The sequence below is a fragment of the Salvelinus alpinus genome, chromosome 14, assembly GCF_045679555.1.
Source record: "Salvelinus alpinus chromosome 14, SLU_Salpinus.1, whole genome shotgun sequence".
NCBI classification, from domain to species: Eukaryota; Metazoa; Chordata; class Actinopteri; order Salmoniformes; family Salmonidae; genus Salvelinus; species Salvelinus alpinus.
The window spans coordinates 23202941-23347119 of NC_092099.1; the positions used below are offsets into that span (position 1 = coordinate 23202941).

Below are 144179 nucleotides of genomic sequence, written 5' to 3' on the forward strand. Positions count from 1 at the left end.
TACAGCCTTTTTCTAAAATTGATTAATAAAAAAATCCTCACCAATCTACACACAATACCCCATAATGACATCACAATACCCCATAATGACATCACAATACCCCATAATGACTAAGCAAAAACTGGTTTTTAGAAATGTTTTAGCAAATGTTTTACTTTTTACTTATTACTTATTTACATAAGTATTCAGACCCTTTGCTATGAGACTTCAAATTGAGCTCAGGTACATCCTGTTTCCATTGATCATCCTTGAGATGTTTTTACAACTTGATTAGAGTCCACCTGTAGTAAAGTCAATTGATTGGACATGATTTGGAAAGGCACACACCTGTCTATATAAGGTCCCACAGTTGACAGATCATGTCAGAGCAAAAACAAAGCCATGAGGTCGAAGGAATTGTCCATAGAGCTCCGAGACAGGATTGTGTCGAGGCACAGATCTGGGGAAAGGTACCAAAAAAGATCTGTAGCATTGAAGGTCCCCAAGAACACAGTGGCCTCCATCATTCTTAAATGGACGAAGTTTGGAACCACCAAGACTCTTCCTAGAGCTGGCCGCCAGGCCAAACTGAGCATTCGGGGGAGAAGGCCCTTAGTCAGGGAGATGCGCTGACACTCAAAACACGGGCACCTCAGGGGTGTGTGCTTAGTCCCCTCCTGTACTCCCTGTTCACCCACAACTGCATGGCCGTGCAAGACTCCAACACTATCATTAAGTTTGCTGACGACACAACAGTGCTAGGCCGGATAACTAACGACAAAAGAGACAGCCTATATGGAGGAGGTCAGAGACCTGACAGTGTGGTGCCAGGACAACAACCTCTCACTCAACGTCAGCAAGACAAAGGAGCTGATCGTGGACTACAGGAAATGGAGGGCACGCCATCCACATCGACAGGGATGTAGTGGAGAGGGTCAAGAGCTTCAAGTTCCTCTATGTCCACATCACTAAGGATCTAGAATGGTCCACAATACACACACCAAAACAGTAAAGAAGAGGACATGACAATGCCTCTTCCCCCTCAGGAAGCTGAAAAGATTTGGCATGGGCCCTCTGATCCTCAAAAAGTTCTAAAGCTGCGCCACAGAGAACATATTGACTAGCTGCATCACCGCTTGGTATGGCAACTACTTGGCATCCGACTGCAAGGCGCTACAGAGGATACTGCGTACGGTCTAGTACATCACTAGGGTCGAGTTCCCTGCAATCCAGGACCTCTATACCAGGCGATGTCAGAAGGCCCTATACATTTTCAAAGACTCCAGCCATCCAAATCATAGACTGTTCTTTCTACTATCGCACGGCAAGTCGTACCGATGCAAGTCTGGAACCGACTGGACCCTGAACATCTTCTACTCCCCAGGTCATAAGACTGATAAATTGTTTGTTAAATAGTTAACCAAATAGCTTCCCTCATTATCTGCATTGACCCTTTTTGCACTAACTTCTTTTACTCATCACATATGCTGCTGCTACTGTTTATTATGTATCCTGCTGCCAAGTCACTTCATTCATAGTTATATGTACCTCAATTACCTTGTACCCCTGCACATCGACTCATTAATGGTACCCTGTGTATATAGCCAAGTTATCATTACTCATTGTATGTTTATCATTACTTGTATTGTTACGTGTTATTTTCTCTCTCTCTGCATTGTGGAGAACGGCCCATAGGTAAGCATTTCACTGTTAGTCTACACCTGTTGTTTATGAAGCATGTGACGAATAACATTTGATTTGATATACAGTGGATCAATAGGAAGATAACAGGTGGAATGCTGAACGTGAGAGAGAAAATGGATTGAGTGTGTTAATGTTATTAAACTTGAGCAAAATAACCTGCATTTATATTATTTCTCATTTGTTTTTCTCGAGTTACAGAAGATATGGTACAATTCTCTTCATTACAGCATCAACCCATCCATCACCATCATCTGTCGTTACTGAAAATATACAATCATCTTAAATTGTATTTCCAGTATACAGTCAACAAGAAAAACAAGTTACAACCCACCCTCTATAGCCCAGTCCAGAAACAACCCTTTGCCTCTTTATCTTATGTTTGTGTAGCCCTGAAGGAGATATTAGAGGTGTAAGCGATATGACAAAGCTCTCCTAAGTTCATCGGAAGGCTTAGAGTAGCCATCCCCAAACATTTTGTTTACACCTATCTGGTCTTTTCAGAGCTGGTATCACCAAAGCTGTATAGGGATATGGGTTATTTTTGGACTGGGTACTTGAATTGAATCCTGTTGTCCAGAGTAAAAGGTATTGTGGGACATCATCGCCCTCTGTTGAACCATTGGAATACACACAACTGTTGAATAAACTCCACTCTCAAACATTGCCTGCAGTTTTGGGCAACTCTGTCCATTAACTAAATCTAAATCTTCATACAATATTTTTGGATCATTTTCTAACCTTACTATGGTCTCACTGGAATTGATCCCCAACTCTGACAGCTACATTCTATCTCCTCTGTCTTTGCATGTTACAATGGTTTGGTATACTCCTATTGTATTTTTACATCAACCCAAACTAAAGACTTCTACTCATCTATCTAACTACAGCCAACCCAGCCGTCTACGGCATAAACTATTAGCACCTCTACACATTCTCAGTAAACAGTGATAGCTCACCTGAAAGGCAATAGTATTGCTCTTTTTACATAATAAATGTCTAATACGTGATGCATTTATCAAAGCAAATTCATAATTTGCATTCTAATAAACAATGATAACACCTCGCAAAACGGGAGAAACCAAATGATTTCCATGCATTCACCTAGATATATAGTATCTTCATTTGATTATATTCTCACAGCAGGAAAATAATTCTGCAGCAACAGGAAATGTGAATTATTGTGTGGATTATAATGAATGGACATTTTTGTAGGGGTTGATACATTTTTTGTTTGGGCAAATCAAGTCTGACATTTTAAAGTGGAAATTATTCATTTTAGAAGCCTTTTTTAACCTTGAATACACTACAAGTTTGAATTTCCTGCTGTCCAGGGTGATCAAAATTACGATCCTACATCTATGCTAATATTTTATCACTAGGCCTAACCCAGAATGAAACAGAATTCTCGGGGGGAATATAGCTATATGTGTAGTGCTTGACTTGGACTGAAATACTCATGGACGGAAGTATTCATTTTCAGTTCCGGTACTGTTTGTACTGTTTTTAGGTGCAGGAACTCCACAATACCTTTGAGCCAATATTTTATAAGGGGTGCAGGAACTCAAGCAGTAGAACATTTTAGGTGCTGGACATAAAAAGGCAGAAGATGCACTGTTCAGACTTAGAACCAGTTTTTATGAGGGAGGTGAGAAGACAGGCAGGCTACTAGCAAGACAACTACTAATGCAGATCACTTCTAAAGTAATTCCAGCAATTAAGAAGGGCAATAAGATGGTGACCTCATCCAAAGAGATAAACAGTGTGTTTCAATGTTTTTATGGAGATTTATATGCATCCTCCTGTTCAGCGAGCCCCATAGATATGGATACTTTTGGTATAGAATTACCTGTATTATCAGATAGCCAGGTAGAGGACCTGGACTGAACTATAACAGAAGAGGAGGTTAGAAATGCCACTTTATCTATGAAAGCAGGGAAATCACCTGGTCTGGACGGCCTTCCTGTAGAATATTATAGAAAGTATATATTGACATTCCTGAGTTTATAAGGAAGTGCATTGGAGATGTTGTACCCACTATGACTATTAAAACCTACCCTAACCAGAAACCGTGGATAGATGGCGACATTCGCGCAGAACTGAAAGCGCGAAACACTGCATTCAACCATGGAAAGATGACTGGGAATATGGCCAAAAATAAACAGTTTAGTTATTCCCTCTGCAAGGCAATCAAACAAGCAAAATGTCAGTATAAAGACAAAGTGGAGTCGCAATTCAACGGCTCAGACACGAGACGTATGTGGCAGGGTCTACAGACAATTACGGACTACATAAAGAAAACCAGCCACGTCGTCCGTGACGTCTCGCTTCCAGACAAACTAAACCCCTTCTTTGCACGCTTTGAGGATAATACAGTGCCACCAACGCGGCCCGCTACCAAGGACTTCATCCCCCCTTCTTCTCCATGGCCGACGTGAGTAAGACATTTCAGTGTTAACCCTCGCAAGGCTGCCGGCCCAGACGGCATCCCTAGCCGCGTCCTCAGAGCATGCGCAGATCAGCTGGCTGGTGTGTTTACGGACATATTCAATCTCTCCCTATCCCAGTCTGCTGTCCCCACATGCTTCAAGATAACCACCATTGTTCCTGTACCCAAGAAGGCAAAGATAACTGAACTAAATGACTATCGCCCCGTAGCACTCACTTCTGTCATCATTTGAGAGAATAATCAAGTATCATTTCACCTCCACCTTACCTGCCACCCTGAACCCACTTCAATTTGCATACCGCCCCAATAGGTCCACAGACGATGCAATCGCCATCATACTGCATACTGCCCTATCCCATCTGGACAAGAGGAATATGTAAGAATGCTGTTCAATCGACTACAGCTCAGCTTCAACACCATTGTCACGCCCTGACCATAGAGAGCCTTTTTATTCTCTATTTTAGTTAGGTCGGGGTGTGACTAGGGTGGGTAATCTAGGTTGTTTATTTCTATGTTGGCCTGGTATGGTTCCCAATCAGAGGCGGCTGTTTATCGTTGTCTCTGATTGGGGATCATATTTAGGCAGCCATTTCCCCACTGTGTTTTGTTGGATCTTGTTTATGTGTAGTTGCCTGTGAGCACTTCATTGACATCACGTTTCGTTTGTTCTTTATTGTTTTGTGCGTTTCACTTCAATAAATATGTGGAACCCATATCACGCTGCGCTTTGGTCCGAATGTTCTTACGACGATCGTGACAACCATAGTACCCTCCAAGCTTATCATTAAGCCCTGGGTCTCAACCCCGCCCTGTGCGATCGGGTCCTGGACTTTCTGACGTGTCGCCCCCAGATGGTGAAGGTAGGAAACAACATTTCCATTTTGCTGATCCTCAACACTGGGGCCCCACAAGGGTGCGTGCTCAGCCCTCTCCTGTTCTCCCTGTTCACCCATGATTGTGTGGCCATGCACGCCTCCAACTCAATTATCAAGTTTGCAGATGATTGAGTAGTGGGCTTGATTACCAACAACGATGAGACAGCCTACAGGGAGGAGGTGAGGGCACTCGGATTGTGCTGTCAGGAAAGCAACCTCTCACTCAACGTCAACAAAACAAAGGAGATGATCGTGGAATTCAGGAAACCACAGAGGGAGCACCCCACTATCCACATCAACGGGACAGCAGTGGAGAAGGTGGAAAGTTGTAAGTTCCTCTGTGTACACATCACGGACAAACTGAAATGGTCCACCCACACAGACAGTGTGGTGAAGAAGGCGCAACAGCGCAACAGCGCCTCTTCAACCTCAGGAGGCTGAAGAAATGTGTCTTGTCACCTAAAACCCTCACAAACTTTTACAGATGCACAATTACAATTAAGAGCATCCTCTCGGGCTGTATCACCGCCTGGTACGGCAGCTGCACCACGACAAACGCAGGGCTCTCTAGAGGGTGGTACAGTCTGCCCAACGCATCACCGGGGGCACACAGCCTGCCCTCCAGGACACCTACAGCACCCGATGTCACAGGAAGGCCAAAAAGATCATCAAGGACAACAACCACCCGAGCCACTGCCTGTTCACCCTGCTACCATCCAGAAGGTGAGGTCAGTACAGGTGCATCAAAGCTGGGACCGAGAGACTAAAAAACAGCTTCTATCTCAAGGCCATCAGACTGTTAAACAGCCATCACTGACACAGAGAGGCTGCTGCCTACATACAGACTCAAAATCATTGGCCACTTTAATAAATGGATCACTAGTCACTTTAATAATGACACTTTAATAATGTTTACATATCTTGCATTACTCATCTCATATGTACAGTGGGGAGAACAAGTATTTGATACACTGCTGATTTTGCAGATTTTCCTACTTACAAAGCATGTAGAGGTCTGTAATTTTTATCATAGGTACACTTCAACTGTGAGAGACGGAATCTAAAACAAAAATCCAGAAAATCACATTGTATGATTTTTAAGTAATTAATTTGCATTTTATTGCATGACATAAGTATTTGATACATCAGAAAAGCAGAACTTAATATTTGGTACAGAATCCTTTGTTTGCAATTACAGAGATCATACGTTTCCTGTAGTTCTTGACCAGGTTTGCACACACTGCAGCAGGGATTTTGGCCCACTCCTCCATACAGACCTTCTCCAGATCCTTCAGGTTTCGGGGCTGTCGCTGGGCAATACGGACTTTCAGCTCCCTCCAAAGATTTTATATTGGGTTCAGGTCTGGAGACTGGCTAGGCCACTCCAGGACCTTGAGATACCTCTTACGGAGCCACTCCTTAGTTGCCCTGGCTGTGTGTTTCGGGTCGTTGTCATGCTGGAAGACCCAGTCACGACCCATCATCAATGCTCTTACTGAGGGAAGGAGGTTGTTGGCTAAGATCTCGCAATACATGGCCCCATCCATCCTCCCCTCAATACGGTGCAGTCGTCCTGTCCCCTTTGCAGAAAAGCATCCCCAAAGAATGATGTTTCCACCTCCATGCTTCACGGTTGGGATGGTGTTCTTGGGGTTGTACTCATCCTTCTTCTTCCTCCAAACACGGCGAGTGGAGTTTAGACCAAAAAGCTCTATTTTTGAATCATCAGACCACATGACCTTCTCCCATTCCTCCTCTGGATCATCCAGATGGTCATTGGCAAACTTCAGACGGGCCTGGACATGCGCCTGCTTGAGCAGAGGGACCTTGTGTGCGCTGCAGGATTTTAATCCATGACGGCGTAGTGTGTTACTAATGGTTTTCTTTGAGACTGTGGTCCCAGCTCTCTTCAGGTCATTGACCAGGTCCTGCCGTGTAGTTCTGGGCTGATCCCTCACCTTCCTCATGATCATTGATGCCCCACGAGGTGAGATCTTGCATGGAGCCCCAGACCGAGGGTGATTGACCATCATCTTGAACTTCTTATATTTTCTTATATTTTCTAATAATTGCGCCAACAGTTGTTGCCTTCTCACCAAGCTGCTTGCCTATTGTCCTGTAGCCCATCCCAGCCTTGTGCAGGTCTACAATTTTATCCCTGATGTCCTTACACAGCTCTCTGGTCTTGGCCATTGTGGAGAGGTTGGAGTCTGTTTGATTGAGTGTGTGGACAGGTGTCTTTTATACAGGTAACGAGTTCAAACAGGTGCAGTTAATACAGGTAATGAGTGGAGAACAGGAGGGCTTCTTAAAGAAAAACTAACAGGTCTGTGAGAGCCGGAATTCTTACTGGTTGGTAGGTGATCAAATACTTATGTCATGCAATAAAATGCAAATTAATTACTTAAAAATCATACAATGTGATTTTCTGGATTTTTGTTTTAGATTCCGTCTCTCACAGTTGAAGTGTACCTATGATAAAAATTACAGACCTCTACATGCTTTGTAAGTAGGAAAACCTGCAAAATCGGCAGTGTATCAAATACTTGTTCTCCCCACTGTATATACTGTATTCTATTGCATCTGCCTATGCCAGTCATCGCTCATCCATATATTTATATGTACATATTCTTATTCCATCCCTTTACTTAGATGTGTGTGTATTAGGTAGTTGTAGAATTGTTAGATTACTTGTTAGATATTACTGCACTGTCGGAACTAGATTTAACATCTAGAATTAACATCTGCTAACCATGTGTATGTGACCAATAACATTTTATTTTATTTGACAGTGGTTTACCAGGAGGCATTTAAAAATGGATCCCTTCCGAACACCTTTAATGAGGCTTTGATATCGCTGATTCCTAAAAAGGATTGAGATACTACAGAACCTGGGAATTTTAACTATCAGCCTCCTTAATGTGGATTGTAAGATTCTTACGCTTAGAGAAGGAACTACCTAATATTATACATAGTGACCAAGTAGGATTTATTAAGAACAGGACCTTAACTGATATTATGAGGAGGCTCTTACATCTCATGTGGTTAAACCGCTACCGCTGCTGTCTCCTTAGATGCTGAGAAGGCATTTAATAGGGTAGAGTGGGCTTTTTTCCTTAGAACCCTAGAAAAATGTGGTTTTGGGCCTGACTTTTGTATATGGATAGGGGTCCTCTATTCCAATCCTAAAGCAGCAGTACTTATGATGTCTTCTTTTTTTTTTGTCTTTCTAGAGGCAGAAGGCAGGGTGGCTCGCTCTCCCCTCTCCTGTTTACCATAGTTTTAGAGCCTCTTGCAACAATGATAAGAACAGATACAGAAATTAGGGGTGTACATGGAGGAGGAAAAAAACAGAAGCTGCTTATGTATGCAGATGACATTCTACTGCTGGTCTCTGATCCTCTTCAGTCTGTACCATGATTACTTACTTGTATTGAATCATATTCTAGTATGTCAGGTTACAAAATGCAATGGGATGAGTCGGAAGCAATGCCAAATAATGCTATATGTACTCTGGAAATGTTACCCCATTTAATGTCAAATGGGTTCCTACTGGGATGAAATATTTGGATATTAAGTTGAGCTCAAATTTAGAGGAAGTGATGGGACAACATTTTTAGCCACTACTAGTCAAGATTAAGACCAATTTAGAAAAATGGGAAAATATCAAACTTTCTTTATGGGGAAAGATCAACATGATTAAAATGGTTGTGGTCCCATAATTTAAACATATCTCTGCAATGTTACCTATGAATATTCCTGGCAGTTATTTTAAACAATATGACAAATTAACTAAAAACGTTTTGTGGGATAGGGAGAAAAACACGATTAATATGAAGAAGATGTGCTTACCAATGGATGTAGGAGGCTTGGCTTTACCAGATGTTAAATTGTAAAATGTATCATTTGAAATGGCTAAATTGGCGAAGCGTTGGGGTAAAGGGTATGCTGGCTTGGATTGGATAACAATAGAACGGGAACCAAGTTATCCTTTCACGCCTGTTGATACTCTGTCACACAGTCTTACAGGGGAGAGGTCAGTTGATACTCTGTCACAGTCTTACAGGGGAGAGGTCTGTTGATACTCTGTCACAGTCTTATTGGGGAGAGGTCTGTTGATACTCTGTCACAGTCTTACAGGGGAGAGGTCTGTTGATACTCTGTCACAGTCTTACAGGGGAGAGGTCTGTTGATACTCTGTCACAGTCTTACAGTGGAGAGGTCTGTTGATACTCTGTCACAGTCTTACAGGGGAGAGGTCTGTTGATACTCTGTCACAGTCTCACAGGGGAGAGGTCTGTTGATACTCTGTCACAGTCTTACAGGGGAGAGGTCTGTTGATACTCCGTCACAGTCTTACAGTGGAGAGGTCTGTTGATACTCTGTCACAGTCTTACAGGGGAGAGGTCTGTTGATACTCTGTCACAGTCTTACAGGGGAGCTGTCTGTTGATACTCCGTCACAGTCTTATTGGGGAGAGGTCTGTTGATACTCTGTCACAGTCTTACAGGGGAGAGGTCTGTTGATACTCTGTCACAGTCTTACAGGGGAGAGGTCTGTTGATACTCTGTCACAGTCTTACAGGGGAGAGGTCTGTTGATACTCTGTCACAGTCTTACAGGGGAGAGGTCTGTTGATACTCCGTCACAGTCTTATTGGGGAGAGGTCTGTTGATACTCTGTCACAGTCTTACAGGGGATAGGTCTGTTGATACTCTGTCACAGTCTTACAGGGGAGAGGTCTGTTGATACTCTGTCACAGTCTTACAGGGGAGAGGTCTGTTGATACTCTGTCACAGTCTTACAGTGGAGAGGTCTGTTGATACTCTGTCACAGTCTTACAGGGGAGAGGTCTGTTGATACTCTGTCACAGTCTTACAGGGGAGAGGTCTGTTGATACTCTGTCACAGTCTTACAGGGGAGAGGTCTGTTGATACTCTGTCACAGTCTTACAGGGGAGAGGTCTGTTGATACTCTGTCACAGTCTTACAGGGGAGAGGTCTGTTGATACTCTGTCACAGTCTTACAGGGGAGAGGTCTGTTGATACTCTGTCACAGTCTTACAGGGGAGAGGTCTGTTGATACTCTGTCACAGTCTTACAGGGGAGAGGTCTGTTGATACTCTGTCACAGTCTTACAGGGGAGAGGTCTGTTGATACTCTGTCACAGTCTTACAGGGGAGAGGTCTGTTGATACTCTGTCACAGTCTTATTGGGGAGAGGTCTGTTGATACTCTGTCACAGTCTTACAGGGGAGAGGTCTGTTGATACTCCGTCACAGTCTTATTGGGGAGAGGTCTGTTGATACTCTGTCACAGTCTTACAGGGGAGAGGTCTGTTGATACTCTGTCACAGTCCCACAGGGGAGAGGTCTGTTGATACTCCGTCACAGTCTTATTGGGGAGAGGTCTGTTGATACTCTGTCACAGTCTTACAGTGGAGAGGTCTGTTGATACTCTGTCACAGTCTTACAGGGGAGAGGTCTGTTGATACTCTGTCACAGTCTTACAGGGGAGAGGTCTGTTGATACTCTGTCACAGTCTTACAGGGGAGAGGTCTGTTGATACTCTGTCACAGTCTTACAGGGGAGAGGTCTGTTGATACTCTGTCACAGTCTTACAGGGGAGAGGTCTGTTGATACTCTGTCACAGTCTTACAGGGGAGAGGTCTGTTGATACTCTGTCACAGTCTTACAGGGGAGAGGTCTGTTGATACTCTGTCACAGTCTTACAGGGGAGAGGTCTGTTGATACTCTGTCACAGTCTTACAGGGGAGAGGTCTGTTGATACTCTGTCACAGTCTTATTGGGGAGAGGTCTGTTGATACTCTGTCACAGTCTTACAGGGGAGAGGTCTGTTGATACTCCGTCACAGTCTTATTGGGGAGAGGTCTGTTGATACTCTGTCACAGTCTTACAGGGGAGAGGTCTGTTGATACTCTGTCACAGTCCCACAGGGGAGAGGTCTGTTGATACTCCGTCACAGTCTTATTGGGGAGAGGTCTGTTGATACTCTGTCACAGTCTTACAGGGGAGAGGTCTGTTGATACTCTGTCACAGTCTTACAGGGGATAGGTCTGTTGATACTCTGTCACAGTCTTATTGGGGAGAGGTCTGTTGATACTCCCAACCCAATTTTGTTACACTCAAAAGAGGTGTGGAGAACAGTACACAAGATATGTGGAATTTCACATCTATAACAAGAATACTCATCATTGTGGCACAATCCTAGGCTAAGGACACGAAAGAAGTCTGTGTACTGGAAACAGTGGCTAATGAAAGGAATTCATACTATAGGTGATCTGTAAAATGAAGATGTTTTAATGCCATACTCAGATTTGGTACAAAAATATGATGTGGGAGAAAAGGAGCATTTCTGGAAATATTTACAACTGAGAGAATGTTTGTTAACAGGCCTTCAACAAAATCCAGGAAAGGACCCAATAGCTGTGTATTTGGAATTACCCAAACATAAAGCAGCCATTTTTTACTCAATATTTAGTCATCTGCAGAGTAAAGACTGTAAAAACCAAACTGACCTTCAGTGTGAACTTGAGGATGATACCTGTTTGAATGATCTTGTCCAGCTCAGGGAGCAACATAAGGGAAGCCAGGGGGAAACTTACTCAATACAAGATACTACATAGGTTTTATTGGACCCCAACAAGGCTTCATACGTTATCTGTGTTGGAAATGCCAAAAAGACACTTGGACATTTTTACACGCAATATGGGAATGTACATTACTGCTACCTTTCTAGAAGGATGTTTTCAAATATCTGGAGGAATGGTTTGAGTTAACAATTCCAGTTTCACTGAGAATATATGTCTCTTGGGTGATAGAACAGAGTTACCTAATGTAACAAATGAGAAATTTGCACTGATCACTGTTGGTATGGTTATAGCAGCTAGAGTAATCGTTAGAATTTGGAAGGGTCATGCCACTCCTACTCTGAAACAGTGGATAGAATCAATGTTGGTGGTAGCATAGTATGAACACATGGTTGCTAGGATCACTGGTAGAAATGACAATTCTAGAAGCTGGATACGTTTCTAAGACTGGGAGGTGATGACTTATGCTTGTGAACCCATTTATTATGTACTGTAGCTTGTTAGATACTATTTGACTGTGTATGTATGCTATGTTGGAGGATATGTCTTGATGTCATGCTCAATGTTTTTATGCTGTACAATGTTTTATTTTACATTTTTATTAGTTTGTTTGTGAAAAAAAATACTGACTTTAGTAAAAAAAAAGAAGAAAAAAAAAAAAGGTATTGAATCAATAAGTATTCAACCCATTTTTTATGGCAAGCCTAAATAAGTTCAGGAGTAAAAATGTGCTTAACAAGTCACATAAGTTGCATGGACTCACTCTGTGTGTAATAATAGTTTTTAACATGATTTTTTAATGACTAACTCCTCTCTGTACCCCACCATACTGTAAGGCAAGGTCCCTCAGTCGAGCAGTGAATTTCTGACAGATGCAGCCACAAAGACCAGGGAGGTTTTCCAATGCCTCGCAAAGAAAGGCACCTATTGGTAGATGGGTAAAAATACAAAAAAGCAGACATTGAATATCCCTTTGAGCATGGTGAAGTTATTAATTACACTTTCGATGGTGTATCAATACACCCAGTCACTACAAAGATACAGGCGTCCTTCCTAACTCAGATGCCGGAGAGGAAGGAAACTGCTCAGGGATTTAACCATGAGGCCAATGGTGACTTTAAAACAGTTACAGAGTTTAATGGCTGTAAAAGAGAAAAATTAGGATGGATCAACAACATTTTAGTTACTCCACAATACTAACTTAATTGACAGAGTGAAAACATTCCAAAACATGCATCCTGTTTTCAACAAGGCACTAAAGTAATATTGCAAAAAATGTGGTAAAGCAATTAACGTATTATCCTGAATACAAAGTGTTAACACTGGTTCCAGTGTGTATATGGTCCCACTCTTTCAATGTTGATTCTAACACTGGAAAATTTACTGTGCAGCATGGCACTTTACTAGCTTAAACCATATGGGATCTAACTCAGATTATATGATTAACCACAATATACCCATTATGGATCATATAATACACTGTACTGGACACTCGCTAAGACACAGATCTCTGCCTACGCACTCTCTATATTCTACACTACACTGCTCTATACTGCACAACATGCTCATTGTTATCCCCTATGAAAGGCTAGTATAGCGGTAGGTCAAGGTCCCCAGACACCTCAACTAGTTACCCCAAAGTCTACAGTAACTGAGGGGCCAGGGCTGGGCCAGGGCTAGAGAAAGGGGCTCAGTTAGCTGGAAGTTGTTTTGGACCCCATGGCAGTGTAAAAGGTTCATAATCAGAGAGTAAAAAGGCAATTTATTCAGTGTTTTGATGACCAAATATTTCCACAAGGGGGCGACATTAATGACTAAATCCAAATTGTTAATACATTTATATGGACAGCTGTAGGCCTATATAGCCTATGATTTACAGTATGAATAACAACTTATAAATGTATCACACATAACTTAATGGTGTCACTTAGCTCATGCTTTGCTATCTAATTGCTATCATGTCCAGTCATGAAGACTAATGTTCAGTCATTACTTGTCCATGCATAATAACTCATCTATAATGTTAGCCTTTCTATAGTGACCATTGACCAATGACTTTAAACTGACCCTCCATAACCTAGCATACTTGATACTGCAACACATCAACACCTGATACTGTATCATGGATACTGTAACTGTAATCTTGTTTTACAGGATTAGTGGCTACATGTGCAGGATTGCAAAACAACGCATTGCTACTAAGCATGCAATCACACTACCCTATCTCAGTATATAATGTCCAAATTCTATACTACAGTAGGCCTAGCCTATTAGAGCAGGTGTAGTTCTAGGACAAAGAGCATGTATGGTCCCTCTCTCACCCCTGACATCAGAATAAAATCATGCAGAGTAGGCTAGGCTGCAACCCGTAGGCGGAGTCGGCTCAAGTGGGCCTGTCTCTCCGCTTTTAATACAGATGCGATCCTCTGTCCGCCTGGCGTCCAGCACCGAGCGAGGCGAGCGAACAGCAGGCAGCGGACGTACAGAGAGAGAAAGAGAGAGACCGGCAAAACAACACCATGACAGCACCGAACACATACGACGTAATAGTGATCGGAGGAGGAATATCAGGTACGTGCAATTTAAAGGGAAGCTTCCAAACAATTTACTGCAGTTAGTAAATAGACTACTGGGAATATTACAATGGACTGCGAGGAAGGGAATCGATAGGAACTCGGGGTGATATGATATTGTACGAATAGCGGCCACATTGCTTTATGTAAGTGGCCAACTGTTGCAGCACAAATGTGCAACACTGTAGCCCACAAGTCAGACAATAAATGTGCGCTGTTATTGTAGAGGCATATAGCCTACATTGGCCATGATTGAATACGCGTTATTCTTAATCAATATGGACTTACTGTGCAGTTTTAGTTCCTCTGCGTTTGCTTTGCTTGTAGATAGTCTCTTCCGTGAAGCTACATCGACTGATAACATGTCGCTTTGTAGTAGGAGTGTCCAAATGCACATGTTGCACCATATTTCTTTAATATTGTAACAACAGTGGTTACAATTTAACAACTGGAGCATCTTTGTTCGTGCTATTCTTTGCTGTCATGCACTTGATATGATGAACATGCAGTATAGGCTATATGACATTTGACTTCCGACTAGGGTTGCTGTAGCCTAATTCTCCACATCACAGTCACAAACTTTAAAAGCCTTATTTTACCTTATACAGGGTTGGTAAGTTACTTTCCAAATGTAATATATTACAGTTACGTGTTACCTGTCCATAATTGTAATCAGTAACATCACTTTTGGATTACCCCCAAACTCTGTAACGTAATCAGTTTACTTTCAATGCGTTTTGGATTACTTTCCCTTTAAGAGACATAGAATAACACGAAAAGGATTTATCAAACACATTTGGTGTGTTATAGTGGTCTCTGACCTGTGTTTACACTGGCTCAGGTGGAGCACATTTTAACTTGACCCTTTTTTCAATGCTGAATTGAATGACATTGAGAAAACTGAAAGGTGGTTTAAAATTACTAAAAGTTAGTAATTTCCATTTTAAAATGTCAGACTTGATTTGCGCTAACAAAAAATGCATCAACCCCTATACACATTTACATTAATTATAATCCATACAATAATGCACATTTCCTTTTTCTACAGGATACATTTCCTGCTGTGAGAAACTGGTCAAATTAAGATCCTACACCTGTATGCAACAGTTATCTTATTTGTCATGTCAGCATTTCACACAACTAGCAGTCACAGTTTGCCTGATATGTCATTTGAGTTGCTGATCGTGATTTCATCTCATCTCACACATAAAGCTGTGTCCTGATTTGAAAGTCTGACTGTGTGATGACTCTAACCCCACATAATGCATACGGCTAGCTGGTGGTGTTTTGCATTTGCTGTGTGTAAATAGCTGTATGGGTGTAGTCTCATAGAGGGCTGTAAAGTCCCAATAAAAATCAAGTCTGCCTTATAAGCATCAATGCTATGAGTAAGCATCCACTTAAATAGGGATTGCATATAGAATACTATAACAGCAATATTAGCTATATTATATATAGCGTACGAGAGTCAGGCTCACGGTTTCATGATGCAGTACCTGCGACTTTAAAATCACTGCCACCTTCGGCCCAACAGGGAATTTTCTCTTGGTAAAATGGTTAAGAAGTTGTTTTCTCCTGTGGGAAACCAGGGTTCAGGTACTGCCCGTGACATGAAAATAATATATATTTTTATTGTCACCTAGGTGCAATGAAATGTGTTGTATTACAGGGTCAGCCATAGTAGTACGGCGCCCCTGAAGCAAATTATGGTTAAGTGCCTTGCTCAAAGGCACATCGACCGATTTTTCACATTCTCTATGCAGCTGGAGAGAGTATATCACCTCCCACATGGAATATGTTGGATTAGAGCATTCAAATATTGTTGCCAATGAAATTGTGGAAAATAATGCTTACTGTATGCTATGGCTGAATCAATGTCTGTAATCATGTGCCCTCCAGTGGAGGCTCCTCAGAGGAGGAAGGGGATGACCATCCTCCTCAGTGAATTTGATCATTTTTTTATTGTAAAACATTTAAAAAGTTATCCTTTTAAGATAAAACTACACTAAATATAATCACGTCGCCAAATAATTCATTAAAACACAGTGTTTTGCAATGAAGCTCTACAGTAGGCTCAACAGCACTCTGTAGGGTAGCACCATGGTGTAGCCAGAGGACAGCTATCTTCTGTCATCCTCTGGGTACATTGACTTCAATACAAAACGTAGGAGGCTCATGGTTCTCCCCCCCTTCCGTAGACTTACACAGTAATTATGACAACTTCCGGAGGATGTCCTCCAACCTATCAGAGCTCTTGCAGCTTGAACTGACATGTTGTCCACCCAATCAAAGGATCAGAGAATGAATCTAGTACTGAAAGCATGTTACAGCTAGCTAGCACTGCAGTGCATGAAATGTGGTGAGTAGTTGACTCAAAGAGAGAAAGAAAGTTGAACAGTTTTGAACAAATTAATTTATTCCAAAATGATGTAGAAGCAAGAGAAAGCTAGATAGGGGCTCCCGAGATGCGTAGCGGTCTAAGGCACTGCATCTCAGTGTTAGAGGCGTCACTACAGACCCTTACTGACTGTACACTGTAAGGTTACTGCATGATTGTAGCGGGTGACAACAATGTAGGCTGTGTGTAGCGGTTATGATATGGTTTGGCTTAGAAAGTTTTTTTTGCCTGGTCACATATAGCTGATGTGTTGTGCATTGAAGTCTACAAGCGAAGGGAAAAGGTGAGAGGAGGAGAGTGCATAGATGCGAGAAGGAATACAATTTGGCAGCTATGAATGTGAATTGTTTTTACGCGTGATCAGTGATGTATTCATTGAGAAACGTTTCTTAAACAGAAGCAAACGGAACCAAACGGGCATAAACATACCTGAATTTGTCCAATAGAAACTCTCGTTTGCTACTATTGGACTAAGGATTACACACTATATGCAGGCAAGAGTGTGAAAGGCGGTATTGAATGTATCACTGTCTGTCCATGTGTCCCTGTCTGTCACCTCAAATGTTTCTCTCGACCTGTGTGTACCTATGTTGTAAACTTTCATTCATAGGCCAGGTTGTAGCAACCTCATGATGGGTAGAGGGAAAATGAGAGTATCATGTAGTAGCCTAAACCAATCGTGTGTTACATTTAACTGGGTGAATGGAATATGAATGACAGTCATCCAAAATGTGGTAATAGAAATAAGGCCATGTTCATGAAAAAAATGTTACGTCCTTCCTCAACTTAAACGGCACTAACCACCACTGGTGCCTTCTAAGTCTGAACTCCAGACTTGGCTAGGTTGAACCCATTTTATTTCTACAGTTGTAGAAGCTGAGTGGTGAGTAATAAATAGTAAGTAAACTCTTTTCTTTCCCGGAGACAGAACAAGAGCTGTCAAATGTCTTGGTTGAGGAAGTGTCACACAGGGCTATTACAGCTTTCGACAAGTGGAACCTGTGTTGAACCGAGTTTGGAAACATTGATTTAGGTCAGTCAGTGCTGGCAGACAGTCAATAAGAGCTCAACTCCTAATAGGACAGACCATGTTAAATATCTGGATTAAAACCAGTTTATCAGCTGCTACACCAATGTTCCTGTTAGTGAATCACATACTGTCGTTTCAAATCCAGTATAATCATATTTCCATACTACAGCCTAATGTATCAGTTACGCTGTTAAATGTTGTTTCGGAGAGGTATTTTGGCCTGTCTGTGAATGACTATGATTAATAAAGGAGAGTTCCGTAGAGAGGGTTCCGTAGAGAGGGTTCCGTAGAGAGGGTTCTGTAGAGAGGGTTGTCTCAGGGTTGAATTGAAGTGGAATAGAGTTTTCATCACTTTATGTTGAATTTATTTTTTGTATTTAACCTTTATTTAACTTAGCAAGTCAGCAAAGAACAAATTATTTTTTACAATGACGGCCTGCCCTGGCCAAACCTAATCCGGACGATGCTGGGCCAATTGGGCGCCGCCCTATGGGTCTCCCAATCACGGCCGGTTGTGATACAGCCTGGAAACATAGATAGCATTAAGATATTGCCTGCAGACCCGAACCTTATAGGTAAACTCAGCATCGTCTTAAGCATATCCACCACCTCTGCAATAAATATTCAACAATAGACAGAATAATAGAGAAAAATTATTCTGCAATAGCGAAATACATATTTCTTAATTACTCCTTTGTATTTATAAAAGCATGTCTCTGCAGGTTTACATATGAATCATAGTGTGTCACACTTTGCTCTCTCTCTCTTTCTTTCTCTTGTTCTATCTCTCTCTCTCTCTTTCTCCTACAGTTACACTAGGACAAGGTTTAAATATCTCTGTTTGTCTGTGCTGTTGCCCTTTAGAAGGTGACAATGAGGCCCACTTATTTCAATCACTGTCTCTAATCAAAGGAGAGAGGGTAATGCCCCCCCCCCCTCTCTGCTTCTCCTTATGTACCGAGCAGTGGAGAGCTGTGTTCTCTTCTTGCTGCAAATTGTCCTCTGCAATTCATCATGCAGCCACCAGCCCCTTGGCCCCCAGGGGTGCTAGCAGCAGCACTGGATAGGTGAGGTGAAATGTGTTGTTTTACAGGGTCATAGTAGTACGGCACCGCTGGAGCAAATTAGGGCTAAGTGCCTTGTTCAAGGGCACATCATTATATTTGCACCTTGCACCTCAGGTATTTGAACAAGCAACATTTCGGTTTCTGGCCCAATACTCTAACCAGTAGTCTACCTGTCACCTGGAAGAACCTTTTGGGTTGCCACACAGGCGGAATCTTTCCAGGTCAAAAGGAACCCCTCTGAAAATGGCTTCAGAAGAACCCCTGTGATGGGAGGGATTCACATTTTTACCTTTTTGATCATATATTGTAGAGGGGGCAGCCTATCAGACTGGAGGCATGGCTTTCAGATAGTTATTTTTGGCCACCCTTTAGCGTAAATGTAATTCCTGTTCATCATGTTAAGTTCATACACTGCAAATTATTTTATTATTCTAATAATTACAGAGCAGCAAGAGGAATAAAGTAGTAACTATTCCAACTTTGGGATATGCATAGGCTCTTGAAGAGCTCAGACACCTCTGTTAGCCTCATTGTAGCTACAAACCTGTCAGTGTTCAACCTCAACCTACATTGAACCATTAAAGGTTCCTCCAAGAACCCCTCAACTAAACCGAATGTGCAAATATGAACCATTGACTAGCAATGGTTCCCTGAGGAACTCCAGGGGTTCCTTGAGGATCTCCAGGGTTCCTTGAGTCATCACTAATTCCGAGATTGGAGAACATTTAACACAGACTGTTACCAAACCAGAGAGAAAGAGACATTTATAGTGTTGATGCTGGTGTTAAATTAACTCTGTAAGTGTGAAATTAACACTCATTGGTATAAAATAACCCCGGTGTTGGTGTTAGTAACCAGTGTTAAACCAAAACTAGAACCCATCATTATCATATTTCCCAGCATGCTTTATTGCAGGTTGATTTTTAGAATTGTTTCTGATTTATAAGTCAATATTCTAATATGCAATTAATAACATTATTATTTAAATATGATAACAAAGTGGTAACTATTCAAACATTGGGATACACATAGGCACTTGAGGAATTCAACTTGTATACACCTCATTAAGCTACAAAAGTGTCAGTGCTCAACCGTAACATTTGTTGACAATAGAACAAAACAGATTAACCGGGGTGACGTTTACTCTCATGGGTGGCCAAAAAAAACTATTTGAAAGCCAAGCCCCTACTAAACCATGCCTTCAAGCCAATAACCTAACTAAGAAATAACCTGTATGTTCTGTCCACTATTTACTAGTGATGGAGAAACAGAGCTTTCTGAAGCATTGGGACTTTCCAGCCAATTGTGTCGAAAATAGGTTCATTACTCAAGGATTTGATCAACACAGTGTACACTAGTGGCACCTGCTGGTGAAAATAATTTAGACCAGCCAAATAATTATAGACGATGTCCCACACGCCGTATCCTTTTTTGTCTTCTACCGAAACCAATACCAAATCAAAAAGGTGGTTGTTTGACAAAATTAAGCTTCGGATGTCATTGATCACATGCTTCTGATAAAGTAATACAGGTATCGGCACACTGCTTTGACATACACTGCTTAGCGATTTGGACGCAGGCTTGGTTTGACTGGGCTGTTGACTGAGGGCCAGATATTTATAGAAAGCAGCTGGATTCCCCTTCTCCTGAACCTTTCCCCTGGAACATTGGTGTAAAAGTTAAGTGGCTGTGTAATTACATCACGCTCAATAGAAATTCTGGGTCAAGACTCAGTAGATGTTTCCAAAGGCCTTCAGCCAGCCAACTCCAGCTTGCCTTTTGTATTAGTGTTAGCAGAGGCAGAGAGCCCTGCAGTCAATGTGTTGTGGAACACAATATAAAACAGGTGTGGGTTAGGATTATCTACAGTATTGTAGCTACAGTACTGTTTATACAAAGGATTTTGCAGAAAATCTTCAGGGGCTTCAGGGCGTAAAGAAGGGATCATCAACTAGACAATTTTTTTCTTGAGTGGCTGGTCGGGGGGCCGGAACATAATTACAAATGATTTGTAGACTGCAAATTGACCGCAAGAAGCCCAAACATATTTGACTAAAACATTATTTCAATAATTTGCTTACATTTCTATAAGATCACGTGTCTCTCTATTATGTGTGGGAATACTTGGGAACAGATTTCCTGAATTAAAATCACTTGGAGCTGATTTCCTGGTGTTACAGTCTTTCATAAAAATGAAAACTTAAATATGTAAAGACCGCCTTAATTCAAAGCAAATAAAATAAAATTGTATTTGTCACATGCGCCGAATACAACATCCACGACTCCACGACAAAATCTTACAGTTTTGATGTCCCGTTGGTAGGATGTACGTGCTTTCAGTTCTTCCCATTTATTTTCTAGCGATTGAACGTTAGCTAGCAGAACGGAGGGCAAGGGCAGAATAGCCATTCGTCGCCTGGTCCTCACAAGGCAACCTGATCTTTTGCCTCGGAATCGCCGTTTCCTTCTCCAGCGAATCACAGGGATCGGGGCCTGGTCGGGTGTCAACAGTATATCCCTCGCGTCCGACTCATTGAAGAATACAGCTTATTATAAAATTCTCCAATCCCAGTTCTGATGTTTAGAAGTTATTTTCGGTCATAGGAGGCAGTAGCAGCAACATTATGTACAAAACAAGTTACGAACAACGCGAAAAAACAAACAAAATAGCATGATTGGTTGAGGGCCAATAAGACGGCAGCCCTACCCACCGGCGCCATCATGAACTTAGTGCTTGTCTTATGTCTATAAATATGGGCGTGGTACACTTCCTGGAGATTATAAGCGCAGGCTCTATGTATTTTATACCTACCTACTGAAGAATGTGTGTTTGATCTCACTTGACTACCTCTCTAAAGAGGGCACAGTGTTCTGTGTGCCAGTATACAGTCATTTCAGGTGTTCTCATCACTCTGACAAACATCAGAGAGCGAGAGAGAGCGAGAGAGCTATTCAAATCCATAGCTGCCATTGTTTCCAGGGTGAGAGAGACACAGCTGAAGCCTCGAAGAAACATCTCAAACATTAATTTATAGCAGGTAAATAAAGTAGAGCACATACACTACCGATATATCTAATGGTAAAAGTTAATTGATAGCTTTTCTTGTTTGCACAGCTGGAAAGACAGAGGGAATATTATAGATAGGGTGGTTGATGAGTCCACACTGACATATGAGCTCTTTATTGTTAGATAACGCGATGTTAGATAATGGGATGTTAGATAATGGGATGTTAGATAATGGCAGTCAAGCTGTGGGAGAGGTTCAAGAGTACTGCAGGGACTCTAATACAAAGATGATTCATTGTGAATAATTGATAGATAGATTGATCTGATCGATGATCAAATCATGCACCTCTGGCAGGGGAGAAAGTACACCAATACATCAAGGACCAAACACAGTAAGGTTGAATCCTTTTTCCTGGTTTAGTTTAGTTTAGTTTATTGGGATCCCCATTAGCTACCACACATGCTGCAGCTATTCTTCCTGGTATCCACATAAAACATACAAATACATATTAAACAAAAAGTACAAAACAGTTATAGACAAGAACAACATATGATATTACATTAAATTCTAAATTAAACATTAAATAAGAGTTATATATTGGAAAGACCAAGAGACAACAAAAATACAATTTACGCACTATTCATACAGCATATATTGTACATATTCATGAACGGTTCTACTAAGAACACTTTTATCTTTGAAGGGTTCTTCCTAGAACTCTCTATGAACAGTTCAGTCAGCCTTATTATCCTTTAAAATTAAACTGTATATTACTACAAAGGCAAAACGCAGTAACTACAGTAGCAGTAACGCATCTTTTTGCTAATCAGCCAAATATGTTGTAGGTAGATAAGTGATAATGCACTGATGTATCATCTTATTATGAAGTATTTTTTGTGCATATCAACCATGACCACTGATTTGACCTATGACCCCTAAAATACAGATTCTGCACTCTGCCTTTGTATGACCTTAAACAACTATATGGGTAATGCAAAGGCAAAGTGCAGTATCTTCAATCTAAATGTGTTTATCCAACTTTCTTATTGGTTTTCTGTTTGATGTGTGAGTTCTAACTACATTTCAACTGTATTTAATGGTTTTATGTAGTTATATTTTCATGTTTTTAATGTTGTATTGTAGTAACCCTCAAGCATTTTTTTCAACCATAAGGTAAGGACTATTTCATCAAGCAGAATGTTTATACTTACAACTTTGTGCAGTATCTACAATGTAAATGTCTTTATCCAACTTTCTTGTGTTTTTTTCTGTTTGACTTTGTGTGGTTATTGTTTTTACTTAGGGGGTCACAGGTCAAATCAGTGGTCATGGTTGATATGCATAGACAATAACTTAATAGTAAGATAATACATTATCACGTGTCTACTACATATTTGGATGGACAGCAAATAAACTTTGAATCCATTTTTCTCCGTTTCACTGTTTGCGTGATTACAGCGCTTTGCCTTTGTATGGCAAAGCGGGTAACTGCAGTCACAACAAGGTGGAACAAAGCCAAAGTGCAGTAACTTCAGTTATTGCTGTTTGCCTCAGTTTTTACTTGGATTTTGTAGTTACTGCAAATTTCACACTCCCTTTTCTCTGGAACGGAACATAATTGAACCAGTACACTTTGTCATAAGATAAAACAGATACTAAAAAGCATGATTTCAGTTTTAACTTAATTTTTACCAAAAGTGTAGTTACTGCGTTTTGCCTTTGTAGGACAGTATACATTACATATATCATAAGGCCATTCTTTGACGGGCTAGTTATACCCCAACACAGTGGTGTTAGGAAATACCTGGCCACATCAAGCCTGCAAGTCATATTATGCTTGCAAAGTGATGTGTATTTCCTATTGGGATCCAGCCAGAGTAAGGATATCTAACAATTGGAACTCTTAATCACCCACAACCGTTTTCATTCAGAATGACTGCCAGGGTGGGGAAGACTGATTACTTAGACTGCATAAATCATCTAAACTGGAACAACCGTCTCAGTAACGGGGCATACTGTAAGTCCAACTAACAGATTGTATTAGTTTTAATAATGTAGCTATGTTATTTATCTTTGTGTAGTATAAGACTAATCAACCAGTCAATGACATGCAAAAACACAGATATTGAAAAAAAAAAAAACTGAAAATCAACCTGCAATAGAGAAATGCTGGGGATGGGGGGGTTACTTCTGAATCAATACTTCTTGCCTTCCAACGAATCATTATTTCCTTCCAAAGGATAATTTAAGAACCCTTTCTTCCAAAAATGGTTCTTAGGATGTTAAAGGTTCTAAGTAGAATCCTTTGCCTTTTGAAGAACCTTTGTTCAGATGAATACGGTTCTTGGTAGAACCTTATCCCTCTGCATAGGACCCTTTTGGAACCCTTTTTTCTAAGAATGTAGGGAAAAGAGGCCCATCTCTCTCTCTCTTTCTCTCTCTCTCTCTCTCTCGCTGGCTCTCCATCGGTCTCTCTCTGACTCTCCCTATTCTCTCCCTCCCTCTTTCTCTCACACACTCCCTCCCTTTCTTGTCTCTTCCCATCTTCCTCGTCTCTTCCCATCTTCCTCCTCCTCCTCTCTCTCTCTCTCTCTCTCTCTGTCTCCCTCCCACTTTCTCTCTCTCAATCTCTCTCTCACCACCCTGCGGACATGACCTGTTTAACATGCAATTTCACACATCTCTCCTCCTTATAATTGCTTTTCGATACAGCTGCTTTGTTTGATAGATCTGAAAAGGCAATCACTGTCTGAGCCCTTAAGTCTTGTAAATGTCTCCCCTCTGCCGGATCAATACACAGCATTTTAGGGCCTAAGGACAGTGGCAGAATGTCCTCTTGTTGTGTTCTTGGTATTGGATTTTTGTTTTGTGTCGCTGTTCTGTCTTGGCAGAGCCCAGGGAAAGAACATTCCACATTATCTGGGAGATAGAATAGTCTCATCTCACTCTTTTGACATGTTTTGAGGTTCACACACGCACACGCACACGCACACGCACACGCACACACACACACACACACACACACACACAGCTGGCTGTCTATAGTAATCCTGCCAGGTTAAAAGAAAACAAGTGTCAAACTGTAAGCAGTTCCAAGTATACCAGTGTGCAGAAGCTTGTGCATTTGCATGAGTGGCCCTTGTAAGACAATGCCGTAGAAACTCCTATGGTCTTATGTCTTGCCCTGTCTTGGATCTGTTTAGCCAACTCCTCCCTTATGGAAAAAACGTATGAATTTCACATGTGAACACGTGATCGTGTGTGGACTCATGAAATCACATTTGATTTAATGGGAAGTTAATGTGATAACATGTGATAGCATGTGAAGCAACATATGATAACATAAAACTACACGTGACAACATGTGAGAACATGAGCTCATGTGAAATGAATGTGACAACAAGCAATAGCAAAATGTCAATATGTGATAACTTGAAACTACACGTCACATCATTTGAAAACCCAGGTGTCAAATGTAATTTAGAATATTTTACTTTGAAAGGCATAATTGATGTTAATTAAATTTAAACAGTCATGGTATCGCGATCGTCCTAAGAACATTCGGACCAAAGCGCAGCGTGATATGGGTTCCACATAATTTATTGACGTGAAACGCACAAAAACAATAAAAAGCAAACAATACGTGAAGCTATGGAGTGCTCACAGGAAACTACACATAAACAATATCCCACAAAACACAGTGGGGAAATGGCTGCCTAAATATGATCCCCAATCAGAGACAACGATAAACAGCTGCCTCTGATTGGGAACCATACCAGGCCAACATAGAAATAAAACAACCTAGATTACCCACCCTAGTCACACCCCGACCTAACTAAAATAGAGAATAAAAAGTCTCTCTATGGTCAGGGCGTGACACATGGTTCCCTGCAGGTTTTGTCTAGTTCCCGGTTTGTTTCAGGGACATCCCCAAGGACATTTTTAGAACGTTCTGTCATGGTCCCCTGGAGGTTTTTGTCCAGTTACGGTGAAAATATGATATATAGAACTAGTTACTGTATTTTTACAGATTTTACAGGTGTTAGTAGACAGTATGCTGATACTTGGGAATCAACCTCGCTTGGGATTTGATCTCACAACCTCCTGGTTGCTAACTACCTGAAGTTCCTACTGCACCACCAGGTCTGCTGGTGTAATGGAAATTGGCAAAAATACATTTCTGCACTTTGCCTAACGTTGTAGTAAAATAAAGTAAATATATACTACTTGGTGTTATTTCTATAAAATGACAGTATGTTGTTGTATTCTGATTTCAATTAGTGTAAATAAACTGTAATTTTGTACTGTAACAACACTTGGGATTTGAAAGAAAAACCTCTTGGTCACTAACAACCTGAAACATCCTGCTACAGTGCAGCTATAACACCAGATCTTCGAGCATGAAAAAGATTTGGCCACGGACTTAATGCATTTCTACACTTTGCTAAAAGCTGCCCAGAATCCAAGTCAATAATTGTCCAATTATCACCACCAATATAACATCAACATAAAACTAGCAGTGCTCAAGGACACTTGACATAGAGTTCACATCAGGGGTAGGCAACCCTGTTCCTGGAGTGCAGCAGGATTTTGTTAACTAGGCACCACACCCGACCAGCTGAGCCAGTTGATCAGTTCAGTGATTGCCTAAATTCAACACACCTGGTCATCCAGGTTGGTTAAATCAAAAACATGAGGTGCTTGCGGCACTTCATCCCTGGTATACATTAACACTTTGGGGATTTCAACTTGCTTCTTCTTGGTTGGGAGTGCATCAATGTTTTTGCAGAGCCACCAGGTTCGTACTTATTCATACTATGTTAAAACATTTTTTAAATAATAATAGATTACGAAACGAAAAATAAAATAAATATAAGGGGATGGTTAGGGAACAGTGTTGCTACCTGGGGTACAAAAAGGTCAAAGGTACACTTCACAGGAACACATATGAAATCACACGGTACAGTTCAGTACCTGGTAGGTATAATAGGATATTTTTCTACCCAATATTTTGAATATAATGTATGATCATCACTGTTCTTTGATAGGTGGGTGCAATGTACTGGTGGGGGCATTATCATATTTTGGGGCGTGGTCAAATATATGGGTATTTATGCCAACCGTCAGTCGAAGTGTTGTAGCCATTTAATTGTTTGATGGTTATGCCAATGAAGCAGAGCAATTCCTTTGGCACTGGCTGTTCTTCAGACTTTGTAAGAGAGTGTGTCAGTGATGAGCTGGTCTTTATAGACTAGAGGTTATTGTGGATATTCCATTAACTTAATGGCAAGTTGTTGCTGTGAATTTGTCTTTTTTTACTGGAATTTTATTGTAACTCACTGTGGAAATGTTGCCAGTAACCTACAGAACTCTTGCTGCCACTCAGGGTTGCCAGGTATAGCTAAAATTACTAGCCCAATGACAACTCAAAACCTGCCAGCAAGAGAGGAGTTGCCGTATTTATACAATAAACACATTTTCCATAATTGTATTGAGCCAATTAAGAAGGAATATCGACGTAACTTGTAACTACGTTAGAAGCTAAATTTGGTTTTCACCAAAATAATAGTTATTGTGAACTATGACATGACTTAATAAACTAATTGGAATATGTTGCAAGAGAAAATATAATTTGCCCTTATTAAAATCGGCAGATCATTTTCCATTAACGGATGTCGATTTAACTCATTTGACTGCTATGATTAAGCATTAAGGCACCCTGTGGGTTTGTGGTATATGGCCAATATACCACGGCTAAGGGCTGTTCTTAAGCTTGACGCAACGTGGAGTGCCTGGATACAGCTGTTTGCCGTGGTATATTGTCCATATACCACAAACCAAAGGGTGCCTTATTGCTATTATAAACTGGTTACCAATGTAAAATATTTTTTTTGTCATACCCATGGTATACTGTCTGATATAGGAAAAAGGAAACCACACACTGCTCTTGATAGTATCACCGATATTAACACCGAAATTTGCACCCATACTGTCTGATATACCATGGCTTTCAGCCAATCAGCATTCAGGGCTTGAACCTCGTTTATAATTGTAAATAAATCCCTTGTGCGCATGTGCATAACTATAGATAAATCCGACAGGAGAGTTTGAGTGATGAAAGGTGGACAGAGGATGTCGAAATCTCTGAGCAAGAAACACTAGGACGAACTTAAAAACAATTGTTAGGCTATTTTCTGGCAATTGGGCTCTTATCATGTGCCAGATATTGACTAAAAACCTTTATAATTGGCCACTTGCGAGATTGATTTGTAATTTCAATAGGCATAGGCTACAGACGAAAATCTGGGTTTATAATTGTAATTCAACTTTGCTGTGGTTTGCTTGGATAGATGCAGGCAGCCTATAGCCCCTGATAGGCCTACATCTAGTTTCAGATAGTCTACTGTAGCCTAGGAAAAATGTAGGCAAGATGTAAACTGAACGATTTAGCAGACTAATTTATTAAACATGAATAGTTTGGCGATTTCGAAGTAAAAAGTGCTTGTGTTTCCCAATAGCCTGTTGGAATAGGTTACTGAGGATGGGGTCGTAATTTCAATCACTGAATTAAATATTATGTATATGTACATGAACTGAATTTGTTTGTCAACAACAGCGATTGTTTTTGTTTTTTTACCTGTAGCCAAATCTGATTGACTGTTACCGTCAGTATACTGCGTTCCAACAACTGATTGGCAATTGCGATAGAGCTTTGATAACTTCCAATTTATTTAACCAAACATGGCCATAATAATTGCATAATAACACAAGGCTGCAACAACAATACACTGATGTTATATGCTATTTATTAAACCCGTTTGCCAGCTCCAGGTAGGATACACAAGTGGCACAAATTGTTTTGCAATGACTCCAGTGATTTAGTCATTTCAACATATTTATTGTATCAAATGGTAGCCTACAATGGCAATAAATGAATAGGCTACTTGATGGACAACAAATGTAAATGTATCATTCTCCACATTTAATGTCAGTTTCATTGAGTACTTTTCCCCATAACAGAAGCAGGTGAGGGAGTTCCAAAATTCCCATTTCAAATTTCCACTCGCGCATAATGACAAGTTAAATAGCCTACCTACAACTGGTAAAAAGTTGTCACATCTTGCTGCTCTGTCTCCTCTAACTCACATGACTCAGCCAATAGTGGACTAAGCTGCATGCTGCAGTGCTCTCTCAACACACACACATCCCTAAGGCCCTCCCAACCACTCACTCAGTAACATAGTTAGCAGCAGCAGGTCACAGTGAAATACTTTAAAATATATATGTTTTAAGAGAAATACAATGGCGGCCACAGTGCAATTTAGAAGTAGCCCAAAAACCCGCGACCCGCTACCAATACATTTTCACCCGCGACATTGTTTTGAAAGTAGCCCAATTTGCGGGAAAAGGGTAAACATGGCAACCTTGCTGCCGCTAGCAATCTTGCCAGCGATCTATTGTGCCTTCACTGACTCTTGTTGACAACATGCACATCACTTGCTGATTGGCAGCATACTGCATACAGGCTTGGCTTATTCGAAGCATGGCTTTCAGCTAGCTCTTTTTAGTCTTCCATAAGAGGGGCTGTCATCCCAGTTAATCTGGCCTGTTCATAAATGTTATGCTTTGACACTGTTAGTTCTGCAGGTTTGTTAAAGGCTGACATAAGTGCATGTGATACCAAGCATCATAAGAGCTTTAACTTATAGCTAGTTACCATGCAATTGTAATACTCATTTTCCTATCAGACCGTCAGTTCAGTGAGTATGATGGATTAGATATGGTAAGTTACTGTGAAATTTACAATACCTCCCTTGTAACTATTATAGTTGACAGTAAGTTATTGAAAATTAAACATTAACCTCCTGTGAAGTATTTGCCATTAAAGAGGAACTGACAGCGTTTTAACTACTTTGCAGATATGAAACAAACAGACAATCATAATATCAGTCAAAAAAGATCAAATTCCGAGTTTATGCAACAAAACTTCAAAAGAGGTTTTAAAATGAGTTTGTATTTGACTCAATGATGTAGAGTAAGGCATTGTTGGCAGAATAGATGGATGCAGTTCAATGCATGATCAGTATAATTCACAAATACATTTCTTGGTAGTCCAACAAATATTGCTATCAGGTTGTAAATCACAGCTGGCCTTGTACATTGTGTGCTGTCTCAAGTCAATCGAGATTCAGTTTCAATTACTCAATATTTTGGATAAAAACGGACTAATGTAACTAAGGCTGGGAATGTCAATTCAAAACTAGCAAGGGCAATGATCACAAGTCAGTCAATACGTGTCACAATGGCGTGTATAAGTGGCAGAGGAAGTCAGGCGCAGGAGAGTCAAATAGAGTGTAGAATGGAGTACTTTAATTAAAGTCCTAGTAATCTGCTCCATAACACTCACGGAAAAAATATAAAACAAATCTGGGTACGAAGACCCGTCGCACACCTATACACAATTAACACAACACATGACAACGAACAATCTCTGACAAACACATGAAGGGAAACAGAGGGTTAAATACACAACAGGTAATGAATGGGATTGACAACAGGTGTGTGGGAAGACAAGACAAAACCAATGGAAAATGAAAAATGGATCGATGATGACTAGAAGACCGGTGAAGTCGACCGACGAACACCGCCCGGACAAGGAGAGGCAACGACTTCGGCAGAAGTCGTGACATTACCCCCCCCCTGACGCGCGGCTCCAGCTGCGCGTCGACACCGGCCTCGGGGACGACCCGGAGGGCGAGGTGCAGGGCGATCCGGATGGAGGCGGTGGAATTCTTTTAACATAGAAGGATCTAAAACGTCCTCCACCGGAACCCAGCATCTCTCCTCCGGCCCGTACCCCTCCCAGTCCACGAGGTACTGAAGGCCCCTCGCCCGACGTCTCGAATCCAAAATGGATCGAATAGCGTACGCCGGGACCCCCTCGATGTCTAGAGGAGGCGGAGGAACTTCACGCACTTCAGCCTCCTGGAGCGGGCCAGCCACCACCGGCCTGAGGAGAGACACATGGAACGAGGGGTTAATACGGTAATTAATGGGCAGTTGTAATCTATAACATACCTCGTTCACTCTCCTCAGGACTTTAAACGGCCCCACAAACCGCGGACACAGCTTCCGGCAGAGCAGGCGGAGGGGCAGGTTTCGGGTCGAGAGCCAGACCCTGTCCCCTGGTACGAACACCGGGGCCTCACTGCGGCGACGGTCTGCGCCAATTTTCTGGCGCCTTATGGCACGCTGAAGGTGGACGTGGGCTGCCTCCCAAGTTTCCTCAGCGTGCCGAAACCAATTGTCCACCGCAGGAGCTTCGGTCTGACTCTGATGCCAAGGAGCCAGAACCGGCTGATACCCTAATACACATTGAAAAGGGGTAAGGTTAGTGGAGGAGTGACGTAGCGAGTTCTGGGCTATCTCTGCCCAGGGCACGAACTTCGCCCACTCCCCTGGCCGGTCCTGGCAATAGGACCGCAGAAACCTGCCCACCTCCTGGTTAACTCTCTCCACCTGCCCATTACTCTCGGGGTGAAAACCTGAGGTAAGACTAACCGAGATCCCCAGACGTTCCATGAACGCCTTCCAGACCCTTGACGTGAACTGGGGACCCCGATCAGACACTATATCCTCAGGCACCCCATAATGCCGGAAAACATGTGTAAACAGAGCCTCCGCAGTTTGTAAGGCCGTAGGGAGACCGGGCAAAGGGAGAAGACGACAGGACTTAGAGAACCGATCCACAACGACCAGGATCGTGGTGTAACCCTGTGAAGGTGGAAGATCAGTCACAAAATCCACTGACAGGTGCGACCACGGCCGTTGAGGAACGGGTAAAGGTAAAAGCTTACCTCTAGGCAGGTGTCTAGGAGCCTTGCACTGGGCGCACACCGAACAGGAGGAAACATAAATCCTCACGTCCTTAGCTAAAGTGGGCCACCAGTACCTCCCATCAAGACAGCGCATCGTCCGACCTATCCCAGGATGACCAGAGGAGGGTGATGTGTGAGCCCAATAGATCAATCGGTCGCGGACAGCAGACGGAACGTACAGACGACCAGCTGGACACTCAGGAGGAGAGGGCTCTGCACGTGACGCCCGCTCAATGTCCGCGTCCAGCTCCCACACTACTGGCGCCACCAAACACGACTCTGGGAGTATGGGAGTGGGATCCATGGGTCGCTCCTCTGTGTCATACAGCCGAGACAATGCGTCTGCCTTGACGTTCTGGGAGCCTGGTCTGTAAGTAAGCGTAAACACAAAACGAGTGAAAAACATGGCCCACCTTGCCTGGCGAGGATTTAGTCTCTTCGCCTGCCGGATGTACTCCAGATTGCGGTGGTCAGTCCAGATGAGAAAAGGGTGATTAGCCCCCTCAAGCCAATGCCTCCACACCTTCAAGGCTTTTACGACAGCTAACAGCTCTCGGTCCCCCACATCATAGTTACGCTCCGCCGGGCTGAGCTTCTTCGAAAAGAAAGCACAGGGGCGAAGCTTCGGTGGCACACCCGAACGCTGAGAGAGCACTGCTCCTATCCCAGCTTCGGATGCGTCCACCTCTACTATGAATGGCAAAGAGGGATCCGGATGAGCCAACACAGGCGCCGAGGTAAACAGAGCCTTCAGTTTACCAAAAGCCCTATTCGCCTCGGCCGACCACTGCAAGCGCACCGGTCCCCCCTTTAGCAGTGAGGTAATGGGAGCTGCAACCTGACCAAAACCCCGGATAAATCTCCGGTAGTAATTGGCAAACCCTAAAAAACGCTGCACCTCCTTTACCGTGGTTGGAGTCGGCCAATTACGCACGGCTGTAATGCGGTCGCTCTCCATTTCCACTCCTGAAGTGGAAATCTGATGCCCTAGGAAGGAGATAGATTGTCGGAAGAACAAGCATTTCTCAGCCTTGACATATAAATCATGCTCCAACAGGCGACCAAGCACCCTGCGCACCAAGGACACATGCTCAGCGCGTGTAGCAGAGTATATCAAAATATCATCGATATACACCACTACACCCTGCCCATTCAGGTCCCTGAAGATCTCATCTACAAACGATTGGAAGACTGATGGAGCATTCATCAACCCATATGGCATGACCAGGTACTCATAATGACCTGAGGTGGTGCTAAATGCCGTCTTCCACTCATCCCCCTTCCTAATACGCACCAGATTGTACGCACTCCTGAGATCCAATTTTGTGAAGAAGCGGGCCCCGCGCATTGACTCCATTACTGTATTAATCAAAGGTAGCGGGTAACTATATTTTACCGTGATTTTATTAAGGTCTCGATAATCAATGCACGGGCGTAAACCGCCATCCTTCTTCTTCACAAAAAAGAAACTCGAAGAGGCGGGTGAAATGGATGGCTGAATGAACCCCTGACGCAGGGATTCAGAGATATAATTATTCATAGCCACTGTCTCCGCTTGCGACAGAGGATACACATGACTCCTGGGATATGCAGCGTCTACCAGGAGATCTATCGCACAATCCCCCTGTCGATGGGGTGGTAATTGAGTCGCCTTCTTTTTACAGAAGGCGAGTGCCAAATCGGCATATTCTGGGGGAATGCGCACGGTGGAAACCTGGTCTGGACTTTCCACCGTAGTAGCACCAACGGAAACCCCTACACACCTACCTGAGCACTCTCGCGACCACCCCGTGAGAGCCCTCTGTGGCCAAGAAACAGTGGGGTTATGAGTAGTTAACCAGGGTAGGCCTAACACCACAGAATACGCAGGAGAATCAATAAGGAAAAGACTAATCTTCTCCTTGTGACCCCCCTGCGTTATCATAGACAAAGGTGCGGTGACCTCCCTGATAAACCCTGACCCTATTGGTCGACTATCTAAGGCATGAATAGGGAAAGGCATATCCACAGAAACAATAGGAATCCCTAAACTATAAGCTAAATTTTTATTAATGAAATTCCCAGCCGCGCCTGAATCTACTAGCGCCTTATACTGGGAATGCAGGGAAAAATCCGGAAAGGTGACAGAGACAAACATAAGTGCAGCAGAGGGCTCTGGATGAGTATGGTGCCTACTCACCTGGGGTGATGCCAGAGTGCCCTGCCTGCCTTCTCTATTCCCAGAGGAACCAACCCGGCACCGATCAGCAGTGTGATCTCTGCGATCATAGATGGTGCTCGAGCGGGTACCCCCTCCGGTCTCCCTGCGCACCATCCCTCCCAATTCCATAGGTTCGGGAGAGAGAGTGCGGGAGGATGGAACAACCAGACCCCGATCTAGACGTCCCCGAGTAGCCAGCATGTTGTCCAGCCTGATGGACATATCCACCAGTTGGTCGAAGTTGAGGGTGGTGTCTCTACAGGCCAGCTCCCGACGGACGTCCTCGCGTAGACTACAACGGTAGTGGTCGATCAGGGCCCTGTCGCTCCATCCAGCGCCGGCAGCCAAAGTCCTAAACTCCAACGCGAACTCCTGAGCACTCCTCTTCCCCTGCCTCAGATGATAGAGGAGCTCACCTGCTGCTCTGCCTTCGGATGGGTGGTCGAATACCTTCCGGAAATGGCAGATGAGCTCCTCAAAATGGTCCAACGCCTTATCCTCTCCACACACAGCGTTGGCCCACTCCAGGGCTTTCCCGGTAAGGCAGGAGATGAGGGCGAAGCTTTTCTCACGGTCTGTTGGTACTGGAGAGACCGTGGCCAGATACAAGTTCAGTTTTAGGAGAAAACCCTGGCAGCTGGCAGTATCTCCATTGTATCCTGTGGGTAGGGATAACTGGATCCTGTTCTGTTCCGGAGGGGAAAAAACGTTCGAAGGAATTCCAGGAGGTGGTGGAGGTACTGGACACGCTCCCTGTCTCTCCAAGCGATCCATACTCTGGATAATACGATCCATGGCAGCGCACAGACTGTCAATCTCCGCCGCGTGTTCCAGGACGCGTTCCTCAACCTCCATTAGTGAAGTGCCTCCTCCTGCTGACTTCATTTTTTAGGTCAGAGATTCTGTCACAATGGCGTGTATAAGTGGCAGAGGAAGTCAGGCGCAGGAGAGTCAAATAGAGTGTAGAATGGAGTACTTTAATTAAAGTCCTAGTAATCTGCTCCATAACACTCACGGAAAAAATATAAAACAAATCTGGGTACGAAGACCCGTCGCACACCTATACACAATTAACACAACACATGACAACGAACAATCTCTGACAAACACATGAAGGGAAACAGAGGGTTAAATACACAACAGGTAATGAATGGGATTGACAACAGGTGTGTGGGAAGACAAGACAAAACCAATGGAAAATGAAAAATGGATCGATGATGACTAGAAGACCGGTGAAGTCGACCGCCGAACACCGCCCGGACAAGGAGAGGCAACGACTTCGGCAGAAGTCGTGACAATACGTGGCTAATAGGCTAACTTATCTATTTATGTAGCTATTTATTTAGCGAGCTAAAAACACCACCACTTAACACACACTCTAACTCTTCGGAAGTTAAATCTCATATTCCCAAATCCTTTTCTGCAGCTGTCACCAACACATCTACTATATGTTATTGGTAACAAATAACCATCTGGTGGCACTGTTGAGGCAATAATGCACTCCAGACCAAAAGGTTGCAAGTTCAAATCCCGAGAGCATTTACTCCCACTTAGGGCTAGATTCTATCAGAGCCATGCTAGCAGACACCCGCATAGCAGTTGTGTCGGAGGTAGAACTGCGTACGCTTGATCAGATTGAATCTAGGCCTTAATGTCAAGTGTCTCTGAACACTGCTACTTTTTAGTTGGTGTTGTAAGATAATGGCACAATTATTGACTTGGTTCCGGGCAACTTTTAGCAAAGTTCAGAAATGTGTTCTTGATAATAAATCTATGGCCGATCTCTATCGAAACGTTGTTATACATAAATATCACCTGGGAGCATGAGCAGCAGTGTGCAGCTTTTCCTTTCTGTTTTCCATGAGTTTGCCTACGACTCCAGCACCTGCGGAAAGTACCAGGATGTGCGTATGTTCTTCAGCTTTTGTACACAATCTTTATCATGGCGACAGACACGGTGGCGAAGCAGGAAATTCAGGTTGCTGTCATTTAAGAGGTTGTGACTTCAAATCCCAGGTGTGGTTGCATCCAAAGTGTGCTAACCAATGTTCAGGTCAATTACATTTAAGTTCCAGTCAATTCAGAATGTAAACCAAATTTAAATTCCATTTTTTTTCCCGATTATGGAATTTCTGTGTACTTCCTGAATACAGTTCATTGTTGTATATTTACTGACAAAATACAGTTCAGTTGTAGAATATATATTGAACAAAAATATAAACGCAACATGCAACAATTTCACTCAATTGAAATAAATGAATTAGGCCCTAATCGTTGTCCGTAGCTTGTGCCTGGCCATACCATAACCCCACTGCCACCATTGTGCACTCTGTTCACAACGCTGACATCAGCATACCACTTGCCATACACGTGGTCTGCAGTTGTGAGGCCAGTTGGACATACTGCCAAATTCTCTAAAACGATATTAAAGTTGGTAACAGCTCTGGTGGACATTCCTGCTGTCAGCATGCCAATTGCACGCTCCATCAAAACTTGAGGCATTGGGTTGTGTGACAAAATGGCACATTTTAGAGTGGCCTTTTATTGTCCCCAGCACAAGGTGCAGCTGTGTAATGATCATGCTGTTTTATCAGCTTCTTGATATGCTACACCTGTTAGGTGGATGGATAATCTTGGCAAAGGAGAAATGCTAACAGGGATGTAAACAAATTTGTTCACAACATTTTGTGCGAATGAATATTTCTGTGATCTTTTATTTCAGCTCATGAAACATGGGACTTTACATGTTGTGTTTATATTTTTGTTTAGTGTATTAAAAGTTGTGTCCATTATTTTCACTCAGTAGCCAGTAACTTAATGTAAAATTACAGGAAACTTTTTTTTAAACAGTTTGTGCCATAAGCATATCTAAAGTATCCTATAAGTTTAACTGCAATTACAAGTGAGGCATGCCAAGTTAATTTGCAGGACGGGCCAAAAAGTACCTTAGTGCATTGCAATTGACAGTAAATACACTATATATACAAAAGTATGTGAGAACCCCTTCAAATTAGTGGATTCAGCTATTTCAGCCAAACCCGATGCTGACAGGTATATAAAATCGAGCACACAGCCATGCAATCTCCATAGACAAACATTGGCAGTAGAATGGCCTTACTGACGAGCTCAGTGACTTTCAACGTGGCACCGTCATAGGATGTCACCTTTCCAACAAGTCAGTTTGTTACATTTCTGCCCAGCTAGAGCTGCCGGTCAACTGTAAGTGCTGTTATTGTAAAGTGGAAACGGCTAGGAGCAACAATGGCTCAGCCGCAAAGTGGTAGGCCACACAAGCTCACAGAACGGGACTGCCGAGTGCTGAAGCAAGTAGCACACAAAAATCGTCTGTCCTCGGTTGCAACACTCACTACCGAGTTCCAAACTGCCCCTGGAAGCAACGTTAGCACAATAACTGTTTGTCGGGAGCTTCATTAAATGGGTTTCCATGGCCGAGCAGCCGAAGACAAGCCTAGGATCGCCATGCGCAATATGTCGGCTAGAGTGGTGTAAAGCTCACTGCCATTGGACTCTGGAGCAGTGAAAACGCGTTCTCTAGAGTGATGAATCACGCTTTACTGTCTCACAGTCTGACGGACGAATATGGGTTTGGCGGATGCCAGGAGAACACTACCTGCCCAATTGCATTAGTGCTAACTGTAAAGTTTGGTGGTGGAATAATGGTCTGCGGCTGTTTTTCATGGTTTGGGCTAGGCCCCTTAGTTCCAGTGAAGGGAAATGTTAACGCTACAGCATACGATGACATTGTAGACGATTCTTTGTTTCCAACTTTACAGTTTGGGGAAGGTCCTTTCCTGTTTCAGCATGACAATGCCCCCGTGCACAAAGCGAGGTCCACACAGAAATGGTTTGTCGAGATCGGTGTGGAAGAACTTGACTGGTCTGCGCAAAACCCTGACCTCAACCCAATCGAACACCTTTGGGATGAATTGGAAAGCCGACTGCAAGCCAGTCCTAATCGCCCAACATCAGTGTCCGCTCTCACTAATGCTCTTGTGGCTGAATGTAAGCCCCGCAGCAATGTTCCAACATCTAGTGGAAAGCCTTCCCAGAAGCAGCAAAGGGGGGACCAACTCCATATTAATGCCCATGATTTTGGAATGAGGTTTTCAATGAGCAGGTGTCCACATACTTTTGGTAATGTAGTGTATATAGCAAAACACTAGTACAGTATCCTATTAATGTAGAAATGTACTGTATAATGACTGTACAATTTACCATAAAATGAACAGCAATGGCTTACAGTGTAGTTTCATGTTATCAAATGTTGAACCCAGAAATGTCACATGTGAAAACATGTTTTTGGAACGCTTTACACCTGACATTTCACATGTGAATAAAACATTTTTGGAACACTTCACGTGATATTTCATGTATTTCCAAAAACACATGGTTTCACATGATTCCACATGTGAAAATCCACATGTGAAACTTCATGTAAAATACTGTATCATCACATATGAAGAGTCCCAAAAACACATGGTTTCACATGATTTCACATGTGCAAAGCATGTGATTTTCCACTTGTGAAATCATGTGGTTTTTCCACAAGGGCTATGGTGATTGTTGGCCATATAGCCCTAACAGATCTGGGTTCAGGCTAGTCTGTTGGCTTTCTCAGGCTGAGAGATTCCTGAGGCGTTGAAAAGGAAAGACTCTGAGTTAAAGGTGGATGTCATGTCACCTCCCATCTGCAGCGCTGTCGGTGATAATGTGAAGTGATAATGTGATTTTGCCATTAGAAGAGAGGGGGGAGGGAGGGAGGGTGAGTGAGGTTGAGAGAGAGAGAGACCTGAGGGACAGCCAGTGAGAAGTACAGTGTGATTATTCATATACTTTTTGTTGTTGTCATTGCTGTTAAAATGAGTCACAATCATTATTGTTGCTTAATTACAAACAGTCTAGTATATTCTTGTATTTGACAATCGTCACTATATGTTTACTTTGACAATGTAAGTGTTTTCTTTCCTTGTCAATAAAGTATACTGAATTTAATTGAATTGAGAGAGGGAGGGAGGGAGGGTTCGGCATAGACGAGGGAGATGGGGGAAGAGAGGGGTGGAAGAGAGAGACAGGAGAGCAAAAAGAGGGATCAAAGTTGGTCATATAAGGAGGGATATATGAGGTGACTGATTACATGTCTGGTCTGATTGGGCCTGGGTGAAACGGAGATTAGAACTACTAACAGTGTCACATAGATTACAGCAGGTTAGAGTCTCGTCTATTACAGTGGAAATTTGATTAGATTTATGTAATCATAGACTCCTATTCAAAAAGCATCTCAGAGTAAAAGTGTCGTTCTAGGATCAGTGTTCCCTGTCAATAAAATCTTATTCGTTAAGATCGGAAAGACCAAACTAATCCTATATCAGCAGTCTGAGACTTTGTGAATACTAACTCTGTGGCCTTTGTCTGACTGCTGAGATGGCCATGGTACCTGAAAGTGTTTGCATTCAACAATGGGACTGTCATGACAGCTTGCACATGTCTTTTGCATATCCTTTTGCGTAGCTGGTGTTTCATAACTTCTTTGTAAGGATACTGAGTAAGCTATTGAACAGATAGTCTTCCAGACTCGTAGTTTGTGTTTGTTTTTTGGACTGGCTGTAAGATGCTGTTTGGCTTCTGAAAAGAGGCAAGGCATTCGAACAACAATGGACACATTTACCCCTGCCAACGCACACACACACACACACACACACACACACACACACACACACACACACACACACACACACACACACACACACACACACACACACACACACACACACACACACACACACACACACACACACACACACACACACACACACACACACACACACACACACACACACACCCTTTACTGTGTTGTCACAGTAACACGGCTGTCCTCTCAATCTTGTTTCCCAGTGAAAAGCTCTGTGTGTTTTGACACTGGCAGAAGCCAGATGAGACAAGGGAATGTTTGCGGTGGGGTGGACAATTTGTAACCCAAGATCTTTCAAATGCACTCCTGTGTTGGACTGTGCACTCCTGTGTTGGACTGTGCACTCCTGTGTTGGACTGTGCACTCCTGTGTTGGACTGTGCACTCCTGTGTTGGACTGTGCACTCCTGTGTTGGACTGTGCACTCCTGTGTTGGACTGTGCACTCCTGTGTTGGACTGTGCACTCCTGTGTTGGACTGTGCACTCCTGTGTTGGTGTCCTTAGGAGCGCACGTACATGTGTGTGCGTTGGTGTTGGTGTGTATTTGAGCGCGCGTGTGTGTATTTATCATACAAACTCTGTAATCCACTGTAGTCCTCTTTGGTTGTTGTTTCTCAGTAGCAGAAAGTTGCGGAGGCTGGGATTTTAAAAGGCTGGCAAACAGTAGCTATGCAGAGAGCAGACAGTGAGAGTAGAAAGAGCTGTCTGGATTTCTCCCTTCACTAACAGTAGAGAGAAACCACCACACAATCAGGTCAGCTACTGCCTGAAGGTGCTTGGTGGAGAGAGGAGAGGCTGGATGGGGAGAGACAGAGAAGGAGATAAGGAGAGAGATAACGACAGATAGAGAATGAGAAAGATGAGAATAAACAGGGGTAGAGATAGGAAGAGAGGGAAGACAGGCTGTGTGCACACTGCCCACAAAAGGAGGTGGAAACTGAGCTGTACTTCCCAACCTCCTGCCAAATGTTTGACCACCTTAGAGATACTTATTTCCCACAGATCACACGGACCCACAAAGAATTTGAAAACAAATCAGACATTGATAAACTCCCATATCTGTTAGGCAAAATACCACAGTGTGCAATCACAGCAGCAAGAGTTGTGGCCCGTTGCCATGAGAAAAGGGCAACCAGTGCAGCACAAACAACAAGATGACAAGATGGCGCCGACGGAGAAGGGCGACATCTTACGTGTTCCAACCCAACTTTTCTATTTAGTGACTTTTATTGTGTTTATCTTTCCATTCTTTGTACAGAAAGACCATACTATTATCACATATGACCGCCAAACACTTCTGGACATCAGATCGACAGTTACTAACCTTGATTTTGACTTAAATACAACTTCAATTCTGACTCAGCTGGTCCACTCTTCATACCGCACCCTATTCCTTTGTTCCATGGGCTACCAAAACACAGCAGGCGTAAACGTGGGAGACAAGGTGGAGTCCTAGTGAAATTGAGGCGAAGAGAAACTGAACGGCGCTCCCCTCCGTTCTATTGGCAAATGTCCAGTCACTGGAGAATAAGATGGAGAATAAGATGGATGAGCTTCGTTTGAGAGTCTCCTATCAGAGGAAAGCTGCAATATTATGTCTTTCTGAAACGAGGCTGGATGAGCTGACCCCCATTGTCCCTGTTCCCAAGAGCTCCAAGGTAACCTGCCTCAATAAGTATCGACCTGTAGCACTCACATCTGTAATTATGAAGTGCTTTGAAAGGCTGGTCATGATACACATCAACACCATCATCCCAGAAACCTTACTGTAGACCCACTCCAGTTCACATACCGCCCCAACAGATACACAGATGACGCAATCTCAATTGCACTTCACACTGCCTTCTCCCACCTGGACTAGAGGGGAATTAACTGTGTGAGAATGCTGTTCATAGACCAGCTCAGCATTCAACACCATAGTTCCCTCTAAGCTCATCACCAAGCTAGGGACCCTGGGATAGAACCCCTCCCTCTGCAACTGAATCCTGGACTTCCTGACGGGTCAGCCCCAGGTGGTGAGGGTAGGCAACAACACCTCTGCCACGCTGACCCTCAACACGGGGCCCCCTCAGGGGGGTGTACTCACTGTTCACCCACGACTGCGTGGCCGCGCACGACTCCAACACCATCATCAAGTTTGCTGACGACATGGTAGTGGTAGGCCTAATCACCGTAGGCGATGAGTCAGCCGACAGGGAGATCAGAGACTTAGCAGTGTGGTGCAGGACAACAACCTCTCCCTCAATGTCAGTAAGACCAAGGAGCTAATCGTGGAGTATAGGAGAAAGAGGGGAGAGCACGCACCATCTACATCGACGAGGCTGTTGTGGAACAGGTCGAGAGCTTTAAGTTCATTGGCGTGTGTGTATGTAGGTTTGTGTCACTAAGGACTGAACATGGTCCACACACACCTGCACAGTCGTGAAGAGGGCACAGCAGCACTTCTTCCCCCTCAGGAGGCTGAAAGGTTTTGGCATGGGCCCTCAGATCCTCAAAAAGTTCTACAGCTGCACCATTGAGAGCATCTTGACTGGCTACATCATCGCTTGGTACGGCAATTGCACTGCCCTTAACTGCAAAGCGGTGCAAATGTTGGTGCGGACAGCCCAGTACATCACTGGGGCCGAGCTCCCTGCCATCCAGGACCTCTCTATCAGGTGGTGTCAGAGGAAGGCACGAAACATTTCTAAAGACTCCAATCAAACTGTACTGGAGCATCGGCTCTCGGACCAACTGGCTCCGAGACAGCTTCTACCCCCAAGCCATAAGACTGCTAAATAGCCAGACCCAGCATTCATTGCGTCTAGGATGGACATTTGATCATGTGGATGGTGGTCATAAACCTTCCAGCTCCATGAGGAAAATAATTCCTCTATGGGGTTGAGGAATGGAGAGTAAGGTGGGAGAAAAAGTGACACCATCCTGGGATGGGCTGCAAACCACTCTGTGACTGCCCGGTAGTGGTGAAATGACACATTGTCCCAAAAAATTACAAACGTTGGCCGATTTCGCCTCACTGCAACCCTTTCCTCACCTGGCACAACCCTTCCATAGAGGTCATCCAGGAATGGAATGAGACGCTGGGTGTTGTATGGCCCAATTAGCAGTTTGTGTAACAGCAATCCATCAGAGGATATTGCTGCACACATTGTGATGTTGGCACCCCTCTGGCCCGGGACATCCACTGTGGCTCTTTTCCCAATCCCATTCCTTCCTCGCCGCCGTGTTTTGGCCAAGTTGAAACCAGCCTCATCCACAAAGATGAATATGTAGGGTGTTTGCCTGGCTTCAATCTCCATGACTCTCTAAAATAAATCAACAAGGCAACATAAGAGTTAGTCTATTACGGTAGTTTACATTATACCTTAAAACATGCCATTGTGTGCCTCTGCCCTGTTTGGTTCTGTTCAAAACCAGTTCTGTATTTTATAGTCATCTTACCTGGACATATTGGTTCCTGAGTTGCTTGACTCGTTCAGAGTTCCTCTCAAAGGGGACAGTGTACAACTGCTTCATCCTGACTTGATGTTGTTTCAGGACTCTAGAAATAGTTGTTATGCTTACATTGTGAATATTTCCAAATGTAATGTTGTCTGCCAACACTCTGTCCCGAATCTCTGAGTTTTATACCATTGTTTCTGATGACCATATCAACGATTGCAGTTTCCTCACAGCAGTAAAAATCCTACCTCTCCCGCCTGTGGGAGGTAACCGCTGGGTCCTAAGCAGAAATACAGAAACAATCACACACAAGTGGGTTTGGAGGCTTTGCTCAATTTACTTCTGTAATGTGCAGTTCAGTCAGATGCCCTTGCAGAATGCACATCTTACCTGTTGTTTTGCTGAAAATTTCTCACAATAGATGCCACTGTTGAGCATTGCAGATTTGGCTGCACTCTCAGATCAGTCTGTCATTGATACATTTACATTTACATTTAAGTCATTTAGCAGACGCTCTTATCCAGAGCGACTTACAAATAGATCATGATTTATTACATGATCAGTTATAGTATCCCTAATCTCATCTGAGACTACAGCTCTTGATCTTCCTCTCAGTCTTCTTCCACCACAAATACTCCTCTCCCTCTCCCAGACACTATTCTTCCTCTGTCAGCCACTTCTCTATCTCTGGCTGGGTCCATGTTTACATTACAGTACAGCATTATTCCTAAGATTTCCCCTTTTGTATAGATGGTAATGTAATTGAAAGACTAACACCTGGGTAGGTGCAAATTGGCCTGTAGGTACACCATAGAGTTTTGGTGGTGGTTGTGTCTCCACACCAGCTCTAAACCCCAATCCTAAACCTAACTAACCAGCTCTAAACCCCAATCCTAAACCTAACTAACCAGCTCTAAACCCCAATCCTAAACCTAACCAACCAGCTCTATACACCAATCCTAAACCTAACCAACCAGCTCTATACACCAATCCTAAACCTAACCAACCAGCCCTATACACCAATCCTAAACCTAAACCAGCCCTATACACCAATCATATCTCAGGACTTCAAAATAGTGTCTCTTATAGTTTACTTGGGAATTAACTATACCAGCATTAATCACTGCATTGTTGATTTTTTGTGTGGAATGAAATCAGTGTCTCTACTTCCAAGTAAAAGGGGAAACACCCATTGGCCATATTGCAGGGCAATTTTGATATACCATTTATCACAAAGTTATTTATTTATCACTTCCCTTAATCTTTCAGAGAATCTGCCTCTCTCAGCCTCTTCTCTCTCTATTCTCTCTTTTCAGCTAGAAATAAGGCATCAGTCAAACTGCATGTGTCCATAATATTCTTAGATGCTCAGCTGCTCATTTCATTTCATGTATTTCATAACACACTCATTGTTGTCTCGTCCCAGCCAGACAAATGACCTCTATCCAAATGGAACTGAGCAACAAAGAAATCCTCTGACTGGATCCTTATTTTATAATCATAATTTTCTTCTGAAAAAAATTGTATACCCCCAAATGGGTTTTTGATCAAAGCAAAACCCCAGGGGTAAAGTTATCTTGTTTTTCCAGAGTGCTGTCGGCATAAACAACAAGGTTAAACAGTCGGAGCTTGTTTTTGTTTTGGACAATTGCGCTTGTCTGACCTTTGGATAGAGAACACCTAATAGCATCAATTTACTTAAAAGAAGTAGTACCCCCCCAGAGCGCTGTGTGTGTGGGTGTGTGCGTGTGCGTGTGCGTGTGCGCGTGCGTGTGTGTGTGTGTGCGTGCGTGCATGCATAAGGGCAATGGAGAAGTTTGGTAATGCATAACAAGTATGCTTAAACCAATATAAACCCTGGTAGCTTTCCAGGCTGCTCTGGAGAGATAGAGGGATAAACGAAGGGAGGGATGGCGGGATGGAGAGAGAGCCATGAGAACATTTAGACAGATGGGAGCTCCTGTTGAGAGATGGCAACACGGACCGTGGAGATGAATACAGTGCGTCTTTCTTTATCAAGTCTCTCTCCTCTCTCGCTCTCTCGTTCTCTCTATTTGACTCCTCCATCTCTCCCCTCTCTGCCCCCTTTACGTCCCTCTCCTTTACCCTCACACACTACCTCCCTCTCCTCTAGTTACCTCCTGTTGGCCTCAGCTCATGTTAGATTTTCCATGCAGTATGTAGAGCAGTGTCTTGGGGTGAATATCCACACTTCTCCCAGTAGGAGAGAATGTAATACAGTCTGTATTCACTGGACAAACTAACATCTCCATTGTATCAGAGCATTATAAAGTGCCCTTTGGCACACACACACAGTTTCTGCTTAGGATGTTTGTGCAGTGTTTTACAACCTGCTGCAAAGCACACTTTTCCAGGAATCCTTTTTTTGGTCATATGTGTGTGTACTGAGACATTCTGAATGGATCCTTGGCACTGGGACACTGCTGCCTGTGTCTTCTATTTGAATGCCTGCTCGACTGACAAAGGCCAGAGGCTCCATTGTGCCTAATCCTTCAAGTGTGTGTGTGTGTGTGTGTGTGTGTGTGTGTGTGTGTGTGTGTGTGTGTGTGTGTGTGTGTGTGTGTGTGTGTGTGTGTGTGTGTGTGTGTGTGTGTGTGTGTGTGTGTGTGTGTGTGTGTGTGTGTGTGTGTGTGATTGCGCCTGTGTGATCTCGCCTAGCTTCAGCTGAAATTACATGTGTGAAATGTAATGTCTTATTGAATCAAGCTCTAGACTGAGATGGCCTTGGGGTCACTATGGTGATGAGAAAGGCCCATACTACCTCTGTAGCTAAGTATCATTCAGTCACACTACAATAACAAACAAATAGCCATTGACCAAATGATCCTGCTGGTGGTTATCTCTCCAGGAGGAGTGTTGGACAGTGGACACCCCTGCTTTTGACTCTAGTATGCTATTGAAAACCCTACTGCAAACCCTATTGAAAACACTATTGAAAAGCAAGAAACAAAACAAGACAAAATTACTGATATGAGCTTGTTATTTATGGTTTGGACTGGGAGTAGGCTGACTGTTGAGTGGTACACTTAGAAAAAAATATGCTATCTAGAACCTAAAAGGGTTTTTCAGCGGTCACCAAAGTACAACCCTTTGAAGAACCCTTTTTGGTTCCAGGTAGAACCCTTTTGGGTTCCATGTAGAACCCTTCCCACAGAGGATTTTATATTGAACCATAAAGGGTTCTACCTGGAACCAAAGAGGGTTCTACCTGGAACCAAAGAGGGTTCTACCTGGAACCAAAAAAGGTTATACAGTACAATGGGGACAACCGTAGAACCATTTTGTAACCCTTTTTTTCTACGAGTGTAGGGGAAACAGCCCATTCTATCTGTGGAGACAAAATGTGTTAACTTTGGACTGATATATATAAAGTACTGTCCTAGGTTGTGTCTCAAATTACCCTACTGTGTCTCAAATTACCCTATTACCCATGTAATGTGCTACTATGAGGGAACACTATAGGGTGTGATTTATTCATTTTTGATGAGATTGATGAGGCATGGAGAAGTGGTTAGGAGTAGAGGCTTGTAGGTCAATTACAGATTAAGTAATTCACTTGACTACCTCCCTCTCTCTCTTTGTGTGTGTGTGTGTGTGTGTGTGTGTGTGTGTGTGTGTGTGTGTGTGTGTGTGTGTGTGTGTGTGTGTGGTGTGTGTGGTGTGGTGTGGTGTGGTGTGGTGTGGTGTGGTGTGGTGTGTGTGTGTGTGTGTGTGTGTGTGTGTGTGTGTGTGTGTGTGTGTGTGTGTGTGTGTGTGTGTGTGTGTGCGTGCGTGTTGGGGATGTGCGTGTTGGGGATGTGAAAGTCTTCAGCTATTTTCTGCTCTCTACACTTCCTTGATATTGAAATAAGCAGGGGATCAGTTGGTGTGTTTGTCTCTTTCTCATGACATTTTTAAATTGATGATTATTTGTGTACTTGTCTGACATTTTACTGCATTGTTAGGAGCTAGTTACATAAGCATTTCGCTGCACCCGCTATAGCATCTGCTAAACTGTGTACACGATCAATACACTTTGATTTGATTTACACAACCAATACAAATTTACGACATTTACAAATACAAAATACATCAACTTACAAAACACAATCATAAAAACGAATGCATTCTTCAGTAAAAAGGTCACCAATTAGCCACCTGAATTGCCCTAGCAGCACCAAAACACAACATTTTAGAGAGATTTCTGGAGTTTATTTCACCTCTGGCCTTCTGTTTTCTCACAGACTCATACTGTATCACAGCCTGCTATATCACTGGGCTATCCTCTCCTGTTCTACTCAACAGGACAAACACAGGGGGAGGATGAGAGAGGGGATATGGAGCAGAGTGACATACCAAAATTATTTATGTTCAAACTTGGATTGTTTACACAAAATGTTTCTTAATTTCATCAACATTAGATGTTCAGCTGGCATGTTTACACTAACCTCTCCCTCTCTCTCTGTCCACTCTTTGTCTCATTCAGGGCTGAGTGCAGCTAAGCTGTTGAAGGAGAAAGGGCTGAGTCCTGTGGTTCTGGAAGCTAGAGATCGGGTTGGTGGACGGACCTTCACCGTACGGGTAAGACCTCAGTCACACCACAGGCAAAGTGCCAGTCAAAGTGTAATCCCTATAAGAATCCAGTTTTCTCTCTGATGACCGTACCAGGTCCCTCTCTAGATGCTGTCTAGCAGCTTAACTTGTGTTATAATGTAAAGCATTTTCAAGCAACTGATTTGGTTAAAGATTTGAACTAAATTGATCTCTGGGATTAGGATTGTCCACTTCTTGTCTGATGAACCCTCCCTCCCTCCCTCCCTCCCTCTCTCTCTCTCCAGAATGAGCAGACTAAGTATGTTGACCTGGGTGGGGCCTACATCGGGCCTACACAGAATCGGATCCTCCGATTGGCTAAAGAGTACGGAGTCGAGACCTACAAAGTCAACGAGGAGGAGAGGCTGGTGCATTATGTAAAGGTGTGTGCGCGTGTGTGCGCGTGTGTGCGCGTGTGTGCGCGTGTGTGCGCGTGTGTGCGCGCGCGCATGCTGAAACCCAGTGCAGGACCACATAGGCCACGTCTGTCCCTGTCCTACTTAATTGAACAGAACAAACACAGGACAGATCCATGATAAATCCATGGGTTTCTCTGAAACACTGTTAGCAGGGCTTGGGGTGCAGTTAGTATTGACCACTTCCATTAAACCGGGTGTACACAAAATCCTAACATCACTGAGCCTCTCACATTAAACAACCGTTTTTCCTGTAGTTTTGTTTGTCTTGCCAACATAGTGGTGCGCAGACTAAACCATCTGGCACAGACAGGGGGTCACATGCTACATGCATGTACTGAAGTGATTAGATTTAACGCTCAGAGCAGCCTCGGAGCAGCCTCATAGACGTTTTCAGTCAGACACTCACGCTTGCCATACAAAGCTGAAATATCTAGCCAACGTTTTGAATTGAATAACATTGCTTGTGAACTTAAGAGCTGTAACGATTTGACACTTTGGTTTTGGTTAAAGGCGAGTACAAACCCATACTAGTAGCAGTCATTGCTCCTGCTACATGGATGATGTTAAACAACGTCATCATCTCACTGGCTTCTTCTCTGCTCTTATTGGCTATTGCTGATCACCGTTCTCAGAACTTGTCTCACACTAGAAGAGCATTGCTGATTTTCTGCCGATAAATGAAAACATATTTGAAAATATTGGGTCGTTCTGGGACGGCTCAAAGACGAGATCGATAGCCATCAGATTGTGTCTCTGACTCGCCCACATGAAATGTGACGGCCACGCACCCTGTGTAGGCAACGACATGGGGATTTTGTCTCCGATCTCAAAAACATGTCTGGGACAGCTAAATCGGGGCCAAAATCGTGTAGTGTACACCCGGCTTTAGATAGCCAGAACAGAACAGAATCTGTTTTCTCACATTCTAATGCAGAGGAAATGCATGTCTCTCTTCCAGTCATGAGTATCTGGCCATGCTTGAAAGGACTGAACACTATCGGGCCATACTAGAGAAGACATGACCTCACTCAACCCTTACCCCTAACGCTAGCACTCATGTCCACATTCCGGTTCAACCCTAACCCGCAACCACAACCCTAACCCTAGCTTCATGTCCACATTCCGGTTCAACCCTAACCCACAACCACAACCCTAACCCTAGCTTCATGTCCACATTCCGGTTCAACCCTAACCCACAACCACAACCCTAACCCTAGCTTCATGTCCACATTCCGGTTCAACCCTAACCCGCAACCACAACCCTAATCCTAGCTTCATGGCCACATCCCAGTTCAACCCTAACCCAAGCCTTAACACTACCCTTAACTCTAACACCATGGCTACAAGGCCCCGCGTGTGCGTCCTCGTGCGCCATCATGCACATGTTGATTTTGTCTATTCCCACCAGACGTGATTATGACACGCAACTGTGAACCAACTACAGTATATTCATTTGGGGACAGGTATAAAGACACATGGAACATCCATGGATGTGCTGTTGCTAGCAGTTTGTCCTGGGAGATGAACATTGATCCCGTTTTTAGCTGGTTCTTTGTAGAATTTTGACCCGGTTCATACAAAAATGTTATGTTTCTCTACTCCGACGATTAATCCACACATAAAAAGGTAAACCTAGTTAGTTTTTTGTTAATTATCTTTGATTAATATCTCCTCGTTGTCTTTTATACAACTACTGTATGTGAGGTTGTATCTTCGTGAAAACCAATAAGGAGATGGGAAATGCGGGACTTGCCGAGCGTCTCAAATAGAACCAAGTTCTACTTTAGCATTTGGCATCGCAGACGCATGCTTAAGCGTGCGATCAGTGTGGATAAAATGATTGAATAACAATGTATGTGTACATTTATTTTGAAACACTCATGCACGTAACGTGACCGGTTTGGTTTCCTTGTAACCCTAGCTTCATCAAATCAAATCAAAATAAAATAAAATGTATTTATAAAGCCCTGTTACAAAGTGCTTATACAGAAACCCAGCCTAAAACCCCAAACAGCCAGCAATGCAGATGAACAAGCACGATGGCTAAGAAAAACTCCCTAGGAAGAAACCTAGAGAGGAACCAGGCTCTGAGGGGTGGCCAGTCCTATTCTGGCTGTGCCGGGTGGAGATTATAACAGTACATGACCATTAAGGCCAGATCGTTCTTAAAGAGGTTCAAGCGTTTATAGATGACCAGCAGTATTAATTACCTCAGGAGTAAATGTCAGTTGGCTTTTTATAGCCAAGCATTCAGAGGTTGAGACAGCAAGAGCGGTGGAGAGAGAGGGAGAGAGAGAGAGGGAGGGAGAGGGAGAGGGAGGGTCTAGCCCCCCGACAGGCACGAAGTGACGCACCCTTCCTAGGAACGACATGGAAGAGCACTAGTCCAGGCAGAGACAGGACGGATCGTCACTCCTTGCCATTCACCTTCGCACCCCTGGGCCAGACTACACTCAATCATAGAAGCTACTAAAGAGATGAGTCTTCAGTAATGACATAAAGGTCGAGACAGAGTCTGCGTCTTTCACATGGATAGGCAGACCATTCCATAAAAACGTAGCTCTATGGGAGAAAGCCCTGCCTCGAGCTGTTTGATGTCCACATCCCTGTTCAACCACAACCCTAGCCTCAACCACAACCCTAACTCTAAACCCTACTTCACATAGTTCTGATAACAATATCGTCCTTTCCAGCATGGCCATCTAGTGACTACCCGCCCTCTCTGCCTGTGTATCAACCACATGACCCTCAGTGCATCCAGCCTCTCTCCAGCATTAGCGGTGAGCGCTAGCGACTGGAGATGCTAATCTCTGCCTCAAGGAGTTTTCTAATATAGTTTCTCTTCCTCTGAGTGGCCCAGTAGAGAGGGAGGAAGGATAAAGAGAGAGAGAGAGAAAGACAGAGCGAAAGAGAGAAAAGAGAGAGAGCTACAGCCACCCCCATTTCTCTTTACCTCTCTCCCTCCCTCCTTCTCTCTCTCCCTCTCTCTCTCTCTCCCTCTCTCTCTCCAAAATATTCCTCCATATCTTATTATAGTAGGTACACCACTGTTCTTAACACACAGCATGCTGTACCTCCTTATTAGATTGGTCCCTCTGGTTCCAGCCATATACCCAGGCTAACCTACTCTCGCTACTGTAAATCAATGGGCTCTCTGAACTGGTTAGGATGGCACTTCTCTTCCTGTTTCTACTGTATGGGCCTTTGTTTCATACAGTGGTGTAAAGTACTTAAGTAAACATACTTTAAAGTACTACTTACGTATATTGTGGGCTATCTGTACTTTACTTTACTATTTATATTTTTGACACCTTTTACTTTTACTTCACTACATTCATAAAGAAATTATTGTACTTTTCCCTGACACCCAAAAGTACTTGTTAATGGTCCACTTCACACCCTTATCAAGAGAACATGGTCATCCCTACTGCCTCTGATCTGGCGGACTCACTAAACACAATTGCTTTGTTTGTAAATTATGTCTCAGTGTTGGAATGTGCCTCTGGCTATCCTTAAATAAAAAATATGTAAGAAAATGGTATGCTTTATATAAGGAATTTGAAATGATTTATACTTTTACTTTTGATACTTAAGTATATTTAAAACCAAACACTTTCCGACTTTTACTGAAGTAGTATTTTACTGGGTGACTTTCTATTAATAAGGTATCTTTACTTTTACTCAAGTATGACAATTGGGTACTTTTTCCACCCTTCCTATGTATGGAGTCATAGGCTTAAACATGGAGTCATTCACTTTGGAGTCATTCACACACATGAGCAGACACACACACACACACACACACACACACACACACACACACACAATAGTAAGCCCCCCCATACACATGCATATACACACACACACACACACATTGGTATGCCCTTCACCCCCCCACACAGCAGAGAATGAGATAAGACATGTTTAAAATGCAGCATAGCGGTCATGTGGATGATATCACTGTGTTCAGTGGATCTCGGACTATAGCGGGAGAGCCTTCTGGCACATGACATCACTCAACCCTTCTCTACTGGGCATGCCCAGAACCACCCCTACATCTCAATAGTCTAAGGTGCCTTCCTCTTCACGTCTCCTTCACTACATTTCAATAGTATAAGGGGCCTTCCTTTTCACATCTCCTTCTCTACATCTCAATAGTCTAAGGTACTTGTCGTTCTGCCCCTGAGCAAGGCAGTTAACCCACTGTTCCCCGGGCGCAGAAGACATGGATGTCGATTAAGGCGCCCCCCCCCCCCACACCTCTCTGATTCAGAGGGGTCGGGTTAAATGCGGAAGACACCTTTCAGTTGAATGCATTCAGTTGTACAATTGACGAGGTATCCCCCTTTCCCTTTCCTTCCTCACCACATCTCCTTCCCTACATATCAATAGTCTATAGATGCCTTTCTTTTCACATCTCCTTTCCTACACCTCAATAGTCTAAAGTGGATTCCTCTTCACATCCCCTTAACTTAGGGAGAAAACATTGCACCGAGTGATGTTCTGCCATTTGTCTGTCGTTCATGCGCCGTTCATTTGGCACGATGTGTTTTAGGGACCACCTGCCAGGGGGCGTCTGACTGCCGACATTTTCGGCCATTTGTACATGTAGAATCGGTATGCGCTCGGTTTGCAAATGACGTCCAAATGACATTACTACAAATATTAATAGCTAATTATGGAAAATAAGAAACAGGATTTAAAAAATATATATATTTCTTTTGATGGCTATATATAATACAAATCGAGGTGAGAGCGATGCAAATGCATTTGGCGGTTGATCTACTTCTGTTCTGTAAATGGCACTGTGTGCTCTTTCCGAAGGATGGATCCCAGTCTTTTCAGGGATAATAAACAGATATGGCTTATTAACCTATACGGTCCAAATAATAATGATCCAAGCTTCTTTGAAAATATATATATGAATTTATCAACTCTGCAAGCAACACTAGACTCTATTATTATGGTGGGAGATTTTAATACGGTCTTAAATACCTCTATGGACCGGAAAGGAAATCACACTACAAACTTTCACCCTCAGGCACTTAAGGAAATCATGAATGTCATGGATATATTGGAATTAGTGGATATATGGAGACTTAATTACCCTGACCTAGTGAGATATACATGGCGGAGGCTTAATCAAGCTAGTCATCTTGACTACTTTCTTATGCCATTCTCTCTGGTCCCAAAAGTTTAAAAAGTGTTGATAGGGGACAGAATGCGGTCAGATCATCACATAATTGGCATATATATTACTCTTACAGAATTTCCACGTGGGCGAGGATATTGGACATTTAGTCAAAGCCTACTAGATTTATAGAATTTATAACAGACTTTTTCAGACATAACATAGGTACTGTAAAGGCGTCTGTGTGTAGCTGGTGAGATGAGTCAGGCGCAGGACAGCAGATATGAGTAATAAAATACTTTACTCAAAAATTCAAACATAACACGTACTATACACGGCCACACAATATAACAAACAATCACTTACAAATACAACATGTAGAACAGGGGGTTAAATAATAAACAAGTAGTTGATTAAGTGAAGCCAGGTGTGATAAGACAAAGACAGAACAAATGGAAAATGAAAAGTGGATCGGCGGTGACTAGAAAGCCGGTGAAGTCGACCGCCGAACGCCGCCCGAACAAGGAGAGGGACCGACTTCGGTGGAAGTCGTGACAGTACCCCCCCCTTGACGCGCGGCTCCTGCTGCGCACTGACACCGATCTCGCTGACGACCCGGAGGACGAAGCACAGGGCAATCCGGGTGGAGATGGTGGAAATCCCGTAGCAACGAAGGGTCCAGGACGTCCTCCACCGGCACCCAGCATCTCTCCTCCGGACCATACCCCTCCCAATCCACGAGGTACTGAAGGCCCATACGCCGGGGCCCCGCTCGATGTTCAGAGGTGGCGGAGTAACCTCCCGCACCTCAGCTTCTTGGAGTGGACCAGCCACCAGCCACCTGAGGAGAGACACATGGAACGAGGGATTAATGCGATAATCTGGGGGAAGCTGTAACCTGTAGCATACCTCGTTCAGTCTCCTCAGGACTTTAAATGGCCCCACAAACCGCGGACCCAGCTTCCGGCAGGACAGGTGGAGGGGCAGGTTCCGGGTCGAGAGCCAGACCCGGTCCCCCAGTGCGAACACCGGGGCCTCGCTGTGGTGGCGGTCGTCGCTCACTTTTTGCCGCCTCACGGCCCGTTGTAGGTGCACATGGGCGGCGTCCCAGATCTCCTCCAAGCGCTGATACCCCAGTACGCACTGGAAAGGAGAGAGGTTAGTGGAGGAGTGGCGGAGTGAGTTTTGGGCCATCTCTGCCCAGGGGATGAACGTCGCCCACTCCCCCGGCCGGTCCTGGCAATATGACCGCAGAAACCTACCCACATCCTGATTTACTCTCTCCACCTGCCCGTTACTCTCAGGGTGAAAACCTGAGGTAAGGCTGACCGAGACCCCCAGACGTTCCATGAACACTCTCCAGACCCTGGACCTGAACTGGGGACCCCGATCAGAGACTATGTCCTCAAGCACCCCGTAGTGCCGGAAGACATGAGTGAACAGGGCCTCCGCAGTCTGTAGGGCCGTAGGGAGACCGGGAGGAGGGAGGAGACGGCAGAACTTAGAAAACCGATCCACAACGACCAGGATCGTGGTGTTGCCCTGTGAGGGAGGAAGATCCATCAGGAAGTCCACCGACAGGTGTGACCACAGCCGTTGTGGAACGGGTAGGGGTTGTCATTTCCCTCTGGGCAGGTGCCTGGGAGCCTTGCACTGGGCGCACACCGAGCAGGAGGAAACATAAACCCTCACGTCCTTGGCCAAGGTGGGCCACCAGTACTTCCCACTAAGGCAACGCACCGTCTGACCGATGCCAGGATGACCAGAGGAGGGTGACGTATGGGCCCAAAAGATCAAACGGTCGCGGACAGCAGACGGCACGTACAGGAGCCCAGCTGGACACTGGGGGGGAGTGGGCTTTGTGCGTAACGCCTGCTCGATGTCCGCGTCCAGCTCCCACACCACCGATGCCACCAGGCAAGAGGCCGGAAGTATGGGAGTGTGATCCATAGACCGCTCCTCTGTGTCATACATCCGGGACAGTGAGTCTGCCTTAGCATTCTGGGAACCTGGTCTGTAGGATAGAGTGAAAACAAAACGGTAAAGAACATAGCCCACCTTGCCTGGCGAGGGTTCAATCTCCTCGCCGCCCGGATGTACTCCAGATTGCGGTGGTCAGTCCAGATGAGAAAAGGGTGTTTAGCCCCCTCAAGCTAATGTCTCCACGCCTTCAGAGCCTTAACAACAGCCAACAGCTCCCGGTCCCCCACATCATAGTTTCGCTCCGCCGGGCTGAGCCTCTTCGAAAAGAAAGCACAGGGGTGGAGCTTTGGTGGCGTGCCCGAGCACTGAGAGAGCACGGCTCCTATCCCAGCCTCGGACGCGTCCACCTCCACTATGAACGCCAAAGAGGGATCCAGATGAGCCAGCACGGGAGCCAAGGTAAACAGAGCCTTCAGGTGACCAAAAGCCCTGTCCGCCTCAGCCGTGAGGTAATGGGAGCTGCTACCTGACCAAAACCCCGGATAAACCTCCGGTAGTAGTTGGCAAACCCTAGAAACCGCTGCACTTCCTTTACCATGGTGTTAGTCGGCCAATTATGCACGGCTGAAATGCGGTCACTCTCCATCTCCACCCCTGACGTGGAAATGCGGTACCCTAGGAAGGAGACGGACTGTTGGAAGAACAGACATTTCTCAGCCTTGACGTACAGGTCGTGCTCCAACAGTCGACCAAGCACCCTGCGCACCAGGGACACATGCTCGGCGCGTGTAGTGGAGTATATCAGAATGTCATTGATATACACCACTACACCCTGCCCGTGCAGGTCCCGGAAAATCTTGTCAACAAAGGCCTGGAAAACCGATGGAGCATTCATCAACCCGTACGGCATGACGAGGTACTCATAGTGCCCTGAGGTGGTACTAAATGCCGTCTTTCACTCGTCCCCTTCCCGGATACGCACCAGGTTGTAAGCGCTCCTGAGATCCAACTTTGTGAAGAAGTGCGCCCCGTGCATTGACTCGATTGCACTGGCAATGAGAGGCAGCGGGTAGCTGTACCTCACAGTAATCTCATTGATCCCTCGATAGTCAATACACGGGCGCAGACCCCCATCCTTCTTCTTCACAAAAAATAAACTCGAGGAGGCAGGTGAAGTGGAGGGCCGAATGTATCCCTGCCCCAGGGATCCGGAGACATATGTTTCCATAGCCACCGAGGATACACGTGACTCATGAGAAGTGCTGCGTCTACCAGGAGATTTATCGCACAATCCCCCCGTCGATGAGGTGGTAATTTAATCGCCCTCTTCTTACAGAAGGCGAGAGCCAAATTGGCATATTCTGAGGGGATGCGCATGGTGGGGACCTGGTGATTAAGTGAAGCCAGGTGTGATAAGACAAAGACAGAACAAATGGAAAATGAAAAGTGGATCGGCGATGGCTAGAAAGCCGGTGACGTCGACCGCCGAATGCCGCACGAACAAGGAGAGGGACCGAATTCGGCGGAAGTCGTGACAGGTACAGCAGATCCCCTTATTGTATGGGACACTTTTAAATGTGCCTTTAGAGGCCATGTAGTTCAGTACTCATCTATAAAACAAAAGCAATTTAGATCAAAAGAGTCCATATCAACAAAGGAAATTGAAGGAAATTGAAGGACTAACAGTACAGTTAGACAGCAATAGAAACTGTACCATAGAGGCACAGAATAAGTTAGAGGAAAAACAAAAAGAAATGGAGGAACTTATTCAAGAAAGATCCAATGTAATATATTATAAAAAATAAAGCGAACTGGATGGAATATGGGGAAAAATCAGTCACGCATTATTAACCAAATTATATTTTGAAAGAGGAAGTAAAGTACTTTAAGAATATGTTTTCGTTTCAGTCTCCTCCATCTCCACTAACTGAAACTAATTGTATGGATTTTTTCCTAATAATAATGTAAAATTAGCATCTGTACAGAAAGACTCATGTGAAGGCCAAATTACAGAGGAGGAACTTCTTGATGCAATTGGGGCCTTTAAGGCTGGGAAAACTCCAGGGCTGGATGGCATACCAGTGAAAGTATACAAAACTTTTTTTGATGTACTCAGAGGACCATTATTTGCATGTTTTAACCACTCCTATATAAATGGTAGATTATCAGACACGCAACAAGAAGGTCTGATATCATTATTACTGAAACAGGAACAAGTGGTATATATAAAAATCCAGTCCATTTAAAAAATTGGAGACCTCTTACAGTGTTGTGATGCAAAATCCTAGCAAAATGCTTGGCGCATAGAATAAAAAAAGTATTGTCAGATATTACTCATCCTAATCAGACAGGTTTTTTACATGGACGATACATTGGAGATAATATAAGACAAGTACTGGACACAATAGAATACTATGAAATATCGGGGACATCAGGCCTGGTTTTCATAGCTGATTTTGAAAAGGCTTTTGATAAAGTACAACTGGAGTTTATATATAAATGCCTAGAATATTTCAATTTTGGGGAATCTCTTATAAAATGGGTTAAAGTTATGTATAGTAACCCTAGGTGTAAAATAGTAAATAATGGCTACATCTCAGAAAGTTTTAAACTATCTAGAGGATTAAAACAAGGTTGTCCACTATTGGCATATATATTTATTATTGCCATCAAAATGTTAGCTGTTAAATTTAGATCAAACAATAATATTAAGGTATTAGAAATCCGTGGCTTAAAAACGAAGGTGTCATTGTACGCTGATGATTCATTGTTTTCTTTTAAAACCACAATTAGAATCTCTCCACGGCCTCATAGAGGATCTAGATACTTTTGCAATCCTCTCTGGATTAAAACCAAATTATGTGTGTAGCATACTGCTTCTGTAAATATCTGGCACATTAACACATTTTGAAGCATGCCTTGTAAGAGGCTATATTTGTTGCACCCATTAGTGAGAATGCTGCACCCCACAGAATACAGTACCATACTGTATTTGTTATATTTGTCCTATAAATATACAGTAATTTACTGGCTACTGTGCTGCCAGTAATTTACTGTAATTCAGTACCACCCCACAGAATACAGTACCATAATGTATTTTTTAAATCTAAAAACCTTTTCCTGTAAATCTACAATTATTTACTGGCTACTGTGCTGCCAGAGGTGGCATTGTCCATATCCCAGTTCAACCCTAACCCTAGCTTCATGTCCATATCCCAGTTCAACCCTAACCCTAGCTTCATGTCCATATCCCAGTTCAATCCTAACCCTAGCTTCATGTCCATATCCCAGTTCAACCCTAACCCTAGCTTCATGTCCATATCCCAGTTCAACCCTAACCCTAGCTTCATGTCCATATCCCAGTTCAACCCTAACCCTAGCTTCATGTCCATATCCCAGTTCAACCCTAACCCTAGCTTCATGTCCATATCCCAGTTCAACCCTAACCCTAGCTTCATGTCCATATCCCAGTTCAACCCTAACCCTAGCTTCATGTCCATATCCCAGTTCAACCCTAACCCTAGCTTCATGTCCATATCCCAGTTCAACCCTAACCCTAGCTTCATGTCCATATCCCAGTTCAACCCTAACCCTAGCTTCATGTCCATATCCCAGTTCAACCCTAACCCTAGCTTCATGTCCATATCCCAGTTCAACCCTAACCCTAGCTTCATGTCCATATCCCAGTTCAAACCTAACCCTAGCTTCATGTCCATATCCCAGTTCAACCCTAACCCTAGCTTCATGTCCATATCCCAGTTCAACCTTAACCCTAGCTTCATGTCCATATCCCAGTTCAAACCTAACCCTAGCTTCATGTCCATATCCCAGTTCAACTCTAACCCTAGCTTCATGTCCATATCTCAGTTCAACCCTAACCCTAGCTTCATGTCCATATCCCAGTTCAACCCTAACCCTAGCTTCATGTCCATATCCCAGTTCAACCCTAACCCTAGCTTCATGTCCATATCCCAGTTCAACCCTAACCCTAGCTTCATGTCCATATCCCAGTTCAACCCTAACCCTAGCTTCATGTCCATATCCCAGTTCAACCCTAACCCTAGCTTCATGTCCATATCCCAGTTCAACCCTAACCCTAGCTTCATGTCCATATCCCAGTTCAACCCTAACCCTAGCTTCATGTCCATATCCCAGTTCAACCCTAACCCTAGCTTCATGTCCATATCCCAGTTCAAACCTAACCCTAGCTTCATGTCCATATCCCAGTTCAACCCTAACCCTAGCTTCATGTCCATATCCCAGTTCAACCCTAACCCTAGCTTCATGTCCATATCCCAGTTCAACCCTAACCCTAGCTTCATGTCCATATCCCAGTTCAACCCTAACCCTAGCTTCATGTCCATATCCCAGTTCAACCCTAACCCTAGCTTCATGTCCATATCCCAGTTCAACCCTAACCCTAGCTTCATGTCCATATCCCAGTTCAACCCTAACCCTAGCTTCATGTCCATATCCCAGTTCAACCCTAACCCTAGCTTCATGTCCATATCCCAGTTCAACCCTAACCCTAGCTTCATGTCCATATCCCAGTTCAACCCTAACCCTAGCTTCATGTCCATATCCCAGTTCAACCCTAACCCTAGCTTCATGTCCATATCCCAGTTCAAACCTAACCCTAGCTTCATGTCCATATCCCAGTTCAACCCTAACCCTAGCTTCATGTCCATATCCCAGTTCAACCTTAACCCTAGCTTCATGTCCATATCCCAGTTCAAACCTAACCCTAGCTTCATGTCCATATCCCAGTTCAACTCTAACCCTAGCTTCATGTCCATATCTCAGTTCAACCCTAACCCTAGCTTCATGTCCATATCCCAGTTCAACCCTAACCCTAGCTTCATGTCCATATCCCAGTTCAACCCTAACCCTAGCTTCATGTCCATATCCCAGTTCAACCCTAACCCTAGCTTCATGTCCATATCCCAGTTCAACCCTAACCCTAGCTTCATGTCCATATCCCAGTTCAACCCTAACCCTAGCTTCATGTCCATATCCCAGTTCAACCCTAACCCTAGCTTCATGTCCATATCCCAGTTCAACCCTAACCCTAGCTTCATGTCCATATCCCAGTTCAACCCTAACCCTAGCTTCATGTCCATATCCCAGTTCAAACCTAACCCTAGCTTCATGTCCATATCCCAGTTCAACCCTAACCCTAGCTTCATGTCCATATCTCAGTTCAACCCTAACCCTAGCTTCATGTCCATATCCCAGTTCAACCCTAACCCTAGCTTCATGTCCATATCCCAGTTCAACCCTAACCCTAGCTTCATGTCCATATCCCAGTTCAACCCTAACCCTAGCTTCATGTCCATATCCCAGTTCAACCCTAACCCTAGCTTCATGTCCATATCCCAGTTCAACCCTAACCCTAGCTTCATGTCCATATCCCAGTTCAACCCTAACCCTAGCTTCATGTCCATATCCCAGTTCAACCCTAACCCTAGCTTCATGTCCATATCCCAGTTCAACCCTAACCCTAGCTTCATGTCCATATCCCAGTTCAACCCTAACCCTAGCTTCATGTCCATATCCCAGTTCAACCCTAACCCTAGCTTCATGTCCATATCCCAGTTCAACCCTAACCCTAGCTTCATGTCCATATCCCAGTTCAACCCTAACCCTAACCCGTCTAGCTTCTGTAGACACAGACCACTAAGAACTGGACGTGGTCTTTTTGCGTCACTATAGTCCACATGCTTCTGAGGAGCTCTCATTCTTAGAGTAACCAAATGCTCTGATTGGCTACAGGGAAGTAGACATGAATCAATGTGAGTGTTAGTTCAGTCCAGTCACTCTAGTCACACTGTAGTTTTATTGACATGATCTATTTCAGCCTGCCACAGCCTGCCTGACATGCCACAAGCATGTGGAATAACGTAGATAGCAGTTACAAATGTGTGCTGCAGGGTCACACGTCAAATCTGGCAAGAGACTCCACTGACTTATGGGCTCTAAATACAGTGTGTCTCTCCGTGTGAAATCACATGTTTCCAGCTGATTTTCTGCAATTAAAGGTTTCCTTTCTGAAAAGGATATGTGTTCCTCATTTAAGATGTTGTAATGCAGCTAGACTCTGAGTTCTGACATTACCAGCAGCTCACTGGAACCCCTGTGTGACTGTGTTTTCTTAGCTACTATCTCTATGTCTGAGATCTGCATGTACACTCACTCTGGTACCTTCCTGGCTGGTTGCCATGGTAGTGCACCTCATCAAAAGTCGCTCACCCTCAAATCAAATTTTATTGGTCCCATACACATGGTTAGCAGATGTTATTGCGAGTGTAGCGAAGTACTTGCGCTTCTAGTTCCAACAGTGCAGCAGTATCTAACATGTAATTTAACAATTCCACCACAACTACCTAATACAAACAAAGGGATGGAATAAGTGTACATATAAATATATGGATGAGCAAGCGGCATAGAATACAGTATATACATACAGGATGAGTAATTTTTTTATTTAACTAGGCAACAAATTCTTATTTACAATGACGGCCTAGGAACAGTGGGTTAACTGCCTTGTTCGGGGGCAGAACGACAGATTTTTACCTTGTCAGCTCAGGGATTCGATCTAGCAACATATCGGTTACTGGCCCAACGCTCTAACCACTAGGCTACCTGCTGCCCCAGTAATGCAAGATATGTAAACATCATTATTAAAGTGGCATTAATAAAGTGACTAGTGATCAATTTATTAAAGTGGCAATGATTTCAAGTCTGTATGTAGGCAGCAGCCTCTCTGTGTCAGTGATGGCTGTTTAACAGTCTGATGGCCTTGAGATGGAAGCTATTTTTCCTCGGTCCCAGCTTTGATGCACCTGTACTAACCTCGCCTTCTGGATGGTAGCGGGGTGAACAGGCAGTTGCTCAGGTGGTTGTTGTCCTTGATGATCTTTTTGGCAATCATAACCTGTACCACAGAGCGAGTATGTGTGTTTGTTTGTGTGTATTTCCATCCCTTCCACCATTAAAATGCAACACCCCCCCCCCAGAGAGTGAATTATCTCAGGACTGTACTGTACTAGCTAATGTCATGTGGATAACTCAGGTGCGATATCGGTTGTAACTGATAAGGACACATTACAACCGTAGCTCTTTTCATCAAGACTTGGACTTTCCATTGATAGTAACTAGGACAAATGCCATACTGTAGAATATATCATAATAATCATTAGTTAATCACTAACTATATACTGAGTATACCAAACATAAGGAACACCTAATAAAAGAGAGAGAGAGAGAGGGCAGAAAGTTTGATATATCTTTTTGTTTGTTGCACATGTACTTCTTGCATGTCCTGAGAGCAGGCCCTAAGAAGCTTTGGATAAGTAGACGTTGATGTTGTGACCAAAATTAAATTAAATTAAATTAGGCTCAGATTGGGTTTAGCGTGCCAAGAGGAACTGTGAAACAACTTTTTAGTTGTTAGAGTGCAGTTCTAGAAAAGCATGTACAAAGAATGTCTTTCATAAAACTTGTACTTGAATAGCCAAGGTCAAGTCTTTTGACTGTTACAAAATTATATGAATTATACATGAAATAGTCTGAGTTTCATGAAGTACAGACATTAATTTACTTTTTCAAGGAACAATATATAGTGCATCGCAGAGATGCTTTCATATTCAGGGTCAATCAACTTGTATTTTCTAAGGTCCTATATCAAACACTTCAGGACTAAGGACTATAGTACAGTATAGGACTATAGTACAGTATAGGACTATAGTACAGTATAGGACTAGTAAGGACTATAGTACAGTATAGGACTATAGTACAGTATAAGGACTATGGTACTGTATAGGACTATAGTACAGTATAGGACTACAGTACAGTATAGGACTATAGTACAGTATAGGACTAGTGTAGAGTATAGGACTATAGTACAGTTTAGGGACTATAGTACAGTATAAGAACTATAGTACAGTATAGGACTATAGTACAGTATAGGACTAGTAAGGACTATAGTACAGTATAGGACTATAGTACAGTATAGGACTATTGTACAGTATAGGACTATAGTACAGTATAGGACTATAGTACAGTTTAGGGACTATAGTACAGTATACGGACTATAGTACAGTATAGGACTATAGTACAGTATAGGGCTATTGTACAGTATAAGGACTATAGTCCAGTATAGGACTATTGTACAGTATAGGACTATAGTACAGTATAGGACTATAGTACAGTTTAGGGACTATAGTACAGTATACGGACTATAGTACAGTATAGGACTATAGTACAGTATAGGGCTATTGTACAGTATAAGGACTATAGTCCAGTACAAGAACTATAGGTCCACAGCTTCCTCACCATTGTCTATGTACTGTATTTCAGACACTGTCTCTCCTTCCCTCCTTCTCTCTCTCTCTCTCTCTCTGGTAGTTATATGTTTAATGGGCCTTCAGGTAGACCCATTTAATTGTCAACCTAAGTGATTAATACCAGTTATGTAAGAGTAACACAGACAGAAACACACAAACGCACACTGTTGAATGAACTGATATGGCTTTCCCAGTCTATTTTCTAAAGCCCCACGTTCAAAGGAAATGTCTAGAAATCACAAATAAATGAACTCTACACTACTTTACAAACCTGTAGGGGTTGAGAAATAGTCTGAGCGTGAGATCGAGATAAACTTATCTGCCTTGCTGAATGTGCAATTAGCTGCTATCTTTGATCTGGAGTGAAATATGAAGCAAGCTGCCTTATCGTATTCTGCCCCCAATGGAGCTAGCTGTGGTGTAAGGATTTCCTCACAGCTCCCTCTGTCAGGGAGAAGGCAGAAGATCAGTGTGTATAGGGAAGGGCATTCAACATGCATGGCACTTACACAAATGACTGATGATTGGCTGAGAGAAATTGATAATAAAAAGATTGTGGGAGCTGTTTTGTTAGACTTCAGTGCGGCTTTTGACATTAACGATCATAGTATGCTGCTGGAAAAACTTACAGTATATCTTATGTCTTTACACACCCTGCTATATTGTGGATTGAGAGTTACCTGTCTAAGAGAACACAGAGGGTGTCACGTTCTGACCTTAGTTCCTTTTTTATGTCTCCTTTTTAGTTTGGTCAGGGCGTGAGTTGGGGTGTGCATTCTATGTTTTGTATTTTTGTGTTTGGCCTGGTATGGTTCCCAATCAGAGGCAGCTGTCAATCGTTGTCTCTGATTGAGAACCATACTTAGGTAGCCTGTTCCCACCTGTGTTTGTGGGTAGTTTCCTGTTTTGTGTTTTGTCACCTGATAGGACTGTTTCGTTTTTTCGTGTTTTCTCCTTTGATATTTTTGTGTTCAGTTTAATAAATTTAACATGGACACGTACCACACTGCATTTTGGTCCGATCCTTCATACCCCTCGTCAGAAGAAGAAGAAAATCGTTACAGAGGGTGTTCTTTAATGTTAACCTCTCCAAAATAATCCAGGTAGAATCAGGCATTCCCCAGGGCAGCTGTCTAGGCCCCTTACTTTTTTCAATCTTTGCTAATGACATGCCACTGGCTCTGAGTAAAGCAGGTGTGTCTATGTATGCTGATGACTCAACACTATACACGTCAGCTACTACAGCAAGTGAAATCACTGCAACACTTAACAAAGAGCTGCAGTCAGTTTCAGAATGGGTGGCAAGGAATAAGTTAGTCAGTCCTAAATATTTCAAAAACTAAAAGCATTGTATTTGGGACAGATAATTCACTAAACCCTAAACCTCAACTAAATATTGCAATGAATAATGTGAAGTTGGGGAGATTGAACTGCTTGGAGTAACCCTGGATTGTAAACTGTTATGGTCAAAACATTTTGATGCAACAGTAGCTAAGGTGGGGAGAGGTCTGTCCATAATAAAGTGTTGTTCGGCCTTCTTAACTACAATATCAACAAGGCAGGTTCTACAGGTCGTAGTTTTATTGCACCACAAAGAGGGACTTAGGAAAATTACAACTGGTCCAGAACAGGACAGCAAGGCTGGGCCTTAAATGTACACGTAGAGATGTCTGTTTAAACTACTAGCACACAGGTTGGAAACTATGCATACCCCACAAGACATTCCACCAAGTCCAGAACAGATTATGGGAGGCGCACAGTACTACATAGAGTCATGGCTACATGGAACTCTATTCCACATCAAGTAACTGATGCAAGCAGTAAAATCTGATTTAAAAAACAGATACAAATAAATCTTATGGAACAGTGAGGACTGTGAAGAGTCACACACACAGGTACAAATACACAGATACAAACACGCATAACATACACACTATACACACACGTACATCTGGATAGTGTTGTAGTAGAGTAGTGGCCTGAGGGCACACATTTAAGGTATTGTGAAATCTGTTGTAAAATGTATTTTAATGTTATTTTTTTTGTTATAATGTCGTTACTGCTGTATTTAGCTGCCTTGGCAGCAGCTAATGGGGATTCATAATAGATACAAATACAAATGTGTAGTTCAGTTCAGAATCTCAGTAGGACCGAAACATTTGCAAAATATTGCTTTTTCAGATCACTATTATGATGATGATGATGATGCGGATGATGAAGATAATGCTGTTACTGCTGATGATGAGGAGGAGGATGATGAATACGAAGACTAAGATGATGATGAAGAATAATATTACGATGAGGAGGAGGATGATGAAGATGATGACGATGTTGAAGATAACTAACCCTTCCATGTCTTCTCCCATGCATGTTGTGTCCTACAGGGAAAGTCCTACCCATTCAGAGGCTCCTTCCCCCCCATGTGGAATCCATTTGCCCTGATGGACTACAACAACCTGTGGAGGAAGATGGATGAGATGGGCAGCGAGGTAAACACACACGTCATCCTTTTCTGTCTAGTGCAGCCATCCCCTCCACATCTCAGGCCCAATCCCAAACCAACCCCTACTCCCTAGTCTCTAGCCATTGATACTTCTTGATGGTCCCACCCTCATAGTGTGTTTGTGTGTGTGTTAAAGATCCCCAGAGAGGCTCCATGGAGGGCTCCCCATGCTGAGGAGTGGGACAAGATGACCATGAAGCAGCTCTTTGACAAGATCTGCTGGACCAGGTACTGTACTACACCTATTTCACAATACACACAGGACCATTCAACCTCATGGAGCATCATTCAATAATGTTACACTTTTTATAGTCTTTGTGATTGAGTGATTACATGTGTGTGTGTGTGTTGTGTGTTGTCTGTGTGTGTGCGCATGTGCATGCTCCTCCCTCTCCTCACAGTTCTGCGAGGCGGTTTGCCACTCTGTTTGTGAACGTGAACGTGACCTCTGAACCCCACGAGGTGTCGGCCCTGTGGTTCCTCTGGTACGTCAAGCAGTGTGGAGGGACCATGAGGATCTTCTCCACCACCAACGGAGGACAGGTACTGTACACAACTGGCTGTCTGTCTGTCTGTATGCCTGTCTGTCTGGCTGGTGGTTTGACGGTCTGACAGTCTGTCTGTCTGTCTGTCTGTCTGTCTGTCTGTCTGTCTGTCTGTCTGTCTGTCTGTCTGTCTGTCTGTCTGTCTGGCTGGCTGGCTGGCTGGCTGGCTGGCTGTCTGTCTTCCTGTCTGTCTGTCTGTCTGTCTGTCTGTCTGTCTGTCTGTCTGTCTGTCTGTCTGTCTGTCTGGCTGGCTGGCTGGCTGGCTGGCTTCCTGTCTGTCTGTCTGTCTGTCTGTCTGTCTGTCTGTCTGTCTGTCTGTCTGTCTGTCTGTCTGCCTGCCTGCCTGCCTGCCTGCCTGCCTGCCTGCCTGCCTGCCTGCCTGCCTGCCTGCCTGCCTGCCTGCCTGCCTGCCTGGCTATCTCTCTGACCAAGTAGACTGGCTCTTCCATATCCATACAGGGTTCTACACACTTAGAAAAAGACAAATGTTCTTTGTAAGGCAAAGGGTTCTACCTAGAACCTTTAACATCCTAAGAACCATTTTTGGAAGAAAGGGTTCTTTGATGATTCTTTGGCAAGAAGGATTATTTAGATGGCAAAAAGGGTTCTTTGATGATTCTTTGGCAAGAAGGATTATTTAGATGGCAAAAAGGGTTCTTTGATGATTCTTTGGCAAGAAGGATTATTTAGATGGCAAAAAGGGTTCTTTGATGATTCTTTGGCAAGAAGGATTATTTAGATGGCAAAAAGGGTTCTTTGATGATTCTTTGGCAAGAAGGATTATTTAGATGGCAAAAAGGGTTCTTTGATAATTCTTTGGCAAGAAGGATTATTTAGATGGCAAAAAGGGTTCTTTGATGATTCTTTGGCAAGACGGATTATTTAGATGGCAAAAAAGGGTTCTTTGATGATTCTTTGGCAAGAAGGATTATTTAGATGGCAAAAAGGGTTCTTTGATGATTCTTTGGCAAGAAGGATTCTTTAGATGGCAAAAAGGGTTCTTTGATGATTCTTTGGCAAGAAGGATTATTTAGATGGCAAAAAGGGTTCTTTGATGATTCTTTGGCAAGAAGGATTATTTAGATGGCAAAAAGGGTTCTTTGATGATTCTTTGGCAAGAAGGATTATTTAGATGGCAAAAAGGGTTCTTTGATGATTCTTTGGCAAGAAGGATTATTTAGATGGCAAAAAGGGTTCTTTGATGATTCTTTGGCAAGAAGGATTATTTAGATGGCAAAAAGGGTTCTTTGGAAGGCAATAAGGTTTCTACATAGAAACATATATTATATTTCCCAGCAAGCTCTATTGCAGGGAGATTTTCAGAATTGTTTGTTTTCTAAACTAATCCAATCTGTTAGTAGTTGGACTAATTGCACCCGTTACTGGGATGGTTGTTCCAGTTTAGATGATGAGGTAGTTAATCTTCCCTACCCTGGCAGTCATTCTGAATGCAGGTGATAAAAAATTCCACTTGTAGGATAACTCTGGCTAGATTACAATAGGAATTGCATATCACTTTGCAAACCAACATTATGTGATTTGCAGGCCTGTTGTGGCCTGTAAACCAGGAGTTTCCTAACACCACTGTGTTAGGGTAGATAGAACTTCATAGAAAGGTTGTATGATATATGTAATTATTTGAAAGTCTAATAATGCTGGTGGAACCTTTAATTGATGGTTCTAAGAAAAACCCTCCAAAGAGAAAAGTGTTCTTGGTAGAACCCTTCATAGAGGGTTCCCGGAATAACTTTTAGATGCTAAAATGGTTATTGGTTGAACCCTTCATAGAGGGTTTTATGCATAGAGGGTTTTATGCTGAACCCTTCATAGAGGGTTTTATGCTGAACCCTTCATAGAGGGTTTTATGCTGAACCCTTCATAGAGGGTTTTATGCTGAACCCTTCATAGAAGGTTTTAGGTACAACCATATACAGGGGGTTCTATGAGAACCCTACATAGAATAAGGAGAAGTTTGGGTTCGAGGTTTGCTGAGCTGAGCCTCTCACACAGGAGCCTTTGAACTGAGCTCAGAAAACGATCCTCCATGTTAGCACAAAACATTCCACAACAACAACATTCTCATTTGGATTCTACTTAGATTGTCACTAACATGAAACCTCTGGTGGCAAAATTAGCCACTCTAAATCTTACCATTCCCTGGCCCTGTAGAGCCGTCCTTCAACCCCCCCCCCCCCCCCCCCCATTAACCTTGTTCATTCCCTGCTCTCTAATTTACAGGAATAATCCCTCCCTCCACAATTGCTGTTCTTCAGAGCCCAGGGAGAACCCATTATTCTGGTTTACTTTGAAAAGCTGAGTGGCTCCATTGCCTAGGTGACGGTTGAAGGGGATGTGTTGGACTAATTAGAGAATGTTGTTGTGAGGTCATCCACTTTCATTTCCTGTTTGGTCCGCCCCGATCTCTGGCTCCAAATGTTTTTATTCAGTGTGTTTATTTTCCAGGTAGAGCAATAGAGAAACCTAAGTTTGTCATGAGTTGATATAGCATTCGCTCTCCTTTTGAGGTCAATTGCATTTGCTCCTAAATCAAATCAAATGTATTTATATAGCCCTTCTTACATCAGCTGATATCTCAAAGTGCTGTACAGAAACCGAGCCTAAAACCCCAAACAGCAAGCAATGCAGGTGTAGAAGCACGGTGGCTAGGAAAAACTCCCTAGAAAGGACAAAACCTAGGAAGAAACCTAGAGAGGAACCAGGCTATGAGGGGTGGCCAGTCCTCTTCTGGCTGTGCCGGGTGGAGATTATAACAGAACATGGCCAAGATGTTCAAATGTTCATAAATGACCAGCATGGTCAAATAATAATAATCACAGTAGTTGTCGAGGGTGCAGCAAGTCAGCACCTCAGGAGTAAATGTCAGTTGGCTTTTCATAGCCGATCATTAAGAGTATCTCTACCGCTCCTGCAGTCTCTAGAGAGTTGAAAACAGCAGGTCTGGGACAGGTAGCACGTCCGGTGAACAGGTCAGGGTTCCATAGCCGCAGGCAGAACAGTTGAAACTGGAGCAGCAGCACGGCCAGGTGGACTGGGGACAGCAAGGAGTCATCATGCCAGGTAGTCCTGAGGCATGGTCCTAGAGAGAGAGAAAGAAAGAGAGAAAGAGAGAATTACACAGGACACCGGATAAGACAGGAGAAGTACTCCAGATATAACAAACTGACCCTAGCCCCCTGACACATAAACTACTGCAGCATAAATACTGGAGGCTGAGACAGGAGGGGTCAGGAGACACTGTGGCCCCATCCGATGATACCCCCGGACAGGGCCAAACAGGAATGATATAACCCCACCCACTTTGCCAAAGCACAGCCCCCACAACACTAGAGGGATAGCTTCAACCACCAACTTACCATCCTGAGACAAGGCCGAGTATAGCCCACAAAGATCTCCGCCACGGCACAACCCAAGGGGGGTGCGCCAACCCAGACAGGAAGATCACGTCAGTGACTCAACCCATTCAAGTGACACACCCCTCCTAGGGACGGCATGAAAGAGCACCAGTAAGCCAGTGACTCAGCCCCTGTAATAGTTAGAGGCAGAGAATCCCAGTGGAGAGAGGGGAACCGGCCAGGCAGAGACAGCAAGGGCGGTTCGTTGCTCCAGAGCCTTTCCGTTCACCTTCACACTCCTGGGCCAGACTACACTCAATCATATGACCCACTGAAGAGATGAGTCTTCAGTAAAGACTTAAAAGTTGAGACCGAGTCTGCGTCTCTCACATGGGTAGGCAGACCATTCCATAAAAATTTAGCTCTATAGGAGAAAGCCCTGCCTCCAGCTGTTTGCTTAGAAATTCTAGGGACAATTAGGAGGCCTGCGTCTTGTGACCGTAGCGTACGTGTAGGTATGTACGGCAGGACCAAATCGGAAAGATAGGAGCAAGCCCATGTAATGCTTTGTAGGTTAGCAGTAAAACCTTGAAATCAGCCCTTGCCTTAACAGGAAGCCAGTGTAGGGAGGCTAGCACTGGAGTAATATGATTAAAAAAAAATGTTCTAGTCAGGATTCTAGCAGCCGTATTTAGCACTAACCGAAGTTTATTTAGTGCTTTATCTGGGTAGCCGGAAAGTAGAGCATTGCAGTAGTCTAACCTGGAAGTAACAAAAGCATGGATAAATTTTTCTGCATCATTTTTGGACAGAAAGTTTCTGATTTTTGCAATGTTACGTAGATGGAAAAAAGCTGTCCTTGAAACAGTCTTGATATGTTCGTCAAAAGAGAGATCAGGGTCCAGAGTAACGCCGAGGTCCTTCACAGTTTTATTTCAGACGACTTTACAACCATCAAGATTAATTGTCAGATTCAACAGAAGATCTCTTTGTTTCTTGGTACCTAGAACAAGCATCTCTGTTTTGTCCGAGTTTAAAAGTAGAAAGTTTGCAGCCATCCACTTCCTTATGTCTGAAACACAGGCTTCTAGCGAGGGCCATTTTGGGGCTTCACCATGTTTCATTGAAATGTACAGCTGTGTGTCATCCGCATAGCAGTGAAAGTTAACATTATGTTTTCGAATGACATCCCCAAGAGGTAAAATATATAGTGAAAACAGTAGTGGTCCTAAAATGGAACCTTGAGGAACACCGAAATGTACAGTTGATTTGTCAGAGGACAAACCATTCACAGAGACAAACTGATATCTTTCCGACAGATAAGATCTTAACCAGGCCAGAACTTGTGCGTGTAGACCAATTTGGGTTTCCAATCTCTCCAAAAGAATGTGGTGATCGATGGTATCAAAGGCAGCACTGAGGTCTAGGAGCACGAGGACAGATGCAGAGCCTCGGTCGGACGCCATTAAAAGGTCATTTACCACCTTCACAAGTGCAGTCTCAGTGCTATGATGGGGTCTAAAACCAGACTGAAGCATTTCGTATACATTGTTTGTCTTCAAGAAGGCAGTGAGTTGCTGTGCAACAGCTTTTTCTAACATTTTTGAGAGGAATGGAAGATTCGATATAGGCCGATAGTTTTTTATATTTTCTGGGTCAAGGTTTGGCTTTTTCAAGAGAGGCTTTATTACTGCCACTTTTAGTGAGTTTGGTACACATCCGGTGGATAGAGAGAGGTTTATTATGTTCAACATAGGAGGGCCAAGCACAGGAAGCAGCTCTTTCAGTAGTTTAGTTGGAATAGGGTCCAGTATGCAGCTTGAAGGTTTAGAGGCCATGATTATTTTCATAATTGTGTCAAGAGATATCGTACTAAAACACTTAATTGTCTCTCTTGATCCTAGGTCCTGGCAGAGTTGTGCAGACTCAGGACAGCTGAGCTTTGGAGGAATACGCAGATTTAAAGAGGAGTCCGTAATTTGCTTTCTAATGATCATGATCTTTTCCTCAAAGAAGTTCATGAATGTATTACTGCTGAAGTGAAAGCCATCCTCACTTGGGGAATGCTGCTTTTTAGTTAGCTTTGCGACAGTATCAAAAAGACATTTCGGATTGTTCTTACTTTCCTCAATTAAGTTGGAAAAATAGGATGATCGAGCAGCAGTGAGGGCTCTTCGATACTGCACGGTACTGTCTTTCCAAGCTAGTTGGAAGACTTTCAGTTTGGTGTGGCGCCATTTCCGTTCCAATTTTCTGGAAGCTTGCTTCAGAGCTCGGGTATTTTCTGTATACCAGGGAGCTAGTTTCTTATGACAAATGTTTTTAGTTTTTAGGGGTGCAACTGCATCTAGGGTATTGCGCAAGGTTAAATTGAGTTCCTCAGTTAGGTGGTTAACTGATTTTTGTCCTCTGACGTCCTTGGGTAGGTAGAGGGAGTCTGGAAGGGCATCAAGGAATCTTTGTGTTGTCCTAGAATTTATAGCACGACTTTTGATGCTCCTTGGTTGGGGTCTGAGCAGATTATTTGTTGCGATTGCAAACGTAATAAAATGGTGGTCCGATAGTCCAGGATTATGAGGAAAAACATTAAGATCTACAACATTTATTCTATGGGACAAAACTAGGTCCAGAGTATGACTGTGACAGTGAGTAGGTCCAGAGACATGTTGGACAAAACGCACTGAGTCGATGATGGCTACGAAAGCCTTTTGGAGTGGGTCTGTGGACTTTTCCATGTGAATATTAAAATCACCAAAAATGTGAATATTATCTGCTATGACTACAAGGTCCGATAGGAATTCAGGGAACTCAGTGAGGAACGCTGTATATGGCCCAGGAGGCCTGTAAACAGTAGCTATAAAAAGTGATTGAGTAGGCTGCATAGATTTCATGACTAGAAGCTCAAAAGACGAAAACGTTTTTTTTTTTTGTAAATTGAAGTTTGCTATCGTAAATGTTAGCAACACCTCCGCCTTTGCGGGATGCACGGGGGATATGGTCACTAGTGTAACCAGGAGGTGAAGCCTCATTTAACACAGTAAATTCATCAGGCTTAAGCCATGTTTCAGTCAGGCCAATCACATCAAGATTATGATCAGTGATTAGTTCATTGACTATAACTGCCTTTGAAGTGAGGGATCTAACATTAAGTAGCCCTATTTTGAGATGTGAGGTATCACGATCTCTTTCAATAATGACAGGAATGGAGGAGGTCTTCATCCTAGTGAGATTGCTAAGGCGAACACCGCCATGTTTAGTTTTGCCCAACCTAGGTCGAGGCACAGACACGGTCTCAATGGGGATTTCTGAGCTGACTACACTGACTGTGCTAGTGGCAGACTCCACTAAGCTGGCAGGCTGGCTAACAGCCTGCTGCCTGGCCTGCATCCTATGTTGAAGTCAATTGCCATGCATGCCAAGCATAGTTGCATATTCTCTGCAGATAAATTGTCCTCAGTCTGAGTGTCTTAGGTATATTTAGGGATGCAGAAGAAGGAACAGAACAACAATTTCATGTCTCATAGGGTGTAAATCTGGCACTGATGTCATTAGGATTAGGATAGCGCGTATTCTGGCGTTAGGATTCAGCCTATAGAGAATACTATATCTAACTTTGTCAAAAGTAGTGCACTTCAGTAATAGTCCACTGTAAAATAAAGGTGCCTTTCCCTATCTTATGTTTTTCCCAACCCTCTGAACATTACACAAACACACAGAGGCTGGAAGCAGCACGGGGTCAGTCGCAGAGCAGCGCCCTCTTGGAGCAGGTTAGGCCTTATTACCATTGCGTGTATTTGATTCATATGACTGATGATACAGTATTTACATTTCAGGAGAGGAAGTTTGTGGGCGGTTCCAGCCAGATCAGTGAGTGTATGGCCAAGGAGCTGGGTGAGTGTGTCAAGATGGAATCTCCCGTCTACAGGATCGACCAGACAGGGGACATGGTCGAGGTTGAGACTCTCAACAAGGAAACATACAAGGTGGGTGAGAGAGCAGTCGTCTCCAATCCATCAACCTATTGATGATGTCAGCCCACACTGTAAAAAATGCAACTTGTTTTTGTGGTAACTTACTGGCACCCAGTTACCTTTTAGTTATTGTAAAAAAAAAAGTAACAGTATGTTACCGTAACTTCCCAGAAAACTTTAATTTAACCAAAGTTTCTTTGCAGTTGACAGGAACATATTGTACCTGTTTTTTTACAGTAACTTACAGGTAACTTGTTGCTGTAAGTTAGCGGTTTATAAAGTGCACATTCCACTCTGTTGTAACCTACTGATTTCAGGTTGTGCCTCTGCTGCCATCTAGAGCTTGTATGTTCATGATACATGACACCTCATAAGGTCCATGTTGTGACTACTGTAAACCTGCATTCTAGAACTCCTGGAACATTCTAGGAATCCTTCATTTATCCATACAACTCTGTACTTACAGGACACCTTAGTTTGTGTGTGCGTGCGTGCCTATGTGCCGTGCATGCCTGCATGCGTGCGTATGTTTGTCTGCATTTGTGTGTGTGCGGGCGGGTGGGCGGGAGTGCATGTGTGTGTGCCTGTGTGTGTGTGTAAGCCTGAGGACATTGTTGTCAGTAAGCTGGTCTTCATCTCTCTATCCAGACCACATCCTCTTTCCCTGTTAAAACCCATTAAGCAGAAGTGCCCTAGAGCTGCTTAGTCACCCGGGAAGAACTGGGGAGGTACACACTACACACCACGTAGGCCTCAACTCTTCTCTGGTGTGTTTTGTTTCTCCCAGGCCAAGTATGTGATTGTGGCAACCGCCCCTGGTCTGAACCTGAAGATGCACTTTAACCCCGAGCTGCCCCCGCTCAGAAACCAGCTGATCCACAGGGTCCCCATGGGCTCTGTCATTAAGTGTATGGTCTACTACAGAGATAACTTCTGGAGGAAGAAAGGTAAGGAGAGAGGGAGTGAGAGAGGGAGGGTCCATGGGCTCTGTCATGAAATATGTGGTATACTAGAGAGATAACTTGGAGAAATAAATGAAGGACTGAGGGATAGATGTCCTCTCTTCCTTTCCTCCTTATCCATGTCTATTGATCCCTTCTCTCTCCTCTCTTCCTTTCCTCCTTATCCATGCTTATTGATCCCTTCTCTCTCCTATCTTCCTTCCCTCCTTATTCCTGTCTATTGATCCCTTCTCTCTCCTCTCTTCCTTTCCTCCTTATCCATGTCTATTGATCCCTTCTCTCTCCTCTCTTCCTTTCCTCCTTATTCCTGTCTATTGATCCCTTCTCTCTCCTCTCTTCCTTTCCTCCTTATTCCTGTCTATTGATCCCTTCTCTCTCCTCTCTTCCTTTCCTCCTTATTCCTGTCTATTGATCCCTTCTCTCTCCTCTCTTCCTTTCCTCCTTATCCATGTCTATTGATCCCTTCTCTCTCCTCTCTTCCTTCCCTCCTTATTCCTGTCTATTGACCCCTTCTCTCTCCTCTCTTCCTTTCCTCCTTATCCATGTCTATTGATCCCTTCTCTCTCCTCTCTTCCTTTCCTCCTTATCCATGTCTATTGATCCCTTCTCTCTCCTATCTTCCTTCCCTCCTTATTCCTGTCTATTGATCCCTTCTCTCTCCTCTCTTCCTTTCCTCCTTATCCATGTCTATTGATCCCTTCTCTCTCCTCTCTTCCTTCCCTCCTTATTCCTGTCTATTGATCCCTTCTCTCTCCTCTCTTCCTTCCCTCCTTATCCATGTCTATTGATCCCTTCTCTCTCCTCTCTTCCTTCCCTCTTTATCCATGTCTATTGATCCCTTCTCTCTCCTATCTTCCTTCCCTCCTTATCCATGTCTATTGATCCCTTCTCTCTCCTCTCTTCCTTTCCTCCTTATTCCTGTCTATTGATCCCTTCTCTCTCCTCTCTTCCTTTCCTCCTTATTCCTGTCTATTGATCCCTTCTCTCTCCTCTCTTCCTTTCCTCCTTATTCCTGTCTATTGATCCCTTCTCTCTTCCTTTCCTCCTTATCCATGTCTATTGATCCCTTCTCTCTCCTCTCTTCCTTTCCTCCTTATCCATGTCTATTGATCCCTTCTCTCTCCTCTCTTCCTTTCCTCCTTATTCCTGTCTATTGATCCCTTCTCTCTCCTCTCTTCCTTTCCTCCTTATTCCTGTCTATTGATCCCTTCTCTCTCCTCTTTTCCTTTCCTCCTTATTCCTGTCTATTGATCCCTTCTCTCTCCTCTCTTCCTTTCCTCCTTATCCATGTCTATTGATCCCTTCTCTCTCCTCTCTTCCTTTCCTCCTTATTCCTGTCTATTGATCCCTTCTCTCTCCTCTCTTCCTTTCCTCCTTATCCATGTCTATTGATCCCTTCTCTCTCCTCTCTTCCTTTCCTCCTTATCCATGCTTATTGATCCCTTCTCTCTCCTATCTTCCTTCCCTCCTTATTCCTGTCTATTGATCCCTTCTCTCTCCTCTCTTCCTTTCCTCCTTATCCATGTCTATTGATCCCTTCTCTCTCCTCTCTTCCTTTCCTCCTTATTCCTGTCTATTGATCCCTTCTCTCTCCTCTCTTCCTTTCCTCCTTATTCCTGTCTATTGATCCCTTCTCTCTCCTCTCTTCCTTTCCTCCTTATTCCTGTCTATTGATCCCTTCTCTCTCCTCTCTTCCTTTCCTCCTTATCCATGTCTATTGATCCCTTCTCTCTCCTCTCTTCCTTCCCTCCTTATTCCTGTCTATTGACCCCTTCTCTCTCCTCTCTTCCTTTCCTCCTTATCCATGTCTATTGATCCCTTCTCTCTCCTCTCTTCCTTTCCTCCTTATCCATGTCTATTGATCCCTTCTCTCTCCTATCTTCCTTCCCTCCTTATTCCTGTCTATTGATCCCTTCTCTCTCCTCTCTTCCTTTCCTCCTTATCCATGTCTATTGATCCCTTCTCTCTCCTCTCTTCCTTCCCTCCTTATTCCTGTCTATTGATCCCTTCTCTCTCCTCTCTTCCTTCCCTCCTTATCCATGTCTATTGATCCCTTCTCTCTCCTCTCTTCCTTCCCTCTTTATCCATGTCTATTGATCCCTTCTCTCTCCTATCTTCCTTCCCTCCTTATCCATGTCTATTGATCCCTTCTCTCTCCTCTCTTCCTTTCCTCCTTATTCCTGTCTATTGATCCCTTCTCTCTCCTCTCTTCCTTTCCTCCTTATTCCTGTCTATTGATCCCTTCTCTCTCCTCTCTTCCTTTCCTCCTTATTCCTGTCTATTGATCCCTTCTCTCTTCCTTTCCTCCTTATCCATGTCTATTGATCCCTTCTCTCTCCTCTCTTCCTTTCCTCCTTATCCATGTCTATTGATCCCTTCTCTCTCCTCTCTTCCTTTCCTCCTTATTCCTGTCTATTGATCCCTTCTCTCTCCTCTCTTCCTTTCCTCCTTATTCCTGTCTATTGATCCCTTCTCTTTCCTCTTTTCCTTTCCTCCTTATTCCTGTCTATTGATCCCTTCTCTCTCCTCTCTTCCTTTCCTCCTTATCCATGTCTATTGATCCCTTCTCTCTCCTCTCTTCCTTTCCTCCTTATTCCTGTCTATTGATCCCTTCTCTCTCCTCTCTTCCTTTCCTCCTTATCCATGTCTATTGATCCCTTCTCTCTCCTCTCTTCCTTCCCTCCTTATTCCTGTCTATTGATCCCGTCTCTCTCCTCTCTTCCTTCCCTCCTTATTCCTGTCTATTGATCCCTTCTCTCTCCTCTCTTCCTTTCCTCCTTATCCATGTCTATTGATCCCTTCTCTCTCCTCTCTTCCTTTCCTCCTTATTCCTGTCTATTGATCCCTTCTCTCTCCTCTCTTCCTTTCCTCATTATCCATGTCTATTGATCCCTTCTCTCTCCTCTCTTCCTTCCCTCCTTATTCCTGTCTATTGATCCCTTCTCTCTCCTCTCTTCCTTTCCTCCTCATTCCTGTCTATTGATCCCTTCTCTCTCCTCTCTTCCTTTCCTCCTTATTCCTGTCTATTGATCCTTTCTCTCTCCTCTCTTCCTTTCCTCCTTATCAATGTATATTGATCCCTTCTCTCTCCTCTCTTCCTTTCCTCCTTATCCATGTCTATTGATCCCTTCTCTCTCCTCTCTTCCTTTCCTCCTTATTCCTGTCTATTGATCCCTTCTCTCTCCTCTCTTCCTTTCCTCCTTATCCATGTCTATTGATCCCTTCTCTCTCCTCTCTTCCTTTCCTCCTTATTCCTGTCTATTGATCCCTTCTCTCTTCCTGTCCTCCTTCTCTCCTGTATCTCACTCCTCCCCCTCTCTCAGGGTACTGTGGCACTATGGTGATCGAGGAGGAAGAGGCCCCCATCAGCTTGACTCTGGATGACACAAAGCCTGATGGGACTGTGCCTGCCATTATGGGGTAAACACAGATATTTAGTTTCCTGCATCCCATTATGATTACCCATAGAGAACAAGAAACTGTGGTAATAACTGTATTTCTGTCACAGCTTCATCCTGGCCCGCAAGTGTAGGAAGCTATGTGAACTGACCAGAGAGGAGAGGTAAACATCTGTCTGACTGTTTAACGTGTTCAGTACCTACAGTGCGTTTTACTTCACTTCCTCATGTGTATACTATGCTAGTAGGAATGTCCATGTGCTCTAGCATTGAGAGTTTAACCCTATCCCTTCCTTAACCCTTAAAAATGGTTGTTGTCCCCTGTAGGAAGAAGAGGATCTGTGAGATCTACTCCAGAGTGCTGGGCTCAGAGGAGGCTCTGCATGTGAGTGGAACCATTACTACTACTATGATTACTACTACTACTACTACTACTACTACTACTACTACTACTACTACTACTACTACTACTACTACTACTACTACTACTACTATGACTACTACTACTACTACTACTACTACTACTATGCCTACTACTACTACTACTACTACTACTACTACTACTACTATGACTACTACTACTACTACTACTACTATGACTACTACTACTACTACTACTATGACTACTACTACTACTACTACTACTACTACTACTACTACTACTACTACTACTACTACTACTACTACTACTACTACTACTACTACTATTACTACTACTATGACTACTATTACTACTACTATGACTACTATTACTACTACTATGACTACTACTACTACTACTACTACTACTACTATTACTACTATTACTACTACTATGACTACTACTACTACTACTACTACTACTACTACTACTACTACTATGACTACTACTACTACTACTACTACTATGACTACTACTACTACTACTACTACTACTACTACTACTACTACCACTAATATGACTACTACTACTACTACTACTACTATGACTACTACTACTACTACTACTATGACTACTACTACTACTACTACTACTACTACTACTACTACTACTACTACTACTACTACTACTACTACTACTATTACTACTACTATGACTACTATTACTACTACTATGACTACTATTACTACTACTATGACTACTACTACTACTACTACTACTACTATGACTACTACTACTACTACTACTACTACTATGACTACTACTACTACTACTACTACTACTACTACTACTATTACTACTACTATGACTACTATTACTACTACTATGACTACTATTACTACTACTATGACTACTACTACTACTACTACTACTACTACTAATATGACTACTACTACTACTACTACTACTACTACTACTAATATGACTACTACTAATATGACTACTACTACTATGACTACTATTACTACTACTATGACTACTATTACTACTACTATGACTACTACTACTACTACTACTACTACTACTACTATGACTACTATTACTACTACTATGACTACTACTACTACTACTAATATGACTACTACTAATATGACTACTACTACTATGACTACTATTACTACTACTATGACTACTATTACTACTACTATGACTACTACTACTACTACTACTACTACTACTACTACTACTAATATGACTACTATTACTACTACTATGACTACTACTACTACTACTACTACTACTACTATGACTACTATTACTACTACTATGACTACTATTACTACTACTATGACTACTACTACTACTACTACTATGGATGCAAGCACTGACCATCAATTATAGTTTTAACCATGTTTTGAGACTGTACAGTATTTGTTTATATTTAATTTGTTTGCAAACATTATAGTAAAACAAAGCTTATATTTTGGGTTCTGATGGGGTACATCATGACTATGTCATTAGAGATCAGATCAGTCAGCACCTAAAATCAGCAGAGGTAATTAACACACACACACACACACACACACACACACACACACACACACACACACACACACACACACACACACACACACACACACACACACACACACACACACACACACTGTGACACACACACACTAAGCTCATCAGGCCTTTCTACGTTTTATTCTTAAACAATCAATGGGTATTTATCATAAATGTATAGGTCCAAGGATGGATGTAGCAACTAAGGATTGTAGCTTTAAGTTTGATATGAGTACTAACCCCCAGTCCTCTCTCGCCCAGCCTGTGCACTATGAGGAGAAGAACTGGTGTGAGGAGGAGTATTCTGGAGGCTGCTACACTGCTTACTTCCCCCCTGGTATACTCACCCAGTACGGCAAGTAAGTAGCAGACACGCGCACACACGCGCACACACACACGCGCACACACACACGCACACACACACACACACACACACACACACACACACACACACACACACACACACACACACACACACACACACACACCCACTGTGACGTTATCTAACCTTTTATTTAACCTTTATACCTCCCCTCCTCCCTCTCACCTTCCGCTCCCTCTTCTCCTCCCTTCTCTTTTTAGGGTTCTCAGGAAGCCAGTAGGCAGACTGTACTTTGCAGGCACAGAGACAGCTACTGAGTGGAGTGGCTACATGGAGGGGGCTGTTCAGGCAGGGGAGAGGGCCGCCAGAGAGGTGAGAGCCTTCACAATGCAGTAATACACTCCCCTACACTCTTAGAAACAAGGGTTCCAGAATGGTTCTTCGGCTGTCCCCATAGGAGAACCTTTTTGGTTCCATGTTGAACCCTCTGTGGAAAGGGTCCTTCATGGAACACAAAAGGGTTTTACCTGGAACCAAAAGGGTTCTAAATGGAACCTAAAAGGGTTCTTCAAAGGGTTATCTTATGGGGACAGCTGAAGAATCCTTTTAGGTTCTAGATAGCTAATTTTGTTCTAAAAGTGTACATATTTATTTGGACAGTGAAGCTAAAACTTTTTATTTGACTCTATACGCTAACATTTTGGATTTGAGATCAAATGTTTTATATGAGGTGACAGTACAGAATGTCACCTTTAATTTCAGGGTACTTTCATACAGTACATACCTGTTTTACCGTTTCCAAATTAATGCACTTTATATCTAGTCCCCCCGTTTTAAGATATCATAGGTATTTGGACAAATTCACTTATAGTGTACTACATTTAGTCAAAAGTTTAGTATTTGGTCCAATATTTCTAGCACACAATGACTACATCAAGCTTGTGACTCTACAAACTTGTTGGATGCATTTGCAGTTTGTTTTGGTTGTGTTTCGGATTATGTTGTGCCCAATAGAAATTAATGGTAAATAATGTTTTGTGTCATTTTTCAGTCATTTTTATTGGAAATAAGAAAATAATATGTTTCTGAACACTTCTACATTAATGTGAATGCTACCATGATTATGGATAATCATGAATGAATCGTGAATAATGATGAGTGAGAAAGTTACAGACGCACAAAATTATGCCCCCAAAACATGCTAATCTCTCACCATTAGTAATAACAGGGGAGGTTAGCAGGTAGCGGGTAGGAGCATTGGACCAGTAACTGAAAGGTTGCTGGATTGAATCCTGGATGGAGCAAGACTGTTAACCCACTGTTCCCCGGGCGCTGTGGATGTCGATTAAGGCAGCCCCCTGCACCTCTCTGTTTCAGAGGGGTTGGGTTAAATGTGGAAGACACATTTCAGTTGAATGCATTCAGTTGTACAACTAACTAGGTATCTCCCTTTGTCTTCAAATGTTTTTGGTCCTGACAAGAAAAAAACTGTCAGGGGAGGTTCTCTTCTGGGAGAAGTGAAGACGGAGTTTGTCCAAATACTTATGACACCTTCAAATGGGGGGACTAGATATATAAGGTGCCCTGAATTCTAAATGGTAAAACAGATACGGCAGGTAGCTTAGTGGTGAGAGCGTTGGACTAGTAAGCGAAAGGTTGCGAGATCAAATCCCTGAGCCGACAAGGAAAAAATCTGTTGTTCTGCCCCTGGAAAAGGCAGTTAACCCACTGTTCCTAGGCCGTCATTGAAAATAAGAATTTGTTCTTAACTGACTTGCCTAGTTTGGTAAAAAAAAATACACTGTCTTTGGAAAAGTATTCAGACCCCTTGACATTTTGTTACGTCACGGGCTTTTTCTAAAATGTATTAAATTGTTTGTTTTCCTCATCAATCTACCCACAATACCCCATAATGACAAAGCTAAAAAAAAAATGGGTTTTTTGGTGCTAATTTATAAAAAATAAAAAAACTGAAATATCACATTTACATAAGTATTCAGACCCTTTACTCAGTACTTTGTTGAAGCACCTTTGGCAGGAATTACAGCCTCGAGTCTTCTTAGGTATGACGCTACAAGCTTGGCACACCTTTATTTGGGGAGTTTCTCCCATTCTTCTCTGCAGATCCTCTCAAGCTCTGTCAGGTTGGATGGGGAGCTTTGCTGCACAGCTATATTCAGATCTCTCCAGAGATGTTCAATCGGGTTCAAGTCTGGGCTCTGGCTGTGCCACTCAAGGACATTTAGAGACTTGTCCACGAAGCCACTCCTGCGTTGTCTTGGCCGTGTGCTTAGGGTCGTTGTCCTGTTGGAAAGTGAACCGTCGCCCCAGTCTGAGGTCCTAAGCACTCTGGAGCAGGTTTTCATCAAGGATCTCTGTACTTTGCTCCATTCATTTTTCCCTCGATCCTGACTAATCCCTGCCACTGAAAAACATCCCCAGAGCATGATGCTGCCACCACCATGCTTCGCCGTAGGGATGGTGCCAGGTTTCGTCCAGACGTTACACTTGGTATACAGGCCAAAGAGTTCAATCTTGGTTTCATCAGACCAGAGAATCTTGTTTTTGGAAAACTCCCAGCGGCCTGTCATGTGCCTTTTACTGAGGAGTGGCTTCCGTCTGGCCACTCTACCATAAAGGCCTGATTGGTGGAGTGCTGCAAAGATGGTTGTCCTTCTGGAAGGTTCTCCCATCTCCACAGAGGAACTCTAGAGCTCTGTCAGAGTGACCATCAGGTTCTTGGTCACCTCCCTGACCAAGGCCCTTCTCCCCAGATTGCTCAGTTTGGCCGGGCGGCCAGCTCTAGGAAGTGTCTTGGTTGTTCCAAACTTCTTCCATTCAAGAATGATGGAGGCCACTGTGTTCTTGGGGACCTTCAATGCTGCAGAAATGTTTTGGTACCCTTCCCCAGATTTGTACCTCGACACAATCCTGTCTCAGAGCTCTATGGACAATTCCTTCAACCTTATGGCTTAGGTTTTGCTCTGACATGCACTGTCAACTGTGGGACCTTATATATACAGGTGTGTGCCTTTCCAAATCAGATCCAATCATTTGAATTTACCACAGGTGGACTCCAATCAAGTTGTAGATACAGCTCAAGGATGATCAATGGAAACAGGATGCACCTGAGCTCAATTTCGAGTCTCATAGCGAAGGTTCTGAATACTTATGTAAGTAAGGTACATTTGCAAGGTACATTACATTTGCAAAAAAGTGTTTAACCTGTTTTCGCTTTGGTATTGTGTGTAGATTGCTGAATTTCTTTCTTTATTTAATCGATTTTAGAATAAGGCTGTAACGTAACAAAATGTGGAAAAAGTGTAGGGATCTGAATACTTTCAGTGATGTGTACGCCGAGGAACTTGAAGCTTTCCACCTTCTCCACTGCGGTCCCATCGATGTGGATAGGGGCATGCTCCCTCTGCTGTTTCCTGAAGTCCACGATCAGCTCCTTTGTTTTGTTGACATTGAGGGAGAGGTTATTTTCCTGGCACCACTCTCCCAGGGCCCTCACCTCCTCCGTGTAGGCTGTCTCGTCATTGTTGGTAATCAGGCCTACTACTGCTATGCTGTCTGCAAACTTGATGATTGGTTGGAGGCATGCATTGCCACGCAGTCATGGGTGAACAGAGAGTACAGGAGGGGGCTGAGCATGCACCCTTGTGAGGCCCCTGTGTTAAGGATAAGCAAAGTGTCCTACCTTCACCACCTGGGGGCGACCCGTCAGGAAGTCCAGGACCCAGTTGCACAGTGCGGGGTTCAAACCCATGGCCCCGAGCTTAATGATGAACTTGAAGGGTACTGTGGTTAAAGGCTGAGCTATAGTCAATGAACAGCATTCTTACGTAGGTATTCCTCTTGTCCAGATGGGATAGGGCAGTGTGCAGTGCTATGGTGATTGCATCGTCTGTGGATCTATTGGGGCAGTAAGCAAATTGAAGTGGGTCTAGGTTGTCAGGTAAAGTAGAGGTGATATGATCCTTAACTAGACTCTCAAAGCACTTAATGATGACAGAAGTGAGTGCTACGGGACGATAGTAATTTAATTCAGTTACCTTTGCTTTCTTGGGTACAGGAACAATGTGGATACCTTGAAGCAAGTGGGGACAGCAGACTGGGACAAGGAGAGATTGAATATGTCCGTAAACACTCCAGCTAGCTGGTCTGCGCATTATCTGAGGACGCGGCTAGGGATGACGTCTGGGCCAGCAGCCTTGCGAGGGTTAACACGCTTACATCTTATGTCTGAGCCATTGAATTGCGACTCCACTTTGTCTCTGTACTGACGTTTTGCATGTTTGATTGACTTACGGAGGGAATAACTACACTGTTTGTATTCAACCATATTCTCAGTCACCTTGCCATGCTTAAATGTGGCAGTTCTGAGCGAATGCTACCATCTATTCACAGTTTCTGGTTTGGGTAGATTTTAATAGTCACAGTGGGAACAACATCCCCTATACACTTCCTGATGAACTCAGTCACTGTATCCGTGTATACGTCAGTGTTATTAGAGGCACCCCAGAGCATATCCCAGTCCACGTGATAAAAACAATCTTGAAGCATGGATTCCGATTGGTCAGACCAGCGTTGAATAGACCTTAGCACGGCTACTTCCTGTTTGAGATTCTGCCAATAGGAAGGGAGGAGCAAAATGTAGTCGTGATCTGATTTGCCGAAGGGAGGGCGAGGAAGGGTCTTTTAGGCATTTAGAAAGGGGGAGTAGCAGTAGTTGAGTGTTTTCCCAGCGCGAGTACTACAGTCAACTACAGTCAATGTGTTGATAGAACTTCGGTAGCAATTTCCTTAAATTTGCTTTGTTAAAATCCCCAGCTAAAATAAATGCGGCCTCAGATATGTGGTTTCTAGTTTGCATAAAGTCCAGTGTAATTCCTTGAGGGTAGTCGTGGAATCGTCTTGAGAGGGAATATACACGGCTGTTACTATAACCGAAGATAATTATTTTGGGAGGTAATATGGTTGGCATTTGATTGTGAGGTATTTTAGGTCGGGTAAACAAAAGGACTTGAGTTTCTGTGTATTATCACTATCACACCATGAGTAGCTAATCATGAAAAAATACACCACCTGTCACGGCCGTTAAAAGAAGAGGACCAAGGTGCAGCGTGGTGAGCGTACATTTTCCTTTATTTAATAAAAATGACGCCGAACAAAACAATAAACACTACAAAAACAAACCGTGAAGCTAAAGGCTATGTGCCCTAAACAAAGTCAACTTCCCACCAAAGACAGGTGGAAAAAAGGGCTTCTCAATCAGAGACAACGATAGACAGCTGTTCCTGATTGAGAACCCTACCCGGCCAAAACATAGAAATACAAATCATAGAACATAGAATAACACCCCAACTCACGCCCTGACCAAACCAAAATAGAGACATAAAAAGGATCTCTAAGGTCAGGGCGTGACAGTACCCCCCCCCCCCAAAGGTGTGGACTCCGGCCGCAAAACCTAAACCTATAGGGGAGGGTCTGGGTGGGCATCTATCCACGGTGGCGGCTCAGGTGCGGGACGCAGACCCCGCTCCACCACTGGCTCACCACACTTTGATGGCACCTCTGGTGCGGGGACCCTCGTCGCCGACCACGGACTGGGCACCCTCGTTGCGGGCCCCGGACTGGGCACCCTCGTTGCGGGCCCCGGACTGAGCACCCTCGTTGCGGGCCCCAGACTGGGCACCCTCGCTGCGGGCCCCGGACTGGGCACCCTCGCTGCAGGCCCCGGACTGGGCACCCTCGCTGGGGGCTCCGGACTGGAGACCGTCGCTGGAGGCTCCGGACTGGAGAACGTCACTGGAGGCCGTCGCTGGAGACTCCGGACTGGAGGCTGTCGCTTGAGGCTCCGGACTGGAGAACGTCGCTGGAGGCTCCGGACTGGAGAACATAGCTGGAGGCTCCGGACTGGAGAACGTCGCTGGAGGCTCCGGACTGGAGAACGTAGCTGGAGGCTCCGGACTGGAGGCGTCGCTGGAGGCTCTGGACTGGAGGCCTTCGTTGGAGGCTTCGTGCCATGACTCCTCACTGGAGGCTTCGTGCCATGGATCATCACTGGAGGCCTCTTGCCATGGAACATCACTGGAGGCTTCGTGCCATGGATCATCACTGGAGGCTTCTTGCCATGGATCATCACTGGAGGCTTCGTGCCATGGATCATCACTGAAGGCTTCTTGCTATGAATCATCACTGGAGGCATGGTGCCATGGATCATCACTGGAGGCTTCGTGCCATGGATCATCACTGGAGGCTTCTTGCCATGGATCATCACTGGAGGCTTCTTGCCATGGATCATCACTGGAGGCTTCGTGCCATGGATCATCACTGGAGGCTTCTTGCCATGGATCCTCACTGGAGGCTTCGTGCCATGGATCATCACTGGAGGGCGGAGACGTATGGGCAGTCTGGTACGTGGAGCTGCCACAGGGCTCACCAGGCTGGGGAGACACACAGGAGGATTAGTTCTGGGCGCAGGCACAGGACTCACCAGGCTGGAGAGACATACAGGAGGCCCTATCCTTGGCCGAGGCACCGGATACACTGGGCCGTGGAGGCGCACTGGAGGTCTGGAGAGCAGGGCTGGCACAACCCGTTCTGGCTGGATGCTCACCCTAGCCCGGCACATGCGGGGAGCTGGAATGTAGCCACCGGGCTAAGAACGCGTACTGGAGACATGGTGCGCTCCACCGCATAACATGGTGCCTGTACGACGCTCGCCACGGTAAGCACGGGGAGTTGGCTCAAAACCTGACTCAGCCAAACTCCCCGTGGCTACCTCTCAGGCTTCCTTGCCAGCCGTGTTCCCTCGTAACGCTGCCGCTCTGCTTTCGTCGCTGCCTCCGCCTTCCTCAATGCTTCCACCTGTTCCCATGGAAGGCGATCCCTTCCGGCCAGGATCTCCTCCCATGTCCAGGAACCCTTGGCGTCCAGGATGTCATCCCATGTCCATTTCTCCTTTTTTCCACGCTGCTTGGTCCGTTTAGAACACAGAATACCCACCCCAACTCACGCCCTGACCAAACCAAAATAGAGACATAAAAAGGATCTCTAAGGTCAGGGCATGACAACTCCCCCCTTCTTCTTCCCGGAGAGTTTTTTATTCCTGTCTGCGCGATGTACTGAGAACCTAGCTGGCTGTATGGATGGGGACAGTATATCCCGAGAGAGCCATGATTCTGTGAAACGGAGTATGCTACAGTCCCGGATGTCTCTCTGGAAGAAGATCCCCGCCCTGAGCTCGTCTACTTTATTGTCCAGAGACTGAACATTAGCGAGTAATATACTCGGAAGCGGTGGATGGTGTGCACACCTCCTGAGTTGGACTACAAGTCCACTCCTGAATACCTGTTCTCCAAGGAGGCGTCTTGGAGCATCCTCTGGGATAATTTAAAATGCCCTGGGGGTTACGAACAAAGGATCCAATTTGGGAAAGTTGTATTCCTGGTCGAAATGCTGGTGAGTTACCGCCGCTCTGATATCCAAAAGTTATTTCCGGCTTTATGTAATAACACACAAAACGTTATGAGCTAATAATGTAAGAAATAACACACAAAAAACAATATACTGCAAAGTTGCTTAGGAGCTAGAAGCAGAGCTGCCATGTCTGTCGGCGCCACCTTACAACTTGATCTTAAATCCCAATGCTGGAGTATTTAGCCAAATTGAAAGGTTTAGCTTCACTGTCCAAATAAATACGCAGGGGAGTGTATATTTATTTCATATACCCCCCCAAAAAGAAAAATTTAAATATATTACAAAGAAATTGTGGTACACATGGTCTTGTGTATTGTTTTGTATTGTAAAGGAATGAATTGTTGTTCCAGATCATGTGTATGATGGGCAGGATTCCTCAGAATCAGATCTGGCAAACAGAGCCTGAGTCAATGGTAAGGATTTCAATACTTTATAAGTCACATATAAAACAAATTTAAATCTAAATGTAAAGTATCTAAAAGACATTATCGAATGTAGACCTAACTATGTGCCCCCGTCTCTCTCTTGCTCTCTCTCTCTCTCACACACAGGAAGTCCCACCACTGCCATTCGTTACCACCTTCTGGCAGCGGAACCTCCCGTCGGTGGGTGGGTTCATCAACTTCCTGGGCGTAGCCTCTGTCCTGTCTGTTGCCACGGCAGCAGGCCTTTTGGCCTATAAGAAGGGGCTTCTCACCCGGAGTTAAACCTAAACCCCTCCCACTTTCCTCCTTCTTCTCTCCTGCATCTCTACAGAGCAATTTTCCAATGGCACCCTATTCCCTTTACAGTGCACTTCTTTTGACCAGAACAAGAGTAGTGCACTACTTTTGACCATATATGGCTATGGTTCTAAAGTAATGCACTATATAGAGAACAGGATGCCGTGTTAGACATAGCCACTGTGTGTTATAGGCCTTGGTAAAGACTGTTTAACCCTGTCATTCACTACTGTACCATCGCCCCCATCCATTGTTCTAAAACTAGTGTAAACAGTCTCCCAACAGACCATCTCTCAAGACCAACTCACAATAATGTTGTCTGTTCTGCTAAGATTTGTGTCTTTGACACCTCAGATTTGCGATGGAAGATGTGAGTGGATAGAGAGAAAGAGTGTGTGTGTGAGAGAGAGAGAGGGGGGAGTGAGAGAGAGAGCAAAATAAACCAAAATAAGTCTGATTCAGACTCTTTAACCAATGAAGGATGACAACTAAATCAGAGTTATTGAAAAAGAAAACAGTAGCTTTTCTGATGACCATTATCATTCCAGAAATTGCCAATAAATTCACAAACCTGCGTTGACTGTTTGAGGATAGTGAAGACTAATTTATCTCTGTGTGTGTGTGTGTGTGTGTGTGTGTGTGTGTGTGTGTGTGTGTGTGTGTGTGTGTGTGTGTGTGTGTGTGTGTGTGTGTGTGTGTGTGTGTGTGTGTGTGTGTGTGTGTGTGTGTGTGTGTTACCTCCGTGTTAATTACCGCTGCTGATTTTAGGTGCTGACTGATCTGATCTCTAATGGCATAGAAGCTGTAACCAGCTCTAAGATGACGTTTAGTAAAGTCATAATAACAGTTTAGTAACGTTATAATAGTGTCCGAATACCTGTGTTATTAATGTAACCAGAATCCTGCATCTAGAGTTGTGTCTCCATCAAGCTGCTCTTAATAGTCATGGTATGCCTTGTATACAGAATGGAAGTATTTTAATGTATTTCCTCCATATATCATGATTTCTGTCATTGTTGTTTCCATTCTAATCTCCTATGAGCAAATTTGAAATATCATGCGTTTCACTTTATATTTGCCATAGTTTACAATGAGGCTCAATCCTCGATGATAATCATAAACTGTATGTTGAAGATGCCCATTATACTTGGAAGTCATTTTAGAGACAATCCTTTTATGGTCTGGGTCCTTAACCATTTGAAAAAATACCAAACTAAACAAAATACTAAGAATATTACTACAGTACTACAAACATGTGATATTCTGCCCTTATCAAAAGCTAGAGCTCCATCCATTATGTCACTACCTAACCCTGTGTGTTTGTGCGTGCATGTGTTTGTGCGTGCATGTGTTTGTGCATGCATGCGTTTGTGCGTGCATGCGTTTGTGCGTGCATGCGTACGTGCGTGTGTGAGTACACTTATTGTGTCTGTCTCTCCATGCATTATTGTGTGTGCGTGCGTGTGTAATTATGGAAAGACCTTATTTGTAACCATTCTATTTTAATGCTCTCGTTGCTACATGTTGTGATGCTGTATTAGATTTATCACAGAAATATATTAGGCAGTATTTATTGAGCAGGCTAACCATTAGCCAGGGAAATATACACCGACTATTTAACCTTATGAAATTGCTTCTCCCATCTATTTCTGCTGAAGCCAGAGCATTGAGTTTCCTTATAGCTATATTACATTTCCACATGATACTGAATAAATAGTTTCACCGTTTTTTCAGCAGATATAGATTTTTTTTCCCCCCAACAAAAATATGTTTTGAAAAGATTTCTATCCAATCAGATATATCCCTCTATTTTTTATTTTGATAATTTTTTACAAAACAACAGTGGAATTAAAAGATACTGCTCCTCAGAAAATGTGAGGGAATTAAAAGATAAATAAATAGATTAAATAGATTAACCAAATTATAGCTCTAAGTAGATAAGAGTATCAACCTGTAAACCCATCTGTTCTGAAGCGTACTGTACATTTGTACATTGAGTGGTGGATTAACGTGGTGTCGTCCCGAAGACGTGTGCGTACGTCGTGAGTATAGTCTGTCGTGCCTTATTACAAGTCGTGGTGGTGTGTTATCATTTATCAAGTGCCTGTGTAACTATGAAACTCTTTTCCCGTCCCCTCCTCCCACTTTCTCCCTCCTCCTACTTTCTCCCTTCTCCCCCATTTGGCATTAACTAGAGCTGCAACCTCATTGGCCATTCTTGGATTGAGTGTCACCCTCCTACAGTAGGACAATGACTGAGCTCTGTTTCCTACAGGATTAGCTGAGCCTCTGAGGCTAAACAAACAATCAAGCTAACTTCCATGATACTACAGTTAGCTTTCTACCACCAGTGTGTATGCGTGAGCCTTAAAATGGCAGACTGTGAACTGTGTAAATCCGCCCATCCGTCTCCAGTGAAGCTATTTAGGTGTTCTGTAATGTTGTTGTTGATGTACTCCTCTGATAAGCTATCTATCCCTTACTTTAGCTTAGCTTACATCCTACCTTGGCACTAGACTTTAACTGCTAACCCCAGGCCCCAAGCATTGCATCTTTTTGCACTTGATTCGCCTCAACATAACTTTTGCGACCTGGTTGTAACTAGAATCTGACGAAGAGGGATTGGACAACGATGTCAAGAAAGATCTCAACATTTTCTAAGAAGTATAGTAGAAGTATAGTCTTTATATAATCTACATTATAAAGTTGGTGGTTCGAGCCCTGAATTCTGATTGGCTGAAATCCTTGGTATATGAGACCGTATACCACGGGTATGACAAAAACATGTACTTTTACTGTTCTGATTATGTTTGTAACCAGTTTATAATAGCAATAAGGCACCTCTGGGGTTTGTGGTATATGGTCAATATACCACAGCTAAGGGCTGTATCCAGGCACTCCGCGTCGTGTCGTGCTTAAGAACAGCTCTTAGCCGTGGTATATTGGCCATATACCACACCCCCTCGGGTCTTATTGCTTAAGTATATAATGATTCTGAAAAGTGAATGGAACTACAGGAACCAACTGGAACCTTTAGAAATACAGCTCCCAGCTGCTCCCCTGATTCCCTGTATGACATCATCAGTGTCCAATAGATGCAGTAAAGAGGTACATGGAACGCACACTGTGGGGGATAGAAGAAGGATGCCATATTGGCGCACATTCAACAAATCTGATCTAACAAAATGGATATTCGTCAAAACTGTCATGTGGTTACTAAAGTCTGATTTGGATATATTTGGCTGCTTTTGCTGCATAACATGTAGAAGTTGTGACTGCTAAATGCTAACTCCTGTTCGTCTAAGCTGGTAGCATAGTTAGCATATAGAAATCGGTGGTGCTAGTCAAAGTTGTTTTTAACTGTAATGCAGTTGATTGGTGACGACATGAACATGTATTGTGGTTGAAATCCATATAAGAATTATACTCAACATACAGTAGTGTGGAATACACATATAAACAATAGCCCAAATTTAGCTGGGGGGGCAATGAGGAGATTGAGGATCTTTACCCTACGGCATCTCCCCCCCCCCCCCCCCCGCATTTCCATGGAGTTCCATTGACCTCTTTATCACATCTATTCCTCTCTGTGTCTGGTTCTTGAGCTGAGATTGTTCTAATCTATTCCATCCCTCTCCCACTGGCTGTGTGTATGAAGTCTCCAACTTTCTAGTCGTGTAATTGCATTCTTTAATATCTTTGTATGATTTCTCTACAAAGCTGATGATAAATTATTTGAAATGTACCTCCTACTGGTCTCGGAGTCATTTATCTTTTATGTGTGCGTGTGTGTAGGACTGCAGGGCAGGATTGTGAACTAGCCAGATCAACGCATGCGAGTGAGTAAATGAATGAGTTAGATACAGTGCATTTGGAAAATATTCAGACCCCTTGACTTGTTCCAAATTTTGTTACATTATAGCCTTATTCTAAAATGGATTAAATTATTTTTTCCCCTCATCAATGTACACTCAAAACCCCATAATGTGCAGATCCTCTCAAGCTCTGTCAGGTTGGATGGAAGTGTCGCTGCACAGCTATTTTCAGCTCTCCAGAGATGTTCGATCGGGTTCAGAGACTTGTCCCGAAGCCACTCCTGCGTTGTCTTGGCTGTGTGCTTAGGATCGTTGTCCTGTTGGAAGGTGAACCTTTGCCCATGTCTGAGGTCCTGAGCGCTCTGGAGCAGGTTTTCATCAAGGGTCTCTGTACTTTGCTCCGTTCATCTTTCCCTCGATCCTGACTAATCGCCCAGTCCCTGTTACTGAAAAACTTCCCCGCAGCATGATGCTGCCACCACTATGTTTCACCGTAGGAATGGTGCCAGGTTTCCTCCAGACGTGACGCTTGGCATTCAGGCCAAAGAGTTCAATCTTGCTTTCATCAGACCAGAGAATCTTGTTTCTCATGGTCTGAGAGTCCTTTAGGTGCCTTTTGGCAAACTCCAAGCGGCTGTCATGTGCCTTTTACTGAGGAGTGGCTTCAGTCTGGCCACTCTACCATAAAGGCCTGATTGGTGGAGTGCTGCATCGATGGTTGTCCCATCTCCACAGAGGAACTCTGGAGCTCTGTGAGAGTGACAATTGGGTTCTTGGTCACCAACCTGAACAAGGCCCTTCTCTGCAGTTTGGCCGGGCAGCCAGCTTTAGGAAGAGTCTTGGTGGTTCCAAACTTCTTCCATTTAAGAATGATGGATGCTACAGAAATGTTTTGGTACCCTTCCCCAGATCTGTGCCTCGGCACAATCTTGTCTCGGAGCTCTATGGACAATTCCTTCAACCTCATGGCTTGGTTATTGCTCTGACATGCAGTGTCAACTGTGGGACCTTATATAGACAGGTGTGTGCCTTTCCAAATAATGTCCAATCAATCTCGAGGATGATCAATGGAAACAGGATGCACTTAATTTCGAGTCTCATAGCAAAGGGTCTGGATACTAATGTATATAAAGTGAAGCTAGTAACCTTGAACTGTAGTCTGTGGTCTCCAGATGTTGACCTATAGCCCTGTTTATACCTGTAGCTAACGTGCATCCTTTGTCCTGATCTTGCCCACTTTCTGATGGTGCTCACATGTTTAGACTGGTGTAGACGATTAAAAGACGCATTGTGATATGATTGTGATCAGATCTTCCTGACCACCTCTGGAGGTAGTTAGGGACCCATTGTATCTGGATATTAATCAAGTCTAAACAGATCTGGGCTTCAAACTCTTTAAATCATTAGAATGGCCTTTAAAATCAATGACAGGTAGCACAATTGACTTATGGCATCAACAATTGTCTTAAAATAAATACATTCCTATTATTTTGAAAGAATATCTGTAAAATAATTTGGGCACCAGGAAATTTGGTCTCAGTGCGGACACAGTAGACGGATAAGAGATACATTTTAATGTGTGTAGATGCGACAAACCACGAAACCCACATGTTAATGCAAGGTGTAAACAAGGTCTTAGTCTGAGTCCAGTGTTAAGTGGTGTCCTTTAAGCCCACTGCACACAACTAACTGGCTGGAAGGCTGGCTGGGATCTAATGGGTGGGCAATGTCAGGCATACACAACAGGCTGCAGTACCTCTAGCCTCCACATAGTGGCAGTAGCCAGTCACAAATTAGGCTCTCTCCAAGGGGAGAACGACTGCCCCCTCTCATGTGAACAGAATATTGCTCCTTTAAGTTCATATGGGTTAGATGGAATACTAACTGAAATACGGACACTGACTGTAGGCCTATGACCTCTCACATGTAGCATAATATAATATTAACTCCTGCTAAATTATGAATTTCTTGCAGTAAAGTGATACAATACATTTTAATTTTGTCTCTGGAACAAGAGTGGAGGTATATGATTTATTTTTTCATCATCTCTTGATAAAATGTGAATGTGAGTGTAATGTATTATCTTTGACACTGTTATGCAAGCAAACAGTATTTCAACCACATAAAATATGCACCCTAGACAAACTGATTGTCTTATCAGCCCAGTCCAAGTTCTTCTCTGTCCTGGCACCCCAATAGTGGAACCAGCTTCCCCCTGAAGCTAGGACAGCAGAGTCCCGACCCATCTTCCAAAAACAACTGAAACTCCACCTCTTCAAAGAGTATCTTAAATAATCCCACAGTAGCCCCCCCCCCCCCCCCCCCCCCCCCAGGCAAAAATGTCAAATAAAGCCTTTCATGATCTCACACTTTGTTTTTCTTACTAGCTCTGACTTTGCTGATAGCTACTTTATTGAAGGGAAATGTACTTACTATGACTGAGATATGTGGTTGTCCCACCTAGCTATCTTAAAATGAATGTACTGGATAGATTACTAATGCACTGGATAGATTACTAATGTACTGGATAGATTACTAATGCACTGGATAGATTACTAATGCACTGGATAGATTACTAATGCACTGGATAGACTACTAATGTACTGGATAGATTACTAATGCACTGGATAGATTACTAATGTACTGGATAGATTACTAATGCACTGGATAGATTACTAATGCACTGGATAGATTACTAATGCACTGGATAGATTACTAATGTACTGGATAGATTAATAATGCACTGGATAGATTACTAATGTACTGGATAGATTAATAATGCACTGGATAGATTACTAATGTACTGGATAGATTAATAATGCACTGGATAGATTACTAATGCACTGGATAGATTACTAATGCACTGGATAGATTACTAATGCACTGGATAGATTACTAATGCACTGGATAGATTACTAATGTACTGGATAGATTACTAATGCACTGGATAGATTACTAATGTACTGGATAGATTACTAATGCATTTATTCTAAGACATGATTCTGGTGAGCACTACTTTATTTAGTCTTCAATGACAACAAGTTATGACAGAAAAGAAGCTGCATGTATCTAACTATAGTTGACAAACAAATGACCTACCAAATGTCCGAAATTATAATATGGCCTACCAAATGTTGGAAATTATAAACAGAACCTTGTCTAAATTAGGGGTGAAAGTAGACAGTATCCTATATGGTCCAGTACAGAGTCTCAGCTAAATAAATTATTATGGAATTATTATGGTGGATCAAAATGTGCAGGTAGTGATTTGTTTGACAATCTTGGCCAGGACGCTCTTGAAAAATAGATTTCAAATCTCAATGAGCTCTTCCTGGTTAGATAAAGGTTAAATAAAATAAAAAAGATGAAAACCAATCACATGCACCCATGATATGCGACACAGCCTGCGCAGACCATGAAAAACCACAGTAAATGAGATAAGATGTTTACATGCCACAGTATCCCGTCTAAGATAAGCATATCCCAGGCATCTTATTCAGGTTTCTCATAACTGGAATAGAAGCTTTTTTGGGTTATTGTAAACGGGATATGATGTTTATATGCGCAACTCAAGAACAGAATACTTGAGTATCTCAAATAATAAGGAGATATGGGTGTGCATGTAAACATGGTCATTGAGGATTTCAAGTTCAAAGCCTACCGGGGTACTGCAGGCAATGTTTTCAGGAAGCAGAATCCCCCCATTATAGTCAATTGGAGTATAGCGATCTTCATGGTCAATATTTGTGGGTATACAAGTTTACCAAACACGATCATGGGACCAATACTTTATTTTATTTCACCAGATGTATGTCCTTGAACCAATTATTTTAAAACCGCACACAGAAGTCAGAAACACAATGTGCAGCCTGCAGTACCCAAGACTGCCTTCAACTTGAGATACACAATGAGAGGGGGCAGCACTGAGCTAGCCTGCAATGTCACTTCCTGGAGTAGCTCAAACTGCGCATGCAATGTTTCCAAAAAGTCCTCCATGAAGCAAGATGGCGAAGCGCTAAAATGACACTTCTTGATCTTCAAATGCGCCACTGAGACTTCACATAGGGAACAATGGGGTGATGTCATTAATGGCTTTGTCCATTATTTTTACAGTCTATGCTAGTGCTGAGCGATTAACCAAAAATGTGGTTAATTTTCGTCTTTAAAAAACGAATTGACCAAGGAGTCGGGTCAATAATTTGAATTCCATTTTTTTTTTCTGTGACCTTGATGTGCAATATCAGATCAAGTAGGGAGTCGTAGTTTACAACAGGCCCATATTCTACATATTCTACAGTTTAATACAGAAAACGTGGTAATTGACTACAATGACTATAATCCATGGCGTGCCCGCTTAAACTTTCCAGTCTGTGAGAGAGCAAACATGGAGACTGAGAGAGGAGTGAACACAAGATCAAGAGGGATGGTAAGAAGTTCCTTTGCGAGCAAGAAAATGCTAAATCTAACTGATTGATAGTTGGCACTCAGCAGTCATAAAAGTATGCCTTACTTACTTTGAAGAACTACGAAAATTGTGATTTTGTCAGACAGCATAGGCAGCAGCTCTGTAGAGACAGTGCCCACAAAGCTAAGGACCCTGGGACTAAACACCTCCCTCTGCATCCTGGACTTCCTGATGGGCCGCCCCCAGGTGGTAAGGGTTGGCAACAATACATCTTCCACTCTGATCCTCATCACTGTGGCCCCTCAGGGGTGCATGCTTAGTCCTCTCCTGCACTCCCTGTTCACCCACGACTGCGTAGCTTAGCACGATTCCAACACCATCATTAACTTTGCTGACGACACAACAGTGATACGCCTGATCACCAACAACGATGAGACAGCCTATAGGGAGGAGGCAGAGACCTGGCAGTGTAAGGACAACAACCTCTCTCTCAATGTGAGCAAGACAAAGGAGCTGATTGTGGACTATAGGAAAAGGAAGGCCGAACAGACCCCCATTAACATCGACGGGACTGAAGTGGAGCAGGTCGAGAGTTTCAAGTTTCTTGGTGTCCACGTCACCAAAAAACTATCATGGTCCAAACACACCAAAACAATTGTGTGGAGGGCACGACAACACCTTTCCCCACTAAGGAGACTGACAAGATTTGGCATGGGTCCCCAGATCCTCAAAAAGTTCTACAGCTGCTCCATTGAGAGCATCCTGACCGGTTGCATTGCATGGTATGGCAACTGCTCGGCATCTGACCATATGGCGCTACAGAGGGTAGTGCGTACTGCACAGTACATCACTGGGGCCAAGCTTCCTGACATCCAGGACCTATATACTAGGCGGTGTCAGAGGAAGGCCCAATAAATTGTCAAAGACTCGTCACCCAAGTCATAGATTGTTCTCTCTGCTACCGCACGGCAAACGGTACCTGAGCACCAAGTCTAGGACCAAAGGCTCCTTAACAGCTTCTACCCCCGAGCTATAAGACTGCTGAACAACTAAACAAATCAAATGGCCACCCGGACTATTTACATTGAACCCCACCTTTTGTTTTTTACACTGCTGCTACTCGCTGTTTATTAAAAGTCTATGCATAGTCACTTTACAAATTACCTCGATTAACCTGTACCCCCCCGCACATTGACTCGGTGCCGGTACCCCCTGTATATAGCCTTGTTATTGTTATGTACATTTCTTGTGTTACCTTTTGATTGATTTGATAATTTTTTTAAACTTTTATTTTATTTTATTTAGTAAATATTTAGTAAACTCTATTTCTTGAACTGCATTGTTGGTTAAGGGCTTGTAAGTAAGCATTTCACGGTTAGGTCTACATCTGTTGTATTCGGTGCATGTGACAAATGAAATGTCATTTGATTTCAATTGATGACTAGGAATTAAATAATAAAGCCATCAATTAAAACAAATATTTTTCTTATAGTAATGTGAATACATGATAAGTGATAAGAAGTAATGGGCAGTCACTACTATCATGGGACTTGTATTAATTGTTTTATTCTGTGTTAGAGTATTCAACACACATAATGCATAGTTCATTTAATGTCTAAAACAATGATCAAAATCACAAAAAACGTGATCATTTTAAAAATAATCAATCCGAAACAACCTCAAAAGCACTAATCGCTCAGCACTAGTCTATGCTCTATCCCTGGGCATGTGGCAGAGGGATATCATTCAGCACACACTTTTTCCAGTTCATCATACCAAACATTGGAAACACCTTCCTAATATTGAGTTGCATGGAGGCTGAATACTGACTTGTATCACGGGTGACCTGGCTGGAAAAACCCAGCAACGTTGCAGTTCTTGAAACAAACCAGTGCAACTGGCACCTACTACCATACCCCATTCAAAGGCACTTAAATATTTTGTCTTTCCCATTCACCTTCTGAATGGCAGTAGGTGCCATCCTTCTTTAACCTTCTTTAACCTGTCTCCTCCCCTTCATCTACACTGATTGAAGTGGATTTAACCTCTACAGGATTGGTAGGCTAATGCGATTAGCATGAGGGTGTAAGTAACAAGCACATTTCCCAGGACATAGACATATCTGAAATTGGCAGAAAGCTTACATTCTTGTTAATCTAACTGCACTGTCCAATTTATAGTAGCTATTACAGTGAAAGAATACCATGCTATTGTTTGAGGAGAGTGCACAGTTATGAACTTGAAAACTTATTAATAAACCAATTAGGCACATTTGGGCAGTCTTGATACAAAATGTTGAACAGAAATGTAACGGTTCATTGGATCAGTCTAAAACATTGCACATACAGTGCTGCCATCTAGTGGCCAAAATGTGCCTGGGCTGGAATAATACATTGTGGCTTTTCTCTTGCATTTCAAAGATGATGGTACAAAAAATACAAAAGAACGTATGTTTTTTTCTTTGTATTATCTTTTACCAGAGCTAATGTGTTATATTCTCTTTCATTCATTTCACATTTTCACAAACTTCAAAGTGTTTCCTTTCAAATGGTATCAAGAATATGCATATCCTTGCTTCAGTTCCTGAGCTACAGGCAGTTAGATTTGGGTATGTCATTTCAGGCGAAAATTGAAAAAAAGGGTCCGATCCTTAAGAGGTTGACAAGGGATCATAGCTTTCACCTGAATTCACCTGGTCAGTCTATGTCATGGAAACAGTGAACTCCCAAAAGGGTACAGTCAACCCAATTCATGTCTCAATTGTGACAAGGCTTAAAAATCCTTCTTTAACCTGTCTCCTCCCCTTCATCTATACTGATTGAAGTGGATTTAAGATTTAACAGGTGACAAGGGATCATAGCTTTCACCTGAATTCACCTGGTCAGTCTGTCATGGAAACAGCGTTCTCAATGTTTTGTACACTCAGTGTATATCTTCAGTTCAACATCCCACTGACATGTTGAAAAACAAACTACACCTCTTATAAACCCTTCCTTTTAAACCCTTCTTTTATCCTGTTATGCACTGGAGAGTTCTGCTTATCTCTGCGGCTCCAGTCTCCAGTTCAGTGTGTGTATGTGCGTGTCTGTCTGTCTGTCTGTCTTTCACCCAGAACCCCAGTTCAAAAGAGCCATCAGTGTTCTGCAGAGATAAGTAGCAGCACAGGATAACACACCTTTGTATTAAAACAACCACTGGCAAAACTAAACTTCACGTACTAACCTCTCATTTAAGAAGGATTGTAGACAATGGGTTATTGAAAGACCCTAATGTGAAAGATGTAATCTGCAGTAGGGGGAAACAGTGCCACTGGCCGCCCCACTACCGTTGTTATTGTTTTTAGGTCATTCAATTAAACATTGAACATCTAATAGTCAAATCATAGGTGAGCTGGTTTTACTATTTTTTGCAATCTTCTGGTGTTTTTTGTTGGAAAACTGAGGGGGTCGGACATAACACCTCAACCTTATAACCCATAGATAAACAGGCTACAAATCTTTCAACAATTTAAATGTTTTAGTGAAGCTTGCATTCATTTGCTCCTCCCTGTTGCACACAATATTTAAGATGAAGTCATCAACTCTGTTACGGTCAACCCTGTTAATTTATTTGGCTCTCAAAATTACTATCGCAATTTTTTTATTTAACCACTTGAGATGGGAAAAGGTGTTTTTTATTAAGTTGTACATGTGCTCTTTGTGACAGAATATAAAAATGAGGTAAAATATATGCAGTATTTTTTTTTACCAAGTTATACTACTCAAAAGACACTTAATTGGTGGAATGACCCTTTCGTTGCCGAGCTGAGGAGCGTCAAGCTGCATGATAAAAAAATGTGCAGCGAAAAAACTGTGTTTGTTATTTGCAGTAACTTATTTGTTATTGTAATATTGCAAAGGGATGTTTCACCACTAAGGATTCCAGCGTTAATCATAAGAAACTACTGTTTTTGTCAGCCAAGGGAAAGTCACTGATGCTGAACAGAACTCCCAAAAGTGTATGCACAAGAAACATCTGGTTTATAGGAAATAAAACCAGTATTGCATTATTCAACAATAACCCTTTTCACACGAATTGTCTTTTTACATACGTTGCCTTTTTCAGCATGGTTCCAGCAACTATAGTCACTACACTGTAAAGGGGTTACCATGAATTTGACAGTAGCTTACAGGCAGCTCGGTGGCAAGTAAAAGTCTGTATTTCATATTACAGTACATCTACAGTAATATAAATACAGTATCAAAGCAAGTACTGTGTAACACAGTACAATACTGTAAAATGTACTGTATTACGCTGTAAAAAAGTAAAAGCTACCGTAATCGGAACGAATGAATGAAATTCATTGAGGGTAGGTGATTGTATTTTACTGTAATTACAAGGGATTGGTGCAAGCAGGTTGGCTGCTAGGTAAAGTGTTCACAAACATTACAGCATGTTAATTAATATTTTGTATTTTATATCACTTGCACTTCTAGAGGCCTTAACAAAGGCTTCCAAACTGGCAACAACTACAGGTCAAAACAGACCAAAAGGACATGGCAAAAAGCACAACCATTTAAGGTTGAAGACTTGCTGCCACTCCAATCTGTCCCATATACATTTTAAATTGTAGGGGCACTATAACCACATAGAAGTTAAATTGGTACAGCATTCTCACTCACAGGTACAACAAATATAGCCTCTTACAAGGCACGCCTCAAAATATGTTAATGAGCCAGAAACAACAATACCATGCACCCACTAATGGTCAAAAAGTTTTTGGCGCTCGAAAAATACGGTAAGGCACTGTAATCTGTGGGGTATAATTACAGTACCATTCGAAATACAGCAATTCTTTCCCACAATGCACCATAATTTACAGTATGCTGCAGTGAAACATATTTTACTGCTGATAATACAAAAAGTTTACGTATAATAAAACATTTTCCATTACAGTGTATGTATCCAGGCCAGCTCAGGAAGCTCAGGAAGCTCAAAAGTGTGAAAATACCCTGTGTTTCCTTGTTTTTAGGAGGGTGATGTTTGGAGAATAAAACCCCTATACTGCTCAGTGTAATCTAACAATACCTCTTCAGGGGATCTCAGGGATGGTTCTTCTCACCCCTGCAGTTCACAGAGACCCCAGGGAAACCCTGTAAACCGGCAGGATATTGGAGAGGATCTCTGCATCTGAGTGAAGCATAGGGAAGGCAGGGGGAGACATGGGGGAGGCAGGGGGGACAGGGGTGAGACAGAGGGGAGTCAAGGAGGAGAATGGGTGCTTAAGACTGGAGGTGGGGCCCTGGGGCTCGAAGGCCTTACTAAACACTGCTTTATGAATCTGCTCCAGTGGCTGACGGATTGGGAGGCAAATTGGCTGTGTCAGATTTCATATCACAGCTGGAGCCATGGAGCTGGGATATAGTCTAATAAGGTGGGGATGGTGGTGTGTGTGTGTGTGTGTGTGTGTGTGTGTGTGTGTGTGTGTGTGTGTGTGTGTGTGTGTGTGTGTGTGTGTGTGTGTGTGTGTGTGTGTGTGTGTACACGTGTACGTGTGTTACTATAAGCTTGTGTTTTCAAATGCATTTGTTGTTGTTGCCTTTACAACTGATACGAATGCAGAAAATATTTGAACATGTGTAAACACCATCTCCTTCTCATGATCCATCACAAAGACAATACAAAGAACATGTTAACAGTGTTGTCAGTCTTGCCACAGCCAGGTTCCTGATAGGCCATATGGCAGTCAGAGTCTTCTCTGTTACATAAACCCACTGCAGTTTCACAAACATATGCCCAGAGCGTGTTAAAGCTCTTTGCCGGAAACCCAAATCTCAGTAACTAAGCCAGATTACACACATATACATACACAGCACCCCAAGCAGTGATTACACAACCTTCTAGCTGTCAAAGATTAGACTGAAGTGTTGTGATCTAGCAGAATGTGACATCAGTGCAGTGTGTTGTATCACAACTCAGGACATTTACTCAGACACACCATGACTGATCTAAATCATGTGTTTATGGTTTAGAAGACAGAGAGCGGGCCATTAACTCAGAAATACCATGACTGATCGAAAACCAGTCTTTATGGTTTAGACACTAGGTGTGGCACTGGAGTAGGCAAACCCTATTGCCACGCCCTTCCAGCACCTTTCTGGCACCTTCCCTGTTGGGTGGCTAATGGAGCCCAGCTGAGGGTAATAAGTCAATTAAGTATGTGATTGGCTAGACAATCAGCCCCAACAGTTGATTAGGCTGCTGCTGTTCATGTTTGAGGGAGAGGGCTGGAGGTGGCAGTTGGCAGGTTAGGGCTGAAAGACGATCTGGTTATGATAACGTTTGTTATTTGAAGTTACACTTTAAGGTTCTTATTTGTAAGTGTTTCTGTTGGTCAATTATGAAATAAAATTTAGTTTGAGCTGTTTACTCTGCCTCACTCAGTCTCTGTACCCTGAGACCAGTGGTGTAAAGTACTTAAGTAAAAATACTTTTGAAATTGTGTGTGTGTGTGAGAGAGTGTGTGCATGTTAGAGTGCGCACATGATTTGGTGTGTGTGTGTTTTGGTAACTTCGGTATTAATGCTAGCATTCCTCTTTTCTGTCTCTTCCACCTCGCAGTGCAGCGCCGAGGGGAGCCAACGCCCAAAGAGCGGTTTAGGGGGTTCAAGGGAAACTTTGGGATTTTGGCAAATCTACTTCCCCAGAGTAAGATGAGCTCATGGATGCCATTTGTTTGTTTTTGTGTACACTATGGAAGTTAAGAGGTAGTTTTGCGAGCTAATGTAATATCTTCTAGCATGTGAGCAGATACCATAGACTTCCAGTATTCGTGCTACACTAGTTAGCAATTACGCTAGCACTAGTTAGCAACTTCCTTCAAACTAGAAGCAGAGACATAAAAGTTGTATCCACGAGTTCATCTGATTCTTGCTCAAAGGAACATCGGCGATAGGTGGCACCTGAGATATTGATGCCAGCAACCCTCCGGGGGGTGTACTTAGGCAGCATCAGAATCGTCATGGTTACGGTAAAGCCAATGGGGGTCCAGGAGCCCCTTATGAAAAAGTAATTTATGGCAAAATATGTAACTTATGTTTTATATGGGCATACAGTATATGGTGGAAAACACTATGCTTATATATAGCTTATACACCTGAAGTCAATATTAAATTAATAATTCTTTATTATCAAACTGGAGAGGTTCCAACAAACTTAATGCACCATAGTACACGTTGGTCAGGAGCTCTGCCGGGGCAGTCCTGTTAGTTCTCTTGTATACTGTTTACACAGACAAATTATTTTTGCATGATTTAGCTAATTCATTATTATATAATTAATTCATCATTAACGTTTGGTTCATGCATGCGACCGACCAATACCTCATGAGGGTCCTTCTCTCCAAGCTGAGACCTTGAAACTGAGATACCCCTTTCGTCTTCAAAACAATGTTCTGGGCGTACTGCCAAATTGCTTAAACTGATAGTGAGGATAACTCCCATGCATGATCAATCAGTCACTTGCATGAACCCAGTCAAATTGGTTTTTAGAAAAGCAGAAGCAGAAAATGTTCCTTCACAATATGTATTGTGGCAGACGGTAGGGAGAGGTGAGGGGAGTGGTTATTGAGGGGAGATATCTGGCAGCCTGTTGGCTTCACCCCCGGGCCTTATATGGACTTCCTGCCCCAACGAGGCAAGGCTGTTGTTCGTTAAGCCAGGGAGTGCTTGGGGATAAAGGAGGAGGCAGTGTGTACGAAGGGGCAGAGTAGAAGAGAACCAAGAGTGTTATGAAGAGTATTTGCATGGCGACCAACCATATGAGAGCACACGTTGTGGCCTGGACTGTCAGACTACCCTAGCTTCCCACAATAAGTTGGGTGAATTTTGGCCCATTCCTCCGGACAGAGCTGGTGTAACTGAGTCAGGTTTGTAGGCCTCTTTGCTCGCACATGCTTTTTAAGTTCTACCCACAAATGTTCTATGGTATTGAGGTCAGGGCTTTGTGATGGCCACTCCAATACCTTTACTTTGTTGTCCTAAAGCCATTTTGCCACAACTTTGGAAGTATGCTTGGGGTCATTGTCCATTTGAAAGACCCATTTGCGACCAAGCGTTAACTTTATGACTGATGTCTTGAGATGTTGCTTCAATATATCCACATAATTTTACCTCCTTATGATGCCATCTATTTTGTGAAGTCCACCAGTCCCTCCTGCAGCAAAGTACACCCACAACATGATTCTGCCACCCCTGTGCTTCACGGTTGGGATGGTGTTCTTCGGTTTGCAAGCCTCCCCCTTTTTCCTCCAAACATAATCATGGTCATTATGGCCAAACAGTTCTATTTTTGATTCATCAGACCAGAGGATATTTCTCCAAAAAGTATGATCTTTGTCCCCATGTGCAGTTGCAAACTATAGTCTGCCTTTTTTAGGATTAAATGTCAGCAATTGTGGAAAAACTGAGTTTAAATGTATTTGGCTAAGGTGTATGTAAATTCTGACTTCAACTGTATCTTAACCGCATGTGCTATGTTTCAATAAAAAAATCCTTTAAATAGCTAAATAAATCATAAACCAGTACAGCCATCTCAATACTGAGCCAGCTAACGGTAGCCGCTAAGCTAATAGCAACCCTTTAGTCTTGACAGGCTAGCATTAGCACAGTTTTATTAACTTTAGTGTACTCAGTAGAAAATGAAATACAACTCTGTAATATATAACACTTGGGTGGGGAGATGTCAGGGCCTAGACCATATAAACAGAGTAGAAAAGAAACCACAATATTACCTCAGAGGTGCTATAAATCAATAAATTCAAACCAGAACATTATTTAGTGCCATTGTGTTATTCTATGAGCTAGCCTTGCTTAGCCTCAAACCCAGTCATCTCTATGTCAAGATCGCTAACAGTTTCACTCGATCAATCAACAAATTCAAACTTCACAATTTCAATGTAAAAGGTAAGTATCAATCAGATAACTATTTAGACAGGAGAAACGGTATAGTCCAAGATTTGTATAACTAAACCAAGATAAACCACAGCCTGTTTCAAATTAGTCATAGTGGGCGGAGCCAAGCACGAGCTAGAGAGATCATATTGCGCGTTCTAGCTTTAATTTCCATATTTCAGTTAGGGAGCGGCTTCTTTGTGAAGTGCGCATGTGCAATAATTAAATTTGCCTTTGCAATTTTTTTAAACTTTGACAAAGGGTAAAGTCTACAAAACTTAGTCCACTCTGTTCACTCGTAACAGATTCTAGTTTTGGGAACAGAAAACTGTATTGAGATCAAATGTTACATCGATGAGAACATTTGCAGAATGTCGGACAAAATCCATCTTCTCCCACTGCCGGCCACTGGGCTTCCTCTCACTAGCATATTTGGTAGTCATTGATTACAACAATATCTAAACCATGTTTTATACATTTATTGTGATTCCACAAATGTTATGTACAAAAATAAACATTCATACTGAGATAGGTTTCTGTAGTAGTTACAGTCTTGTCTCATCGCTGCAACTCCCATACAGACTCGGGAGAGGCATCCTCCAAAACACAACCCAACTTAGCCGCACTACTTCTTGACACAATGCACATCCAACCCAGAAGCCAGCTACACCAATGTGTCAGAGGAAACACCGTACACCTGGCAACCTGGTCAGCATGCACTGCACCCAGCCCACCACAGGAGTCACTAGTGCATGATGAGACAAGGATATCCCTGCCGGCCAAACCCTGGACCTCCCGGTCGCGGCCGGCTGCAACAGAGCCTGGGTTCGAACCCAGAATCTCTGGTGGCACAGATGGTGGCGCAGTGCCTTAGACCAGGCTTCCCTGCATTGAAAGAAAAAAATAATAATAATGTAATAATGAGTACATTTTTCATGATGAAAATACATATCCATATCATAATTTTTGTATGGGGGGTGTGAGAGTTATATATGTTATTAAAATATATGATCATGTATTTTAAAATGTCACATTTATATATGGGTTTTAAATATATGATCATATATTTTAAATATATGTCACGTTCTTTGATACTGTATATATGGCCATATATTACTTTTCCGTTTGGGGCACAGTTTGTGATGAAAGGAGGGAATCACAAAGGAATGAAAGACAGGTGGAGAGACCGAAAAGAGGAATGCTAGCATTAACACCGCAGTCATCCAAACACGCACTACACATACACACCAAACATACGTACGCACACTCGTGCACAGACAGACACATACACACAAAAACCTCCAGAGTTTGGCTCATCTTCAAAAGGTTATGTTCTCACCAAAACTTAACCCTGAGTAGGAGATTGCGTTTAAGTGAAATGAAAGTAGAATAGACCTGTTTATCTATCTAAAGCAGGGATGGGCAACTTTGATGGGGGTGGGGGCCACAAAAAATCTGAACTCGTGAGGGGCCGCAGTTCCTCGTGGATCTGCATACCCAGATCCGTACCCACACATGCAGTCAGCCTTTTGGGGGCCCTAAGCAACATTTTGTTCCTGTTCTCAAGTTTTGTTTTTGTGTCTTTTAATTCCGGTTTTGTACACCACCATCGATTTCACATCGATTTAGATGGTAGGGCTTCTCTACATAGCTTGTTTTGTCACATAAACTGAAATTACAGTAGGTGAACTATTAGAAATTTAGCAACCAGGAAATGGTGGAACGATTTCTGCATAATGCACCGTTAAAGCAAGTTTTAGATTTAGAAGATTTAGCAATTTTATAACAAATTGTATGCAATTCTACTCATTTTGCCATGGGGCGGAGAGAATAATTCGACCATGATTACTACAAGTTTAGATAGCTGGACACCAGACAAACTTATCAATCTAAAACATTTTATCTGACATGGGCTAAATGAGTTACATAACAAGATAAAAACTGCTGGTGCACAACCATTTAAAAAAATTGTATTCTACTATTCTATTCTATTCAACAGTAAGGGGAATGCTGAATGCTGTTGGTTTTCATAGTAACGAAGTATGCCTCCATAAATTTTCCTTTTCTTCCAAGAGTGTCTGAATAAGAAATAGATGGCAATTACAGATTTTGACAGATAACATTTTTCTTCAGGTATGTAGGCCTACAGAATCACAGAGTCCAGAGAATGAGAGAGAGAGGGCAGGGATGCAGAAAAAATGAGAGATACTAGGGATATAAGGTCATAACTTTCTCCCCCCCCTCTCCCTCCCCCCTTTCTCTCTCAGGGTTTAAGACTAGAGAGAGAGAGCTTCAGTAGACATATATCCCTCGGTGAGAAGCCAATCTTTTTGACTTTACCGCAGTAATTTCCCCACCCAGGGGATTCAACTCTGGGACTCACTCACTTCACTCTCCATCCAGCATCAGATTTACTCCCTCCATCTATTTATTTACTGCTCTGTCTCCAACAAAAAGATGAAGGGATGGAGATAGTGACAAAGTGCCAGGCTGAAATTAAAACTCAGAGCCTGGTGTAATTCACTCTAATTACTTTTCTCATTCTGCCAGGAAGGAAGGAAACCGTTCTCTTCTTCTCTCCAAGTGCTTAGCTGACTGACTCCCTGCTCTTTTAGACGAGAAGAAAGATGTTAGAAGTCAGATAGATGGTCTGTAGACCAAGGAGACACAGCTGCTTGTCTTCCAAGAGCATGCTGTCTGTCTGCTTGTTTCATTTGGTCCTCTCCAGTCCCCATTTCACTAACTACTACATAGTTACTGTTCAGCTGATGTTTACCCATCTTGCTGTCTCGCAATTTAATGTTGATTGCCACAAACAGGACATTCATTCTGACATGACACAGCCTCAGCTCCTTCAAACAGCTGCATGTCCTCTGGGGTCTCCAAAGGTGAAACAAAGGGGCCATGGCCGTAAGAGAGGCCTATCTCTGTCTGTCTCTGACACATCCCTCAGTATAATTTAAATAATCTCTCTCTTTGCTTTTCTCCTTCTTTCGTTTATTCTCCCTCGTATCTTTCCTCTCAGCATAATGCACTTCTCTCTCCTAGTCTCCTTGACCTTCCTTATTTTCTCTCTCTCTATCTCCCTCTCTCTTTGTAACTCTCCCCCTCTCTTACACTCTCTTTTATCTGTCTGGAGCATGTGTCAGTGTGAGTAATGTGGATCGTTAAGCAGCTGTGATCAGAATAGATCCTCTCTATGCTTTATCAGTGACACCACATAGCCCCCTATAGCTAATGAACCAGACACACTACCCATCTCACTGGTAAAACCGGCTAGTACATATAGTAGGGGGTGACAGGTAGCCTCGAGGTTAGAGCATTGACCCAGTAACCAAAAGGCACTGTGTCCTTGAGCAAGGCACTTAACCCCAATTGCGCTGGACAATGGTGACCTTGGCCGTGACCCCACTCCCTGCGGTTGTCTTAGGGGGAGTACAAGTGTATAACAGTATAAGTATAAGCACCCCCAAAGTTATTAATTACATACTGTATTTTCATACTTTATTTCTAGATACGGTATGACAGTCCTGTATGGACTCACAAAAATTGATATATTTTCACACCTCGAAAATGGTCTTAGGTCAAGCTGGATATAAACTGTATTATTACAAGTTCAGTCCTAAGTAGGTTCTAAGTAAGCGTTTCACTGTTAGTCTACACCTTTATGAAGCATGTGACAAATAAAATGTGATTTGATTTGAGTCTCATTCTGCCTACCCCTCTGATTTACTACATTACTATATTCCCTTGGTTCGCACAGTGAGGAAGTCATTTTAATTAAAAGAATACAGTTGAGCTGAGATTATGGTTGGATTACTCCGAGAAGGCATCTAACGAATCTAGACATTCTAATTAATTTGACCGCTAACGGAAAATCCTTTGGAGATCCCAGCAGTGCTGTGCAATAAGGCAGCAACCTGACTCGCTGAGCACCTTTCTGGGCACAGTTGACTCTCGGTAGCCTCCTGCCACTCGTGTGTGTGTGTTTGTGTGTGTTTTGACAGGGGCAGAAGATCAGACAGTGAATAGTCATGCCCAGGAGAAATAATGGTCCCTAATAATAATGATATGTGTATGTGTTGCCATAGTAATGTTTGACATGACAACTAAGGGATGCTGCGGTAATTATCACCTCCTGCGTAACTCACATTGTAAATCTGTCTACTGAACTAGGGAACTAAAACTTACAAGGATCATTCCTCTATATGAAAAAGGGAATAAAATGTATTAAGTATTGGCCTGTCTCAATCCTGTGCATTTTATCGAAGGTCATGGTAAAAGATTATGTTCGAACAAATTGATAGTTATATTTCCTTACATAACCTACTATATAAGCTCCAATCTGGCTTTAGGAAACCCCATTCCACCTACACTTGCGTACTAACTGACCACATCAGGAATCAAGCAGACGGAGAGAAATTTTGTAGTATGGTTATGTTTGATTTCCAAAAGGCATTTGATACAGTGGATAATGAGATTCTGTTAATCAAACTAAAAACAATTAGCTTTAACTTCTTCGGCAGTGTTCGGAATTCCGGATGACTGACGTGCCCAAAGTAAACTGCCTGTTACTCAAGCCCAGAAGCTAGGATATGCATATAATTGGTAGCATTGTATAGAAAACACTCTGAAGTTTTGAGGTCACAGGCCATTTCAATGCTAGCCTATGGGATATACAAATAGATAGGACCCAGATTGCAGTTCCTATGGCTTCCACTAGATGTCAACAGTCTTTAGACATGGTTTCAGGCTTGTTTCTTGAAAAATGAACAAGTAGTTGTATTTTTTTCCAAGGTGTCTCTCATTAGAAAGTAGTCTTGTTGGCGCGTGAATGAGGTGTGCGCTCTTCGATATTTATCTTCCTTATTGAACATACTATTCTCCGTCTTAAATATTATTATTTATTTCGATATTAGAGTACCTGAGGATTAATTAGAAACATCGTTTGACTTGTTTGGACGAACTTGACCGGTAACTTTTTGGATTCGTTTGTATGCATGTTGAATGAGTGGATTACTGAGATCATTGGCACCAACTAAACAGACTTTTTTGGATATAAAGAAGGACTTTATCGAACAAAACAACCATTCATTGTGTAGCTGGGACCCTTGGGATTGCAAACAGAGGAAGATCTTCAAAGGTAAGTGATTTATTTAATCGCTATTTGTGATTTTGTGACGCCTGTGCTGGTTGAAAAAGTATTTTAATGTGTGGCGCTGTCCTCAGTTAATCGCATGGTATGCTTTCGCCGTAAAGCATTTTTGAAATCTGACAACGCGGTTGGATTAACAAGAAGCTCAAGCTTTTAAATGATGTACGACACTTTTCCATGAATGTTTAATATTACGATTTTTGTATTTTGAATTTCGCGCTCTGCAATTTGACCGGATGTTGTCGTAGGTGTCCCGCTAGCGGTTCATGTGCCCTATTAATAACTTAGCCATAAAATGGGTTAGCTCTTATCTGCAAGGAAGAAAACAGTGGATGATGGATAGGACCCTGTCTAAACCCAAAACCTTGAACTGTGGGGTACCCCAAGGGAGTGGGCTGGGCCCACTTTTCTTTCTGTTGTATATAAATAATCTGAAATCTGTCTGTACATGTGACCTTTTCCTCTATGCAGATGATTCTGTAATGTTGATTTCCCACAAAGACAAAAATGTGGTTAAGAAAGCCCTCAGTGCTGATCTTCTGAATGTCAGTATATGGCTGTATGACAATAAGCTGTCACTCCACCTTGGAAAAACAGAGTCCATCTTTTACAGGTCCAAAGGGAAACTGAGGAAATGCCCTGACTTTAAGGTGGTAGTAGGTGACATAGTAGTCACAGCAAAAGACTCAGTTAATTATCTTGGATGTATGTTGATAACCATCTGACAGGGGAGAACATGGCACAAAAAGTTATCTCCAAAGTGAACCATAGAATTAGGTTTCTGGCAAGAACCTCTACATTTCTGGATAAGAATGCAATGGTGGCATTGGCAGGAGCTCTTATTCAGTGCCACTTTAACTATGTGTGCTCTTCCTGGTACAAGAGTGCCTCCAAGATAATTAAAAACAAACTGCAGACATCTCAGAACAAATTAGTCAGGATTATTCTTAAACTTCCGGCACGTACTCATCTTGACCATTCCCACTTTGAAAGCCTCAGATGACTCAAAGTGGAGGAGGGAGTCTCTCAGATTAAATTGTGTCTTGTACATAAGATTGTACATATTATGGTCCCCGGGTACCTATGTAACTACTTTAACTTTGTCCTGGATAATCCACTGGAAGGAGTGAAACTGATGTTGATCCTTTTAGATTTAATAGTGGTATGGGGAAAGAAACGTTTTGTACTCAGCTGCCATTCTTTGGAATAGTCTTCCAAAAGAATTGAAGTATAACCTCCATAGGCAGTTTCAAGTTCCCAGTGAAAAAATTGCTAAATAGCAGCATGTCTCAAGAGTGAGTTGTAAGACTGCAGTACGTGTGTGAGAAGGACATGCCTGGGATAGCATATGGTCTGCCTTTTGGTGCCTATTGTGTATTATATTGTGATTTTCTTGTGTATATATAAGATCATTAATGCTGTATATATTAGGGGTATGTGAGACAAGGGAGATGTACCTGTCCAGAGTTGTTTATTAGGAAATGGATCTGTACTAATTACAGTAGCTCATTTATGAAACAAACAACAATTTTGTCTGTCATTGTTTGTTGCTTCTACAATGGAAATAAGCGTTCAAGCTTTATTGTGTTACCCTTGATGATTTTCTTAAGTTCTTTGTGGAGGCGTCACCGGCTGGAGCGCCCTTATGTATGTTTTTACATTTTTATTGTCTAATAAATTCAATCAATCAATCAATCAGCTTACTATTTATTGCTTCTAATTGCTAAACTGGACTCCCAAAAGAATATAACAATCTGGATAACACTTTACTTGGTCCTAACACATTATTAAACCTGAATATGTAGTCACCAAACATGAATCCAAAATAACAGCAGTTGGTATAGACTTATGATGTGATCGTGGCCATCACATTCAAACAAACTAAAGCAATAGAGCACGTTTACTGTACACTGAACACTACCGAGTGTGATTTGAACCATGTCAAAGAGACCATTGTATACTTGTTCAAAAAGCTCAGTTGCATTGACTTCTCAATGGAAAAATCTATTCTAAAGTCTTCTAGCACTCTGCAGGCCTCTATACCATATGTTGCTGGGTCAGGGTTTTATACAAAGGGAGGCCACAGGCTCTTTGGGTTTAGTCAGGTATAAAGGTAAGGGCTAAAACAGACAGGACGTCAGTGTAGCAGCAGCAGCACAGCTCTCAGGAACAACTGCAATCATGATGGGCAAAGTAAGCTATTGTTTTATCCCACACTCTAAGTGTTTTAATTCACCAATGTCTGAATAATGGCTGGATAAGTGAATCACCATTTTAAAGTGATAGTTACCTTTTTTCACGTGAGGCTTCTTTTCGACATCCATACAATGTTGTTGTTTCCTCCAAACAGTTTTTACATTTGTTCACTGGTTATTTTGCAAAACCTGTAATGATTTAACATTTGGGAGCATGTAGCACTGCTAGTTATAAAGCAGCTCGTATCTGCGGATTCATATATTTTTATTTATGTTGCCATAATATTGTAAATATTTTTTGGTGCTTCCAGATCACCTTCTACGAGGACAGGAACTTCCAGGGCCGTTCCTATGAGACCACCCAGGACTGCGCTGACATGTCCTCCTTCCTGAGCAGGTGTCACTCCTGCAGGGTTGACAGCGGTTGCTTCATGGTCTACGATCGTAACAACTACATGGGGAACCAGTACTTCATGAGGAGAGGCGAGTACCCTGACTACCAGCGCATGGGAATGGGAATGAACGACTGCATCCGGTCCTGCCGCACGATCCCCATGGTAGGTGGAAAGAAGAGTGGGTGCTATTCCACAGTGGAAGCTAACAATGATGCTTTATATAGAATTCACAAAGCATATATGAACAATGCAATATTTCCCCATTCCACAAGAGGCCCTGTTGCCCCCAAAGAGGCCCTATGGCCAGAGCCATGGTTGGCGCTGCCTATGGCTATTGGCTTCCCGATGGCTGTTGTAATAGCCATTAAATTACAGTAGGGTGAAGCAAAACAGGTTTTAATAGTTGTACTCTCATATTATAGACATGTATGTACCATTTCCCCGATCCATGAAACCTTTGCTTTCCTCCTAACAGCACATAGGAAACTTCAGGATGAAGATCTACGAGAGGGAGAACTTTGAAGGTCAGATGCACGAGATGATGGACGACTGTGACTCCATCCAGGAGCGTTACCGTATGTCCGACTGCCAGTCCTGCAACGTCATGGAGGGCCACTGGCTGATGTACGAGCAGCCCCACTACAGAGGCAGACAGATGTACATGAGGCCTGGAGAGTACAGAAGCTTCAGTCAGATGGGCATGAGGTTCATGAGCATGAGGCGTATCATGGATAACATGTCTATGTAACATGCTCAGATGTTGTATGAAAAAAGTTGAATAAAATATGTTCCCAATTTATATTTCTTGCATAATTGTCTTGTTTTTGTGATTTGTTTACTTAGAACACAACCTAATATAATGGGTATTTCACTATTTCACCCTCACAACTTTAACATTTAAAAGTTTAGGATATATTTTTTTAAATATGGAGGGAAGTGTAGTAGGCCACAGCAAGCCAGTACTTCCACTATACACATCCCAACCCTAGGGGGCAGCAGCAACCTGGCCAAATGCTGAGTGTGCTAGTAGGCTTGATAAGTGAATGATTGCTCACAAGTTTGGGGGATTGGTGAACATAGACATTTTGGTAGTCTGGATAGTTGGCTTCATAACAATATGTATGTGTGCTGGATATACAGTAATATCCACTGATATCTCAGTTCTTCAAGTTAGGAAAGAATACTTGACCTTGCCATGCGATTTTGCTGTGCTATTGACATGCACGATTTCAAGGACTAACAGTCATACAGGTAATACATTTCTACTATGTAACAATAGCCTATGTACTTATGTTGCAAAATGACACTGTACGTCAAAGGAAGCTAGTGAGGGGAGAGTGGATCATGGTAATGGCTGGGATGGAATTAATGGAATGGTATCAAACATATTCCGTTCCAGCCATTACAATGAGCCCTTCCTCCCATTTAAAGTGACACCATCCAATACTGCTGTAAATGTCCATGTAACTACATGTTAATACTGTAACACTAGATGGCTCTGCCAGGAATGCTTTTATACGGCAGCTTCTAAAATAGTGACTGGAGTCATCAACACTGTGTAGCTCTGTATTGAATTAGCTACAGCTGTCATGTCTATGAGGCTGGGTAAGTGTTTCCTTCAACACTGAAAGCCTTACAGGGAAGATGGAGCTAATCACAACTAGTTCCAAATGACTTTTCTGATTCAGAACCTGCAATGATTACATCGGAAAGGTAACTGTGTAGAATGTGATTTGATTATTCCGCCTCGACGAAGCCCTGGCGTGTGGTTTCTCCCCGAGAGAGCCAGTCAGACCCTGTGTGTGTGTGTGTGTGTGTGTGTGTGTGTGTGTGTGTGTGTGTGTGTGTGTGTGTGTGTGTGTGTGTGTGTGTGTGTGTGTGTGTGTGCGTGTGCGTGTGCGTGTGCGCGTGTGCGTGTGCATAATGTGTGTGTGCGTGTGCGTAATGAGAGCCAGTCAGACCCTGTGTGTGTGTGTGTGTGTGTGAGTGTGTGTGTGTGTGTGTGTGTGTGTGAGTGTGTGCGTGTATCCAATCACTGTCTCTCTGACTGTCTGTATGAAATAGGACTCTAAGCTGTTTTAACAATTGCCCTGTGGAAGTGGCCATCTTCTCTGATGTGGTCACACATGAACAGACATGCCAGCCAGAGAAGAGACAGAGCTAAGGGAGACAGAGTAGTAGTAGTAATTCTGTCAGTTAACACCATTCATCTCAATCCAAAAGTCTCATCATAGGTAAATACAATCCACCTCAAACACACACAGCCTCTTGATTGGGTCTTGAGCCATACTTGATCCGTACTTAATTCCCACTTTCAGCCTTCCAACTTCTGCTAAGTTATCGTACCTTTATTTTATTCAGTGTAATTCAGAACACAGGCAAAGCAACACATCAGCAGCAATGCTACGATTAAGGGAGTCAAGGACATACTTGATGGATCTTCCTCTAGGCTTGATCAGAACTGAGAAAACAGGAAATCAGGAATCTCCTCTAGAACCAGAACTTGCACACATCAAAGAGGACCTGTCAATCACAAGCCTCAGGGTGCGTATCCCAGAACATCAATTTCCCTTCTTAGATTACGTTAAAACAATGTTCTCTGATGTGCTACAATTATACATATTCCAGTATTACTATTAGTGTGGTAATGGTCATTCATCTTAAAGCTCTCTGTTGTTATATGATAACCACACACCCTGTGGACTCGAATGGCTTTTTCGAAGCCATTAGACTGTTAACACTAAACTGGACAGACTGTACGTTCTCTCTCACAGAATGAACAGGAACCATTATACTTAGTACAAGAAAGCCCATCAATGTGTATTGTGTAATATAGTAAAATCTCACCATCTCAAAGGCTATGTGAATGAGTATGATTAATACTTATCATAGCACATACTAGCTCATAAAGCTACATTCTCAGAAAAAAAGGTGCTATCTAGAACCTTGAAGGGTTCTTCAGCTGTCCACATAGGAGAACCCTTTGAAGAACCCTTTTGGTTCCAGGAAGAACCCTTTTGTGTCTATGTAGAACCCTTTCTACAGAGGGTTCTACATGGAACCAAAAAGGGTTCTACCTGGAATCAAAAAGTGTTCTACTATGGGGATAGCCGAAGAACCATTTTTGAACCCTTTTTCTAACAGTGTAGATCTCTCTCTCAATGTATAAAATATAGCCAACCCTCACCATACAGCTAGCTGTATGTGCACAGGCATCAATCTCTCTTATTGTAGCCTGAATGACGTTCTATCCTTCGAGAGCTGAAGTGGACTATAAGAAAGGCTAAATCTACCATAAATATGTTTCCCAGAGTAACAGGCTTGTACACGTTGGCACTTTCAATTTGGTCCTCCAAATGGGTCGATTTAGATCTTGACATAAATCTTTGTATTTTCGATCTGTTTGAATTTGATTTTTTTGTTGCCTGGGTTTCATGCTTCATGGAATCATATGTTTAGCCAACACAGCACAATCTACTAAGAACTATTCTGGATAGAAACATGTGAGTGTGAGTGTGTGTATGTGCATGAGGGTGTTTGTCTGAGCTGTCTGTTTCATTCAGACAGACAGAGACACACACACACACACACACACACCTTCTCCAATAAGACACCCCTAGAGATAGTCCTGACACACCCCTCCCTCCCAGGCACAACAAAGTAATTTGTATTCAATTATAAAAGCCAAATGTGGAGCTTGACAGCATTCATGGCAACACTAATTCAATTGATGTAATAGAAGACAGGGTGGTGAATAGGGAGACTGAGAGACTGGTACAGTACATATCTTGTTAGCAACACATTTCTCTCTGACACAATGATAATGTAGCGTGGTTCCAGATCTGTTGGTGCCGTCTTACCAACTCCTATGGTCATTATCATGACTTCCTTCCCTCTCTCTTCACGTCCCTCACAAAATGTATTCTCTGCCTCCCACTCCATGTACATATTCCTCTACAACATCAAAGCTGAATTCACTTGTGGGCAGAAGCGACTACAGGTTGACTGTGGGAGAAAAGCCAAAGTGCATGCTTGTGTGCTTTTGTGTATTTGCACATGTATATGTGTAAACTACACACTATAGTGACGATACATCCAAGAGACAACCAGAGGTCAATGTTCAAACTCCAACCTTTCTATGGGGTGTGGGAGGACAAACGGAGGCATGAACGTAAAACCATCTAAATTATATCATCTGATATCATGTTTTAATCTAGGGCAGCATAGGAGAGGGAGATGATGGAGAGAAACCCAGGAAGAAGGGAGGTGGGAAGAAAAGGGGAGGTATGCTCTGCTGTGCTGCTGTGCTGAGAGTGGGAGCTGCAGGTGACAATTATAGCTACGGAGCATCGAACACACAGAACTTGTGAAACATAAGGGTTCTCCCCCCCCCACACACACACACACACACACACACACACACACACACACACACACACACACACACACACACACACACACACACACACACACACACACACACACACACACACACACACACACACACACACACACACACACACACACTAGAGAGGCAGAACACTAGAACTAACATTTTTCTGCAGGTGTGACACGACGGTTAAAGTAAGAGAAGAGCTGGCAGCTGCTCTCGCTCTCTTTTTAGCATCAGTTGGAGCTGCTTCAGTGGAAAATCTATCTGACCAGCACTACCCCCCCCCCCCCTCCCTCCTCCCCCTGTCTCGCCCCAGTCTCTCTAACCCTCTCTCTCTCTATGCGTGCTAAAACCTGACATTTGGTGTCATGCTGGAAGCAGCAGGATAGAGAGAGGGGTAAAGCGGAGGAGAGCTGGGGAAGAAGAGAGAGAGAGGGAGGAGTAAGAGAGAGTAGAAGGGGTAGAAAAGTGAAGGGATGTGAGTGAAAGAAAGAAAAAGGGAAAGAAGGCAGAAGAGTGTGTATGTGAAAAGAGTAACAGAGAGAGGAAGACGGGAAGATGATGTGAGAAGCAAACCAAGAGAGAGGGCGCGAGAGAGGGAGGGTGAGAGAGACAGAGAGAAGGGGAGCAGTTTCCATAGTAACCCGTGGGTCGGGTGGGTCCAGGGTGCCAGCAGAGAGCGGGAGAGAGAGGGGTAGAGACAGAGAGTGAGGAAGAGAGAGAGAGAGAAAGCGAGGGAGATAGAGGGAGAAAGATGGTTGTATTCAGGTTTAATTGCTGTTCCTTCCAGCTCTCCAGCCTAATCTCTTCTCAGCCCAGTGAATCATGTAGCGGTGCTGTTGAGGGATAAATAAATAAATAAAAACAAATACAAAGTTGCACATCGGCTGCTGCAGTGAAACAGCTTCACCTGAAAACGTAATGCTTTGACTATAACTACTGTTCCCTGAAGGAGGGAAACGAGGTACAACGCAACTATGGGGAGTCGCATTCTTGCGACTTTGACTGAAGAACAAAAATCCCACCTGACAAGGCCAATGAAATCAGCGCCTCGCTGGAAGCCCCCCTTCAATTCCGCACCTCTATTCACCAAACCCAGGAACAGGCGATGCGGGGCCAAATAGGTACTGTACCTCGTTTTCCCTCCTTCAGGGAACAGTAGTTATATTTATAATGTTACATTGCCTTTCAGTAGCTACTCTCAGTACAACACAACTATGGGAAACTAGAATCCCGCCCAAAGCCGGCCCCAATGGATACCAAATTTAATGGCCCGCAAGATACGGGAATCCTAACCAACTGTGGTATTTTGTGAATTTTTTCGCAATGTTTGTAACTCATTTTATACATAATGTTGCTGCTACCGTCTCTTATGACCGAAAAGAGCTTCTGGACATCAGAACAGCGATTACTCACCTCCAACTGGACAAAGATGATTTTTTCTTTAATGAGTCTGACGCAAATTATATACTGCTTTGTCAAGACCAGACCCAAATCCCCATCATCAGTGTGAAGAAAAGACGGTGGAAAAGAGGGCGGGGTGCCTTGTAAGAATTAGCCGACGAGTAGGTCAACCACCTCGTCCCTCCATATTATTGGCCAACATGCAATCATTGGAAAACAAACTGGAGAATTTACGATTAAGACTATCCTACCAACGGGACATTAAAAACTGCAATATCTTATGTTTCACTGAGACGTGGCTGAACGACGACATGGATAATATAGAGCTGGCTGGCTTCTCCGTGCATCGGCAGGACAGAGCAGCTACGTCTGATAAGACGAGGGGCGGGGGGTGTGTCTATTTGTCAATAACTCAATAACTGCTGGTGCATGATGTCTAAAAATAAAGAAGTCTCGAGGTATTGAATACCTCATGATAAGCTGTAGACCACACTATCTACCAAGAGAGTTCTCATCTATATTATTCATAGCTGTCTATTTACCACCACAAACCGATGTTGGCACTAAGACCGAACTCAACGAGCTGTATAAGGCCATAAGAAAACAAGAAAATGTTCATCCAGAAGCGGCGCTCCTAGTGGCCGGGGACTTTAATGCAGGAAAACTTAATTCCGTTTTACCTAATTTCTACCAGCATGTCACATGTGCAACCAAAGGAAAACAAAACTCTAGACCACCTTTACTCCACACACAGAGACACATACAAAGCTCTCTCTCGCCCTCCATTTGGCAAATCTGACCACAATTCTATCCTCCTGATTCTTACTTACAAGCAAAAACTAAAGCAGGAAGTACCAGTGACTCGCTCATTACGGAAGTGGTCAAAGGACGTGGATGCTTTGCTACAGGATGGTTTTGCTAGCACAGACTGGAATATGTTCTGGTATTAATCCAATGGCATTGACGGGTATACCACCTCAGCCACCAGCTTCATCAATAAGTGCATTGACGACATCATCCCCACGGTGACCGTAAGTACATTTCCCAACCAGAAGCCATGGATTACAGGCAACATCCGCACTGAGCTAAAGGCTAGAGCTACCGTTTTCAAGGAGCGGGATACTAATCCGGACACTTATAAGAAATGCCGCTATGTCCACAGACAAACAATCAAATAGGCAAAGCGTCAATACAGGACTAAGATTGAATCCTACTACTCCGGCTCTGATGCTTGTTGGATGTGGCAGGGCTTGAAAAATATTACGGACTACAAAGGGAGCGAGCTGCCAAGTCATGCGAGCCTACCAGACAAGCTAAATGCCTGCATGCATGAGAGCACCAGCTGTTCCGGATGACTGTGTGATCACGCTCTCCGTAGCCGATGTGGGCAAGACCTTTAAACAGGCCAGACGGATTACCGGGACGTGTACTCAAAGCATGCGCAGACCAACTGGCAAGTGTCGTCACTGACATTTTCAACCTATCCCTAACCGAGTCTGTAATACCTATATGTTTCAAACAGACCACCATACTCCCTGTGCCCAAAAAAGCAAAGGTAAATGATAACCACCCCGTAGCACTCACGTAGCCTTGAAGTGCTTTGAAAGGCTGGTCATGACTCACATCAACACCCTCATGCCAGAAACCTTAGACCCACTCCAATTCACATATCATCCCAACAGATCCACAGATGACTCAATCTCAATCGCACTCCACACTGCCATTTTCCACCTGGACAAAAGGAACACCTATATGAGAATGCTGTTCATTGACTACAGCTCAGCATTCAACACCATAGTGACCCCAAAGCTAATCACTAAGCTAAGGACCCTGGGACTAAACACCTCCCTCTGCAACTGGATCTTAGACTTACTGATGAGCCGCCCCCAGGTGGTAAGGTTCGGCAACAACCCATCTGCCACTCTGATCCTAAACACTGGTGCCCCTCAGGGGTGCGTGCTCAGACCCCTCATGTACTCCCTGTTCACCCATGACTGCGTGGCCAAGCACGATTCCAACACCATCATTAAGTTTGCTGACGACACAACAGTGATAGGCCTGATCACCGACATGGATGGGACAGCCTATAGGGAGGAGGTCAGAGACCTGGCAGTGTGGTGCCAGGACAACAACCTCTCCCTCAATGTGAGAAAGACAAAGGAGCTGATCATGCACCATAGGAAAAGGAGGGCAGAACAGGCCCCCATTAACATCGACAGGGCTGAAGTGGAGTGGGTCGAGAGTTTCCACATCGCCATGGTCCAAACACACTAAGACAGTTGTGAAGAGGGCACGACAACACCTTATCCCCCTCGAGAGACTGAAAGGATTTGGCATGGGTCCCCAGATCCTCAAAAGTTCTACAGCTGCACCATTGAGAGCATCCTGACCGATTGCATCACCGCCTGGTATGGCAACTGCTCAGCATTTGACCTTAAGGCGCTACAGAGGGTAGTGCGTAGGGTCCAGTACATCACGAGGCCAAACTTCCTAACATCCAGGACCTCTATACTAGGTCAGAGGAAGGCCCAAAAAATTGTCAAGGACTCCAGTCACCCAAGTCATATACTGTTCTTTCTGCTACCGCACGGGAAGAGCTCCAAGTCTAGGACCAAAAGGATCTTTAACAGCTTCTACCCCCAAGCCATAAGACTGCTGAACAATTAATCAAATAGCCACCCGGACTATTTACATTGACCCCCCCTTTGGTTTTACACTGCTGCTACTCGCTGTTTATTATCTATGCATAGACACTTTACAAATTATCTCAACTAACCTGTACCCCCGCACATTGACTCGGTACTGGTACCCCCTGTATATAGCCTCGTTATTGTTACATACTTTTTGTGTGTTACTTTTTGATTTAAAACAAATTTCACTTTAGTTTTTTAGTATGAATGACCTTGCTCAAAAAGCTCCTGTTGGAACATTAAAATGTCCCCCAGGGAACTCTGAAATGGAACAATTAATTTATTTTGGCACCGAAGCTCAAATGACTGCCACTTATGTGCATTCAGTCCTCTCATGGAGAGGTGCCCTTGCGGACTAAATAGTAGCAATCAAGTTCAGAGGTAATCCTCTATCTGTCAGATTGGGCCCAACAGGCGAATGGTCTCTGTGAACCAAAACGGGGCCACAAGAATCGACGACAAGCCCTCCAGCTCTTGCTTTCCAATGTGGGCTGAATCAGCCCCATGGGGGGAAATGCGTGAAGGAGGATCCAATTCAACTGGCACACCGGTACATCTGTTCCCAAAGGAACGCTCCTCATCAAGAAAACAGACGACAATACACGTTTTCTTGCAATGCGTAAAGATCTAAGTAGGCCCTGCAGAACATTTCCTATATCTGGGAGACCACCCAGGGGTGTAGCCTCAACTCCTGAGAGAGAGGGCGGCACCTGGATAAAAGATCTGCACCCAAGTTGAGGCAACTGGGGACAGCATGCGCTCTGCACCACTGTCCGTACCTCCAAATGGAGTTGCTTTCTTTTTATTTTTTTATTTTTTTTATTTAACCTTTACTTAACTAGGTAAGTCAGTTAAGAACTAACTCTTACTTGCAATGACGGCCTTCACCAGCCAAACCAGGACGACGCTGGACCAATTGTGCGCCGCCCTATGGGACTCCCAATCACGGCCGGTTGTGATACAGCCATGATTCAAACCAGGGTGTCTGTAGTGACGCCTCTAGCACTGAGATGCAGTGCCTTAGACCGCTGCGCACTCAACCCTCGGCGTGATACATCTGTCGTGATCACCTTGCAGGATACAACTCAGCCCATCAGAGCCCAATGACAATAGCAGAGGGTCTCACCATTGGGCCAGTGCCTGTAGGTCTGTCAGGGACACCTGAAGCGACCGGCTTAGGCTGTGAGATGCGTCCAGGTGAGTGGCTAGCACTCAGTGCTGGAAGGCGTGCATAGCCCCAAGTGAACGACTTCCATCACAGAAGCCATCGTTCCAAGTAGGCGTAGGCAAAATTTGGCGGAGCAGAGCCGGAACCTGGGTATAGAAAAGGGCGATAGGAGTGCTCGATACCCAGAAACAGAATGCGCTGAGATGGATGGAGTTAGACAACTCTTTTTCTGGTTTCTTCAGCCTAGAGACTGAATACGGGACAGTAGCACGGATATGTGTAACACTGCTTGCTCCCTCGACTCTGCCGCCACCAGCCAATTTGCCGGGTATTCTGAATTTGTAGACTCTGAGGTGCTTGTTGAGGGCACGTAGGTCTAGACTAGGTCTAGAATGGGAGGCATAAGTAGTGGCATGGCTTTCAGAAAGTTATTTTTGGCCACCCGTGAGAGTAAATGTAATTTATTGTCATCACATGTTAAGGTTGAGCACTGACACTTTTGTAGCTTTAATGAGGCTTACACAAGTTCCTGAACTGCCTATGCATATACCAATGTTGGATTACCTATCACTTTGTTTTTATACTTAAATAAGGTTATTAAATGTGTATTAAAATCTGTAATGTACAAATATGATTAACAAGAATTACAATTACTGTCACGGGTGGCCAAATATAACTACCTGAATGCCACGCACCCAATAGGCCACGCCTCCTGAAAATAACCTATGGATTACATAAAAAAACGGAATAAAAACCCAACTACTGGTTAAATTAACCAATGTTTGGGTAATCGGCGTGGTTTTAGATAGTTTTTTGGGGCCACCCATGAGTGTAAATGCCATTCCTGTTCATGTTAAATTTTCACACTGCAAATAACAATGTCCTTAAATGTTTTAATGACATTTCCTCTTACGAGTGGCCAAATATTACTATTTGAAAGCCACGCCCCTACTAAACCATGGCTCCCGTCTTCTGATTTGACCCAGGTCATAGCTCAATAACCCAGCATCATAAACCCAACAGCCCAAATTACCCAACTGGCTAGGACAAAATAACCCAACGCGTGTTCTGTACAATATTTACCAAATTGGGGTGCGTCGAATACCGGAGCTCCGAGGCATGCGTCGAAATTGCTAAGCAGCTAACTTCGACACAGTGTGCCAATGTGTGTGCCACTTTATTAGAAGTACGTTATCAATGACAGCCGAAGCTTTGTTTGATCACATACTCTTTCAAACAGTGTGTTGCAAAATGCGAGTTTTCACTGATTTCACCGGGGTTCCTATGCTTTCTTCAATTCCAAGCTGCTTTAAAAAACAACCTCTACTTGACACCGTACTTACAAAATATAGTTAGGATTTTGTACAGAGAGTTTCACCTGACTGGTGCTTAGCAGGTAGAGCGGGAACTATGGAACAGTCAAGGATGTGAGGATATGAGGTTGAAACCCATTGAAGGCACATTATTTTGAATTTTGTTTTTATGTGAAACCACCCTTTCTGCACTGTTGTTCAAATAATTTGTTTTATTTAGTATAGTATACGCTTCTGTCTTAAGCATTCTAAATATTGCCATAGATTCAATTTTTAAAAATATAGTAAACTTGAACCTGATATTCCAACTGATTATAGGCTAGTAAAGCCAGCGATTTACTGCTGCGCCACACGAAAAAAAAGTGGAGAAAATAAACTTCTATCTCAGGGCTCTCCAACCCGGTTCCTGGAGAGCTACCGTCCTGTAGGTTTTCAGTCCAACCCTAATCTAGCACACCTGATTCTAATAATTAGCTGATTGATAATCTGATTCAGGTTAGTTACAACTGGGATTGGAGCGAAAACCTACTGGAGTAGCTCTCCAGGAACAGGTTTGGAGAACCCTGGGATAATCACACACTGTGCTTTTCATTGCTGACCAGCAGATGTCACTAATGTACATTGTGAACCAATAATGAAGCTCTGAGTAATGAACCGTTTTTAAGCACAATTTGGTGAAAGTACCAAAGCCTAGATAAAAGCATGTTCGTGTCCAACTCTGCTTGTTCCCTCGACTCCGCTACCAACCACCAACAGAGCCCATAACCTGTATCACTAGACACCTCATAGGGACTAGTGAACTACAGGCAGGAATCAGAAATTAATCCCATTAATGAGCCACCTATGGGGAGGAGTGCCCCCTTGTGGACAGATGGTGAATCGCCCAACTTATTACTCTTACCCTGGGGATATTGATATACCCCTGGAACTCCGTGAACACCATGGAACTCGGGGTAACAGAAGGGGCATTAAACATTGATGAGCATCCAACATACATTGTGCTTCAGTGAGAATGTATAGCACGTGTCAAACTCATTCCACGGAGGGTCGAGTGTTAGTGGGTTTTCCCTCCACCCACTTCATTAATGAATTAAGGTCACTAACTAGTAAGGAACTCCCCACACCTGGTTGTCTAGGGCTTAATTGAAAACAAAAAAACAAAAACCTACAGACACTAGGCCCTCCACTGGGTGAGTCTGACACCCCAGCCGCAAGGGTGCAGGCTGGGGTGCAGGCTATACAGCATGGGTGTTAAACTCAAGGGTGTATCAAAAACCCGCAGACACTCAGCCCTATGTGAAATTAGTTTGACACATTGGCTTTATGGGCACAGGGGGATCTGACAATGGCTGGGACTAGTACCCTGTTTGGACAGTAACCAAATGTGGGGGCACTGTTGTAACAGTAATATTTTTGTGTAAGGGCACACTGGTCTCTCAGACCCATGCTAAGGGCCCTAAAGTGCTTGTCCTTATCGGAGCTGCATGCAAGCGCCCGCTTCCTCCACTCGCTCCAACTCCAGGAATTGGAAATAAGAATGGGGTTGCCATAACGCCTGGGGAAAGCTAGTGAGCTTTATTTACCAGAAGGCATGCATGCTAGCCGATGTTAGCGAGGAGGCTTTTTAGTCCAAGCTTGGCTAGCTAACCTCTTTGACCACAGCATGGTCTGTTTAGGATAACCAAGCGACTTAACGCTACATACACTAAACAGCTACCCAAGCAACTCCACCGTAGGGAGGAAGGACTAACTGGTAGTGGCTTGCCTCGGCGAGTTAGCTAACCTGGCTAGAACGCTATGCAGTGCTTGTTTAGCTAGCCTGGTCTCAAAAGTCTACATAGGACCAGATCACCAAGATGGGACCGGACCCTTCATCAACAACTCTGGGAAGAGAGGCAAGCGGTGCTTGACCAAGGCAGACACAGGCGGCAGGGGAGGTAACCATCAAACCTGTCCGACTCTCTCTTCAAGTAGCCTCCCGTAATTGGCGGCAGAGCGCACAGGAGCTGGGTTGAGTGTGGGCAGCTTCAGCATACACCACGCTCAGGCAGACAAGACATTTGCTCAAACCAAAGTCCCAAACTATCTCCGCGTCCTGCAACTCAGACTCCGCTGAGGTATGGGTACTCGGGAGAGGGAATCACTATCGGAAACACCAAGTCCCCTCAAGAATGCTACACGATTGTCAAGAGAACCTGCACCGTGGACGATGGGAACAGTGCCATAGTTCACTGACACCTTCCCCCAGTGCCGCACACTAACTGATTCGTGCGAGTGCAGACAGAATATGTGCCAAGACAAACAAGACAACAAACGTGAGTATCCTCTATTCATTTGGGCACGGTCACGAACCTGGCTTGTAAGCCTTCGTTATTTTGGTCATATTAGCCATCTTACTCATTCCTACAACCAGGCCAAGCAATCCGAAAAATAACTAATTGGTTTGTGGTCGGAAACTAGGAGAACAAATACAAACTCCAGAACACAACGTCCAGAGGGTGAGCACGCTCTACCACAAAGGGACAGATTAGTTGACGGCAACTTAGATAGTCTCACTTTCCAATTTTTTCTGTTTTTAGCGTGAATCGTTCCTGCTCACATCGAGGTGAAGAGCGGAAGAATTGAAGGAATGAATCCGAGCCTCAAGCTTATCACCTGTGGAAGGCAGGGATTCCAGCGAGGTGCGGATATCATTGTCCTTGTCAGGCGTGATTTTAGTTTTTCAATCTAAGTTGCGAGAGTGTGACTCCCCATAGTTGTATTGTACCGAGAGTACCGACTGAAAGGGAACCTAAAGACAGGAACTGTCTTGTCCAAAACAAAAGCTTTTGCTTTAGCTCAAAGGGTTACTGCTGTCTTCCTTCGCAATGGACCATATCCATTTTGGGATACCCTCACTTTCATACCTCACCTCCTTAAGCCAATCCTTAACCCCTTTCAGGTTCCTAAAATGGACACTGTATGCTGTCATGGTGAGGTGAGTGATGTCTTGCTAGCTGTGGCTGTGTGAAGTTGCCTCTATCTCTCTCCACTCTGGTGATGAGAGATTGAATCAGAGTTTCAGTTCAGGTGAGAACAGTCAACACTCAGACAGCGGCCATTTAAGATAAGGGAGAGAGATAGCCAAGGTGGCTGGAGGAGACTTTCTAATACTTTTACTCTCTTTCTCTCTCACACACACATACATAGGCCTACACAAACCACCATACGCATATACCGTACACGCACACACGCAAGGACATGACCCTGTCATTGATTTGTGGTGGAAATCCTGGTCTGCAGTACCATGCTTTAGCAGCAGAATTCTCTACACCCAAACTACTTTAGGACATGTAATAAAGTTGATCTTATCTTCTCTTACGTCAGTGGACCTTAAAATAACAGATATTTTCCAATTTCAGTTATATCCTAGAAATCAATAAATCAAAGCATGTTTTTGAGATCATTCAGTGGTTTTAAGTGATTAAGTAGATTCCTGTTGAAAATAATGATAAAAGTAGAATTTATACTCTTAAAACAAAAGTTGAAAATGATACTGTTGCTGCTTCCTGTTGTCATCGATTTTTGATTTATAGCCCAGTGAACTTGGATATACCATATACAGCAGTGGAGGGTGATGGAAGGATCTATAGGAGGACGGGCTCACGGTAATGGCTGGAATGCAGTGGCGGTCAGTGCCTTTTAAGATGAGGGAGAACAATTTACAGCATATTGGATGACTCTCATTCATATTCCATTCACTCAGTTCAGTATAACAGCGATAGGTTTAGGCTACTACATGATACTAGATTTTTCCCTATACACATAATGAGGTTGCTGAAATCTAGCCTATGAATGAAAGTTTACAAAGTAGGTGCACACAGGTCGAGAGACAAATTTGAGGTGACAGACAGTGACACATGGACAGACAGTGACATTCAATACCGCCTTGCACACTCTTGCCAGTTGAAGTCGGAAGTTTACATACACCTTAGCCAAATACATTTAAACTCAGTTTTTCACAATACCTGACATTTAATCCAAGTAAAAATTCCCTGTATTAGGTCTGTTAGGATCACCACTTTATTTTAAGAATGTGAAATAGTAGAGAGAATGATTTATTTCAGCTTTTATTTCTTTCATCACATTCCCAGTGGGTCAGAAGTTTACATACACTCAATTAGTATTTGGTAGCATTGACTTTAAATTGTTTAACTTGGGTCAAACGTTTCGGGTAGCCTTCCACAAGCTTCCCACAATAAGTTGGGTGAATTCTGGCCCATTCCTCCTGACAGAGCTGGTGTAACTGAGTCAGGTTTGTAGGCCTCCTTGCCTCCACGCTTTTTCAGTTCTGCCCACAAATTTTCTTTAGGATTGAGGTCAGGACCTTGTGATGGCCACTCCAATACCTTGACTTTGTTGTCCTTAAGCCATTTTGCCACAACTTTGGAAGTATGCTTGGGGTAGTTGTCCATTTGGAAGACCCATTTGCGACCAAGTTTTAACTTCCTGACTGATGTTGAGATGTTGCTTCTATATAGCCACATACTTTTCTTTCCTCATGATGACATCTTTTGTGAAGTGCACCAGTCCCTCCTGCAGCAAAGCACCCCCACAACATGATGCTGCCACCCCCGTGCTTCACGGTTAGGATGGTGTTCTTCGGGTTGCAAGCCTCCTCCTTTTTCCTCCAAACATAAGGATGGTCATTATGGCCAAACAGTTCTATTTTTGTTTCATCAGAGCAGAGGACATTTCTCAAAAAAGTAAGATCTTTGTCCCCATGTGCAGTTGCGAACCGTAGTCGGGCTTTTTTATGGCTGTTTTGGAGCAGTGGCTTCTTCCTTGCTGAGCGGCCTTTCAGGTTATGTCGATATAGGACTTGTTTTACTGTGGATATAGATACTTTTGTACCTGTTTCCTCCAGCATCTTCACAAGGTCCTTTGCTGTTGAAAAACTTTTCTTAAATGGAAGCAAACGGAACAAAACGAGGATAGGGCTACCTGAATTTGTCCAATAGAAACTCTATTTTGCAACTGTTGGACAAATGATTACACCCTATATAAGCAAGATGCAGGCAAGAGTGTGCAAGGCGGTATTGAATGTCACTGTCTGTCCGTGTCACCTCAAATTTGTCTCTCGAGCTGTGTGCACCTACGTTGTAAACTTTAATTCATAAGCTAGGTTGTAGCAACCTTATGATGGGTATAGGGAAAATTAGAGTATCATGTCGTATGTTAAACCTATCGCTGTTACATTGAAATGGGATAATGGAATATGAATGAGGGTCATCCAATATGCTGTAATAGAAATAAGACCATGCTCATGAAAAAAAAATCTTAAATGGCACTGACCGCCACTGAATACCCAATAATGTTCAAATGGAATTATGTTTTTAGAAATGTTTACAAATTAATAAAAAATGAAAAGCTGAAATGTCATGAGTCAATAACTATTCAACCCCTTTGTTGTGGCAAGCCTAAATAAGTTCATGAGTAGAAATGTGCTTAACAAGTCACATAAAAAGTTGCATGGACTCATTCTGTGTGTAATAATAATGTTTAATATGATTTCTGAATTACTACCTCATCTCTGTACCCCACACAGTTAGTTTTCTGTTAGGTCCCTCAGTCGAGCAGTGAATTTCAAAGACAGATTCAACCACATCAACAAGGGACCTATTGGTAGATGGGTAAAACAAAACAAAAAGCAGACATTGAATATCCGTTTGAGTATGGTGAAGTTATTCATTACAATTTGGATATCCTCTATCTCTGTGGCCTGTTGTTTGGATGCCTATCTGCCCTCTCGTTGGCTAGAATGGTTCCACCTCCTCCCGCCTGCCTTCCATCTTTGAGGACATGTATTTCCATTGTTAGAGCGGTCACTTGAATATCTTGTCAATATAATATACATTCTTTGGTTCTACATAGTGACAGGGGTAGGTTGACTGTCAAAACTGTGTATTTTCTTGTGGCCAGAAACTTTTATAACGAGAGCGCTCCGATTTGTCCTTGCCATTAGAGTTGAAAATGTCCTACGACGGACAGGCGTGTATGATAAAATCAATGGTACCAAACCAATATATTAATCTGTTTAAAGCAATCGATTTAGTATATTCTTGATGACTATAAACTTTTATATTAACATCACTAATCTGAGGTAAAAAGGATGTGTGATTCCACTCAATTTATGTGGTGAAAATGCAAGCTTGTGTAAGGTACACTTACAGGGTTCCAAAAGTGTTATTCGTCTGTCCCCATAGGAGAACCCTTTTTGGTTCCAGGTATAACCCTTTTTGGTTTCAGGTAAGGGTGTGGAAAGAGTTCTACATGGAACCCAAAAAAGGGTTCTACCGGGAACCAAAAAGGATTCACCTATGGGGACAGCCAAAAAAACAATTTAGGTTCTAGATAGCACCTTTTTTCCTAAGAGTGTAGTAACACATACTGTAGGGAAATTAGCTCAATATATAATAATGTAATATGACCTAATAATTCAACATGTCAATTTAGGATGACATGCTCACTCCAACCTACTGCAACGAATGCTCATATTTTTCACTAATTTAACCATTTAGAGGGTATAAAAATATTCTCAAACACAATTTAACCGGCCCTCTAGATTAGAGCCATACTGTCTGTGCAGCAGCTTGAACGTTCGAAGTCCCTACTGTAGTTGTTCATGTAGTTTTCATTTCATTCAGAAGAACAAAGAAGAATCCACATGATTTGGACCACATTACCACAATCTCTCTGTTGTAATCGGGCCAAACACTAGATGGTCACAGTAGCGAAAGGCTTTCCTTTGTGATTCAAGGTTAACACTTTTCTCTGGCTGTTCCTACATGTAGAGGAGAACCATTTATATTGATTGGGAGCAAATGCACTGCAGCTCCCATGGATTTGAGCATTATTCTCCCGTAAGGCATCTCAGCTCCTAAACGAGCCTCGCACTCCTCATTTCCACAAACTAACATGACTGTTTATCTGTCTGTCTGTGTGTGTGCGTGTGTGTGTGTGTGTGGCAGCCAGCCTCCCACTCTGAACCTGATAACCTAATAAACCTGGGTTGCAATAAGCAAAACTCCTTCTATGATCATTATCACTGTGTGTGTGTGTGTGTGTGTGTGTGTGTGTGTGTGTGTGTGTGTGTGTGTGTGTGTGTGTGTGTGTGTGTGTGTGTGTGTGTGTGTGTGTGTGTGTGTGTGTGTGTGTGTGTGTGTGTGTGTGTGTGTGTGTGTAACATTCTCCTCGGGGTGAAGTAAGAAAGCCAGAGACCACCCAAGGGAACCCTAGGAGATAAGGTAAGGTACTGTATGGTAAGGCATTCAGTTGTAGCTCTGAGGAGTTTTCACAGCAATACAGACCAATGGGACCCAAATCCAATTCATACTGCTTTCCTCCCTTCGAACCCCCAACGGAATTCATTAAAATATTCAGCAATGTTCTGTTGAGAGAATCTCCCCTGCTTCTCAATATCACATGTGGTGTCCTGTATCCCCAAATTGTTATTTTACCCAAAAACTACCAGAAAATGGTGTGTTGAGGATTTCAAGGGGCCATCTGCATTCAGCTCAGCATTATGTGTGTGTGTGTGTGTGTGTGTGTGTGTGTGTGTGTGTGTGTGTGTGTGTGTGTGTGTGTGTGTGTGTGTGTGTGTGTGTGTGTGTGTGTGTGTGTGTGTGTGTGTGTGTGTGTGTGTGTGTGTGTGTGTGTGTGTGTGTGTGTGTGTGAATGCACATTACAAAGATGTGTTTGTTTTCAGATGCATTATATACTGAACAAGGACATAAACGCAACATGTAACAATTTCAAAGATTTTACTGAGTTTCAGTTCATATGTGGAGATCAGTCAATTGAAATAAATGAATGAAGCCCTAATCTATGGATTTCACATGACTTGAAATACAGATATGCATCTTTATTTTATTTATTTATTTATTTTATTTAACCTTTATTTAACCAGGTAGGCAAATTGAGAACACGTTCTCATTTACAATTGCGACCTTGCCAAGATAAAGCAAAGCAGTTCGACACATACAACAACACATAGTTACACATGGAGTAAAACAAACATATAGTCAATAATACAGTGAAAAAAATAAATAAGTCTATATACAATGTGAGCAAGTGAGGTGAGATAAGGGAGGTGAAGGCAAACAAATATATGTATAAATAAATAAAAATATAAAAGGCCATGGAGGCGAAGTGAGTACAACACAGCAAGTAAAATAAAAAATAAAAAATAAATAAAAAAAAATAAATAAAAAATAAATAAAAATAAAACAATGGAATGGTTGGTTTGCAGTGGAAGAAAGTGCAAAGTAGAGACAGAAATAATGGGGTGCAAAGGAGCAAAATAAATTAATAAATAAATACAGTAGGTAAAGAGGTAGTTGTTTGGGCTAAATTGTAGATGGGTTATGTACAGGTGCAGTAATCTATGAGCTGCTCTGACAGCTGGTGCTTAAAGCTAGTGAGGGAGATAGGTGTTTCCAGTTTCAGAGATTTTTGTAGTTCGTTCCAGTCATTGGCAGCAGAGAACTGGAAGGAGAGGCGTCCAAAGGAAGAATTGGTTTTGGGGGTGACTAGAGAGATATACCTGCTGGAGCGCGTGCTACAGGTAGGTGCTGCTATGGTGACCAGCGAGCTGAGATAAGGGGGGACTTTACCCCCTGTTGGTCACAGATACCTTAAAAAAAAATGGGCCTCACAATGGCCCTCAGGATCTTGTCAAGGTGTTTCTGTGCATTCAAATGCCATCGATAAAATGCAATTGTGTTCGTTGTCCGTAGCTTATGTCTGCCCATACCATAACCCCACCGCCACCATGGGGCACTCTGTTCACAATGTTGACATCAGCAAACTGCTCGCCCACAGGACGCCATACACGTGGTCTGCGGTTATGATGCCGGTTGAACGTCCTGCCAAATTCTCTAAAGCGACGTTAGAGGTGGCTTATGGTAGAGAAATTAACATAAAATTATTTGGCAATAGCTCTGGTGGACATTCCTTCAGTCAGCATGCCAATTGCATGCTCCCTCAAAACTTGAGACATCTCTGGCATTGATAAACTACACATTTTAGATTGGCCTTTTATTGTCCCCAGCACAAGGTGGACCTGTGTAGTGATCATGCTGTTTAATCAGCTTCTTGATATGCCACACCTGTCAGGTGGATAGATTAATGTTCACTAACAGGGATGTAAACAAATTTGTACACAACATTTTAGAAAAATAAGCTTTTTGTGTGTATGGAAGATTTCTGGGATCTTTTATTTCAGCTCATGAAACATGGGACCAACACTTTACATGTTGTGTTTATATTTTTGTTCAGTGAAGAATGCATCATTTATTTTCTCTACCTTTCAACTCTTGATACAAGGGAATAAAAACAACATTTAAAGCCTTTCACCTGGTGTATGATCACAAGTCTGGTGTAATTGATTTGTCAATATAACAGACACACACATAAACACAGACACACATCACATACGCAATTTAAACAGTGCCCTACTGTACTGTACTGTGCCTTGCTGTGTAGTATCAGCAGGGGAAATGCAGCTGTTACATGGTACCTTGCTGGGAGAGCTGGTGGGTTTGTGTATGGGGGGGGTATTTGATGTGTCCGCTCATGACAGCGTGTATAGCCTGTGGACACCTGGGACTCAGCTGTTGCCAAGAGAGCTCTCACAACACCATCTCTCTCTCTCTCGCTCTCTCTCTCACACACACACATACACGCACAGAAATATACAGTGCCTTCAAAAAGTATTCACACTCATTTACTTTTTCCACACAAATGACTCATTAATTATTCAACCCCTTTGTTGTGGCAAGCCTAAGTCACTTCAGGAGTAAACATTTGCTTAACAAGTTACATAATAGTTTGCATGGACTCACTCTGTGTGCAATAATGGTGTTTAACATGATTTTTGAATGACTAACTCATCTCTGTACCCCACCATACTGCATCATGTTATGGGTATGCTTGTCATCTGGAATTGCTTCCCTAGACGACATTAAATGTTCCTGAATGGCCTAGTTGACTTAAATTGGCATGAAAATCTATGGCAAGACTTGAAGATGGCTGACTAGAGATTATCAACAACCAACTTGACAGAGCTTCAATAATATTTTGTAATGTGCAAATACTGTACAATCCAGGTGTGCAAAGCTCTTCGAGACTTACCCAGAAAGATCTGCAAACCATGTTTTCACTTTGTCATTATGGGGTATTCTGGGTAGATGGGTGAGAAAAAATCTGTCATCCATTTTGAATTCAGCCTGTAACACAACAAAATGTGGAAGAAGTCAAGGGGTGTTCCTAATGTTTGGTATACTCAATGTGTATATACTGTATATATATACACACACACATCAAAATGAGCCCCCAAAATGCGGATACAACACACACACACAGCTGCCTGACATCTGGCTCGGGAGGGAGAGAGAAGCCCAGAGGCTACAGGGAATTCCCCTATAGGCTGACATAACAGCATATCACAAGAATTATCACACCAAACCTCCTATACTAGGCTAGACCTCTATAACAGGGATCTCCAATTAGCTGTGTGCGTGCTTGTTTTCCATCCCAGCACTAAGATACCTGATACAAATAACCAATTACCATTATGGTCTTTAGTCTGAGTTAGGTGGTTGAGTCAGGTGTGTTACTGACGAGCTAGAACCCTTAAGCATGTGTCCTTACAGCTATCAGAGCGTATGTGGAGACATGCATTAGCATGCTCTGTGACAGACTGGTAATCACCCAGTGCCTGACAGAAGATTACTGGAGTACTCACTTTCACAGCTCTGAAGGGTGTTATGTGCCATGGGGTGGATCCAGTCTAAAGTGGAATCCTTTCCTTGTGTCCTTAGGATCCTAGTTAGGGTTAGTGTGTGTGCGAGTGCGAGTGTGTCTAATCCTAGGTATATACTGTATTTCAGTGTGATGCCATTACTTTACATGGAATTAATGTTCTGATCTCTACCTCTGTCTCATAGACACACAACAGGGAGAAAACACCTTTCTCAATCCTCTACTCTCGCTCTCTCTTCCTCCACTCTATCTGTCCTTTGTTTTGTCCCTCCATTTTGTCCCTCCTGTCTTTCTCTTCCCTATTTTCTTCCTCTTTTCTATCACTTCATTCTCTCCTTCCATTCACTCCCTCCTCTCTCACTCCTCTGATTCAATTACCCATCACTGAGGGAGAACGGATCTCTACACCTTGCCTACTCAAATAATTTATTTACACACACACACACACACACACACACACACACACACACACACACACACACACACACACACACACACACACACACACACACACACACACACACACACACACACACACACACACACACACACACACACACACACACACACACACACACACACACACACAGAAAGAGAGAGATACACACACATACAGTGTGAAAGTATTCGTACCCCTTGACTTATTCCACATTTTGTTGTGTTACAGCCTGAATTCAAAAGGGATTAAACAGATTTTTCTCTCTCACCCATCTACACACAATACCCAATAATGACAAAGTGAAAACATGTTTTTAGAAATATTAGCACATTTTCTGAAAATGAAAAACAGAAATATCAAATTTACATAAGTATTCACACCCCTGATTCAAAACATATTAGAATCACCTCTGGCAGAAATTACAGCTGTGAGTCTTTCTGGGTAAGTCTCTAAGAGCTTCAAAGTGTAATTAATAACTTAACCATGCTCAAAGTGATATTCAATGTCTGCTTTTAAAATGTTTACCGATCTACCAATAGGTGCCCTTCTTTGCGAGGAATGGAAACCTCCCTGGTCTTTGTGGTTGAATCTGTGTTTGATATTCACTGCTCGACTGAGGGACCTTACAGATAACTGTATGTGTGGGGTACAGAGATGAGATAGTCATTAAAAAATCATGTTACACACTCTTATTGCACACAGAGTGAGTCCATGAAACTTATTATGTGACTTGTTAAGCACATTTTTACTTATTTAGGCTTGCCACAACAAAGGGGTTGAACACTTATTGACTCAAGACATTTCAGCTTATCATTTTTTATTCGTTTGTAAACATTTATAAAAACATCATTCCACTTTTATGTTATGGGGTATTGTGTGTAGGCCAGTGACACAACATCTCAAATGAATCAATAAAAAATTCAGGCTGTAACACAACACAATGTTGTGAAAAAGTCAAGCGGTGTCAATACTTTCTGAAGGCACTGTACACGCCACGCACACAGATATACACACACGTACACACATACCCACACTCCAACACAAACACACACACACCCCAAGCCACACACACACAAACACACACTCCAACACACACACACAAACAAACACACACACACACACAAACACCACAAAAGTTATGTGTATGTCTGGCCACTGACTGATAGTGTTGGCAATGTGTTGATGGGAATGAATTAAACCAATGATGACAATCTACATTAGCTCCAGACACCGCTGGCTCGGTTCATTTGGTTTAGCCCAAACGAAGCAAGAATGTGTGTGTGTATCAGTTGAATGGTATCAAAAACATCAAACACATGGTTTCCAGATGTTTGATGCCATTCCATTTGCTCCGTTGTGGTTAGCCGTTCTCCCCTCAGCAGCCTCCCCTGGTGTGTGTGTGTGTGTGTGTGTGTGTGTGTGTGTGTGTGTGTGTGTGTGTGTGTGTGTGTGTGTGTGTGTGTGTGTGTGTGTGTGTGTGTGTGTGTGTGTGCGTGTGTGTGTGTGTGTTTGTTCACAGGGATTGGTGTTAATGAAAGAATGGAGCGAGTGAATAATTGTGTTCCAGCTAGCGAGAAGCAACATCCATTAAAAATGTGTCCATTACATTCCTACAGCGTGCCTTTCAACCAGGGCTGTTTGGGGACCAAACTCTGGAGGTCAAATGAAATTGAGCATACAGCAAAAATAGCAATTTTTCAAGGCAGCACATTTAGTTGGAGAGCAAGAGCTACATAGGGGATGAGGTTTAACACACAGACACTTGTGGGAGAAGACACACAGTGGTTTGGGTTCGCTGCATAAGGGAATACCATATGAAAATCCCGCCTACTTCCTGGTTCAAGTCCCGTACAGTTTTTGAATTAGCGTAAAGCATATATCATCGAATTCATGAAAATGGGGTCATTAAAATTAAAATTAAAATGGGGTCATTAATGTAAAAATATATTTGTATTTATGGATTATTTTACCTTAACTAATGTATTTTATGAATGTTTTCGATTATGGGTGTTAGGAGTGTGTATTGGAGGCGAAGTCAGGTGCAGGAGAGCAGAGTGTAGTGAACAGGCGCACTTTTTATTCCGGTCCAAAATGACAGCACAAAGTAACATAAAAATGTGCCCAAACATGGAACATAGACTAAAAGTAATGCGTGTAACAATATCCACAATTCCAAAATACACGTAACACAAACAATCTTACACAAAGACATGATGGGGAACAGAGGAATAAATACATATGGATTGATTGGGGAAACAAAACCAGGTGTGAAGGGAACAAGACAAAACAAATGGATACATGGTGACAGTGGTGACAGTACCCCCCCCCCCCCCCCCCAACACGCGGCTCCAGCGGTGCGTCGACGGTGACGGTGGAACTCACGCAGTAGTTCAGGGTCTAATACATCAGCCATCGGAACCCAGCACCTCTCCTCCGGACCGTACCCCTCCCACTCCACGAGGTACTGAAGGCCCCCCGCCCGATGCCTTGAATCCAGGATGGAACGGGCGGAGTAAGCCGGGGCCCCCTCGATGTCCAGAGGGGGCGGAGGAACCTCCCGTACCTCAGACTCCTGGAGCGGACCAGCCACCAACAGCCTGAGGAGAGACACATGGAACGAGGGGTTAATATGGTAATCGGGGGGAAGCTGTAACCTGTAACATACCTCGTTCACTCTCCTCAGGACTTTGAATGGCCCCACAAACTGTAGGCCCAGCTTCCGGCAGGGCAGGCGGAGGGGCAGGTTTCGGGTCGAGAGCCAGACCCTGTCCCCTGGTGCGAACACCGGGGCCTCACTGCGGTGACGGTCCGCGCTGGTCTTTTGGCACAGCGCGGCCTGCTGGAGGTGACCATGGGCGGCTTCCCAGGTCTCCTCCGCAGGTCTGAACCACTCTTCCACCACAGGAGCCTCGGTCTGACTCCGATGCCAAGGTGCCAGAACCAGCTGGTACCCCAATACACACTGAAAGGGGGAGAGGTTAGTGGAGGAGTGGCGGAGCGAGTTCTGCGCCATCTCTGCCCAGGGCACAAACGCCGCCCACTCCCCCGGCCAGTCCTGGCAATAGGACAGCAGAAACCTGCCCACATCCTGGTTCACTCTCTCCACCTGCCATTTACTCTTGGGGTGGAAACCCGAGGTAAGGCTGATCGAGACCCCCAAACGTTCCATGAACGCCCTCCAGACTCTCGAAGTGAACTGGGGAACCTGATCAGACACTATATCCTCAGGCACCTCGTAGTTCTGGAAGACATGTGTAAACAGGGCCTCCGCAATTTGTAGGGCTGTATGGAGACCGGGCAGAGGGAGGAGACGACAGGACTTAGAGAAACGATCCACAACGACCAAGATCGTGGTGTTCCCCTGTGAGGGAGGAAGATCCGTTAGAAAATCAACCGACAGGTGTGACCAAGGCCGTTGTGGAACGGGTAAGGGATGTAGCTTACCTCTGGGCAGGTGTCTAGGAGCCTTACACTGGGCACACACCGAGCAGCAGGAAACATAAACCCCCCAAGGTGGGCCACCAGTACTTCCCAGACAGACAGCGCACCGTCCTACCAATTCCCGGATGACCAGAGGAGGGTGATGTGTGGGCCCAATAGATCAACTGGTCACGGACAGCAGACGGAATGTACTGAAGTCCGTCGGGACACTGGAGTGGAGCGGGCTCAGTACGCAACGCCCGCTCAATGTCCGCATCCATCTCCCACACAACTGATCGCTACCAGGCAGGAGGCCGGGAGAATGGGAGTCTGATCCATGGGCCGCTCCTCTGTGTCATACAGCCGGGACAGTGCGTCTGCCTTAACATTCTGGGAACCTGGTCTGTAGGACAGGGTAAACACAAAACGGGTAAAGAACATGGCCCACCTTGCCTGACGAGGATTCAGTCTCCTAGCTGCCCGGACTTACTCCAGGTTTCGGTGGTCAGTCCAGATGAGGAAAGGGTGTTTAGCCCCCTCAAGCCAATGTCTCCACGCCTTCAAAGCCTTAACCACAACCAACAGCTCCCGGTCCCCCACATCATAGTTCCGCTCCGCCGGGCTGAGCTTCTTCGAGAAGAAAGCACAGGGGCGGAGCTTCGGTGGCGTGCCCGAGCGCTGAGAGAGCACGGCTCCGATCCCAGCCTCTGACGTGTCCACCTCCACTATGAATGCCAAAGAGGGATCCGGATGGGCCAGCACGGGAGCCGAAGTAAACAGAGCTCTCAGCTGCCCAAAAGCCCTGTCCGCCTCAACCAACCACTGCAGACGTACAGGACCCCCCTTCAGCAGTGAGGTAATGGGAGCAGCCACCTGGCCAAAACCCCGGATAAATCTCCGGTAGTAATTGCCAAAAACCTCCTTTACCGTGGTGGGAGTCGGCAATTTACGCACGGCTGCTATGCGGTCACTCTCCATCTCCACCCCTGATGTGGAAATGCGATATCCTAGGTAGGAAATTATTCACTCCTTATGAATGTTGTACTGTATGTTACATCTGTTTACATGGTTTTATGGGGCATTTATTGAGATGCTTGATTTTTCAGCCTTGACGATTTTTCAGCCATTTCTCAGCCTTGACGTACAGGTCATGCTCCAACAGTCGTCCAAGTACCTTGCGCACCAAGGACACATGCTCGGCGCCTGTAGCGGAGTATATCAGAATGTCATCGATATACACCACTACACCCTGCCTGTGCAGGTCCCTGAAAATCTCGTCTACGAAGGATTGGAAGACTGATGGAGCATTCATCAACCCGTACGGCATGACGAGGTACTCATAATGCCCTGAGGTGGTAATTAACGCCGTCTTCCACTCGTCTCCCTTTCGGATACACACCAGATTGTACGCACTCCTGAGATCCAGTTTAGTGAAGAAGCGCGCCCCGTGCATTGACTCAAGCGCCGTGGCGATGAGAGGTAGCGGGTAACTGTACCTCCCCGTGATTTGATTGAGACCTCTATAATCAATGCACAGGTGCAGAACTCCATCCTTCTTCTTCACAAAAAAAAAACTTGAGGAGGCGGGTGAAGTGGAGGACCGAATGTACCCCTGACGCAGGGATTTGGAGACATATGTCTCCATAGCCACCGTCTCCGCTTGCGACAGGGGATACACATGACTCTTGGGAAGTGCAGCGTTTACCAGGAGATTTATCGCACAATCCCCCCGTCGATGGGATGGTAATTGAGTCGCCTTCTTATTACAGAAGGCGAGAGCCAAATTGGCATATTCTGGGGGAATGCGCACGGTGGAGACCTGGTCTGGACTTTCCACCGTGGTAGCACCAACGGAAACCCCTACACACCTTACTGAGCGACCACTCCGTGAGAGCCCTCTGTTGCCAGGAAATGGTGGGGTTATGACGAGCCAACCAGGGAAGGCCTAGCACCACGGGAAACGCAGGAGAGTCAATGAGAAAGAGACTGATTCTCTCATCGTGACCCCCCTGCGTCTCCATGGCCAAGGAGATGGTGGCCTCCTTGATTAGCCCGGACCCTAATGGTCGACTACCCAGAGCGTGATCCGGAAAAGGTCTATCTACAGGAATAATAATAACTCTGTCAATAAAATTCCCAGCTGCGCCTGAATCGACGAGCGCCTTATGCTGGGAATGCGAGGAGAACTCAGGGAAACTAACAGGTACAAACAGGTGGACAACAGAGGACTCTGGATGAGAGTGGTGCATATTCACCTGGGGTGACGTCAGAGTGCCCTGCCTGCTGCCTCGACTCCCAGAGGGACCAACCCGGCACCGATCGGCAGTGTGCCCTCTGCGGCCACAGATGGTGCACTTGAAGGCCCATCCTCCAGCCTCCCTACGCGCAGCCCCTCTCAACTCCATAGGCACCGGAGCGGGAGTGCTGGGAGATGGAACCGACAGAGCCCCCTCAGGACGTCCACGGATGACCAGCAGGTTATCCAACAGGATGGACATATCCACCAGTTGGTCAAAGGTGGTGGTGGCATCCCTGCAGGCCAACTCCCATCGGACGTCCTCACATAAGCTGCATCGATAGTGGTCGATGAGGGCCCTGTCGTTCCATCCTGCTCCGGCGGCCAAGGTCCGGAACTCCAGCGCGAAATCCTGTGCGCTCCTCGTCCTCTGCCTCAAATGGAAGAGTCAAACTCCTCGAAGTGGTCCAACGCCGCGTCTTCCTCTCCCCACACAGCGTTTTCCCACTCCAGAGCTCTCACCGAGAGGCATGAGACGAGGGCGGATACTCTCTCCCTTCCTGAGGGAGCTAGGTGAACAGTGACCAGGTATAGGTCCAGTTGTAAAAGGAAACCCTGGCACTGTGCGGCTGTCCCATCATACTCCCTGGGAAGGGAGAGACGTATTCCACTGGAGCTGGATCTGGACGAGACGGGTAGAGATAACCCCGGTTGAGCTGGTCGAGGCGCTGGAGAGACTTCCTGTCTCTCCCAGCGGTCCATGGGCTGGACAACGCAATACATCATGGCACCGAGATGATGTAGCATAGCCGCGTGTTCCTGGACGCGTTCCTCGACTCCTCTGACCGTGGTACCTGCTCCTATTGACTCCATGGTTTGGTGTAAGATTCTGTTAGGAGTGTGTATTGGAGGCGAAGTCAGGTGCAGGAGAGCAGAGTGTAGTGAACAGGTGCACTTTTTATTCCAGTCCAAAATGACAGCACAAAGTAACATAGACTAAAAGTAATGCGCGTAACAATATCCACAATTCCAAAATACACGTGACACAAACAATCTTACACAAAGACATGATGGGGAACAGAGGAATAAATACATATGGATTGATTGGGGAAACAAAACCAGGTGTGAAGGGAACAAGACAAAACAAATGGATACATGAAAAATGGAGCTGCGATAGCTAGAAAGCCGGTGAAGTCGACCGCCGAACGTCGCCCGAACAAGCAGAGGAGCTGACTTCGGCGGAAGTCGTGACAATGGGGGGGGGGGGGATTGCAATCAAAAAGCTTCATGAAAGGCATCATGAAAGTCACCAAATATCTTAAGTGATCATGTCTGATGTTTGATGTTATAAGTGTGAAGCCCATGATTGTGTCTCTGGCCTACACAGAATACCCCATAATGTAACAATGGAATTATGTTTTTAGATTTTTTTTTACAAATGAATAAAAAACTAAACGCTGAAATGTCTTCAGTCAGTAAGTATTCAACCCCTTTGTTATGACAAGCCTAAATAAGTTCAGGAGTAAAAATGTCACATAATAAGATGCATAATGAGGAATTAAAAAATTACCCCCCAAAAAACGCGAACCTCCCCTGATATTGTAATTGTGAGAAGTTAGCATGTCTTGGGGGTATGATATTTGTGCATCTATAACTTTCTCACTCATTATTCACGATTCATTCAGGATTATCCGTAATCATGGTAGCATCCACGTGAATGTAGAACTGTTTAGAAACAGATTTTATTCTTATTTACAATAAAAGTGACCCCAAAATGACACAATACATTATTTACTATTCATTTCTATTGGGCACAAAATAATTTGAAACACAACCAAAAACAAACAGCAAATGAAAGCTGCCAGTCTGCACTTTAATTGGAGTATAGAGCCAAAAAAAGAAAGAATGCTTCACTGTCCCAATAATTACAAAGGGCGCTGTGTCTGTTCTACGCAATGTATTTAGTTGTGAAGGTTCTGTGATGTTGTGCTCTCCTGATCAGACCCCTGTATTAGCCTCTCTGAGTACTGAGAAAGCCATCATCTCTACAATACTGTCTACTCACTGAATGTGTCAGACAGTCGCTAAATATTTGGTCAATCGGTAGCTGATCTCCTTCCCCACTCAAGTATTTGAACATTCTTCTGACATTCTGACTATATTTATGTCAGATGTGGGAATTAGTATCAGGGAGACAGAGACTCAGAGAGTGAGAGAGTGGGACAGAGAGCAAGAGAGAGCAAGAGAGAGAGAGAGAGAGAGAGAGAGAGAGAGAGAGAGAGAAATAGAAAGAGCTGAGAGCTGAGCAGAACTGTAACGCATCAGCAACAGACAGTCTTTTTTTAAACCCGACACAAATGTATCAGTCTCCTCTCTCCTTCCCTCCGCTCCTCTCCTCCTCCCTTCTTCTCTCTCCCTCCCCTTACCCTGAAAAGCACTCCATTAAGACAGGAGCTCCACGGTGAGCTAGACAGATGGGCTACCTCAACATATACACAGCCCCGCTCCGGTAGATGCCTTCCTCATTTCACTCGCTCCACCAGTAAACCAAATTATTAATCCGTTCTTCCACGGCACGCTGCACATGCATCGATTCACTTAATGCTAACCGGCATTGATTTCTTGTCCGCTAATAACATTAGGGGGAATCTAACGCGGGAAGATGCATGGTTTCTGGTGTTTGCGGGAGAAAGGTTGGCCTAATAATTGGATTCTATGTGCTGGTCTGTGTTTTTTGTTTCTCCCCTGGATCCTGAAATATGATGGCTGATGATGGTGCATGTTTTTTCATTGACAGGCTTTGTCAATACTATAGTAGCAGAATAGCACCTGTCGGAGCAGCAGGTCTACTGTGGAAAGACCTTGTGGTTTTTAGTCCTTAACAAAATCACACTCATCTG

The 144179-nt window shown here is 43.5% G+C and overlaps 2 protein-coding genes across 2 annotated transcripts; both read left to right on the top strand.

Annotated features, from left to right (window-relative positions):
* The first annotated feature begins 14030 nt into the window (after positions 1-14030).
* Positions 14031-89103, top strand: LOC139538613 (amine oxidase [flavin-containing]-like). The gene is made up of 15 exons (XM_071340846.1): positions 14031-14182; positions 47403-47497; positions 47755-47892; positions 65712-65816; positions 65967-66058; positions 66232-66373; positions 73562-73711; positions 74487-74646; positions 77985-78081; positions 78170-78223; positions 78387-78444; positions 80248-80345; positions 80569-80680; positions 88147-88209; positions 88348-89103. Exons 1-15 carry the CDS (start codon positions 14131-14133, stop codon positions 88501-88503), a joined length of 1572 nt encoding a protein of 523 aa, XP_071196947.1. The 5' UTR covers positions 14031-14130; the 3' UTR covers positions 88504-89103.
* Positions 89104-112925: 23822 nt separating this feature from the next.
* LOC139538614 (gamma-crystallin M2-like) lies at positions 112926-114212 on the top strand. Its single transcript, XM_071340847.1, has 3 exons — positions 112926-113016; positions 113330-113575; positions 113889-114212. Exons 1-3 carry the CDS (start codon positions 113005-113007, stop codon positions 114159-114161), a joined length of 531 nt encoding a protein of 176 aa, XP_071196948.1. The 5' UTR covers positions 112926-113004; the 3' UTR covers positions 114162-114212.
* The last annotated feature ends 29967 nt before the right edge of the window (positions 114213-144179 follow it).

Bases quoted from the DNA above. Each gene is read 5' to 3' on its own strand.
- LOC139538613 (XM_071340846.1), top strand. From the start codon at position 14,131: ATGACAGCACCGAACACATACGACGTAATAGTGATCGGAGGAGGAATA. The intron at 14,183-47,402 runs GTACGTGCAATT...TGTCTCATTCAG, and splicing joins GATCGGAGGAGGAATATCAG to GGCTGAGTGCAGCTAAGCTG. The intron at 47,498-47,754 runs GTAAGACCTCAG...CTCTCTCTCCAG, and splicing joins GACGGACCTTCACCGTACGG to AATGAGCAGACTAAGTATGT.
- LOC139538614 (XM_071340847.1), top strand. The intron at 113,576-113,888 runs GTAGGTGGAAAG...TCCTCCTAACAG, and splicing joins CCTGCCGCACGATCCCCATG to CACATAGGAAACTTCAGGAT.